The sequence below is a fragment of the Cuculus canorus genome, chromosome 8, assembly GCF_017976375.1.
Source record: "Cuculus canorus isolate bCucCan1 chromosome 8, bCucCan1.pri, whole genome shotgun sequence".
Lineage (NCBI taxonomy): Eukaryota > Metazoa > Chordata > Aves > Cuculiformes > Cuculidae > Cuculus > Cuculus canorus.
The window spans coordinates 22,694,135-22,811,601 of record NC_071408.1 but is presented as its reverse complement, the minus strand read 5'-3'; the positions used below and the strand labels follow the sequence as shown (position 1 = coordinate 22,811,601).

Below are 117,467 nucleotides of genomic sequence, written 5' to 3'. Positions count from 1 at the left end.
TTTTTTTAACAAGTGGTCTAAAATACTGAAAGGAAACGCCCTCTGAAATGGGGATGGGTCTCTCGGAGGCATTGAGTAGTGTCTGGAGCTTTTACCCCTTGGAAAACCAAGGCCCCCCCATCCCTGCCCTGGCGATCCCTCTTTGCTTTGCTTGCCCTGAGACCCCACCTTAGGGGTGGAGACGGACCCCGAGCCTCTCCTCCACCTGAGACCGAGCGCTGAGGGAGATCCGAGCCCCTGCTCATCCTTCTCCCACTCCAACTCATCCCCAGCGCATCCCTCTCAGCCCCAGCTCATCCCTCTCCCGCCCCAGTTCAGCCCCATCTCATCCCTCGCCCGCCTCAGCTCATCCCTCGCCAGCCCCAGTTCAGCCCTAGCGCATCCCTCGCAGCCCCATCTCATCCCCTCGTAGCCCCATCTCATCCCTCGCCCCATCTCATCCCCTCGCAGCCCCAGCGCATCCCTCGCCCGCCCCAGCTCATTCCTCTCTCGCCTCAGTTCAGCCTGGCGCATTCCTCGCCCCATCTCATCCCTCGCAGCCCCATCTCATCCCCTCGCAGCCCCATCTCATCCCCTCGCTGCCGCAGCTCCGCCCGCTCGGAGCCGCCCGTACCGCCCCGGTGCCGCGGGAGCGGAGGCTCCGGGCGCCGCACGATGAGCGCCGAGTGCAGCAGCTACCTCAACGCCGACAAGGTGCTGGTGAGCGCTTTCAGCTGCCCCAGGAGCGGCGGCGACGCCCGCGCCGTCTACTGCTGCGGCTTCCAGGACGTGAAGTACTGCTGCGATGACCCGCACAGCTTCTTCCCCTACGAGCACAGCTACATGTGGTGGCTCAGGTAGGGCATCAGCAGCCCCGGGAGAGGCGGGAAACGGTCTCTTGTAGCCAGACACTCTCACGCGGTGGAGCTGCAGGTGCTGCCCGGAGAGAGTTCTGTTTGCATTAGGGTGGTTTCCAAACGAAATAACTTGCGGGCTGTGTAAAGAAGCACGGGGAAACGCACAACGCCTGTGAGAGCATCCCGAGCAACCATCCGGCCTTTGGGTGTGAGGGAGCTGCTGTCTTGGGGCCTGGGCGGGTGGGATGAAGTTCCCAATGACTTCAGCTACTCCTCTGTGTGTGGAGAAGAGCATGCACTACATAAGTCTCCACTTGAGAGGCAGAAGATAATCAGGTGTGGGCTCGCCAGGCTCATCGCAGGGGTCCGGCTGGCTCCAGCTGGATCTCCAGCAGCGGCGGTGAGAGCTACATGCAGCCAGCCCAGCTGCTCTCGTGCCTGGTCCCCCTCAGGCTCCAGCATCCTCGCTGGCTGTGCCAGGGTGCTAGTACACCTCTTTCTGTATCTTTTTATGTGGTGCTTTCTGTATCTTTTTATGGACTTGTTGTCCCTGATGTTGTCTAATCCCTTTCTAAACTTGCTTCTGCTGTCTGCTTCTGCAGCCCCAATGGCAGCAGTCACTACCTTCTGTTTGAAGACAGGTCCTTGTATTTGTTTTATACTGTTTCTGACTAGTTTTCCGGAGTGCCCTCTGGTATTTATACTGTCAGATTTGGCAAACAATTGCACGTTCAGTTTATGCACAGTGTTCAAAATTTAGTTAACATTTGGTGCATCAGTTCTCAGCTTTCACCTCTTCAAACTGAACAGTCTTAGCTCTTTTGGGTTATCGCTTAGGCATATAGTCAGTCCCAACGGTCATTTGAGTTACCTCTCATCCATACTGTTTTCCACTCCACAGCTCTGCTGTTAGAGGTGCGTAATCTGGAGCTGCATGCTGGACATGTGGGTATGGCAAGTTTTTACACAGTGGCAAAATGCTGTGTTTGGTCTTGCTCTCAAAATACTTCCTGTTGGTGGCTAACATTTTGTTGAAGACTTTGGCTGCTGCTGCATATCGACTCAGTAAGCTGTCGCCGATGACTCTAAAACTTTCCCGGAGTTCAGAACTGCAAGTTCTCAGTTCATTGTCCCGTAGGCTTGGTTTTGTTTACCTATACATTACATTACGTACATGAAAACTCATCTACATCACTTTTGCCTGTTCATTGAGTTTTCTGCAAGTCATCTATTATTCCTTTCCCTTATAGCATTTGAATGCTTGTAGGGGCTTATGATCATCAGAAACTCAGATTTCATTCTTTTCCAGGTCATAGATAAGACACTGAATAAAGTTAGTCTCAGCACTAATCTCTGTGGCTTTTCTTTATGCTGAAAAGGGACCACTTAGCCCCGCGCTTATTATTAGCTCCTTATTCTTTAAAGCAGCCTTGAAACTGTAACAGAACTTTTTCCCTAATTGTGAGTCAGTTGAGGCTTTTTAGTTCCACCTTCAGCGTGGGGCTTTATCAAGGGCTTTTTGAAAAATCTAACTCTGTCCCCTGGGTTCCTTTATCCATTTGCTTCTTCACACTTCATAGACTTTGGTAGGTTAACGAGGCAGTGTTTTCCCTTCATAGTAATGCTGACTCTTTAATGAAAGATTTTATGTCAGAAAGCAGCAAATGCTAGCAGCTTCCTGAGGGGAGAGCGTGGTAATTGGATGGGAGAGAGTTATGGCTTCGCCATCAGAGCACCTGTCGCTCTTACCCGAATAAGGTGAGCAAGATATGCCTGGGTGTCACGGCTTGGAGAAAAAAGCCAGAGTCAGATACAACCCTGTGCATCTCAGGCACACTCACTGCTCTGACATTGCATTTATCTCTTGGCTTAGTGATGTTATTTGTTTTTTTCACAGACTTCTCTGTCTTGCCAGGGATGGAAGTCACATTTACTGGTCTGTATTTCCTTGGTTCCCCTCTAGAGTCCTGTTTTAGGTTGGAGTTATGCTCCCTGATTACCAGTTATGCCATCTGGCACAGAGCAGCTTTATGTAGCGATGGGTTACACACCTTGGCCAGGAGTTTTGCAAGTCCATACATGAATTCCTTCAGGGCAGTTGGGTGAGTGCTATGCAGTCCTGTTGGCTTACTCTCTTTTAATTTATCTTGTCTAATATTTAGAGTATAATTATTTAAAATGTATTTTGTCTGGTACAAATAGTGTGTTGAATGTGGGAATCTTCCAGCTATCCACAGCTATGACAGAAGCATAATTGCTCAGCTTCTCTGATGTGAGAAGGCATCCCCGAGTATCCTTTTTTTCACTTTTCTCATCAAATACCCATACCCTTTTAATGTTTGTAAGGGTTTCTTTGCACAGCCTTTGATTGTCGGTCACAAGAAGCTTTCTGAAGATGGCAGAATTAAAAGTTTAAGGTAAAAAAAGGTTTGCTCTTGTAGTGAAGACTGTTAAAGCTTGATCTTTTCAGAAAGTACTTCAAAGAACTGGATGCCATGAGAGGGTTTAACGAAGCACCTCTCTGAAGGATCTTCCATTACATAGAATTTCTAGGGACGAGAAGTGTGAACCTTAGCCTTGACCTAGGTCAGAAATTTGGGCCAAAACTTTAAAACATCAGGATTGGTTCTTTTATAGTTTTCCTTTCTCTATTATGGTCTTACAATGGCTGCTGGAAGTATCCAAGGAAATTGCAATAACTGTCTATATCCATCATAGCTAAGAGGTGACTAAGTACAATTTACTTCTCTAAGCAAAGTTATTGAGTGGTTTGAATTGAAATTTCTGTTTTCAGAAGTGTTTTCCAGTAACAAATCACAATTTTTAGTTGCTAACATTCTGGAAATGCTATAGTGTTACAGTATTTTAAAAACTGTATGTATCCTAATAGAAAACATTGTTCCATTAGGAGTTCAGGGAAAACATAAAAATAACATTTTCTGGTCTCTCAAAATGTTAGGGTGATCACTGCCTTGCTTGTCTTTGTCACAGACTGTTAATTATATCAGCATGTAACAACCATAAATAATCCTTCAAATGCTTCTTAGAGCTTTTGAGGGCACACTTTTAAGACTTGAAAACCTTAAGACTATTGAAGAGTTAGCCAAACCAGCCATGGTTAAGTCTGGAGATTGAATGCCCCGAGGAAGGGAAAGGGGTTGGAAGTTCCAATGGGAAAATTGCTGCAGTTTTTGCTTTGCTCCAGAGCTTTAGCTAAATCTTCCTTACCTTCACTCCTTCCATTAGACTGAAAGCTGTGACTGAAAGCACCACCAAGTGGTTGGTGGTATCTCAGGGGTTACTTCTGTTTGGTGTCACACCCTGTAGAAGCTGATGTGTATTTATCTTGTATGTAATATGTAATGTGTATATGTAATGTGTATGTATCTTGTGTTTTTCCTGCTGTGGGAGACGCCTTGCCAGACCACTTGAGAGCCAGGAGTTCATGGAGAAACCAGCAGCCTGGTTGCAACAATCACTTGCAGGCCTATGCAATTCTTTTTTTTTGCCTGTACCATGTTTAGAGCTATATACTGCACTATCCCTTAGCAAAATGGAATCATCCCTTCCCCTCCCACTCCAGCAAAAACTGCAGCGTTTGACAAGTGCATCCTAACACCCGCTGTACCAGGAGCTGCAGGAAAACTGACCTTTGAGCAACTGACGTATTTCATACTTTCCAGTGAATTTATTATCTATAATTAGTAATATTAATTTCTCGGTTTTCCTTCTTTTCTTGCTGGTAAAAGTAAAAAAAGAACTAAAATCGTACAATATCTTTTTTTTTTCATTAGAGCAGCCTAGGCTCCTTTCTATATTTCTTGAAAATCTGACCTCAGCAAAGGAGAGTGAAGGATGTGGTTTTGTTATCTTTTATAGCAGTCAGGAGCCCATGGAACCGGGAAGGGAATATTAGTAAAAGACAGAGGTGTACAAAATTCACCAAAAGTTTACGCAGCTTTTGAAACTGTAAAACAAGATGCTATATAACACTAGTGAGCAAAACACCGAGCAGCTCTCCCTTCGGAGCCATGTGCTGTGCACGTACATGCAGTCTTCATGACATTTACTTTACCTTCAAAGCTGAGGGGAAGGGGAGAAGTGCTGAGCATGTAGAGTTTGTACTCAGCGGTGATACAGTTAGGTTCTGCCTGTGCCTTTTTAGTTTCTTGTTATTTTAAAGTATCTTAAAATTATTTTCTTCACTGTTCAATTAAGTTTTACTTTGCAAATGTAATGGCTTCAGTATCAAATAGAATTACAGTGTCCAGTCAAAATCTATAAATTTTATAAGTTTCATATCTTATAAATTTTATAAGTATCACATATTTAATTAAAACTCTGGCAGGCTAAGTATAGATTTTATTAAAAATGCTTTATTAATTAATACCCATAGAACCATGGGGACCTAATGCTATAGTCAAGCTTTGCTTAGTTGTACAGATCTCCAGGAGTCTATTTTGGCTTTCCAAAATATCAAGTCTTTTATTCCTTTATTCCCAGTCTTTCAGTCTCCTGGGAATATTTACCTGTTTGCTTTGGAAATACTACATACAACACATAGTTGCAGCAACGGCATCAGGAGCATTTGGTTCACTCAGATCCAGATGACTCATGAGCTTTCTTTTAATCTACCAGTGGACATACTGTGTCTGCTTAGCCAATATTTAATTTTTTCCCGGCTATTGGTGTGGATGGACTAATTTTATGGACTAAAAATAACTCTATGTGCACAATGTTAGGTCTCCTCTGACAGAAATGTTGATGACGCACTAAGCAGCTCTCTGGGCAGCAGCTTGGGAAGGGTTCTAAGCTTTTAAGAGGGTTGATGGCTTCAGCACATTAAAAATAATCTGGTATTGAAACATTATGCTTAAAAAGAGTATGTACAAACTGAATCATAATTTCTGATTGATTTAGGAAGTTGAATCCAGAGTGTCTATGTAATTTTCTGATGCTGATCTCTTGGAATCCAGAGTGTCTATTTAATTTTCTGATGCTGATCTCTTGTGCTTTGGGTGAAATCTTTTCACATTGCTGCTGGAGCACGACAAATACTTTTAGTGGCACATAAACTACCATAAGTCTTCGACCTGTAGCAGGAAATACTGGAGTTCCCCAGAACTGCTTTTCACACCTTTGCCATTTGTAACTCAAAAAGCATCTTACACGAGTTGTGCAGTGACACTGAAGATGCATTGTTAAAGACCCCCATCTACAGCTGTATAGAGGACCGCCACAACCAAGAAGTAATAGATTCCTAAATATTAAAAAAACCTAACTCATCATTAATACGTACTTCATCTGTTCAGCTCTAGAACAGCTGACTGCTTAGTATTTGGGTAACAGTGAGCAACCTGCACTGTAGACTCTTATTCAAAAGAAATCTTAGGATAGGACTAATACTGACATGACAAGAAAGCACAAATGCCTGTTTCTGAAGAGTCTGTGAGTTTGTTTTGCTCAAACAGATTCAGCTGTGGTGATCGTTTTTGGTCTGAGGCTGCTCACCTCAGCCTCCTGTGGTTTAGTGTATTTCTTCTGTTTTGTCCATTTGGGTCAAGATGTTACAAGTGAAAATGCAAAAATGAGGGAAGAACTCAGGTGAGATCTCTGACTGTAAGGACATACTCAGATTCCATACGAAGCAGGATTTTGCTTGCCTGTAAGTTTTGCTTGAGACAAAAAGTGAATGGGAAAAATTTGCTTAATAGGTGCAGGTATACACAATCATATGAGGACACTCTAGTTCATGCAGATGAAAAAATACCACAAAAAATCTTCCTAGAGGTAAAGCTATTCTTTCTAGGATCAATCATTTTGCTGATAATAATTTATTTCAGTTGTGGGTGGAGCTAAATATAGCACAAACTTCATTAATGGATCTGACTGATAACTAATGAGAACTGCGTCTTAAAGTCACAGCAATACCTGTTGTTCTTATCCTGTTGATCTTATGAGTTTCTCCTGTGACTGTTCACTGGAGTTATGGGAGTTCAGAGAGAAGATTTGCAGTAGCTTGAATGTAAAGTTCATGAAAACATCCTGAGGCACAATTCTTCTCATCTCCTTGCAAGGCCACAGTAGAAGTGACTTCTCACGGTTAGCAGTGATACAGAAATGTGTTTTTATCAATAGAGGGTGGAGCTCACAGAATTTAAGATATTCATCTCTCTTCTGTCCTTTCTACATCTCTCAAAATTGCAAATACACCACAGTGGCAGTGTAAGGATTCTCGATCCTCAGATTCTCTTTGCCTGTGACTGAGAGGGTACTTTTTAATTTCACCAGAAGTTGGTGTCTTTGGCTTAGGCTGTAGATCAGAGGACTGAACACTGAAGGTGTCAAATGGACTCGGAGAGGACAGCGAATGAGAACTAGACTGGATTGCAATCGGTCCTTTATTTAATTGTGAGAATTTCATTTTAGGAAAAAACTTCAAAAGAAGGGTGGAAATAAGGAAAGCACTGAAGAGATTTCTGTATATACATACAGTGTTCCACCAAAAGCCTATGGAAGCAAGGGCAATGAAATAGCTTCTATCATGGCGACTTCACATCTTGATAAAATCTGCATCTACTACTGCATGTTTGGCCTTCTGAATATTCAGTTCCCAGTCCTTTAATGCCTTTGGTATTTTATGTAGATTAATTAATCTTTAGTTTTCATTTTACCCTGTCAAAAGATCATGGAAGAACTTATTTGATTTGAGATGTATTACGTTAATATAAAGGCAGCACAGTGATCACAGTATTCCACCCTGCTCTCCAGAGCTGCTAAGGGACTTGAATAACTTGGCTTTGGCATTTTGTATCCCGTATTTTAGGAGCACGTAGTTCTTGGTGAGAAGTCCCTCAGTGCTCTAAGAGGCTCTTCAATAAAAATGGCATTTCAGACTGAAAATGAAACTTTAATACTCATGTTTGAGAAAAATGGGTTTGCATGGGCTGCCTGAGGCTCTGGAATCCCTCTTTGTGTATGCATGTGATATTTAGGTGATATTATGCTTATCTGTCAATATGCACTGCATTGGAGAAGTTTCTGATAAGGTTGATGCCGGTTACTGCATGAAGTTATTTCTGATTTTCATGAATGTATTTTATATCAAACTGAGGAGCAGTATGCCAACGGCCCGATGTTCGGCTGCTGTGTAATGACGTTGATCCTTCTATGGGCAGTGAAATAATTCTGGTTTATGAAATTTAGGTATCAAGCCCTAAAGTTTTGTTTATGGTAAAAACCACACTGACTCTCCTGCCCAAGTGCAAGTAAACTCCAGGCATCATTCTAATCATTGTTTTTATGAGTATCCCAGGCTATTTGTACACTTAATTTCTTTGTTTTTCTCTCTTCTTAGTGTTGGAGCACTTGCGGGTCTGTCGATAGCAGCAGTGGTCCTCTTTGCCTTTATCATCACTGTGTGTGTTCTCTGTTATTTGTTTATCAGCACGAAGCCACGCAGCAAACTGGATACTGGTTTAAGCTTGCAGATGGCAGGTAAGACCAGTTGTTATTGGCATACGTTATTTCCTGCAGAGGAAAAGCCTTTTTCTGTCCTTAAATGGGTTTGAAGGAATCCAGCAGTGTGTATTTTCTTTCTGATGGGGACATCAAGATGTAGGCAAGCTATTCTGCTGTTTACCTTCTATGTGAAACCTGTACCAAACTCAAATAAAAGGAAATGAGCACAAGCTCCGTATATTTATTTAGTAGTAGGAAGAGTGTAAAACTTCACAATACTGAGTAAGGGTGTAAGTCCTTTTATGAGGAAGAGGCTTAACGAGTTAGTTGGTTTCTTGTCAAGTACATAAACATATCGTAATGATTCCATTCTTGGAATAAGAATCACAGAAGAGATTTTAGGTGTATTTTCTTGTGACAGAGAGGGATCGTTCTTTTTTATCTTCCTGACATAGGATCCAGTCTTTGAAATTTAAGACAGTACTTCAGTCCCAGTAGTCCATACCTTTGTGCCCAAGCTGTATTGGCACTGGCCCACTGGCATGGAGAAACCTGTGGCTGCTGCTATGCTTCACTACATTTGTGACATCTGACTGCAAGTTTTGATGGTGGGATGAGGTGTAATAAATTCCACCCTTTGTCTTGGACTTCCTAAATGTTTAAATGTGTCTTCAGTAGTTCAACCAGTAAAGGTGTAGGAAGTAAAAGGAATGTCGTACTTATTTGAGCCTTGGAAGTTGAACAAGTTGAAAAAGGGGAATAATTCTTGAAAAAAAGTCCCCTCACCTCAAATTCTATGATTTTTTTTTAAAACTATTTTTTAAAATGCTTCCATACCTGCATGGCAGTAGATGGCCAATGAGTTACTGTAGTTACAGCCTACTACACAAAAGAAAGCCCTGTCCTGGGTGTCTAGTTAACACAGTTTGCTTCATACTAGACTTTGTGTGTCTTGTTTTTATCTCCAGAGAATGCAGGCTTTGGGCTAAAGGTGGTTTATAGGGCTGTGAGGAAGTGCAAAGCCTCCCCTCGGAGCTACATAAGCTGAGCAAGCTGCAGAAGAGAAAGTCACACATCCAGCAAACTGAGACTAATCTGTAAATTGAAAACTTGACACCTGTCATGGAGTGAGAGAATGGGAATCAGACCTGCTGCCTGGAATGGCCTAAATAAACCCCTAGGTGGGATGAACAAAATGCCTGGTGATCTTTTACAAGATGGTGATGTTCTAATTATAAACTAGCATTATGTTTTTGAACATATTGCTGTTTCTTTTCTTCCCTCGGGTTTTCCAGCTATGGCATCAGCTCCTAATCCATTGCCACGACAGCAATGCTGTTTTTCTCATGCTTTGTATTTGTGTGCCGGATGTGTTTGGCATGTAGGGAGGGATCTGGGAAGGAGGCAGATGCTATTGCAAGACAGCTGCCCTCTGATTCCAGCTTTCTCTACAGACTCGAACCCTACTGCAAAACCACATCTTGCTTTGGCATTAGAGATCATTGTCTCTTCCTGTCATGAGGTGAACAGCATGCCAAGATCCCCCACTGACGACCCAGTGTTCACGTACGCATCCTGTCTCTCATGATTCCAGGTGTCAGGACTCCAGGAAGCTGAGAGATCTTTGCTTTTTCCTAGCCTTCTCCCATGTTGTTTTGAGCTATAGTGGGGCTGCATTGCCTTGTATTTATACACTGTTTTGACTTTACTCTCAACCTGTGTTTCTCACCTTTATTATTTTTCTTCTTTGGCTCCTCTGAATGACAGTTATTTCACGTCTAAATTCTGATAGCTTTAGCTGTTGAGGAGGTTTAGCTGCCAGAAATTGAAAACCAGTTACTTGGCTAAGGCTGAGAGATCTTGGAAAATATTGAAGGATTTCATTGACAAGGCTGGCTGCTTATTTTCATCAAGCTGAGGTTTCTTTTGCATGGAGGTCATGCAGGGTCTGAATATTTTATGAGATGGTTGGTCAGGTGCTTTCCGGCCTGAGAAATGATAAAAGCAGCCTCTCTCCTGCTCTTCTGAGATTTGAACATAGTCATATATAGGCAAAAAAAAAGAATTTTAAAAATTAAAACATTTTTTAGAAGCTTTAGGAGATTTTAAGCCTGAGGATTGAGTTTTAACTGTGAACTCATTTCAGCCCTGCTTTTCCTGAATTAATCTTGCCTTTAGATGAAGGCTGTGTCACACCTTAGGTGTTGTGCAACTTCTGTTCCCCTGGAGCATTCAAAGAGCCCTCATTTATGACAGCAATGTTTTTTATTATATTCAGTTCCACCCATAATATATCAGCTCAGTTGGAGTTTTGTGTTACATTAAATATACAGTTGATCATTGTATGCCTTTCCTCCCTCATGTCGTAGTCAAAGTTGGTCATTGTTCTGTGGACTCATCCAAGATCTCCTAAATATAGAAGTGGAATTGTTCGATTTTTACAGAAATAATGTCAAGATTGATCATAAAACTAGCAATAAACTGGATGTGTGGCCTTTGTTAAAACTTCTGATTCTGCAAAAGGCAGATAGATGGAAGTTGCCTCAATTTAGTCTTGAACCAAGGGTCTTCAATTGAATCAATACAGATATTACACATAGGGTTCCTGAGTTAGCTTGACATGTTGTTAGCCCTAGCAAAAGTTAGCATTTTAATCTAAGAAATTAATTTCAAGAAAAATTATCTCTGTCATTGATGTGGACTAGGAATAACTACTTAAATGTTGGTGGAGTTCTGGTGTAAACTGTTGTTTACTCATTCCTACTTATAGTATCACAGTGTGGAGTGCAGAGTAAATCCCTTACATGCAAGGCAGAGTGTACAGGCAAATAAGAAGACCCTATATCTCGAGGAGTTTGTCTAGTTTCGTATCAGATCTAGTAGTTCTCAATAAAAAGAAGTAACATACTCCATACACATCTTTCAATTAAATCCTCTCCTCTTACAGTAAAAATCTCAGATCTTTATACACCGTTCTTTTATTGCTTGCACTCAGAATGAGAGGTTCACCTCTTGAACAGGGAGAGGAACTGCCATCTGTACTGACCCCTCAGAATGGGTTTTGCCAAGAGAGGCGGAAAGGTAGATAGAGACCTTGGTGACCCAAACAGTTTGTAAACACATTTTCTGAGGTACCTCTGTATTTCTGCCAGCATTAACCTAGGAAGACCTTTGGGGTGAAGTGTCCTATACTACTGCAAAGTGAGAATAGCAAATTATATTTTATGATGGTAACTAACATTTCCCTTTAAAACTTAGCACAGGAAGACCTCTATAATGCATTCGGAGTCAGACAGCAGTGACCTTATGAGTTGGAGTGTGAAGAGAACTGTGGCCTTGTAAATTACTCATAAGTACTGCGTAAAATGTGCTTTAATCGAAGAGATAATTCCTTGTTCCTACAACAAAGTGACATCATAGTATGCAGAAGTTCGTTGTTTCATTTCATAATCAGGAAAAACATAGCTAAAAACATAGTCAAGTGATATTCCTGTCCCTATCTCTCTCCTTAATTAAAGATTCCTGATGGGGCATTATTCAAATATATGATATATTCAGGTATTCTTATGAAAGAGCACCGAACTCACACTTTCTCCTCCATAGCTCAGTCATTTGACACTCTTGGTTCTGAAATCAATTGCTGCCTGAATTCAGAGACACTGTGCTTGGTTTTCAGAGTATACATTGACAGCTTTGCTTTCTAGGTTTATAGATAATTTCCACTGTATGTTCTTTCTGCAGCTGGCCTTACCTTTCCCCCCGTAAGGCTACTTTTCTTTTTGCCAGCCATCTGCCTCAGATATTTGTATATGGGATAAATCAGCCAAATGGGCTCAACTATTTAAAGAAAAACCAACAAAAATGAGATCTTTTTTTCTTTAGGAAATGGAGAAATGTCCTGTTCTGGAGCTGGGAACTCAAATCTAATAGAAGGGTTGCATTAGCTCACAGTTACATCATTAGGAAAGATTCAATTTGAAAATGTTTGAATTGGACTCCTTAGCTTTTAAATTTCCCAGACTTTCTTCTAGCAGTGTTTTATGCAGCTCATGAAGAGCCAGGGTTTTAGTGCAAAGATTCCTGTAAATGCTGTAAGCCAGTTTAGATATGAAATCTCAACAGACTTTAAAAAACAGGGTGTCTTCCTCTATAACTGATAAATTTTGGGGGTTTTTTTACTTTTTGGGTTTGGGTTTTTTTATCACAACTGAAATAACTCACTGAAAAGTCTTGATTTCAACTAAGATCTTGTCTTACATATTGTTGTACAGGTTTTTGGAATGTTGAATTATCAAATCCCATTTTGATATTTTGAAACCAAATTGCAGGTTTCTTCAGTTCAAACAATAATGCACAACTTTAAAAACACTTCAAAAGCAAATAATTCCTTTGCCCAATTTGCTTTTTTTCAGCATTTTTTTTAAATGAAAATATTAGAATTCTCAACTTTTCATCCCTATTGGATATAGGGAACATTTTTTAATCCCTTCTCCAGACATTTCCTTGGATGGAAGTACCCTGCCCGGTTATACTTATCTTTTGTTTTCTTTTTCTTTGCTCTCTGTGTTGCCCCTAGCAGTGGGAAAGTGGAAAATGTGGTCAAAGACAGTGTCTGACTAGAGGGAAGAGGGCAATACAGGGAAATTCAGCCTGGGAAGAAGACCAATGAGCTTTTAGGTGAGAAGATAGAGCAGGGAGAGGTTTCGAATCCTGTAGATAAAGATGTAACTGAACAAGGACCTGGGTGTGCCTGGGAGCATTTGGAAGAGGGATGGGGCTAATGGGTTGAGAGCAGCAAAGCAGGGAGACAAGAATGCGGGAGGGAATGAAGAAACACCTGAGAGGGCCAAGGAGTGGAGCGATGGCTGGCGAGCAGAGATTGGGTGCTTGGGGAGAGATACGAGAAGGGAGCCTTGCAGATGGGGATCATGCAAAGGATTGAACAACTAGAGATTTAGGGCAGAGAAAAGAGATAGGAGTGACTTAAATTACAAACTAAGCTGATTGTTCATAGAGATGGGGACTCACATGGGAAGTGTAGCAGCAGAAATTTAGGACTGGAAACAGTGAGAAAAGCAGGAAAGCAATAGAAGAATGAATATAAGGTAAGAATGAAAAGAAATTAAGTTCAAAAGTCTTTCCTTCTAGACCTTTGCTTTCTCTGCTGCCAGCAGGTATTAGTGAAAAACACTGGCAAAGTGGCTCCCTTCTCCCTTTCTGACAGTGATCCCCTGCAGACTACTTTTCTTTGGTTATTCTGAGCAGGTGGGCAAACTCAAGTTGTCAGTATGACATCTAAAGATTCCGGGTCATCTGTACCAAGAAGGTGTCTGTATCAGTTACCTGCTGGAATTTTAATGAACTATTGCTTATTCTATCCTATGAAGTTATGCTCTGAAAAACAAGATTCAAACACTACTGAACTTCAAAACCAGGCACTCAAAAGATGGGAGATGCCAGAACTTAAGATTTTCTGGGCAACCAGCGAAATGCCTAACTAAAAATTGCTTTCTTTCTTCCCTTCATCTGTTAAATCTTTCTGAAAAACAAGGATGACACTGCTTTCATGCAAAGAAGTATTGTGAGCCTCCCCACACCCTTTGCTTTGGGATCACTGGGTGGAAGGTGCAGTGAAGGCAATAGTGACTGATCATGTTTGGAAAGGGGTGACAGTGTGAGATGTCTGATCTATTTTCTGGAATATGGAAAATTTTTCTGCCATTTGTTTCAGGAGACACTGATTTCCTGCTACCTTATACTGCTCTTCATCTTGATGTTTATTCCTTTCTAACACAAGTTAGTTAATAATTGCAGCCTCCCTTATGTTCAGAAATGGAAAACACAATGGCTCTAGTCTATCCCATCCTCTAAAGATTGCAGAGGAACATTCCAGGAACTGTGTTTCTTCTGGTGCAATGGGCAGATCTATGTATTACTTTTTTCAACTAAAGGAATGACAATGCTGTTAGTTTTACTAAAAAATGCTTTTGTTTTACAGACACTGAGACTAGAGGGGGTTCGGTATGTTGAAAAACAGGCACTGGATGGATTCTGCCAATGCTGCAATGAAAATAGGTACAGTGAGAACATTTCTTTTCATTTTACTCTATTGTATTTTCATGTAGTCTCTATTTTATATGTAGTGATGCAGGTACGATAAGCATTTTTCGAAATGCAATGATTCTTTAAGTGAGTTTTCAGCTTTCTGAAAAGCACTAGCAAACTGTCTCTGATTTACTTGTACGTTGCCTTGATGCTGTCCTTGCATGGGGAAGTATCTACAGAGACTTGAATAAAGTCCTTCTACAGACAAATCTCTTCTTGATTTACTTGTACATGAATACTCCTTCATGGTTGTATGCCAAAGTACATTACATTTCCCTTATGCTTCTTTGTTCTCTCCCTAATGCTGTTCCGGATGCACCAGAGCTTACCAAGGAGGAAGCCATTGTAACTTAGCATTCAGGAGAAATTATTTAGCAATTAACTGCTAGACAGGCTCCTGTGTGACAAAGGGTAAAAGCAGTGAAATACCTGCTGGGTAGTTTAGTCATATTTTGCTTCTTGGGGATGCTACCTAAGAGTGCTAAGTCAAGTCTGATAGAGAACTGAAGAGGATTAGCTGGCAAAAGAATGGTTTCATATGCTGACTTGATTTTTATGCTGAAATCGTGTTTAAAGCTCAAATGGCCTATGGCAGAGACCATGCAAAATTGTATTTAAAATGTATGCCTGTACTGGTGAATTCTGCTTCAGACTTAAAAGGGATTTATGAATAATGCAAGACTTCAGATGGCATGGAACATATATTTTACTTTCTGTGGGGGGTGAAAGCTCATGGCTAAACATCCGCAGCATGTGAGAATAGCCGGCCATAGATCAGCAGTGTCTGTCACAGGAAAAAATACCCGTGGGCCTGTTTGCTCAGCAGTTGTTCTCAGGTGAACAGGAAAGTAAATGTGTCAGAGTTCACTGCTTCATGTATTGACTCTCGTACCCTTAGAAAAAAAGCCACGCCGTGCATAATATGTGCAATATTTCTCGGCACTTTCTATTATCAGTGTCACAGGTCGGTTTGGGCTGCTGATCTTCATGAAAATACTGAAGTGTAACAAAACTAATTTTGAAACTTCTAACCACCTCCACACACTTTTTTCGTGCTGTTGCAAATGAAGTAGCTTGTGGGAGAAAAATGCCATGGGAATACTAAAAAGGATCCTGCAGTCAGAAAGCTGTCTGTAGTGGGAAAATCCAGAAATACCCACAGCAGGCGCCAAATACTGAGGTGAGGCCCGAGTTCAGGTCTGTGCATCTGACACTGCTTTCTGAAGGCCTTGAGTCTCTTATTCCCTCCTGCTTCAGTTTACCTGCCTTCCATGTGTTGTAGAGACTAAGGTTCATGGAGTGCCCTGAAGTGTAGCCTGTTAACCACTATTGCTTTCAGGAGGTGAAAAACAGAGGGAGAGAATTGAAAGGCTAGATGCAAAGGTCTTTTCTTGTAGGGTTTGAATGTATGCATTATATAAAGATAAAAAACATTTAAAAGCTTTTCTGTGTGCATCAATTATCCAATTATATTTTTGTTGGGAAAATGAGTCTCGCATTACCATGAAGACTCAAAATACTGGAGGTGTTTTTCTTTGAGCTAACACCCGTAAAACCATGTCCTTAGCCTGTGAGCCTTTTTGCTTCCAGATCCAGAATGAAGCAGCTGGGAACATTCTGTGAAAATGAAAAGGGAGGAAAGGACCTTTTTGAGCTTCAACAGATAATCTGGTTAAGTGTTGGTAGAAATTCCGGATTGATAATCATTTTTTGTCTGCTGCTTTTTATGTCATCTGCTTGTTGCAGATTTCACGCCCTTGCCTGTTATGGGGAGCCACTTGACAGTGCAGTGATAAACAAGAGCATCCGTCAGTGGCTGCAAACCTTCCACTGCTGTGAGAAAGCTACACGTGGCAATTAGATTTGATTTAGCATGCATAACTCCTCTGCCAATTTCACTGGGTTTTAATAAGGAACAGGACTCTCTACACATTTGCTACTGATATATACCAGCACACAATTCAAGCTCGTTTGCATGCTCTTTTCCAGCAAAAGGGCAAATGCAGGTCTTTGCTTTAAAGAGGGAAAAGAGAGGAACTAGGCGGCTGGAGGCACTGCTTCTGACTTGGAATGATAATATGTCAAATTATTAAACAACCGAGTTACACACAAGAAAAATCTGACACAGATTTCACGAAGAAAAATCATATCTAATTTCTCTCTTTGTCATGATAATTTTGCCTGCCAGATAAACGTGAACAACTGGCTATGACTACAGGTCGTTACGAAAGTGCAAGGAGAATTTTTCAGTGGTTCATTCTCAAACATATTGTTGGAGGGAAGGATGTCTTAGTACTCTATCCCAGATGAGTGATAAGAGCTTGACTGAAGGAGTAAATATAACATTTATGGATGACACCTCGCTGGGAAGGGTTGCAGGACTGGGGAATAAAACTACCTTTCAGAATTATCTCGGTGCCCTGCGGAAATTGTATGAAATAAAAAAGATGAAATACAGTAAAGATAAAAGCAAAGTACTGTACTTAAAAAGGAGAAATCAAATCTTCAAGTATATGTGAGGTGGAGTAATTAAGTAGTGTGGGGAAGAAAGTATCTGTCAATTTACAGTATGCCATAAATAGAGTGTTGATGTTCTGGGCTCTTTGTTTAGCCTGATGTACTAAAGAGAGGAACTGTCTATAGAATGTAAGCTAATAATTTGCTCCAGCTATTGCCGGCAGTGCCTCTGTTGCAGTAATGCTCTTAGGTGTTGATATACTGGAGAGAAAACAGAGGAAATTAAGGCTTTAGGAAGGCAGGACCAGCTTAAGCCGGCTTAAGTATGGAAAAGAAAAGATGAATGACAGTATTCAGCTGTGTGAAATAGAAGACCGTGATTATTTTCCATAATTCCTGCTTGTGGCAGGCAGGGTAAGTAATGTGCTGAATTTTGCCCTCTTGGCTCCCAGGGCACACTGCTAACCCGTACTGAGCCTGCTGTCAGCCAGACGGTGGTACTGGCAAGAGTACAAATCTAAGTTTATATGTATGTCTCATGTATTCTGGTTTAAGTTGGTCAGGAATGTACAACCATCTTCAGTGCTTAAGCAGAAGAAAACCTAAAATCTCCAAAAAGTATCGCTGGTAACTCAGATAAGCATCATTCCTCACAATGAACCAGTATTGAAATGGTATTCTCTGCCGGTTAGGAGGCTCTTTGCTGCTAGTTGCCATCTGCCTTGAATTCCAAGATTTTACACTTTGAGACTTCTGTCAGTAGCTGAATTAACTGAGATTTGCTGGCCAGAATTCAATGCATGTCCATTGTTGGAAATCCAGACAAACCTTTGCTTCTAAACTCAGCTGTACCAACAGCTGTTTTGCTTCACCTGAGAAGTCATCCTGTTTTAATGAACAGTGGAGCAATTTCTTTGTACAGAAATTCATTGAATGTAGTTTGCACTATATTTTGGCATCCTTCAGGATTAAAGACATGCGTTGTGAATATGCCTACCATAAATAAATGAAATCACAGGATCACAGAACGGTGGGGGTTGTCACGGACCTCTGGGGCTCATCCAGTCCAACCCCCACTGCTAAAGCAGGGTCACCTGGAGCAGGTTGCACAGGAACATGTCCAGGTGGGTTTTGAATATCTCCAGAGAAGGAGATTCTACACCCACTTTGGGCAGCCTGTTCCAGTGCTCTGTCTCCCTCAAAGTAAGGAAGTTTTTCCTCATGTTGAGGTGGAACTTTCTGTGTTCCAGTTTATACCCATTGGCCCTTGTTCTCTTGCAGGGCACCGCTGAGAAGAGACTGACATCCTCTTGACACCCACCCTTTAGATATTTATAAGCACTGAGAAATTCCCCTTTCAGTCTTCTCTTCTCCAGGCCAAATAGACTCAGGTCTCCAGGCCTTTCCTCATAAGACTGCTGTTCCGGTCCTCTCCACATCTCCATGGCGTCTGCTGGACTCTCCATTAGCTCCTTGTCTTTCTTGAGCTGGGGAGCCCAGAACTGGACACAGGACTCCAGATGTGACCTCAGTTGGAAATGCATGGTGTAATGTAGATATCAGTGGTGCTTTATCCAAGAGGCACTGCACAGGAATGTTAGAAGAATGATTCAAGTTTTATCTGCTAAGCCTTTTTTATTTTGTTTTAGCACCATTGGGCCTTGAGCTTTTATCACAGTCAAAGTGAAACCCTCACTTGCACAGCAGAGGAGCAACAGCAGATCTATCCACCCACATACAGCCCCAGAGAAGGCGTTTTGGGTTTTGTACCCGTAGCAATCCCCTTCAGAGGTATACTTCTTCACATGATAAAGATTAGGAGAATAATGAGATGCTTGGAAAGAATTAATTCTAGTGAAATGGATTAAGCTGTGTAGTTTCTTCTGTGTTTGTTTGTAGGATCTCCTTGTGAACTCTGCTTTGCAGCAGAGGAAAATAATCTGCCTCTGTTCAGTCTAATTCTTAACTGTGATTGGTATTTTGCAGATATTGAGCTGCATCCTTCACAAGGCCCTCACTGAATCAATCTGTTGACAAAGACAAGTGGCTTCAAGAGATTTCCTGAGCCACAGGGATGAACTGTGACTGTGAGCCACAAGAACCTGACTCACTCTTCCAGAGGTGTTTCCTGGTGATTACATCCGCTGTCAATGGATGTCAATATCAAGCTATGCCAGGATTATGTATTTGTGTATGGTTACTGTACTGAGAAGTAGTGTATTTTGATTTGCACATACCAGCTACTGCTGCTAGCGATTTTCATGCACATTTTTGTCTTTACCCTGTGAGATAACACAGCTGTCAAGCACGGCAGAATTTGGCACACCATGCTGACCAAGCTCTAGTCTAAGCTTTCCTCGTGTGCCATCTTATTGTGGTGTCTTCACATCATGAACATGGTTGTCTTCATCTGAATGTGATCGTTTGGTGCACGAACATATGTGAACACAGTACCTCAATAAAATCTGGCCTTTGTTTGTGTTGTATCATTTCCCCTGACCTTTGTTTCCTCAGAAGATTGTCATGGATCTTAAAATTATTTTGATGGGAGAATTTTCCAACAAAAAAGTGAAGCTGGTAAAAAGTGAATTTTTGTAGGGAAGTTTTGATTTCAATAGCTGTTTTCATAGGAAACAGTAAACACTGAAATAAATTGAAATAAACAGCCACAGATGTTTAACAGATTCTACATCAAAATATATAGGGAAAATATTTTTTTGAAGAAAACTTTACAAATTTTCCACTGGTGTTCCAGGTTGGAGCACTAATTTGTGAAGCATTGAACTTCCTTCAGGTAATCAAAGGGCTCTAATTGCACATTTTATTTCCCTGGAAGCCTTAGAAACAACCAACATCCCTGTCATATTTGAGTTTTCAAGTCTTTCAAGCTCTTAGGCTCCAAAACATGAATATAAATGATAATGATTCCTTTTTATGTTGTAAGAGTTCTTTAAGTTCAGTGATCAAAAGAATTACTAAAATATTTAACCATGCTGTTTCTGAGAAGGCAGTAGAAAGACGATATTTTCCATTTGCAAATGAAGCATGAAATATTTACCTACCATATCAGTTTTTTCTCTGGTTACACTTCCAACTTTTTAAGAACAGATCCTTGTGTGCTGTTTGGGAGTGACATCTTTGTGTATGATAATGCTTGAAATTTAAACTTCTTTACAGCTAACCAGTGTTATACACAAAAAGCCCCCAAGTGTTCCAGTTCCCACATTAGTTGTGTGAAACAATACACCAGTGCCATGGAAAGAAATAAAGAATGTAGTATATGTTCTCTCCATCGCTGTTTGCACTTACTATCTCACTAACCTGTCTTCTGTAGCTGTGGAGTTATAGAAAATTAAAATCACATTGGATCCATAAAGAAAATATTCTTATAACAGCAGAACATAAACCTGATCTTCCAGTCTCAACTTTCTTGATTGGGACTGTCAAAAAAGCAAACGGGGCAAAGATTCATGATTTTTGCCATCTGGTTTTCTTTGAGGATGTCATCCCCGTGATACAAATTCTGGATGTGTATGCCTCATTTTCAACTACTGATAAAAGACTCACGGAATATTAAAAAAAGAGGATTTAAGTTATTTCAACTTCATATAAACTTGAACCGACTCTTTTGTAATTTTTAAAGTAATGGAAGATATTTTAAAATAAAGCAATAAAAGAAACTGCATTCTGTTCTATCTTGAGTGCTGCAGATAAAACAACTTTATTTTTGCCTCTTGGGCAATATGTAAATGTTTGATTCCTCAAGTGATGAGGTTATTTTTCTTTTGGTTATTTGATTTTTTATTCATTTTGAATAGCTTAATATACCAAAACAACAAGAAAAGTAAAATCATAATGGAAAAACAAACAAACAAACAAGCAAACAAATAAATAAATGCTTCCAGTCCTTTGCCTCCATCCAATGACTGCGTTTTCTGGTTAAGAAAATCCATTTTTTTGCCCTTTTAGCCAGTTATTTTGTAATTGCAGTTGAGGGTTATGAAAAAGTACCTCCCACATTGGTTTGATTAGAGGATTGAGTATGCTGCCTCTAACAGCTTTCAAACATAATGTGCAGTCACAGCAAGTGTGTGACTGTCCTTAATGGACATAATAAGTCTTAATGTACCTGTTAGGCATAGCCCTAATTTTTTGCCCTGGTAACATTTTAAACTGAAGTTGTTTAAATGACTGCAGTAAAGGAAACTCAGGGCTATTCTGCTGCCCACCAGCCATACCAAAGCTAATAAAACTCACAGAAGTTGCTATGATCATTTTTTATTGTTTTTCAATGCTGGGGAACTTTTCTGATCATAAGGACAAAATAAAAATGGGAGAAGAACTGTGTAATAGTGTGCAATAGGTGTCATGGACTGTGGCATATAGAAAGTGTGCTTTGTCTCTCAACGTTTATAGATCTCAGCAGAGTGGCACAAGCAGCAGCCCCTGACTGATTTCACTGGGACGGGGCCGGCTGGGTCCCACTGGGAATTCTGGAACTGGCTTTATCTTTCTTTGGAGTCACACTGCCAGAAGTGCCAGCTTACTCCGAAGTGATCTACCTTTCTCATCCCTATCGTTCTCTAGATATTTCAGTATTAATAACTGGCTATTAATTTGTAATCTTTAATTTAACTTTGGATCTAAGTTGAAATACCAAATCTGTGGTCCCACAATATCAATCAAGTACTTGGTATCTTATTTAAGTACAATTCCTGAAAGCTGTGGCCTTTGAAATTTCTAAATTAAGGAAGAAAGACCAAAGAAAAGTCACAGTTTCACTGAATGCAAATTATGACTCTTTTAATTGTTTTCCTAAAATGACAAATATTAGAGATCCTCAGCATTGTTTGATCCTTCAAGCTCTGGAACACATGAGGCAGAAAAAGCATAAAGATTCAGCTACTTCCTAAGAGTATGAATGAGAAGATTTTAAGTTTTCATCTGTTAACCCGAAGCTCGCAGAAATCTTGTCTCTCTTAATTTGAGGTAAAGAATTTAAAATTTGGTCTTAACAGATTTAGAAGAGATCACAGGCATAAGATCAGAGGAGTGGTCAATTAGTAGGTGTTTGTGGAAGATACTTGTTCTTTTCTTAGCCATTTGTTTAGAAGTTTAGAAAGTTAAGAAAAAATATAATTAGACTTCATATTTTAACAGGTATTGAATGGTTGGATAAAGATCCATTAATATAGTGCATTAAAAGCAGAAGATGAGAGAATTCTGCAATGAACAAATCTTTGGGAAGTCAGTTCCTAGTCATATGAAGCTGTTTCTGGTTGAAAAAAATGAGATCTCTGCTACACTGAGAAACTGAAAAAAATGAAAACCTCATCTGAACAACGACCAACCACCACCAAGTTCCCAACCAGCATTTGTTGCAGGAGTAGAACTTTGGAAACAGGGTGCTGGTTTCTACTGGCTGATCGATTATTGCAATTAACTTCCCTTTTCTGTCATCCTATTGTTCCTTAGTGACCATGAGAGTGTGATCTACAGGTAGAGATAATTGACTTATATATATGTTTGTGTGTTTATATAGTACATTTGTATAAAATGCCTTTGTATGGGAAGAATCTGTCCAGATATCTCTGTATCCATAAGTCTGACCAGTATGCTAAAATTCAGATTTTAGGTATGTTATACACTTGCTACTTACAAACATGTTAAAAACATTTCCATTTCTCTTATGCTTTTTTCCAGTCCGCATCCTTTAGAAAAACTATTGAAGATCCTGGCTCTATATACAGAAGAGTTCATTTTGGTGGCAACAATAACACAAAGCATTAAGGAAACTGTTCAAGAGCCTAAAGGCCCTTACTCTGTATACAGAAGAGGCTATTTTGATGGCAACAGCAACATCCTTGTTCTGTATACAGAAGAGCCTTTTTTGATGGCAACAGCAACACAAAATGCTGAAATTGATTAGTGGAAACCGTGCAAGTGCAAAGAGCTGCATATAAACACCTTTTTTGCAGTTGATGCTTTAGGGTACTCTAGCTGAAGAGTATCTTATGAGACCACAGATTCCCTTTTCCCCTTCTTAAAAAGAAGCCGGTAGCAATAGGGGGGGTGTGACTATTTTTAACATTAAAGACCATTCTTTTTTTCTCCGCTCCATCCACTGTACTGAGTGTTACACCAGCTGGGCCAAGCACTGTCATCTGTGGGTTTGGGAAGAAAATAGTTGTTCAGTCTTTTATTGGCTGTGGGTGGACTTCTCTGCACGTGGGATGGAGGTGTTGATGGGGCAACATCCTGAGCCTCCTGAGCTCTCACGCAGGCAAAACCTGTATTGACTCCAAAAGAATGTGCAGAAGCAAGACCCAGGGTTTGCCCCTAGAATTGGAGGGAAGCAGCAGGGGAGAGCGGGCAGCTGGCTGGTGAACATTGTATGTTGTCAATTCACATTTACTACGATAATCTGGATTTCACAGATTACACTTTGCAATCAAATGACCCTGCCATTATCTCTGCCTCTGTGTTCTCCCTCTTCTTTCACACAACATGCAGCAGATGGAAACCCTTCAGATGATCATGTAGGGTCAAGAGAGCACCAAAATGTCTCGGCAGATGGCTTTCAAATAGCCATGGGACTGGAATTCATGTGGGAAAACAGAAAAAAACTTGTGGAAAACAGGCCTCTGGTCATAACCATCCCTGCCCAAAGTTGTGACTTATCCCCGGGGAGAAGAGCGAGATGTTGGTTTTGTTGGTGATGATCGACTAATTGGTTCTGCAGACAAATGTAAGGTAAGTGCATTTCCCTTAATAAACATTCTGCAAAATGGAATTGGTTTTTTTTTTTAAATGCACCAACCACAGCAATTTCAGTAAATTGAGTCTACTCTTTTTACAATGCTGAATCAAAACTCAATTACACACAACTCAATTACAGGAGGGAAAATAAAGCAACATGTTGAATACCAGTAAGATATTTACTAAATGCTTCAAATTGCCAATGCCATAAATACCTGTGGGAACTGAGAACAGACAAAATCATAGATTCAGCTGGGGGAAAATTGACACAGAGCAACTTGTTTGCAAAGTTTTAAAATTCAGTTTTTCAACCCATCTGAGCTTTATAGACTGGTCACACCCTCCAATTTGTTACTAAAGAGTTTTTTTTAAGTGCAAAGATGTGATGGCAGGAAAAGAGATAATTGGAATACATATATTTGGATTTAAAAAAGAGATAAAGTAATTTTTTATTTTTTCAACGCAATTTTGTTTTGCATTTTGCCATTCTTGAAAAGGATCAGTCACCCTAAAATCCTTTCTACAGAAGAGACAATATTGCAGCTGAATTTTTCTTTGCATTTTTCAGGAGAGATAAGTACCTTATTCTGTATCTTAATGGTGCTGAGAGATAAGGTGCAGTGACTTTAACGTCATGTGAGGTTGTATCTGAGTGCTTCGTATTGAATGAAAAGCCAGATATTTCCAATGAAATAAATAGCTTTATTTCTGACAAAGGCAACAAATTCAGACTCTCTCCACATTTAATGGGAAACATTAAATAACTCCAAGATATATATTTGATATTCGTGCAGTGCATTGTTTTTTGAAAGTAATAATAACAATTTGACCCAGAGCTGTGAAATCAATGTCTAAAGTTACTGACTTTTATGACTACATGTACGATCACCTCTGAGTAATATGATTCCTCTGAAGAGCAAGTTACCAGATCCTCTAATTTGTGAATACTTTTTATTTTCTCAACTGCCATGGGAAAGCAGGAGCTTGGAAAATAAAGATCATGAGGACTGGTTAAATCTTTTGAAGAGCTGTGTGAAGTAGTATGTGTCCTACAGATCCTACCTCTGCATCTGAGGACAAACACACGGAGCCTGAGCACAGGCTGATAGTAAAACCGATACAACAATGCTATGGTTGGACTGTCATTTTAAAGATGGATATACTATCATGACATATCCATATCGTACTAATGTCATGCTCCATTTGGGACTGTTGATGTGCTTCGCCTTGGTCTTTCTGAGCCTTGGCTTTCATTCTTTCCTCTTCTCTCCACAGGGCTGTACTGGTGCCCTGCACACCACCTCCACTCCAGCGGGAGAAGGGCTGGAGGTAAACAATACTTTTGCTCTCTTCCCCGTCACATCTCTCTTTTCCCAGCAAAGCAGCAGAGCAGAATTGACTGCCTCATTTGCAGTTGCTGGGTCCCAGGAGAGAGGTGTGCTTGAAAAGGGAATTCTGTGTGCTAAAAGGTTACTCTGTAAGATGGAGAAGGTCCCAGCAAGTGCAGTGTCTGCCTGTGATAAACTTTGGGATTTATGGAAGATCCTGGTCTTCCAGTGGGACTGGCTAGGAAGAAAGAACTGAAGTAAGAAAGAAACCTACAGTCCTCTGAATTTCTGCTGACCTCTTCTTCAAAAGCTGCAATAGCGCTGCAGAATGTGAGAGCAGTGTGACATTCTTTGATATCAGCACCATGAAAAATTCAGCCTATTCCACCTGCCCGCTGCTCTACGTCTCAGCCTGAGGACCACACGCCAGGACCATATTGATGGCAACAGCGTAAGTGAATCTGGGTGGGGGCACAGGTGGAAAGGCAATGCCTGGTTTTGCACTAGAACTGAGGGAGTAGATGTAGCCACTGCTGGGAGTACACAGTTCTTATTGCACAAGAGCCAAGCTGTTGAACTCGGCCCCTAGCAGGATACAACCCACTCAAACTCCTTTCTGGCAGCTCTTGAGTTTCAGTCATGTCCAGGCAGCATTTTCTCATTTTGGCTTTCCAGAGGAAAAATGCCAGAATTCACTCAGGGTGATTTTATAGCAGCTACAGTTTGTAAGGTACGGTCTCTAACATGTTAAGTGACTTCACTTCTGATTGAATAGATGGAGACTTGAGAGCACTCGGCCCTTTCAAGGATGGCGATTGAAGGAGCAGTGAGCAAGAAGCAACATGCTGCCTCCTGCACAGCATTCCCTTTACCTAATTTGCATTCATGCTGGGAAAATGTGGAGGTAAATGTACCTAAGCCAAAGCATTAGGGATGTTCATTTTGTATAAGAGACAATAACAGTATGCACAAATTTTGTCATGTCCTTTCTTTCTAGGTAAGAAATCTGAGAGTGCAATTCAAGAGTATGAAAACTTCTGACAATTGCCATCATATATCATTGTCTAACATGTAATTTACTCTATCTGATGCAGAGTAATTGCTCATAATGCAGACCAAAGCATGTCTGTCCCTTTCAATAGCTGCAAAACTGGGACTGGAAGAAATTCTCACTGTAAATCAAATCCTTTCTCAAAGCTTAACTTCCACCTATGAGGAGTTAAAATAGCCCTTCAGATACAGAAGCCTTAACCTCTCAGATGTAAATATAGACGCCAAATCTGCAGCACAGCCCATCTCCAATGTTAGGGTCATAAGTGGAAATGACTATGAGGAAAATAAGTAGCTGTAAATCTTCAAGTGACCAGGACTCTGGGTGATGTAACCTAGTGTCCAGCCAGCTGAGATACACAGGCTACCTTGGCAGACCCTGTAGCTTGGAAGAAGGCAGATTATTTGGAAACGTATCCAGCCAGGAAGGGCTTGTGGAGAGGGGAAATACTGGCACACGGTATCTGGCAGATGATGATAGAATATTTTCAAGTGTGTTAACTGCATTCTTTGAAGATCAGATCACTTGGGGGCAGGAGGGAGCCTGGGTCACTCGTGGGAAAGCAGTGTGAAAATGTTACTGACGGCAATTTGACCTGAGCAGGGGGAGGGAGGTGAAAGGGAGGTGGAAGAGGATGGAACTGGCATTCTGGAACTGCAGGGGAAATCTCCAATTCTTATACCCTCTTCTCCCTGACTCCACTTTTTATTCATGAGTGGTGATTCACCATTGTCTCTTACTATTTTTTCTTCTGTGTAGGGATTTAAAGCACTCAGTCAGTATGGAAAATACCTCATACATAAATGTCATCTGCTCCATGGAGAAAAAAACAAACAAATCATAAATTTTCAGTAAATTCATGCTGGCCTTAATGCTGAGTAACATACAAATGATTTCCTTCAAGTTTTGATGAGGTTTGGGTTTAAGGTTATGGCTCTGACTCTTCACTTTGCTGCTGATTAGCATGTTAATGGGTGGCAGTTGGAGTAAAGATACCTCCAACACATCACGACTGGTGAGCGTGTTCCACTTGAGAAAAACAATGTTCTTTGCAGGTTATCAACAGATGCTGTTTCATATTTATCAGCTTGGCAACAGTAAGTGGTAAGAGGACCTGAAAGGTCCTCGGTGGTAGCAGTAACATTTCAATAAGTAATCTTCTGACTTATTCAGAAGACCACTATATCTTAAATAATAATAAAAGAAAGAAGTGGTAAAGTGGTTGCACTGAGCAGGCACTCTGTAGTGTTAGACAGGGATTATAGAATAATACTGTAACTCTCCCGTTATCTGTTAATTATGAGGCAGCCAAAAATAAAACCACCAGAAAACATGATGCTTTTTGCAGCTGTTTGGCTGTCTTTTTGGAATAGCATGATGAAGCACAAAGTATCCCAGGATAGAGAATAATGGAAGTGCAGAATTCTGTTTCAGTGATAGAGTGGGACTAAATTAAATCTGGAAGTTACACTTGGGGAATTCAAACACCCACGGTGGGAATTCACTGGCAGATCACTGGTCTATATCTGAATGGTGCTCAGCATCCAGTGCTAATCCCACACAGTAACATACAGGACAATGAAAAGGGAAACAGAGGAGTAGCATACATGCACAGTAGGAAAGGATGGAGATAGAAAGGACTATTTTGGCAACATATATTGGGTAACAGAAGGTCTGTAGAAAGCATTGGTCTCTCTGGTCATTTCCACATCCTGTCGAGGGCACTGGGCAATAGACAATCAGGTCCAGTATATCCTCATCGGCAAAAAATTCTGTGGTTCAGGCTTATTTGGGACAAAGCTGTGAGGTGCATTGACAGGGTGCATCATCTGTTTTCTTGTGCTGTTTAAAAAGCGCATGAAGAAAGAGGAAAAGAAGCACTTGGTGAGACAAAAAGATTCTCCAGCCAGGGTGTATTGATCCATAAGGGGTGCAGATGTGCTCCTGTAGCAAAAGAATTCAGTGCAGGTCGCTTTCATGTTGTCTTTGTGCAACTGCCAAAGCTTGTGCTATCACACTCAGCACTGCTTTCATTACAGTCTGCTTTTAATCGCAGATCACACGACAGCATGACACACTGTCAAATATTAACATCCAAACGCTCACACACTGTACTTTTTCTAGGGTCTAACGTGGCAACAGAAAAGCAAGAGAAAGATTTTTGAGAAAGTTATTTTCTGCCTTACAGACTTCCAGTTCTTCCTTGTTTCTGCCTCGAGAGGGAACAGTGTTTGTTTGGGTCTTGTATCACAGCGTAAGACGATTCAGGGGGAAGTACTTGGAGTTTTGTCCTCTGGCTCATACCCCCCCTAACATTCACACTTTTCCAATTTGCCCTTCTCTTTCAGGAGCACTATGATTAGTTCAGTACCTACAACTTTAGCATTTGAGTGGAAAATGTTAGATTAATCCTTGGTAACTTTGGGAATCTAAGCTCTTCTGAGTTTTTTAAGGTACATCTTGAAAGTGATTTGGAAGAATATTTTAACAAATGTTTGGGAATCACAGAGGCTTTTCAATCTAATGACTAGGAATAATATGAACCTACAGTGTGAAAGACACATAAGAGCCATTTATAGAACAAGTTTCTAGGAGGCAGGAATGCTGAACATGCTTAAGAAAGGAGCTGGAAGGAAAAAGGAGCACACATTTCTATGGCACTTAAGAAGCAGACTTAACACATTGTTAAACTTAAATTGAGCCCGAGAACTAGGTCAGCGCTTATCCATTATTTTGTGCTAATGAGAAGCATAACTTTAAAAAGAGCAGCATCTCTTCATAAAACAAAAATATCATTACAGTCATTGTTTCTTATTTTAACATAAAGAAATATAGTAGTTTCATGCTGCAATTACATTATTAGAAGCAATTTAAGTGCCATCTTGTTTCTCTATTAGAACATAATTATTACATGTCTAGTATTCTAAGAATGTTGTCGGATCTTGTACTAATTTCATTTTCAAAACACAAAACCATATAAAGCTTCAAATCGTAAGTAGCCACTAGCTCTCAGTGATGTCAGTTTTCCACAATATTGCTTGTTTACATGGAAGTGATAACCTTCTCACCTCACTGTTTCTGCTGCGCCTGCAGTTCCCAGGGGCTCTGAACGTTATATTCTGAAGCCATAGTGTGCTATTAGACACGACTGTAAGCATTTCTTAGACTTCCACTGTCTGTATTGATTCTGTGCCTTTTCCTGCACTTCAGACTCCTTTGCTCCATAAGGAGACACTGAGATTCATGGCTAATGGGAGTGCATCGGTCTCTCAGCATGGAGAAGGATCCCCAGCACCAGGGCAGCTTGGCACGATAGCTGCGGATGGGTAGTAGAGAAAAAATTACACAGAAGATGCACATAGCTGGTATCTAATCAGGAACTTAACTGGACAGAAGGTTAGAGGTGGTGCAGTGAGGGATTCAGGTAAGTGTAGACTTTTGTGACATTGCTATCACAATGGAAAGAATCATACTTTTCCTGTGGCTCACTTCTGCTTCTTGCTTTGAGCTGCTTTGAGGGGAGGCAATTGCTCTTCAGCCACCAAGGGCGCATAGCTGCAGGTTCCACTTTGTTTTTGGTGACTCCCTTTCTGCTGCATGCCAGCATCCCTGGCAGATGATGTTTGTAAAGCTGGATCTCTGGGGAATGCTCACTAAGCAGGTCAGTAGTGCCAGAGATAAAGCAAAGTGATGTAGCAACAGGGAGAGGCTCTTTCCCAAACAGCAGCAGCACATTCCAGCCGGTCACAGCTTTGCTGCCTAGTGTGACAAGCTGAGAATTGGACCCTCACTGAATATATTCAGACATTTTTCTTTTCCGTGTACTGAGGCTGAACGACATACTTAAAGACTACAAGGCAAGCATTGCATTCCCCAGCCAAATTAATTTTGTCGATTTCCCTAAGCATTTTTCTGCAGGAAAAAGTAATGAGAAATACTTGGCTACTGATACTTTCACCTACATCTATTCAGTCTTCCAGAACCAAAGGGTTCAGCTGGATGCTAGAATATCAGAGCGAAAGCATCCTCATCTGTTAGTGCTCTCAGACAAGCTATGCTGGGCTTCTGCTTCCACGAGGAGCCTCTGTAATATCTGTCAAATATTTTTTCAAGTGTGTGTTCAAACTCCTAGGAAAATACACACTTGACTCACTCTTGGATGATGCTGCATGGCCCTGAGCCTCCTACTTGGTATCTGTGACTGAAGAGTACTTTTGTCAAGTCAGAATTGTAAGCAGAAAGTGCCTGATACTGCCCTCGTCTGCGCCTGTTAGCTTTGGTTCTTTCAGAGCTCCTGATATGAATGGCTCTAAACCATATCAGCATTAGCCCTTGAGTCTTAACTAAGCATTGAGATCCTTCTAAATTAGTAATTTTTCTCTTTTCTATGCTTCATTTTCTGAAATTTAATTTATATTTAATTATTTGCACTGCAGAGATGTGTCGAGGTCTGGGCCAGAATGTCCACTCTGTTGTGCTTGGTGCCGCACAGTCCCACTCCATTCCACAGCCCTTCCAGAGTGTTACAAGAGTGGAGAGAGAAAGGACTGTGGGGTTTTTTATGAATTCACTGAGTTAGGATTTTTTCTGGGAGAGGGGAAAAGGAGTTACTTGAAGTATTTTTATACAAAGGGATAGTATTTTTGTCACCAATGCTTGCTGTGTCACTGCTTTTGAAGTACCAAAGTCCCATAATTTACAGGAAATGCAGAATTATAGTAATACTCTTTTCATTCAGAACTTCCTATTCATCCAAGGACATCCCAAGTACCTACTTAAAACTCAAGAGCATCCAAATGATACATGTGAACATACAGAAGAATGGGTCCACTGTTACATTAACAGTATGTAGGTATTTTGCTGCAGTTGCCTTTGATGACATTAGCAACTAGATGCCTTAAGACACCCTTAGATGCCTACCTGTGTCTTTACTGACTCAAACTTCTTCAAGACTTATCTATGTGGGTGATAGAAAGGTGAGAAGTTAGGGGAAGATAAAACTCTTCTAGTAACTTGAAAAAGAAAGGGATGTGAACACTTTTAAAAGGGACATGCATTGTATTTCTGGGCCGGTGTCTCCTCATTTCTAAACAGAAGTGAATGGTCCTAGGTATGCCGTAGTGGTAATGTTAATAGTCAAGTACTGTCTGTTCTAGAGTGCTTTGTGTCTAAACCCAGTTATGGTTGCTAAGTGACGGCATCTAATTGACTCTCATAACTTTGGCTAAGCCAAGCATTTAAAAGCAAGAAAATGAAATGCTAAGGACAATGGTCTCCTGCTGTCCATATAATGAACCAGATTTCATACTATTCTGTTTTCTGGAGCAGACAAAGGTATTTGTTTGCTGTTCTTCTCTGGTAACTTTGTTATTCCCAAGAGTATTGTAGAGAATTACATTAATTGCTATGGTAATCATAATTGGAAGCAATTACTTTCAGCAAATAACAATTACTTCATCTTCACAAATTTGTTTGTGGCCACACTGGCCTTAATCCCACATTTATAATAAATTTTTTTCTGGAAACTAAGAAAGAACAGATATTACTTGGATTTTTGGTGAGAAGGAATTGCAAATCTGTGTGCTAAAGTCTTTGCCCCTGCCAAACCCCACAGACATAAACAGTTACTTAAAAATCTCATTATTTCCATGAATATCTCATCGTATTGTCAGGGGTGGCTTAGGACTGCATTTTATTTGTGATTGGTAGCTTGCTGTAGGCAAAAGTGTAAAATACAGGAGATATGAATCCATGTTAAAACTGGAATTGGCTTGGTTTCACTTGTGATAATCAACTATGTTGCTGCTACTTTCCTATCTAAGAACTTTAAAGAAGCTACCTATGTGAATATTGATCTAGGAGAAAATCTTAGGAGAAAACCTTACAGGGCAGAACTATTTGCTGTATTAATGTGATTGCTACAATGCAAACCGATCAAATACTGTGGCATTAGCAGTACTAGAATGTTATAAAATGGCTCACAGAGACACTAAATTGTGCCTGAAGATCAAATTCTTTAATAGCATACATAAAAGCTTGCCCCTGTTTTCCTTTTGTTTTTTTAAATAAGGCTTATATTTTGCCCGGTACTACTTAATAAACAGCTTTTTTTAATCTGCAGTGCCTGACCTAGATTGAAAATTTTCATTTACAAACAACTACAACAGTGCTTGGTGATTCACAGCAGCGTTCCTCAACAAGCTAATATTCATTAGACCTGGCAGAATGAGAAATCCCTAAACTACTAATTACCAAGATGCTGTGCTCTTCGCATAAGTAAACTGGAAAACATTTTGTCCTCGTTTCGTACCAGGAAAGCTGGATGGTATTTTTGCTCTGTTTTGCTCTCCCGTGCAAGACTGGCACTGGGAAGTACTTAAGAATACTATTAGCAAGGGACACCTTGCTAGCAGTCTGGCCATGAGGAAAGTGTAGATGGAGGATCGATAAGAATCGATGCTCTGTTTTCTTCAAGCTTCCGTGTTCAGGCGTGTTCTTCAGGGCCGCCAGAGAAGTACAGCCCATGGCTAGAGGATGGAGTCAGCACAGCAGGCTAAGAAAATGCCGGTGATCTCCCACTAAGTTAGGTCACCAGACTCTTCTGTATCTACTTGGTAGCTCAGGTTCTCTTTGCCATGACACAAGTACATCCCAAATCCATAAACTGTGTTTCATCCCTGTAGCAACTGTTCTTTCTATAGAGAAAGAGCTCTGCAATTTTAAATAACGTTAATGTTTTTCACTGCTACTTATTTCTAACACAATGATTTATGGTCCTGGGCCTGATAGCCAGAATAAGTAGATTCCCTGTGGCTTTGCTAGCTGAGAACATTTTCTGAGCACTGAACAGCACAACACACGAGGAGACTGTTAAGGCCAGATTTGCTTTTAATCTCAGCTTCACTCTATGTGCCAGAAATTCGGAGGAATAATTGACATTACCTTGATGCCTAACAGTCTGCCTACACATTTTTGTGAGCAGACATGATCTCACTCTGTGCACAGTAGGAAAGTATAATCTCCAGACAATGGGTTAGCAAAGCCCTGACTCTGTGCTGATATCTGCATTTGCTCAGCTCGGGACTGTGCTGTCATAGCCATACAGCTCACAGCCAGCCTGAAACACAGGCTGGAGAGCTGAGAGAACTGCAGAAGAGAAAAGAAGGATGGGCCAGTCTTAAGGAAGTTGACGTGAGGTTTATAAAACAGATTGTAGCCTACTTCTCCACAAAACCATGTGAATTAAGCACTTTGCTGCACCTCCAGATACCTGAATGTAATTAAAAATCTCACTTAATATGAATTAATGCAAGTGGGGACAGAATTCATCTTGCTCGGTGCTTTCTTTACATGAAATATAACCTAATTAAACATACCAGCTGTCAGAGAAACTGTATTGTAACTCCTTCAGCTCAATTCCAGAATACAGTCCTAATGGTTTGGTATCTGGGGCAGTACAATGCTGCAATTTTGGGCACCATGTGATTTTTAAGTGATATGTAAAAAACATGTGAACTGCTGGAGTATATGCGTGTTGCCTTCCAATGCCCACTTCTCAAATAGAAGTTCAGTTTTTCCAGTATTGTTTAGGTGTCTCGGAAGGGTAAAAGACTGAAATAAAACAGCTTTTCCAGCAAAGGCATGTAATTAAAACCTGACACTCAGCCACCAAAGAATTCTCCAGTGGCTAAACAAAAACTGAGGAGTGTTGAGGGATATTAGTAATGTACCAAGTTGTATCTGGCTCCCAAATTCACAAAATCATTTAGTTTGGAAAAGACTTTGAAGATTATCAAGTCTAATTCGGAACGATCAGAATTACTCGAGAAAAAAAATGCCTCATTCAAGTAAAATTTTAAAAGATACTGAATTATTAGAGTGAGGTGAATTCATGGGGAATGCGAAGGACATCTGGGAGTGTGACTTAATGAGCAATATGGATATGAGGATCATGAAAACCAAATTGTTCAACAGAATTGTAGCAATGCTGAGTTTTTCCTTCTTCCCAGACAATTAACAAATCAGATCATCTCTCCATTTTACTACACATGAAAAAGTTGAGAAGGTCCCATTCTGATGTGATGAAGGATTGAAAGAGAAGGTGCCCAAGTGTAAAGCCTGATTGCATAAAGGACCGTGTGTAGTCCTCCTGTAGGACTGAACCAGGAGCCTCCAATAACATTGGGCACAAAATTCTTATCCTCTTGAGGAAAGGCACAAGAAAGCTTCTAATAGTGGGTGACAAGTGAGTTATATCCACAGGAACTAACATTTGCCTACAATCCTTTCAGATTATCCAGAACCTTCCTGGAAAGAGAAGAAAGCATGTAATTTCAGCAGCCAGTTTAAATAATAATGAAGTAGGTTATTCTTTGAACAAATTACTGACCCTCGATGTGTACAGGTACATTTTGGGAATATGGGAATTTAAAAAATGCTTGCTAAGTTCGTGTCAGGACTCCACAAAAGTGATTTCAACTTTATTTCATGCAATGCAAATGTATTTCACTTTTGCCATTCATATTCCCTGTTCAAGTGAATAAAAAAAACACCTTAGACTTTTGAAAATGATAGTATTAACATAAAGAACAATAGGCATCTTTCTTTTGTCACCATGGGAAACCTGCAATAATAATTTATTTAAAGAAAAGAAATAAATGACATAAATCTAAATTACCAGAAGGCAGATGAGGAGGCTAGTCAACAAATCATTTATTATTATAAAATAAAACCATCCTTCTATGCATATGAGCATCAGTGACACTGGGATAGTTGATATCACATTAAGAAGCTTACGAACTAAGTTCACTATTCCAGTTTCTTTAGCATGGTCTCCAAGACTTCTAATTATTTCATCATGTCCATTTGGTAACCCCATTATACAATCCTGCTGACAGCCTCTTCTGGAAATCCTTCTCTTACCACTTACTTGCTTTTGACACTGGGCTTGTACCAGTCGCAGTACTTACGCAGCGTGTCCTCCCTCCCTTCAGCCACAGCCTGATGTTTTCTAGCACCACTTACCTGCTGTTTTAAAGCATTTTGAGTGCTTTTCACATTTGTATCAAAGTTGGGTAAGATAATTACTAGATGCTTTGGTATGGTTTGTCTCCCAGGAGCTTGCACTCATCTCGGAGGAGACCTCTCTACAAGAGCTACATTGGCAGTCTGCTGCTCAACCATGTTTATCCATAGACGTGTCAATCCAGTTTTGCATCATCATTTCCACAAGCCCTGGTGGAGCTGTCAGTCTCAGTGGTCTTCTAATTCCCTGTGGTTTCTCTTGAAATACTTCTTAAATCACAGTGTTCACTTGGGAGCCCATAAAACACTCGAGCAGTTTTGACTGTCACTTTTCTCCAGCAGAGAACAACCCTGGCAGACACAGGTTGTGCCCCTCCCTACGTGCTCCCCATCTCCCTTTGCCTGCTTTCTGCCAGAAGAAAGCAAACGCAAGTGAGAAAGAAAGATGGAATTATATAATGTTCTAGATGAAACAAACCAATCAAGCAACCAACCAACTAACAAACCAAACCACGCACTCCTCAGGCATTCATTTTCATTTCCTCAGGCATAAATTTTCAGTTTACGTTAGCAAACTCCCCCACCCAAACCTGCTGCCTGAGCAGTAGCAGCAGCACAGAAAATATGTCTAAAAGGCAACTTCTCTCCCAGAATTAGCCATGGACTGTAACATACAGCCTTCCTTTATGGGTTCCTCTGGGAGTTCTGCACGCTAATTGCTGATAACAATTACTGCTACGATTAGTCTTTTATTTTTAAGAGACTAGAGATTTTTGTCCTTCACTGCATGATTGGTAGAAATGGTGTTAACTATTAGGGCCCCCTCTCAGTTAGCAGTTCTAGGTAAGGATTGCTATGAATTATCACATAAAGACAGCACTACACAGGAAAAGGGTTTTGCATCTCTTTCTCTTGTTAAAAGCAAAAGCCAGTCAAGGAGAAAACCAGCCCAACAAAGGTTCTATTCTGGCTCCCTGCAGTGCAGACTGGTGGAACAGGAGGTGTTCTTTCAAACTAGTGATTGAGGAAGGGCAAGGAATAGACAAATGTAATCTTTCCAGCGGCGTGCCCCTGCATGATTCAATATTCATTGCAAACACTAGAACTGCTGAATTTCAATCCAGCAGCTACTTAAGAGTGCCCACTACCAGGTGCTTTGAGGAACGTTAAAAAACCCAGTAGCAGATGACTAGGAAAGAATAACAATGTGCTAATGGGGGAAGGAAGTTTCTTTACTCTTCCTGGCTTTGTCCTGAAAGCAAGAATATTGTTTATGTTTTGTAAAACCAAATTGATCTTTTAGATGCAAAGCAAAACAGATACAGCTGCAAAGGTAAATTTGTTTCACCTACTTTTAAATATATAAATAAATATCTAAATATCTAAAAATTAGCTGGTTTCAGCTTTTTGTCCACACTTCTCCTGTAACCAGTGGAAATAATAGACAGCAACCAGCACTTGGCAATTCATCCTGGCCCAGGAGAGATATTTCACCCTGTAGCAACATGTGTTCCTGCTGTTTGCTGTTGGAAGGGACGCAGGTGGCTGCCTTGGAGCACAGGCCTGCTTTATAGACATTTATAGGCAACAGAGATGGATCTCAAGTGGTAAGATTGCAATGTGCTTACCATTAAAAATACGTGAACACTGAAAAGCAGAGATTCATAAAGCTTTTGTCCGTCTCTCACAGTTCCCGTGAATGTTTATGAAAGACATCAAATGCAGATCAAATCATGCTTCGATAAATATACTATATTGATCCTACAACAGCAGAAAACCAAACAAGCAAACATCCCTTGGTACTGATATGAGTCAGCAAGGGTTCAAAAGTACCCATGGTGGAAGCTGCTAGTAACTTTGCCTGTTGATGCTCTCCTTGCTCCTGCTGTTCTCCAACAAAGTCATCAAACATTGGCACAGGGAATGTGGAGGTGGCTCTGGTACATGGGTGCACCTCTTAACTAAGCGTTGTGGGGGTGGGCATTTAACACTTAAAGCACAAGCAGTGTGGGACATCCTAGTAGAGCTGTGGGATGGTGTCACTGCGTGTTAGATTATAATGAAGTTCTGTTGCATAAGGAGGTAACTCAGGCTCAGACTTAGACTTTACTATGTTAATCAGTAAAATCATAGAACTGTAGAATGATTTGGGTTTGAAGGGACCTTAAAGATCATCCAGTCTCACCTCCCCCTGCCATGGGTAGTGTTACCTTCCTACGGTTCAGGTTGCTCAAAGCCTCATCCAACCTGGCCTTGAACCAGGGATGGGGCATCCACAACTTCTCTGGGCAACCTATTCCAGTGCCTCACTGCCCTCACAGTGAAAAATTTCTTCCTAATATCTAGTCTAAATCTACTGTAACTCAGCAAATACTGTAGCTCAATACATTTAGTTGGTAAAGCAGGGCCCCAATTTGGTCAAATGGAATCCAAATACCTAAATTCTAGATGTTGTGAGAAGTTGTTTTTCTTCCATAATCTTTATTCCTTCCCTAGTTACACACTTTTAATTGGTTTGTTTGGTAGATGCTCCTTCACGAACAAAAACCACAGGACTCTAACATCCTTCAGTAACAAGGATTGCCATTTTGCAAGTCAGTCACGGTAGATGTTGGAAAAAGCAGGGCAGGAGGCTGTTGTGATGCAGGGGGATTCAGCGAAGAGTTGCTTGTGCAGAGGGCCCAACGACTCCAGCCAGGAGCTACGGGAGAAATAGTTCCTTGAATAAACCCACTCTTAAATGGCCATGGGGCTTCCATGGAACAGTGCTTCAAACCCCCATCTGCATAAGCAGGAATAAAAGTCACCTCCCCTCAAATGAAGGCCACGTCCAGTAAAATGCTATTATGAAGTTGTGATTCCTCAAAAAGAAAAACAAATTTGGTTCCATGGCCTGATTTTAGTTTCATATGTGTTTTTATTTTCCCAGACTAGGGGGTTGAGTGCAATAACTTCTGCAGAAAGTTCTCCTTTTCTCTTCGCACCTCTGCTGATGTGCCCAGCTGGGTGCTAGCGCACGGCTGAGCAGGCAGCAGCTATGATTACGGCTCTGCAACATTTTCATAAAAGAGAAGCACAGCAATTTTCTCTGTCAGACTGTCACACTGTATAAAAAGCCTATTTCTGTTAGGCTATTTCAGCTTAAGTGCACTGTTCGTTCCAGCCTCAGCTGGGAAATAGCACCATGCTGCATCATGAAAAATTTCGAAGTGAAGGCAAGCTGTTCCAAAAGCAAAAGCCAAGGTATTCTGGGCAGGTGTAAAAACACAGCCGCCAGCTGTGCTTTGAGATGGACCAGGCAAAAAGACTTTGAGACGGACAAATGAGATGTCCCAGTGATATTAGGACTAATCTATATTCCCGAATCAAGTTGCAAAGGTGGAGGCAGTTTCAAACTGCAGTGCTGTGCTGCACCCACCACTGCTGCAACACGCTCCAGCGTAGCTCCAGCACGGCACACAGCTTTCCCTCAGCCACCACAGGGAACAGGGGCCCCTGCTTGCAAATCTGGCTCAGAGTATGGCAGCTCCAGGCAAAACTCCTCCAAGACAGAGTAAATCTGAAACCAATACTTTATGCTACATCGCCTTTATGTCAAACATTGCTGGACCAGGATGGTGCGTTTTACAGACCCGTGGTGAAGATGCGAATGATCACAGAGTGGGTAGAGCTTGGGGCAATGAAAGGCTATTTTTGTTAACAATGGAAAAAAAAAAAAGAAGGGGATGGAATCAGAATTTAAGCGAAGGCGGGCGAGAGAGAGCAGAGAGTGGCTTTCACAGTGCAAGGGTTTCAGGGGTCTTCCCTTTAGCAGTGAGCCGTGGGGCGAAAGGAGGCGTGTGCTGTGGGCACTGTAGGTGCTGCACACTCAGCTCTGGGCTGGTGGGTCCCGGGCGGTGGAGGGCTCACTCAGCTGAACAGTGTGTGCCACTGCTCACCTCTGCTCTTCTTCCACAGCTACGATGCAATCCACCGGGCTTCTTTAATGGAATTTGTCTTTATTCTGATTTTAACCTTTCTTTCTGTTTTCCCTCTTCCAGAGCAGAGCTCTAGGGCAGAGCTGTCCCTCTGCTGGTCCATGGCTGTCTCCTCCCGCAGTGGCTGCTTCTTGAACAGGAATCCAACAGAAGCAGCAAGCGAGTTCTGCACTCTAATAGCAGGAAACCTCTTCAGTGATCCTTTGTGGATCTCATTTGTTTCCTGTGTTTATTACTCTATATGTAGTTTCCAAAGCACAACTCACACGGAAATGTGAGGCATATTTAATTTAGACACATTCTCAGAGCTTCCATACTACAAATAGTACTTTCTCAAATGAGTAAATATATTTCATTCTGCCAAACCTACTGGGTTGTTTTTTTAGACAACAGACCTCACTCACAGCAAACATTTTTAATTAGTGGCTCTCTAGTGGTCATGTTGCCTTCCCTGCTTGCCTTGTATTAAAGACAGTTAATTTCTGCGTTTATCTGGTCTACTTGGGATGTACTGGATTTGCTAATGAAGAGGAAGAGAACAATAATGTTGCTTAGCACTTATACACCACTTGTTCCATTTTGCTGAATAAATATTAACTGATGAATCTTTCACAAGAGCCCCAAGGAACAGATTAATTGTCTTATCTTTCTGTTTAGAGAAATAGAAGCAGTGAGGTGAAACACAATATGAAAAGGAAACAGAAGTGCACAGATTTTTTATAACATATAAAAGAGGCCTGTAGATGTTGATTGTAATTCTGCTCACAGTTTACACTTAGATGTAACAGGAACATTAAATCTTGCCTTCTTATGGGAATTTTACTGGGAACTTGACAAATGAGGAGCAGAAACATCCTTAGAATTGAACTGAAAGGTGAGAGGGTTAAACTATCAGGGAGGATTTCTCTCCCAAATGTTTTATTTCAACAAGCATTAAAGATAGCAAAGGCTCAGAAACAGAATGAATAAAACACACTTATCTCTGTTAGGCACTGCTTCCTTGCCACTGAAGCAATATCATCCTGCTCCTCCATACACAGCCACGCTTCAGTGCTTTCTAGGCTGCTTTTGTGTCAGGTGCAGGTCCCCACACTACAGTCCCCAGACCTGTGCTTTAAACCCAAACTAAGCAAGAGAAAAAGAACCTGGTTTTGGACAGATGATAAGCACTGGCTGTTCTGTTATCCTCCCTTTGAAAAACTCTCTGGTACTTCTTCGGTGGCTTTGGATATATTTTATTCCATGGAGCAGAAATTAATCCCTTCAACAATTAAGATATTTGATTCTCTGGCAGCGTTACTGTCCTTGAAAAAACACAACACATAATTGAATTTTATAGCTTGTATTACTTGGAAGGCGCATGTGCCCTTTCAAGATAGAGACACTATGTTCTTAAAATCCGTTTCTAATTAAAAAGCCTCCCACTGTCTACACACAGGTGTGAATGTTTTCTGACTACTGCTAATCAGACTTCAGTGTTGAAGCATTTCCTGTTCAAGGAACAGTGAGATAAACTCATGTAAATGAAAGAGGGGAAGCAACATTAGCCTCAGGAATTAAAATAGATGGGCTTATCTTGACTTCCATTGGGTTTGCGGAGAGTAAGAACTGATTTCAGATAGATCACGTTCAACTAGGTCTGATGTTTTTATATATAGTATATCATGAACAATGTGTTTATATACTTAGTGATATCTATTCTGTAAGCTGAGGTATGAGTGTAACCATGTCAGTTTGCCTCTTCTTGTATGAAGAGTGGTGCTGCAGCATTTTGTGGATTAGCTTGGGGCCAAACCTGCAGCAAAGATGTTGCTACAGATGATTTGCCAAGATACTATTTACTGGTGGGTGAAGGGAGAGACCTTGATAAGAGTTTTGAGGCAGTAATGCTAAGACTGAAAGTGTTCAGCAGAGTAACGGAGATAGGTAAGTTCTCAGAAGTACAAGTCCCCCTTGCTTGCCATGAGTGCCCTGTATTGACACCACTCATGGTCCTGGCATGCCCTCATCAGGCGCCCTGGGCAGCCTGTGCCTCTGCTTTCAGGGGCTGCCTGGCACATACGGAGCAGGAGGAACTGGGAGTCCTTGCACAACAAGCCTGTGCACACCTGACAGTTCTCCAGCTGCTTTGTTGGACCACCAGAATCTTTTCTCCGAGGCACTAGCAAATGTACAAGTATTACTTTGACTCTGTAGGTAGAACTGCCTTCCTCAAGTGTTCCCTTAATGTATGCCTTGAATAGCTTAGCTAACACATTGCTTCTTTGTGTATTATCAGGGCTGCCACGAAGCTTTACAGACCATGCATGATGAGAAAAAGCGGTTGTGCTTACACTTTTGCAGAGCTGTGGCTTCCAGCTCGTTGCAGCTCACTTGGCAGTGAGTCTCTTCTGGTGATTTTGCTGTCTATATTAGGTAAGCGCTTTTCTGAGTTAATGTTCCCCTCTCCACCACCCTTACTATTAGTCTTGTTGTCCATCACCACAGCCATTTAAGGTGCAAAATGCAATGTATGACCACAGCCATACTGAGAGTTCCTTGTTTACGGTAAAAAAATGTACCATTTTCTAACATAGCTTTTACAGCAAATGTTGCAATTCACATCTTTTTCATAGATTTTGCCATAGAAAAAGGCTGTATGACTGACCAGAAATTGGGAAGAGACTACAACCATGCACTCACTGGTCTGGAGCCAGGGTAGTCTGTGCTGCTCGTGGATTCCTGCGAAGCCTGCTGCCTTCTTTGATGGAGTTGTTGCTCACCTCAGTTTAATGCTTTGTATTTTTTGGTTCCAGGAGAAAATCAGTGAAATTACGAGCAGTGATGTCCCAATAAATTTTCGTTTCAGTAAAATAAGTTGTAAGCAATCACAAGACAAAGACACTGTTAATGACTTGCACTATTACTTTTGATTTATTTTTTTTTTAACAAGGACACCAGCACAAAATGCTGCACTTAAAATTGTTTATTTGCTCTGAATTGGCCCCATTCAACATCCTGGCAATCAGAGGAACCAGAAAACCCGTCAATGTAATTTTGGTTTTTTAAGAAAGCAAATGCAACCATGTACTGTGTCAGTATGTTCAAATTGAACCTCGCTGCATCTTCTAGACTCTCTGAACCATTCACAGGCAAAAAAATCTTCCTAAATCTTTCTCTTCTTTGCAGCTCCCCCAGCCACTCTGGGGGCAGGTGCCTCCCCAGCAGGGTCTGGTTATTGCCTGTGGGTTTCCAGGCATCAGTAAGGGCAGGTGGGTGGGGCTGATCTCTTGCATGAGCGTATCAGATTTTGGAAGAGATGCTTATGGCAGAGACCAGAACACGCTAAAAACCATGGGATCCTAGCAAATATGAAGAACAGAATTGTCTCATCCCTTCGCTTTTTAATGGAGACTGCCCCTTCTGATATATGAAAACGTATTGATTTTTCTATTGAGTCAATGATAAAATGTTTCTGCAGCTTTTCTTTTCATTAGGCTGTGTTTGTTACTTGTGTCAATAAATCTTAATGTTGAGCTAAATGGAAATTATGTTCTATTGGTCCTGGATCTCTGACTGGGGCCATCAGTCTGTTATGTCCAAGGACAGCATCCCTCAGTCGGAGATGCTCCCTAGGAGGACAGCTGTGCCTGGGAGGCCCAAAGCAAGGAGTTACAGAGAGTCTGGCAGTTCTTTCTAGTGTTTGCCGGGACTACCAAGCTAGCACTTGGGAGTCTAAATTGTGAACTTTGAGGCATGAGGGATAAGGTGAATATTAATCCAATTATATATGTAACTGAAGCCCTTCTGAGAAGGATGAGGAGGCAGCACCGACCAGAGAAGGACAGTTCAGAGTTTTAATGCAAAGAGGAAATAGCAGGATGTGCATATAGGATCTGGTGTTTTATCCCTTGGAAATCTAAGAGCATTGTGTTGGTCAAAGGGATTTGAGGCCTTCTGCTAAATGAGGTGCTTGGAAGGAAATGGGCTGAGCTGTTGGCTCTCCCCAAGAGCCTTTTTACAGAGTTCTGTTTTCACCTGGTCCTCATCGGGCTTCCTCCAGTTTCCTTTGTCTGAAATGGGAGGTTTTGGCTGAAGAAAATTATCTATTAAGCCATCTTTTGAGAGGACAATGTATTCTGCTCTGTTCCATCTCATCAAACAAATCTTTAGAGGCACATTTACCAGATTAGGGCTGGAAAACCATCTCAGGCTGCTTATCAGAACAACAGCTTTGGCCTATTGGGTGTGCTTCCCAGAGAAGTGTTAGAGCAGAGCTGTCTGTGCTGGCAATGGACACTGCCATGGCCTCTCTTTTCCAGGGAACTGGGCTGCAGCACCGGAGAGCTTTGATTTTCAAATAGAAGTACTTTAAATAACATCAGGATGTAGTACATATTCTAGCACCTGTCCTAGGAGAGAAACTGGGAGCAGCAGGTTTCTATTATTTGCCTTTTCTCTAATTCCATATATTAGTCAGCTGGCTGGGATTTTTGATGCAGTCTTTGTACTGGTGCGAAAGTAGCAGCAAATCACCTGGCAGGTAAATCTCTTTTTTTACCAAAAAATAAATAAAGCAGTTAATTTCTAGCAGGTTATTGCAATGACGGCATTAACAATAAAAATGAAGAGCAATCACACTTTGACACAGAAGAAAAATAAGTCTGGGCCAATCCTTGTCACTAATGTAAGAGGCTACTCTCATTTATTCTGCTTCTTTCTTTCATTACAATGAGCAGAATTTTTAGATTGACCCTTTGCTAGTTATCTTTTCTGATACTGAGGAATTCTATCTTGTCTGCAGTTCCTAGCATGTTGAAAGGACTGTTGTTCTTCACCTGGTTGCAGACAATGCCCTGATGTAGTCAACTTGAACCAAATAAACACACAAACCAGGTAGGGCTTCCCTTAGACTGGCAGGACTTCTGCATTTTTGCAGCTGTTGGAACAGGCTCTTTCTTGCTTGCTGCATATTGTCCTTTCACTGCTGTCATTCACTGAATCTGTGGTAGATGAAGAAGTCATAGAATCATAAAATAATTTGGGTTGGCAGGAACCTTTAAACGCCCCTTAGTCCAACCTCCCTGCAGTGAGCAGAGAGATCTTCCATTAGATCATGTTGCTCAGAGCCCCATCCAACCTGACCTTGAACATTACCATGGACGGAACCTGAAAGGCATCTTCCAGCTCTCTGGGCAACCTGTTCCAGGTTTCCCACCTCCATTGTAAAAAAATTCTTCCTTATATTCAGTCTGAATCTCCCCTCTTTTAGTTTAAAACCATTACCCCTTGTCCTATCGCAACAGGGCGTGCTAAAAAGTTTGTCCCCATTATTATTATAAGGCCCCTTTAAGTACTGAATCACCACAATAAGGTCTCCCTGGAGCTTTCTTTTCTCCACACTGAACAACCCCAACTCTCTCTGGCTTTCCTCATGTGGGAGGTGCTCCAACCCCTGATCAACTCTGGATTTGCTCTAACAAATCCATGTTCTTCCCATGCTGAGAACTCCAGAACTGAACACAGGGCTCCAGGTGAGCTCTCACGAGAGTGGAGTAGAGGGGCAGAATCACACCCCTCAACCTGCTGGTCACACTTCTTTTGATGCAGCCGAGGATACAGTTGGCTTTCTGGGCTGTGAGCACACATTGCTGGCTCATGTACAGATTTTCATCCACCGTGATAAATCATTAGCTTTCTGCTGGAAAGATCAGTGAACATAGGGAAACATTGCCTGCAGCGATTGTTAAGCCTCCAGCAGAGGTTAGACAGGGCGGATAGCTGTCAGATAGGAGAAATACAGATAAATCTGGCTTGGGACAGAGAAATAGACTGCTTAACTGCAATATCCCTTCTAGCTCAATTTGCTCAGGTTTCTATATAGCACATACATTATTAATATGCATATTAGTATCCCCATGTGGTGCTCAAACCACAATAAAATTTTATTTCCCCAAGAGAACATTCATAAAAAATTACCTCGTGCCATCTGCAAGAATGAAGAAAGCATGAGTTCTGCATCTAAATACAACAATGTTTTCATGATAGAATCCTGGTAAGCAGTGGCCAACACGCTGAAAAGCAATGCCTGGTGTGATTGTGCGTTGCTGTGCCCTGAACAAGGCTGGGGCGTGCTTGGAATTGACGCCTCTTGAATAAACCAGGAAAAACAGAGCCCCAGGTCACGGGGTGATCACAAAGGACTGGACCACTGGGAAACAGCTACGCCTGCAAAACAGAAAGAGAGAGGCTTAGTAGAAATAAAACGGAGAGTTCAATTTGTTGAATGGGAAGATATGAGCTGTCACAGTCTGAGCTGGTTGCTCTAACTCAATGCACCCACTCACTGAACCCCCAGCACTTCCATGCTCTTGGATTGGGGCAGTTCTTTGGTTACAGCTCCTGGATGCCAAAATGAAGGAGAACTCTAATGCTTGTTGTGCAGCGAGACCCTACAGTCTCTGGCTTCTGAAAGGAGAGGTTTCGGCCCTCACATCTTCCCAAAAGAAATGCAAAGCAGGTCCTGCAGCCTCAGCAAACCAGCCGGCTAATGACTATCCCTCTGTTCTTGAACTGGGCAAGAACAGTGCAAATTTCTGGAAAACAGTTAAATCCTGAATGCAGCTCCTGCACCAGTGCCTCCCGTCTTCTTTGCCCAGGCTGTCTTTATCCTCTGAGCCTTTCTGGCAGGCAAAGCCGTCAGCCCTGCTTACAAAGATGGGATCATTCAGTATGTGCACCAGGCATCTCTGTGAATTATCAGATTTGCTTATAAAGTTCTCCGGTATAGCTACAACAGAAAACCTGGGGAAAAAAATACATAAAAGTGGTATAGCTTTCCTGTATTTGTGACTTTTCGTCTTTTTCACCTAGTACAGATTAGTGGTGTCAGTACTTACTTTTTCTGTGCCACAGGATTTGGTGATTACAAATCACCACAGTGTACAACTCTTCATCCACTCACCACATATATTGCCTCATTGATTATCAACTTTTGTCTGTGATCCAATGGTTTCTGTTCATATGATGGACCTCATTTGTCCTGCCATTAGGTCGGTCTCCAGTTTCCATAGAGACAGCAAGCCTCACCTTGCCCTCTGAATCAGGGTCCCTTTGTCGCTTTTCATGATTGCAGAAGGTCATTAGTTTGCTCCGGGCACTTCAGTAGAGAAAAAGACATATTTGATTCCCTCAGCATAACAGTAATTTAAATGAGAGCAGCCTCAGAGTATGGAGGGACTACAGAGAGCAGGTTATTGTGCAAAGGTCACTGCACAGAGGCTTTAATGAAACAGAGTTTCATGGAGCACTTGAGAGCAAATGAAGGCAGAACCTTGAGGTCTCTAGAGGAGACAAGGCTACTCTCATTCCTCTAACTCAGAAGCAACAATGTCCTTAATTCAGAAAGCCAGAAAACTGAAGAGACAGTGATTATAGCTCCTAGGCATTAGCTATGTCTGCTGTGACCTGCCCCTCCTGTCAGCTTGAGACTGGCTGTGCATGTTATGCCTCATGACGTGCTGCTGCTGGTGCACGTGGCTAAAAAGAAATATATCTATCTGGAGCAGCTGAACGCAGCCTGTGCTCTCTTCTGTGCAGGAGGGCAGAGAAATGAGCCCCAGACCTCAATTCCCATTAGCACTTCTCTGACAAGGCAGTGGCCAGCAGAAACACAGAGACCCACCAGAGCAGCACCTGGAAGGGAAGGGTGAAGCAGGGCAGATTCGTGTAACTCGATGCAGCAGTATCAATTGGAGTTGCCTACCAGAAACCTGTCCAGTTGTGTTCCCTGTGCTCCTGCAGGAATGAAATTAAAACTGAGCAATCTTTTCATCCTGTTATCTGTCAGTGCCCAAATGCCAACTATTAGAGGACAGTACTGGTAGCCAAGGGAACAGACCTTCCACAGGAAAATAAGTAAAACACTGCTGAACACCACTTAGAGAGGACAGCACACAAAAGGCTCGACAGATCATGAGAAAATTTGGGTCTTCTTGTGGTGTTAGGATTTTTGGGTTTTTTTAAGTATAGATGGCTAGCTCTCATTTTTTATCCATTCTGAGTGCTTAGACTGCCTGCAATCTAAAGTGTTGGGGCACTCTTCAGGCTTTAATGGGTTCTGGGAATGCTTCAAACAGCTATTGCAATCACATCAAATAAATACACAGCTGGGTCTGAACTAAAAAGTTTCTCAGTTTCCAAATATCAGACCTCTGTGTGCGTGCACCTACCCACTGGTTCAGCCCTGGCTACAGCCAGAAAAAGAAGAAGCCTGTGATGAAGCACCACGTTTCTGTCCCAGCCCTCACCTCCTCTGCCCCACAGGGGTTTAAACTCTGTGCAGGCTCTTAGTTAATAAACGCACATTAACAGCGGTGTGTTGTTGTCATAGGGGCATATTCCTGCTGGGAGTTTCACTCCTTATAGATCGTAGAGGAATTAGCAGAGGTCTTGAACTTGTAAATGCTTTCTATTTCAGTATGTCTAGACACTTTGTAAATATCTGAGAACTAATTCGATCTGATTTGGGATTGTATTCCAGAAGAGAGCTAATCTGAATATTCCATGATCTGGATCTGGTTCCTTCATTAAGTTAGCAAAATAGGCTTTGGGTTGTGATGATTTCCTTTAGGAACACACATACCTGGGACCAAGCTCTAGAAATCATCCCCTGTTTAGCTCCAGAGGTAAACAAGGTAGTCTAGCATCTATAAGGAATCCTAGCAGGCTTTCTGTTGCACGCAGTGTTTCTGTAGCTCTTGCTGCACTCTGGAGAAATTGGGAAAGAAAGCAGTTTCATACGATGCTTTCCTGGGATCAGAAGATACTTCAAGAGCCAAACTGAATAACTTGTCATTTTCTTTTACCGATTGAGCAATGAGAAAAAACAGAATTGACTTTGAATTAATTTATTGGTTGATCTCATTTTGTATAAGGATGGGTAAGTTCTAGCTAGAAATAATTCCTCTGCTAAGCAATTTATTCTGGCTTATTTTTGTTGTGAACTCACTCTTCTTTCAGACACCCTAGTATTTTGATCCTGTTTTTCATCAACAGCCCTGCTATGAATCACCTTGCAGTGTTTGAGCCAAGCTAAGTTACATGCCAGCAAACCCTTTAAAACAATCGCACAGGTCCCAGCTGCGGGAAGCTGGTGTGCGATGTGCTGCAGAAAGCGTGCAGAGTCCCTTTGGTTTTAACTATATTCATAGGCTGAGCAGTGCTGCACATAGCAATTTCTAACAAGAAACAGCATTTATGTTTGTCACCTATTAGTTCAAGTCTCCAAGCACAGAGTACTCAATCAATTCCTCTCCACAGATTCATCTGATCAATTTGCAGCATCATGACAAAAGCGGAGAAATATCCCATATCCAAGATTGCACAAGGGCCTTTCTGAAAGATTTTGCAGTATTAAGGTTCGATGCAATTAGTTTTCAAGGTTACATCTGTTTTCCAGTCTCACAATACCTCTGACTCACCCTGGTGATAGGAACTGAAGAAAAAAAGCTTTGTTCTTTCATATTTAAACATCAAAAAATGTTACTAACTTTCTTTCTGTCACCTTATTTATGTCCCTAGGCAACACTAATGCCTTTCAAGAGCACTAAGCCAAGCATGAGCAGCCTGAAGCTTGCTGCTCCTCAGTGGTGTTAGTAGGCTCCTGAGCACCGAGTGTCTCTGCTTGCCTCCATATACCATTTTCCTGGATCATGTGTGCAATGTTGGCTTTGTACTCTAGAAAACAACCTCACCTTCGTCTCTCCAGAAGGCAGTGTTTCGACTGGTGCTTCAAAGATTTAAAACTTGCCCATGATTTGGCTCAAAGTTCTGCACCACGTCTATGGCAAAATCATCCCAGATTGGGCAGGGCTGAATGCATTACATACTTACGTAAATATCACTGAGGACACATACAGGTACTGCAAAAGAAAATACATTCTGGCAATAGGCTTCAGTTCAGCACACATATCAGGATGGCATTAGATTAGGAATGTTCACAGGGAATTAGAACTTATCACTAAGGATCACCTATCTCCTATCTTTTACAGAACTATATTAACTAGCTTTTAATTTGTGCTAGATTTTAAAGTATAAACGGGTCTGCATTATCACTATGGTTTGATAGCATGATCTGGAAGTGTCCATTGTTGTGGGAGCAATGAACTGAACAGCCAACAAACACCACACAGGCGTTTCATGCTGTAATATACAGAAACCAGAAATTACAAAGCCAAATACACTACAGAGATATTTTGGTTAACTTTTAAATGCTGTGGAAGTTTTTACTTTTTGCTATAATATAGCCTTTGTGCTGCTCCTCTAGAAACCACAGCTCGTATTGAATGTCAGTCCCTGGCACCCACTGGTATCAGCCCCTGAGTTCTGAGGAACATGTAAAACTCACAAAACCCAGAAGAAAATAACTTAGAACAAGCTCGGCGTTTCAGAAAGATCTAAAGCTTTTTACCTCAAATGGTATATAATCTCTCAGAGGGCCAATGTCTTTTCAACACAAATAGCACAGACGTGTGAGCTGCCAGTCCGAGGCACGCTTGGCTCCCTGTAATAGCTAAAGTCACTCTGTCTCATCCTACCTGACAAGACACTTTAGATTTCCTTCATACTAACTGCAGAACAAAGAAGCAAAACAGTGCCATAGAGAAAAAATTCCACTTCAGAAGGCACACAAAGTAACCTCCCTGAAGAGAACACAGCAACGGCAGACTGCTTGCAGTGTTGTCAGTGTCAGAGCTGCTTATTTTCTCTCTGGCCGTTATCAATGACACTTGTGCCGGGGGAGGCTATTGCATCTTTCCAGAATAATACTCCACAAAAATAACATTCAAAGGCCACTTTCCCATCTTAATGTTCTTGGCTTGTGAAGAATTGACAAGTCCTTGCCATGCTAAATATTGTTTGGAGAATAATCAGTTTGGGCCACTACCAAGATTTTCTGACCTGAAATAAGGCAATGGCTGGTCAGTGCCCTCTCCTCCCTTTCTGTATTACAGAGAGAACACAGCTTCCCTTCACAAGAATTTGCAGAAAAGGTTGTGGTAAAGCAGTGTGATTTTCCTGGGCAGGAGGCTCCACGGGAACACGTCCCACTTCCAGTCACAGGAGACCTGGAGGGGAACCAGCTCACTTCTTTTCAGTGTTTTTTGTGAGACAATGAAATGCTCAGACCGGTCATCAAGAGTTGAATGAGGGCTGTCAAAACAACAAACTTCTAACATAAATTCAGGTCAGCTTCATTTTCAAATTATGAAATTACATCATGGCTAACATTTTTCTTCAATGGCTTTCTTACCGAACTGTGTATGGAACGGCTCCGTGAGCTGAAAAGCAGCCCTGTGTTTCTGGTGATTCACTGGGTGAAGTGCACTAGAACACTGAGGGTAACAGTTGCTGACTGAACATACAGAGGGTTCACCTTCTTTCTTCTTTTTTACCAGAAATCTTTTGGTTGCTAAGAAAAACTCTCTAGCCTAAATGTAAGAACGATGTCTTTTAGAGAACTCCCACCATACTAATGAATTGGTATTTATGTACACATGATGATTATGCTGTTCACAAATCCCCGAGTGAAATCACCACTATAAAAGTGCCTATAATTTTATAATACCATTTATAATTTTATAATTGCTGGTTAATCTAGGGGGAAAAAAGATTACAAATAAGACTATATTGCAAACAAGACTGTGAAACAAAGTGTGTATGTAAAAAGTATAAACCACCATATTTAGAAGCACTATACCAGTGGTAATAGTAACTAGTGTTGGAGTAGAAAGCAATAACAAATTAGAAATATGTGATATAGTCTGAAGTTAGTGCAATTAGTGGTTACTGGGTTTGCTTCAAGCGTGGGTACTGAAAAATGAAAGCACCAGGAGGCTACAGAAATAGCATACCACATCAGACATTGAAAATCTGGCACAGGATTTACCATTGAAGTCTTAAGAGTCTTGGAGAATTCTGTTTTGTAGGGATTCTGGGCTGTATTGTTCATACAGTGTCTGGGAAATCAAAGCAGGATAGTTTGTTTGATACTGACATGGGTACTAGGGATTTTGTACAGACTGGGATCTTAGATCGGGGGTCTCTGGATCAGGGGTGTCATTATGTGTGTGTACAAATGGCCCAATACCAGAAGCTGAATTGAATTCCTCGATATCACCCCAGCACAAACTATTGCAATAATACAACTCGGTGTATTGCCTATTTTTATTCTGTTTCTTGCATTTCCTCCCTCTGACTTCTTGCTTCACACCAAAAAAGCCCAGCCACAAGAAGAACTGTCTCAGTATGAGGTCTGGTGGTTGAGGTGCTGTTAAGCACAATAGAAAAGGAATTCTTCCTTCTCCATCTACAAAGGAGAAGAGCAATCTGGGAGGGTTCCTCTCTTTCACATGATGAAGTAAAAAATTGCTGATAAGAGAGAATGTCTTTCTGCACTGAACAAAAAGTCTGCACTGTGACAAGGAACACAGTATTATTTGGCTTCCTTGGTGTGTCGATTACACACACCAAGTCGCCCAGACGGTCCATCTGAGTGGGTGTGTACAGCTCCAAGAGCTACCTTCACACATATCTTGCAGACAGGAGTTGTTACTAGCTGCTGAATAAAAGGCAAGGAAGTTAGAAAACTGCTTATATTACAGTACAACAAACAGAAACACCAGAACAAGTCAATTTTTCTTTCTACAATGTCTTGCTGTTCTTTAATGGGCAGCATCTCTTGTCCAGAATTAACCCAAATGACACTTAACAATAGATGATGGCACCAGTGGTTTTTTTACATCTTCATACGAAACCAGCAATCTTTTCATAGCTGCAGGAAGCATCCTGCAGTTAATGTTTTCATCAATTAAAGCCATGTTTCCATAAGTCTATTTAATTAATTAGAGTTGGTCACCATTCCCTCTGAAGTATATTGCTGCTTTATTAAAAGAGGTCAGCTGTATCTTAGATCAATGCAAATGAATGAAAGAGAAAGCAGACCGTGGTTTAGGAGCTGTGAAATTGTGATAAACTCTTTTATTTCTTAGACAAGAGATCAACAGGTCTCCTGTATTTCCAAGTATGCTATTATGATATACATCTATTGCTCTTTATGACTTCAGAGGCTTTGGAGGAACAATCTTCTTCCCAAGAGGACATAAAATTTAGCCTTTGTAACATCAGATAAAATTAAAGAGCAGGAAGCTATTGGCCTTCTGGTAATACCCTCATAATATCAGAGCAAGATAGTTGTAAGGCAAGATTTGCAGTGTAATTTTCACCTCTTAACAGATTTTGATTAAGTCTCCTGCACATGCTGAGAACAGACTGCTATTAGTAGTCTCTGCTATAGACTGCATTAACTGTATATAATTTATACTATGCTGAAATGAGATCAGCTGATCTTTTTGTTTGATGCTTTGTCACTTTGAAGGGAAGGTAGTCAAATGGGAAAGGGTCTTACCCATCTAATGCATCTGTTACAGCATCCCCAGCATCTGTGTAAAAAAGATACAGGTATGTCTGGAGCAGGGAGCAAACTGTTCAGAGACAGCCTAAAAACACTTTAAACTGTTTTTGATGGTGTTTTAGAGTAACAAAAGAGCCTTCCTTAATTTGGGTTTGCCTTTTCAACTGGTGGTACAAAATTTGATGATACTTTATAAACTCATCTGTACCAACATAGTTGACGGCTTTTATGAAAATAGGTCATTTTATATTTAAACTCTGCAAGTCTCCGAGTTCTTATGTGCTACGAAAAAACCTCCCCACAACACACATTTTATACATGATTTTAATTATCTGTGATGTGTGTCCTTTTTATTGAGGATGTTCCCAGATGAGCGTTTGCTGTGTTGACAGAAGTTCTCCGGCGGGATCACAGACAATCCTAAGTCCTTGTGGAAGAAAGCCTGCTCTAGGGTGGCAGGTTTGTTTGGACTGAGGATTTGAACAAGGCACTTGGAGGCAGTGAGCATTATGAGCTAAAAAAGAAAGATCAAGCCTTAAAATGTCATCCAATATTCCAACACCTTGAGCCACCGTTAATTCCTTATTCTGTACTCACGGCTTCCAAACTGTTTTATTACTATGTCGTTACACTCAGCAGAGGTAGCATTTACTTACCTTCCCAAGTGAAACAAATGCCCAGAGTTGTACCTAGCAAAGAATCAGGCCAAGTGTGTTCCTCTAAAAGACCTTCTTGAACAGCCATAAAATATTAGCCGCTGTTAACAGAAAAATTAATCTCACTTTTGTCACCTATTTTCCTTGCAGGCAGCTGTAAACAAGAGCCACGATGGGCAAGAATGCTTTTCACATACCGCCATCTGTTGTTACAGAGTACCCATTGCATTGCTGCGCTGCTGGGGTTTCACTCCAGCAGGAAGCATATCCTTTCAAGTCTATTAAAAGGGCAGTTAGGCTGGAGGAACTGCTTTAATCCTTATGTGCTCTGTCCAAGACAGCATATGAGATTGTAACAAGTCTGCTTTCAACTGTGGCAATAGCCAAATTAGTGTTGTTTTTTCTCCCACTTAATTTACTTCCATAGGAAGTTTGTATCTTTACTCAGATCACAGCCAGAGCGTTCATATTCTATATCAGCAGTAAATGTACAGCAAAACATAAACACAGATATCACAAACTTTTATTTATACAAACCAAAATTATAAAAGCTCGGAGAAGTATATGAATACATTTATATATTCTGTCCTAATTTAGACTGCTGTTTCAGAATATGTGTTTCATTACAGTATGCATATATATAAGCTATGGATTTCAGTCCAAACCCTGATCACTTAGCACCTTGTTTCCCAAATCTGTACTACGAAAAAATAGAACATATTTCAGAGGCTGGCAGGAAAGTAAAACAATTTGTGTGTAGTTGACTAAGGGGTGATCATCATTGTGTTGGAGAATGATCCTAAAGGACTCAGGCACAGGTGGCACTCAGATATACAGCAACAAACCACTTGGCAAGGTGGTAAAAATAACATTCCAAGTAGAAGTATTTAAAACTCGTGTGCACATCTTGTCTGAAAGGGAATCTCCTACCTTGGATACTTGCCTGCAGTTCAGCAGATCTAGGCCAATTCCTATCTCTTTTAATTCTTTCCTCTACAATCTGGGGCAGCTCTCTTAAGCTCCGCCTCTGTAGCTCATCTGCCCAGCAGAGCTAATTTAGTTCCTTTCTTTTCTGTCTATTTTATTTCTAAGATCTATAGGCAGAGATGTCTCTATGTACACACTGCCATACAGGCTCGTTACTGTTCTGGGCTTGGCACCATCTACATGTGACTTAAGTTTCTAAACCTCAACTGACCAGGGAAAAGCGTCACACCTTCAGGGCCTAAAACAGCACATCCCCTGGGCCTGCAAAGGCCACAGACAACAAGAAGCACTGTCCAGGATCAACATGCAGCCTCAACAAATTCTCATTAGCAAACCTGACAGTACGAGCAAAGGACAGTATTTCTGTGACCAAAGAGAGCAAAATAAGCATGGTTTTAAAGTGGAAGTAGTCAAACTTAAAACACCATATCAAAGTGGATCAAAATCTGTGCTTGTTCCAGCTGGAGGTTAGCTCAGAAAATATGCGGGATTCATGACAGTTGCTGAACAGCAGAAACCTTTATACAACAGCAAGTTTTCAGCCTGAACCCAGGACGGAATTACAGTCCCTAGTTATAAACATTTGCAGCACAAGGAAGAAAAAAAAAAAGAATGTTATGGACTAATTTCATACTTGAAACCATGCAAAATTCAAGGTCAGATATTTTTGTTGTCCTTAAAGAAGAGGAGCAATCTAAGCAATGCACTTAAGAACTTGGGTATTTAAGAATGTAGAAAGGCACAGCACAGTTGGTCATGTTTGTGGCATCCACAAAAATATGTTTATTTGCATATGCAAATACTTACAGGACATTTATTTATTATGACTAAAAAGTGTAAGTGCATGATTTAAATAACAAGTTCACTTGCCATTTAAAACTGCAGTCTTAATAACTGCAACTGACAGGCTTACTCTCCAAATCTTAAAGAACTTGAGGCTTCTTTCTGTTCTTTATGCAACTTTTTTGCTCTGTTTTTCAACTCCTCTGCCTTAGCATCATTCTTCTCAATGCCATCTCCAAGCTTGTACATTCGACTGGCATTGGCACAAGCCCATATGTGACCCAGCTCACACCCTTTCAGCGAGTACTTCAAAGCGTGGTTCATGTCCTTTGGGATCCCGGGTGCTCCCTGGAGGTATATTACACTGAGGTTGAAGCAGCTAGGAGCAAAATTGCCATCACAGCCTTTTGTGTAATAGTCCCTAGCGACAACGGGGTCAGGTTTATCATCATTTATTCTCCCATCATGGGCCAAGAGCCCAACGTTGTGACATGCATTTACTGACTTCTTCCCACCTTTCTCACATGACTTCATAAAAGAGTTGTAGGCAGCTTTCAAATCTAGGTCGAGTCCACCTGTCAGCCAAGATATCAAAACATTATTGGAAAGACACACAAAACCAGATAGGAGCTCCCTGCTTTGCAGCACACTTCCCAGTGCTCTTCGGGAAATTCAACATCCCTCACTTCATATGCTACCACTAAAATTTTGGACTTGAGAACCACTATCATTGTCTCAATTACAAAGGTTTTGCTCATGTCTTCAAGTGAGGAAGCCCTCCTCCACTCTCCAGCAATCACACACCTTACGTAGACAGAAAAAGCCCTCAAAACAGAGAACACTCTTTCCAGTACTACATCTATGGACTTCTTACTTCTTACACTAGACAAAGTATTTTTTTGCCATTGTACTTATAGGTATGATAAAGTTATTATTAATTTTTAATTACAGTAAAAAAAAATCTGCCATCCTAGAACTGCCTTTGGAAGAAGACCCACTAGTTTAACTCCTTCCAGCTGCTGTACTAACAGATACACATTGGGCAGACTTGGGGCCTAGTTACGTGTCTGTAGGCAGTGTTACAGTCTGCAAGTTTATTTCTTCCTTACTGTGTCTAAAAAAGAACTGCAAGATGAGACGAAATCCAGATTTTAAGAACAGGACACACAGCAACATTCAGCACTGGCTCTACTTACCACTTATACAGACATAATTATAAAACACACGGCTAACCTAAACTTGATTCTTCAAAAGGAAGCAATTTAAGGTGTTCCACCCTTCCCAAGCTTTTATTGTAGAATTATAGAATAGTTTGGGTTGGAAGGGACCTTAACGATCATCTAGTTCCAACCCCCTTTTATGTGACCATAAAAGAGGGGGAACAGGTTTTCAAGGTCAGGAGGAAACGTAGGACTTCGAGTTCCTTTCGAAAAGCAGGAGCTGCGTTTCCCCCGCCACCAGGCGCCCCGCCCGCCCTTCTGCCGTCCACCGAGGAGCTCACGCTGCGGCAGGGCCGCCACCGCCCGGTGTCCCCGCTCACCTTTGCCGATGGCCTGGTACGCCCCCAGCTTGTAGCAGCTCTCGCTGTGCCCGTGGGCCTCGCAGTTGTCGCGCAGCACCCGCGCCGCCGCCGCGAAATCCTTCTTCACGGCGTCCAGGTAGTCGGCGAGGCGCTGGCAGCCTGCAAGGCACCGGTGAGAGGGCTGCGGCTCTCGCCGGGCCCGGGGGCGCGCAGGGGGGCCGGCCGGGGCCGCTTACCGTCCGGGTCCTTCTCCTTGAAGCACTGGTAGCTGTACTCGACGTGCAGGTTCTCCAGGTAGCCCCTCACCTCCTCCTCGTCCTCGAAGTTGATGAGACCGGCCATGCCGCGAGCGCCGAGTCATCGATGCGCCGCGCGACTGAGACACCGCTCTTCACAAGCGCCGAGCGATCGATGCGCCGCCTTGCCCGAGCGCCGAGCGATTGATGCTGCGCCGCCCGCCGTTCCTGAGCTCAGCGGCTGCTGACACGCTGGGTCCCCAGGAATGCCTGGCCAACCTCTGCCCTGGGCAGCCTCTGCCAGTGCCTGATAACGCTTTCAGTGAAGAAAGTTTTTCCTAAAACCTAATCTGAGCCTCCCCTGGCACAACCTGATGCCGTTCCCTCTCATCCTTTTATTTGTTACTTGGGAGAAGAGGCCATCACCCACCTCTCTGCATCCTTTTAGGGAGTTGTAGAGCAATAGAATCATAGAATCACCAGGTTGGAAAAGACCTCTTGGATCGTCTAGTCCAACCATTCCTCTCTGCCACTATACCATGTCCCTAAGCACCTCGTCTACCCGTCTTTTAAATACCTTCAGGGATGGGGACTCCACCCCCTCCCTGGGCAGCCTCTGACAGTGCCCGATGACCCTTTCTGTGAAATTTTTTTTTTTCTGATATCCAGTCTGACCCTCCCCTGGTGCAGCTTGAGGCCATTCCTCCTTGTCCTGTCCCCTGTTCCTTGGGAGAAGGGGCCAGCTCCCTCCTCTCTACAACTTCCTTCAGTCAATTGTAGAGAGCAATAAGGTTTCTCCTCAGCCTCCTTCAGGCTAAACAACCCCAATGCCCTCAGCCACCCCTCATGAGGCTTGTGCTCCAGCCCCTTCACCAGCTCTGTTGCCTGTCATGCTCCAGCCCCTCAATGTCCTTCTTGTAGTGAGGGGCACTTCTGTCCCCATGTTCACCTGCGCTAAAGCTAGAGCTGGGGGGTTGCTGTTAGTGACTGTCCCCAGCAACTGTTCCTTTTTGGGGTACAATGAAAGATCTTACAGATGCTTTTTTAGAGATGGAACCCTGCATATATATGTGGCTGAGCGGGCAGTGCCGAAGTTGTTGAAAAAACCCAGAGACTGGTAAGCAATTACCACCCAGATGTGATATTACTTATACAAAATACGGCACACTATCCAATTCCAGCAGTTTTGACCACAAACTTAATTTTGTGAGAGTATGACAGCACATTAGAAATTCATGTGACAATTGATTGCAAAATAAAAATATTATTGCCTTTGAAGATTTTGTCCTTTTCAATATTTTATCAGTGAATGAGTGTTTCTCTCAGAAGCAAAGGCAATAATAATTTTATTTTACAATTCAGTGCTGAATCGGATGCCCTTCTAAAAAAGGCATCCCATCTTACAAAAGCAGGAGGTATATAAACTAGTTTTAGACAGAGGACTGTGTAAGTCCTCAAAGAATGTTTTTTAGGTTATCCAATCGTGTCTGGAGACTCCCTTCAGGTTATCTCCTGACCTAAACCAGTTATATCTTAGAAAACAACTAAGTATACCAATAAATTCTTGAAACTTGGGAGCGTTTATTCTTTCATGTTATTTATCCACGTCTGGAGATCGTTTGCATATTATCTCTTGATACAAGACAGAATTATAGGACGAGATAATTAAACACACAAACAAACCAGCTGCAGCAAAACTTATCAATTAATTCTCACACTTCCAAGACTCTGTCCTTTGCAATATTTTACCAGTGAACATGTATTTCTCACATCAAGAACACCTCACAGCGCCTGGAGAGGGGGGATAGAGTTTCACCCCCACACTGCGTCTCAACCTTGTGCTTGTACCAAAGCGTGAGGCTAAAGCTCCCGCTGCGAAGCCGGTGGGAAACGCGGCTCCTTTAAAGGGGGCGGGCTGGGCGGCCGAGGCGCATTCACTTCCAGGTCAAGGGGGTAAAAAACAGGGAGGAGGGAACGAGGATTAAAAAAAAAAAAAAACAACCTAAACCCTGGAGCCGAGTTCCGGGCCTCGGCTCCCTCGGCAGCGGCGCCGCGATGGTGAGTGGAAGGGACCGGGGGGGGGGGGGGGGGGGGAAGGCTTGAACAGGGGAGCGAGGGGCGATCCCCGGGCTGGAACCGTCGTAGGATCGCTGGGTTAGAAAAGTCCTTGGAGATGATCGAGCCCAAGCGCACCTGCCCCCTGCTAACCCAGCCCTGAGCACCTCGCCCACCCGTCCTTGGACACCTCCAGGGATGGGGACCCAGCCCCTGCCTTAGGCAGCTGTGCCAGTGCCCGAGAACCTTTTGGGTGAAGAATTTTTTCTCAGTGTCCAGTCTGAACCTCCCCTGGCGCAGCTTGAGGCCATTCCCCCTTATCCTGTCCCTTGTCACTTGGGAGAAGAGGCCAGCACCCTCCTCGTTGCAGCCTCCTTGCAGGGTGTTGCAGACAACCATGAGGTCTCCCCTCAGGCTCCTTTTCTCCAGCCTAAACACCCCTCCCAGCTCCCTCAGCCGCCTCTCGTTGCGCTCCTTCGGACACGCTCCAGCCCTTCAATGCCCTCCTTGTAGTGTGTATGTGGGGGTCTGTGTCCGTGTTCGCCTGCGCTGCCCCTTCTCTCCTTCTCACATCACCACAACCTCCTTTCAGGAGGCTGTAGAGGGCAATGAGGTCTCCCCTCAGCCTCCTTTTCTCCAGGCTAAACAACAACAGTACCCTCAGCTGCTTCCAGAACCCCTGAGCTCCAGACTCTTCACCAGCTTCGTTCCCCTCTCTGGACATGCTCCAACACCTCAATGTCCTCCTTGTATGGAGGGGACTGAAACTTAACATGGAATTTGAGGTGCAGCTTCACCAGTGCCGAGTACAGAGGCACTATTGCTGCCCTGGTCCTGCTGGCATGCTGAAGCAGGCCAAGAGAAAAGGGTGGTGGAGACCTGGCATGGGGGAGGTTGAAGGTGATGCTCAGGGACAACTGTGAGGGATGGGTCAGGGGAGCTGCCTGCACCTCCTCGGCACCTTTCCCTCTGGGCTTTGCCCAGGGGCTGTGTGGGAACAGCTGTGCCCCATGGGTGCCATGTGCAGCCCTCCACTCTGACAGCACGCAGCCTCCAGAGCTGGTGGTGGAAAGCAGCCCTTCTCTGTTAAAGACAGGTCTCGGAGTGGAATGGATGGGTGCTGTTTAGATCGCTCGTCTGTCGGAGAGATGAGTGTGCATATTTGCTTTCAAAGCACTAGCAGGAGCTTCCTGGGTGATCTAGTCTCATCCCTTGTTATTATAAACCTAATTTCATTCAATCCCCTAATAAAGCGTTTTATTTTCAAAGCAGGTACCTTTTGCACCTGTTGTTCTATTCAGTGGACCAGGGTAGAACTTCATTGTTGGATGTGTTTTAGCTATGTACTAGCATGTAAATTTATTGCAAAGATTCTAATGCATTGTATTTCTATGCACTTTTGTTCCTGTGCTGGCACTGTGTTTCATCTTAATAGCTTTTTTCCTTCTGTAGTTTTTATTCACTGTGCTGTATTTATGTATCACCTCTTGAACTGCTAGGCTAAGAAAAGCTGGTTTTGTTTCCTACTCCTAACATGCTCTTTTGTTTTCCCCAGATCATTCTTGTAGCTGTTGGTGCAGGTATCTCAACCAAATTAGCCCCATGCGATCTCAGAGTCTCTTGAAAATTACATACTACTTTCTGACTGTTGCTTGTTGCTTTTTCTGATACCTTCTTTGTCTACGTCATGTTGTTTTCTTGTGGTTAAGCAACCCGTTCAGGTTCTCCTATCCAGTCATTTCTAATTAATGAACTCATATCTGAAGTTCTTGTTATTAATCCTGAAATACATGGCCTTACTATGTAGTTTTAATGTGGCACTATTTACTTCTAGACCTGGTGATCTCTGTCACCTTTGTATTGCTAGCAACTCTAATCATTATGTTCCCACTTGTTGTGCCAGAATAGTTAATGTTAAATTTCACTTTTGAGCATAGTCCTTCTGTGAGTCTGGTTAATAAATTGTCTTCATCTCTTTCATTCAGTTTAATTTAAGTAGGATAATCGTTGTTTCTTCATAACATGAAACTATTTATTTTTCACTGCCTTTTCTTTATTAGTGCTCAGAAGAATTTTGGTGATGGTTACTTGAGTGGCTCTTTTCTTGATCATTTTAAGAATATTTATTTTAAGAAAGTAAGCAAAGTTCTAGGGCTATAGAGAGATGGAAAACAGTTAGAGACATGGTATGCCCAGCATCAAGGACTAAGGCTCTAAATTACCTCTTATTTTCCTGATAACTTCTGGAGAGAAATAGCTGCCGCTATTTGAAAAATTCTTTAATTTTTACCTCATCTCCTTTGAGACTTCAGAGATAAAAAAGCAGATTGGCCTGGCATACAGAGACCTTACACGTTTGGGAGTTTGTCATACTGAGTCTGCAACCAGGTATAAAAATTGGAAGTACATCATTGAAGTGGCTCTGTTAGAGGTGAAATTGGTCTTTGTCATCCAGTGTTTTACACTGGTTTATTGAGGGGTAAGAAAACCCTAAAAACTCCCTATGGAAAAAAAAAATAATTTGATTTTTAATGGTTGTGACAAACAGAGCCAGAAGGGACTGAATCTCTCAGGCTGGAGTCAGTAGGATCACAATACCCATAGAGATGTTAGTGCGAAGTTAGATGGCAATTACTGATGGAGAACATCAGTTAAACCTGACTCTTCTCTTACTTATTGTCGTATAAGCAGGTGGTTACATGGTGATGCTTCTCCAAAGGAACAGGATTTTGATTTGATACTCATGCTCAGCCTGTTAATTCAGGCATAATGTGGGGTTTCAGACTCTGGCTTATTCCAGTTACTTTAATTTGTCCCCTTTAAGCTCTTGTTTCTTGTTAACTGCATTTTGAGATATATGTTAAATATATTCTAGCAATATTTAAAATTGATTGAAGGAGTTGGAGAGAAATTGTGGATGTTAGTGCTCTTGGTGAGAACCTTTCCAACTGCACTGGTGGGGGAGCTGTGAGCGGACCTGGGTAATGTCATACTGACGTTGATATTGTATGTCAGTCCACTAGAGTCTTGGATTACCATTAGGTGCCAGTGGCCATGCTGTTTGATCCCTTACCCTAGTGGACGCTGCTTTTTTTTGTGCACTTTCGTTATATTAGCACTTATAAGTTATCTTTTTTAAACAATTAAAGTAACTGTTTAAAAGCCCATCTAAATGTAATTGTTCTACTTTTTGTACTATTTCATAAGCTAAGTGGTTTTAGGTGTATCTCATTACTCTTAGGTGTGTTTTAGCTAATGATGATGCTCAAGCTTGCATCATGTAATGCATAATTCTGTGTTTTGAAGCATTTCTATTTATTTTCTAGCCACTGAATTAGTTTGGTAGAACGAAGAAACCGTGAGGTTACATGGAAGTGCCAAGTAATTAATATGGAAATGAAAAAGTCAAATATACATAATAAAAGCTATTCAAATCTTTATTCAATACAAAAAATCCTGCACTGTGATTGACACACATTGCAACCTGGTTAGAGTATTAGAACCAGAGAGTGAAACGAGCTGAAAGCAAATGCCAGGTTTGTTTTCAAGTTGACATTGAAAAACATAGCTAGAGAAAGAAAACTTTTAAATCCTAACCTTCTGAGAGCTTAAATACAACTGAACGCTTTTACTATGAAGTCTTTAACTGGGCAATATTCCTCTTAAGTAAAGAGAAGCTGAGAAAAGGGACGCTGCTAGCTCGCGTAACAAGGTTTATAGACTTGCATTCAGGCTGTTCTATTTCAGTAGCTCACAGTCTGGGGAGTTGTTTTTATGATCTTTGTCAAGGGACTTTGTTAGATAGAAAAACATTTTGCCTATCTGCCCAGGTTGCCCAGAGCCTTCCTTAGGTGTTGCCTTTTGGCAACAAGTTGAAGAAATGTTACAAATGTCTCCTGTAACTGGTGTAAGTGGAGATAATAAAAACGATCCTGTGTTGTTTGCAGTGTAATTGAGCCCTGCTTGTGCATTTTGTTACTTTGTTGTATGATGATGTCCTATATGACTTCTAAAGTGATGACTTTATATGAAAGTTAGAACAACCTTTCCAAATTACAGATTGGCCAGTGAGAGGTACTGGTTGAAAAAATAGTTCTCTGAGTCATATGCTAGTGGCCTATCTGCAAGGCTAAAAATTCTCTTTGGAGGCTGCTCACTGATATGTGTTTTAGCATTTCTGGTAGGAATTATGGAACAGTGCCAGAAGGAATGAGGAGAGTCGGTATTCTGGTTTTGTTATATTTAAATATCAGATTAGAAGTAAAAGATCTAATGGGAGATGAGGATGTGTTTGCTTCAGTGGGAATAATTTTCATATGCATTTGAGTAAGGATTCCGATTTTTTATTTAATTGGCAGCTGTCATAAGTCCTGGGTTTGTGTATTAATTTCAGATTAAAAAGAAAATTTCCCCTTTTGTTTAAAAAAAAAACCCAGCACTGTTTTAAAATACTTGGTCAGTGTTTCCCTTAAAAAGTTCAGGCATCGTTGCACATTATAAAGAAACAAAAGATGTTCACAGTTCCAGATTCTGTCCTTCCTTTTCATATCAGCTTAAGATTGGAGGCAGCCAAAGCTCTTCTTTATTGGTAATGTGAGCAAGTCGCATCACAAAGTAACTCTTGTTTCTTCAACAATAAAAAGTAATAATCAAGCTTTTTTTTTAAAAAAAAAAGCAATAAAAATTAAGGACTTAGCAAAACTGAGTCAAAGGAGTTGGAAGCTGTATGTCAGAAACTGCAGAAAGAGCTTGTACTTTAATAATTTGGAGTTTCTAGTTCCCAAACCTGTACTTAAGCCTTCAGGAGCTATTAAACTGCAGTCTCTCTTTGTTGTCAATACATGACGTATTAAAGATAAGTTCCATTCCATATTTGCCCTAATGTGGTACCTCCCAGTCTTCAAATATATGCACCTTATTTTGGAAGACTTATTTCTCTCATTTTCTTTATATTTCTGCTAGAAAACCTTTTATATATTTCTGTACCTCTGTGATAAGCTTATTAGACAAGTGAAGCTACAGAAGAGGAGTTAAATGAGCCAGGGAGGAAAGGTGCAATTACCCAGAACTTTTAGTATAAAAGGCCAGCTACAGTTTTTCTCTCAAATCAGATATGGCAACAGTTGATGCTGTTATTTTCAAAATTGTCTGGGGGAGTGTGTACCAGTCACTCAGCCTTCTTTTGTGTGGTGCTTGGGATGATTCACAGGGCTGCGAGTCATTCTTTATGTTGATTAATCTGTGTGACTGAAAACAGTAAGCTATTATTAGACATGGAATAAAAAAAGCCTTTGAGATTTTTGTACGTCAATGTACAATCTCAGACTCTCAAGGAAAAGTTCAATTTTATGTTCTGCCTTGTTCTTTGTAGCCAGGGCTCTACTATAGATTATTATCAGGTGCTTAGCATAAAAAGGAGGATGGTAGTATCGATAATCAGAAGGAATACTGTAATAGTTGTTTCTTTATTGCTGAAAAAACATTGGGATTAAAGTAGTTCTTTCTGAGTTTCCATTTTTTGTTTTGAGGCTGTAGGTCCCTTTTAGGTACCAAAAATTGCTCCTAACAGTATATGAAATTTACCTGTATTTCTAGTGTAGGCTGGTAGTAGACTTCTAATATGGGTTGACTTAAATGAAAGATTAAAATAAAGAGTTTAAATCAAGAAGTAAAATTCGGTTTAAAGTCTTCTTTCAGTCTGTCTTGACTGATTAATGCTCAGTAGATTTCATAAATTCAGATGATCTTGTTAGCAATTACTTTTCTTCTTGAGGGGGCTCAAGCACGACAGACCAGACTGGATGTGGTTCTGGGGTTGACTGGAGGAGGAGGCTGCCCATCAGTCTGGCCAGTTGTTTATTGTGTGACCTGAGGGAGATACCTCCTTTTGTAATATTTGCCTGTTCCAATGAGAATCAGACTAACAAAAAAGATAATGATTTGCCTAAAAAGAACATTATAGGGCAACAGAAGATTCAGGGACAGAGAGAATGATTTGACTAAATCTCCTTTGTTTTGTTGTGTTTTGCGTATGACAGGAGGAAGCTTCTCCTTATTCTTTACTTGACATCTGTTTGAATTTCCTGACTGCGAACTTAGAGAAGTTTTGCACAGAAAGGCAAGATGGAACACTATGCTTGCAGGAACCAGGAATGTTTCCTCAAGAAGTGGCTGATCGATTGCTGCAGACAATGGCATTTCATGGTAAAAACATTTTTTTGTGGGTCATCAGTGAAAATACTTTACTGGAATGTGGCGCTGCAGTTCTGGTGTATTTTCTAGTTGAATCTGATGCTGTGGCTGTTAAAACTGTACTCCTTAATCTCTTACCAGAGAATTTCCATTATCTTGGCTTTTTCACAGCCTCAGCTGAATGTTGCATTGCTGTATAGGTAGTTCTGCCTCAAAAGTCCTTTGCTTTGGGTTTATGATTTTAGTTTAATGTTCCTTTAATCGAATGATCGTTACTAGATATTCTTTCTTTCACTTATTAAAAAGAAGATTGGATTCTGCTACTTCTAGCCGCACTCAAATATTTCAATGTCTCCTACGAAGCAATTAATTGAATTTTCTTTACTGTGTGTCCTTGCAGTTAAACTAGGAAATAATCTTGTGATTTTTGTTAATAGTTTCTCATCTCTTTTGGTACTTTCATTGAAGTGGAATTAGTCGCTCCAAATGCGTTTCAAGAGTAGTGTAAACATCTGTGAAAACGTGTTATGGTGTTCTTACACTTTGGTACTGAGATATGTTCTCTGTCAGCACATCTTTGAGGAGAGAAATGCCCTCTCTTTTCCTTGTATTAGGCATGACAAAGAAAAATATTGTGTCAAGAGAGACTTCTTAGCATGAAAAGAGTGAATCTATAGGTTACCCTAGAGAAGAGGCTGGAGACCCATCCCTGGGTGTCCTGGAGGTTTTCATTTGACAGGAGACATGACAGAAAATTTTCAAATCAAGTGTCCTATCCTATAGGTGCAGATTTGATTGGATCTTATTGTGCAAATTCTGGTGCTCTAGTTTCCACTCTAGAGTGAAACTACATGTTCTGCCTACTCCTTTTGTGTGAATGCTTGTGCAACCATACCGTTCTCGTATGGCTTTCTATAAAGCATTAATCCTTCTGTGGATGAGGTAGAAATAAGAAATCTCGGTGTTCTCAATGCATTTTGGATAAATTTGGATAATCCTATGCATTTTGGATAATCCTGTGTATTATTTCAGTTAGGATGTTGCCTTATGCTGCAAGAAAAGGCTGCTTATGCAGTCTTCTTGTTACAGAACAAAAAGATAATAATCTCAAACAAGACTTGCATTGCCTTTTTTCATTGCTGCTTTTTCTTCTTTCCTTGTCCTCTTCTTTCTACTCTTTGAACCACTTTAAGTTTCTTTCTCACATTCAGCTTGTTTCTGAGCAACACTCCTACCTTCTTTATGAGCATATGTAGAAGAACTTAAATAGCTTAGTGTATTGATCTTAATTTTTTATTCAGCTATGTTATTCAGCTGAGTTAAAGCAAGATGAGAACTGGTCATTGCTTGATTGCTGACACTGTCTTGAGGTTAATGGAACAGTGACCAGGAAAGAATAACTTTCAGAAATTTTGAAATTTTGCTTTTGGCACATTTCTTGTGGTTCAGTGAGAAAATCCAGAACATGCAGGCAGCAGCTTGAGTGGCTTTGGATCATATCCACATTTTATTTATTGCATGATATGTATTCTGAAACAAACAGGTACTGTGTATATGCTACATCTTAATTTATCTGTCCTATTCTTAAACCTAGAACTTTCCAAAAAGTGAGACTGTAATCTTCAAGGTGGAATTTCAAATATAAAATTTTGGGATTGTGGCATAATAATCTAAGACAAACTACTTTGCAACTAATTTTCTTTGTTAACGCTTTGTACCCTATGGGTTCTTAAAATAAAAGTGGTATTCTGTAACACTGGAGCCAAACACTAATGCTGTTTTCCAACAGGGCTTCTGAATGATGGAACTGTGGGCATCTTCCGAGGCAACCAGATGCGTTTGAAACGAGCTTGTATCCGGAAAGCGAAAATCTCTGCTGTGGCTTTTCGGAAAGCATTCTGCCATCACAAGCTGGTAGAACTTGATGCTACTGGGGTGAATGCAGATATAACAATCACAGACATTATAAGTGGACTTGGCAGCAATAAATGGATCCAGCAAAATCTGCAATGCATTGTGCTGAACTCACTAACTCTTTCTTTGGAAGACCCATATGAGAGGTGCTTCAGTCAGCTTTCTGGGCTTCGTGCATTGAGTATTACCAATGTTCTGTTCTACAATGAGGACTTGGCAGATGTTGCTTCACTTCCTAGATTAGAAAGTCTGGATATATCGAACACCACTGTCACTGACATAACTGCACTCCTCACCTGCAAAGACCGACTCAAGTCTTTGACCATGCACCACCTGAAATGCTTGAAAATGACCACAACCCAGATTTTGGATGTTATAAGAGAACTGAAATACCTGAATCACCTTGATATTTCAGATGACAAACAGTTCACGTCAGACATAGCACTTCGTTTACTGGAACAGAAAGATATCTTGCCTAACCTTGTGTCTTTGGACATTTCTGGAAGAAAACATGTTACGGATAAAGCTGTAGAAGCGTTTATTCAGCAACGACCCACAATGCAGTTTGTAGGACTGCTAGCTACTGATGCCGGCTACTCAGAATTCCTGACAGGAGACGGAAACCTAAAGGTTAAGTGGGGGAATTATTTTTACTGACAAATCACAATGTGCAGGACAAATAGAACTAATCATTCGTTTGTAATAAATGTATGTGGGTCTTCCAGAAGGAGGCTGTGAGTTCTTTTTTTTAACTGTTAATTGTAATTAATTACTTTATATCAAATTCCTACTTAATTCTGGCACAGAAACTGCTAGATTTGCATAATGCTGTTGTAAGAAACATCTATTTTATGTGCCTTTTCAGTGAGCTTTAGATCCTGATTTAACATGTCATATCTAAGAGCTGAACTTTGTCTAGCCTGAAGTCATTTACTGGAATAATATTGTCTGGTTTCCTGCACAGTATCCAGCATAAGACAGCAATATGAAAGAGGTGGAGGTACAATTTGCGTAAGCTTTGAGTAGTTCATTATTAACACAGCAGATAAAATAAAACTTAATAACTGAGCTGCTTTTGTATTCCATCACCACTTCTGTTTGTTATTGCAAATCCACCTTGAAAGGTGGTCTGGTGGTGAACATGTGAGAAGGAATTACTTAGGATGAAAAACCTTCTCCTCTTGAACAAATCCTAGATGACTTAGCCCCTTAGGATGAGATGATCTTTGCTGTTTATCTTGTAGTGCCAGGCAACAAGATGCTGTCCCCCTGTTTCATAGAATATGCATGCGCTTACTGGGCCATTAGCCTCTCCTGTCCCTGCTATGAAGGGATCGGAGTTACAGAAGAAAAGATTTTAGGCATGTCGGTGGTATATAATCTTTGACTCTGAGTTTTTTGTTTTCTACTGTGGCATGAGGATGATGGAAACTGCTGAGGGTAATAAGGAAGAAATTGCGTAATGTGTCCAGAGTTTAGTTTTTCTCCTGTAGAAGTTGAATTTTGCACTTCAGTTTTAAAATTCAGAATGCTCTTGTTATAAGCAAGTGAGGTAACACATCTACACAATTTGATTTTATTTTCCTGCAACTTTTTGTAGTTGTTAATGGCCGAGCCTTTTGAGTATTTAGTTGTCACAGTTGGTAGCAATGTGTATGAATGTTGAAATGTGTTGTTGGAAAAAGCTGGTTCCATTTTGGCGTGATTGGTATACTGCATCTCATGTGTGGAATAAAATAATTTAATATAATCTTTGCTGTTTAGAATACATGCTTCATATAAGTGTGCTGTGCAAGGGCAGGAAGAAGGAAGCTTCTAGTAATGTGAAAATTCTGATGGACTTCTAGTAACATAGTTAGCAAAAAGCAGTTTGCATTTCTTTCTTTTTTGGGGCACCTTTTGTTGGTTACGTAGTGCTACATCTACTTAGTGGATTCATACAGGTCTGCCTGAAGACATGACCGAAGCCTAATTTTGGCTTATAACATGGAATCTTCTTTATGAACAATGTCTGGAGATTATGTAGTTCTGGATTAGTATGGCTGGATAAAGTAATTTGCTCACTGAAGGATTTGGCTAAAAATATCACCATCTTTGAAGCTGCAGTTTTGCACTTCTTGAGAATAAAATTTTTAAAGTAAAATGGTGACATCAGGAACTAAAGTTTATTTCTCTGTTTGTAGGTGTCAGGAGAAGCAAATGAAACTCAGATTTCTGAAGCACTGAAGCGTTACAGTGAACGGGCCTTCTTTGTGCGAGAAGCACTCTTTCATTTATTCAGCCTCACACATGTAATGGAAAAAACAAAGCCAGAAATTTTAAAGGTAAAACAATACAGTTTTGATGACTGTAATGCATTGTTCCTTAACCTAAGCCCATCCCCAAAACGCTAGTATAAGCTTCTACATTTTTTAGTTTTAATTTTTAAGATTGAAATTGTAATGTTAGGTAAAAAATAACTGCTGTTTAAACACTTGTGATGTTTAAGATGCCCTGTAGCATTTTAAGTTAGGTAAAATTGATCTGGACTAACGTATAGTATCTGAATTTAGCAGCATCTAAAATATTTTTTCATGTCATTTTGAATACGATATGAAGTTTTTTTCAGATGCTGAATTCTGTCATTCAGTCATATCTGTACTGGGCCAAATCAAAGGTCTGCCTGGTCTTATTCTCCAGATGCAACAATTCCTTTTGCTGATTTTTACAAAACAGTGATAAGGAAGGCATTCAGTGATATTTCTCTCCATTGTCCCCTTCTAGTACCATAGCAAGTGAATAAATACCATTAGTGTTCTATATTGGGCTCCAACTTGGAAAAACCTATAAACTTCCATAGAAATCCATTCTGGGCATTGGCTTTCCACATCTAGAACATCAGAGATGATTTAATATTTACTGTGATCATAAACAGAGGCATCAGCAGGACATGATTTTTGTTTTTCCTGTGCTCTTCAAAGCTGAACAATTGACGTTGATTTTGTTGGCTTCAGTATCAAAAAGTCTTTGGCCATCAATAATCAACAAGAAAAATATTTTCTTAGGTGGGATTCACAATCAATGTACATAGCCAAAAACATGATTTGAGAAGAAGCTGTGAAAAATATATCCTGACCTAGCAGCTTAGGATGTGATCTGAAATGGCTAATCACCAATCAATAAGCCACTACATCATTACTGTTACACTGCAGGAACTCTGTCCTATCTCATCATCTCTGAAAGCATTTGGTGATTTTTTATTCCAGTGTGTAGAGCAAACCTTGAATCTTTCTAGGAATCTCTTGCATTCCGTGCAGCATCTCCTTTGACAGGCTACCACAACCAGTGCAAAAGGACTAGAATAAATAGATGTTGTCAGGTTTGAATCACTGAGCAGAAGGAAATGTTCTTCCTGAGAATAAAAATCACACCAGATGGATTTTTCACTTAAGTAACAGGGAGGCAGAAATTGGGTGCTATGAGTCATTGTTGTGGCCTCAAGCAGTGGTGGATTGCTCTTGGTGTGTTTGCATAAACATGTAAGTAACTAACATGGGCAAAACTCTTGCGTTTCAGCTTGTGGTTATTGGAATGAGAAATCACCCCTTGAACTTGCCTGTGCAGCTGGCAGCAAGTGCGTGTGTCTTCAATCTAACGAAGCAAGATTTAGCAGTAGGCATGCCTGTGCGACTTCTGGCTGATGTCACTCACTTGCTCCTGAAGGCCATGGAACACTTCCCAAATCATCAACAGGTAAAAGATGAAATTTCTGTATTTTCTGAAGGTTACTCAACAACTTGTGACCTCCAGAGCAGCTGTAAGCAAGTACTCATGCAGATGTGCTCATGCAGGATTTAAGTAAATGCTGTTTCCTTTGTGCCTTATAGGACTATAGTTAGTAGAACTAACCATAACTATAAATACTAATGCTAGTAGTATGAGGGTTTCCATAATGTGGCTTCTTGAAAAGACTTCCATGAAATCAAACTAAACTCATGAATGAAGCAGAGAATAGTGTTGTGTGTCAGTTGTAGTTAGAGGTAGTTTTGCTGAGAAGAGTGGCAAACATCCCACCCCCCAACCACAACAGAAGAAAGATAGAAATGAGAGATGATGATGTTTTATCCTTGGAAAAAGGATAAAAAGGATGGAACCGTTATCCAGGCAGGGTTAAGTAGAAATGCACAGTGGTTATATTGTCCTGTCTTTAACCTCTTCTGACAAACTTTGGATATGCAAATACAAATTATTTCCTTATGATTATTCAAAGATTTGTTCTTGATAAGAATGACTGATGCATTGAAGGAACTCTTTCTTCAAAGAGTCAGTGTGGAAATCCTCTGACTATAATTGCTGAGCATACTTCTGAATGATCAGTACTGTGGCTGGAGTTGTTCGGGTTTCATCATTGATCAAGTTACAGATAACATTGATAATATAGCCTGTGGTATTGCTGGCCTTTGGAAAAGTCTCATCTACTTGGTGAGTGCTTCAGTGCCGCAGTGTGATCTGGGCAAGTGTTGCTGTTGAAAAGATTAAATAATAGGAGGTAAATGAGCCCTGATTTGGTATCCATTCCATTCATATCTATGGTTATAGCTACAATTCTAGATCTATATCCTGTCGAGTGTTTTGGTCTGTTTCTGAAGGTTTTTTAATTTAATTTTTCGATGTTCACATTCAACTTTTGTGGGCTTTAAGTGTTCAGCTGGCTCCTCTCCTACTCTATTTGGGTTATAAGTTTAAAGAAAACTGGTGTTTGATTTGTTTTGGTAGCATGGTAATTTAAATACAAGAGGGTAAGATTTGTCTAGCTGTATGGCTGTCATACCACTTACTGTCTTTATTGATATGCTTGCCTGTCTTCTAATTTGTTATTGGACTAATTTGAACGGGAGATCTTGAGCAAGCATGTCCATTAATATCTCAGAGATTAATTAGCAATAAAACTTCGGTGTTATAAATCAAACCTTTGGCTTATTGTTTAGTGAAAGATTAAAAATCAAAGCCAAAAGCCAAAGAGTGTTGTGGTACCATTTCAGTGAATAGGGTATTTTACCCACAGTGAAAGTATTAATTTTTCTCTAAAGTTCTTTTTTCTTTCTCAAGCTGACCTTTTTCTTGTTGCAATAATTTTCAGTACAGCCCATGGATATGTGTAGTGATTCATAGAGGGAAAATGTTCTAAAATGCAGATTTAGGCTAGACATAAGGAGTAACTTCTTCACAATGGGAGTGGTGAGGCACTGGAGCAGGTTGTCCAGGGAAGCTGTGGCTGCCCCATCCCTGGAGGTGTCCACAAGGCCAGGTTGGATGAGGCCTTGGACAGCCTGATCTAGTGGGACGTGATCCTGCCCACGGCAGGAGGGGGTTGGAACTAGATGATCTTCAAGGTCCCTTCCTACCCAAACTATTCTATGGCTCTATTCTGTGATTCTATGTATGTGTCTGAAGTAATTATTTTTCATTTCTCGTAGCTGCAAAAGAATTGTCTTCTTTCACTGTGCAGTGACAGAATCCTTCAGGATGTTCCATTTAACAGGTAAGTTTTAGATGTCATTTAAAATGAGTTGCAGCCTTGCAGAATATTTTTTATATTGTCCGTTTAGTATTGAAATGTGTTTATGATTAGTTGGTCTCTGGAAAATCATGGCTACCCTAGAGACTTGATGATCCTTCAGAAGGTTTGTTCCTTATGTCGTTTTTACTCAATTTAAGTTGTTGCAGTGTGCTGGATTTGTCTGGCCTACAGTATTTTGGGCCTGTAATTCACAACTGAGTGTAGGTCTGAAAAAAATTCTCTAGTGTACAGGTATTTTTTATTTCACCTGTATGTCTCTATCACTGATTGCATGTAAGGGAAGCAGGATTTCTCTAGGGAACTGTGGGATTGCTTTTTGCAGAGATTTTTCTACTTAAATGCTTTGCCTAAATATTTTGAAGCATGTTGTTTTGATGCTTCAGAAGATTGTGCCAAATCTTTCTTCCTTCTTTGGAAGCAATTCCTGTGCAGTTTGATGTATAATTTGGAGAGCCTAAGCAAACAGCTTGAAGCTGACTGACACTTGTGCAATACCTGCACTTTCACTGTATATTTCTGCCTTTTTGATAAAAAGCATGCTTCTCCCAGTTTCTTTTGTCTTGCATGCATTTCTATCTGACGTGTCATCTTTGTACATCTTTCTTTTGCTAAGACTTAAGAGAATTCTGAAGACTGAATTTATTTTTAACTTCCAGATTTGAAGCAGCCAAACTTGTTATGCAGTGGCTGTGTAATCATGAAGATCAAAACATGCAAAGGATGGCTGTAGCCATAATTTCCATTCTTGCTGCAAAGGTATGAAACTTAAGCTTTGAGTTGATGGGATATTGTTTCCAAAGTCTAGAAAATTATTGATGTGTTGTGGTTTTGTTTACAGCTTTCAACAGAGCAAACAGCTCAACTTGGTGCAGAGCTCTTCATTGTTAGGGTAAGTCAGATACTTCCCTGACAGTCAAAAATACCATCCTCTCCAGCTATTTATGCTAACAGTATTCCTAAAGATAGAAGATAAACATCAGTAGACAGAATGCTAAACATGTCAACCTGTGTTCATTTGAAGGTTCTTTAGGACAGAAAAGCTTAGAGAAGTTGTTAAAGATGTATATATTGGAGATGGTGGCAATGAGACACGTTACCATAGACAAAAAGAAGCAAAGTGGAAAAACTTAACACAATTAATGAAGTAAAATAGCAAGACATGTCTTATATGAAATCAATTGTATAAGACAAAAACTGCTCAAAGAGACAGTATTTGAAGTAAATGATTAGTGCGGTCAGTGTTCACATGGCGTCCAGAGTTCTGTGGATGGCTTTGTGCTGTCTGTAATAGTACTAGGTATGAAATTACAGTGAACACAAAGGAATTCCTCTAGCAGGCAACTGTGTTAAAGGGAAGGAAAAAGGTTTAATATCTGTTTTATTTTGTATAGTTTAACCTAAATCATGTAGATTTTTACTCTGCATATAAATAGTAGCTATGCATTACCCTAGTTGGCACAGAAAGAAGCAGAGGAGCTAATAAATTATTGATAAGCAATCATAAATGGGATTTTTTGATTGTTGTTTTTCCAGCAACTTCTACAAATAGTTAAACAGAAAACAAATCAGAATCTTGTAGATACCACCCTCAAGTTCACATTGAGTGCACTTTGGAACCTCACTGATGAATCTCCAACGACGTGTCGGCACTTCATTGAAAATCAAGGATTGGAGCTTTTCATGAGAGTCTTGGAGGTGAGAAGTGCAGTTTTGATGGTGGATTATCAACATGGGTTTATAATTAACATTGTTTCAATAATAAGCATAAATGGTTACCTATAGTTTGTTTCTTTTTTTCCACAGTCTTTTCCATCTGAATCATCCATCCAACAGAAAGTTCTTGGACTTCTGGTAAGGTGAACGAAAAAAACAACATAGAAAAACCTGAAATATATACCTTTTTTTTTAATGAATTATTTTTTTTACCCCATGTTAATCTTAAAACTTTTCTAATATTTTTATATTCTTCTTTAATATTTATAGTGTGCCTTATTCACAACTGACATTGTTTTGGACTGTTTCACCAGTTTTCTAAACCCACTAGCTATATTGAAATTGATTTGTTATAGCAAACAAAAAGAGCTTTTAAGAAAGACTCATTTGAAGCTTCATTCACTGCACTAAATGCAAAAAGTACATTGAAAATCAATGGCATTCAGAATTGTGCACTGCTAAAGTTTACTGAAATTCAATGTGTTTGAGAAAGTTAAAACTAGCCTTTAATTTAGTGTAATCTGCACGCTAATGTCCTGAAGTTACTTATGAGAAAACCTCTTTGGTTTTGAGGCCAATTCCTGCATTAGACTAGAAAAGTTTTCAAAAGTAAAAGTAGTATTTGGGCATCTAGTGGTCACCTGGATGCATGAAAATCTCATCCTGGTGTATATATGGGTTTACTTACAGAACATAGTTTGTTTATAAGTTTATCTTCCTCATATTGTATTCTTTCTGTTGATATTTTCTCTTTTCTTTCCCCTCCTCCAGAATAACATAGCTGAAGTTAAAGAACTTCATTCTGAATTAATGTGGAAGGACTTTATAGACCACATCAGTAAATTGTTGCACAGTGTGGAGGTGGAAGTTAGCTACTTTGCAGCAGGGATTATTGCTCATTTGATATCTCGAGGAGAGCAGGCCTGGACATTAAGTCGCAGCCAGAGGACTTCTCTTCTTGAACAGCTGGTACAGAAATGATGGTGAATTTTATTATACTCTCTTATATTTTTTCAATGTTTGTATTTAACAGTGAGTGTTCTTGGTTCTATATTTTACAGCATTCTGCCATTTTGAATTGGCCAACCCCAGAATGTGAGATGGTGGCTTACAGGTAAGTATTGTCTTTATTTAGAGTTTAGAAAAGAAACTGAACTAGATTTAAAACTTGCTCACTAAGCAGAGGGTGCTGTTAGCCAAGACGTGGTTTTGTCCAGTGGAAAAACACCTATTGACTTAAATATCCAGAATGTTACTCTTTCCTTTGTGACCAAAGAAAGTTAGGAAATTCTGAAGAAGAAAAATGTAATGTTGGTCTGTCTGCCTTTCTAGTTTAGCCTTGCATGGCTAAAAGACTTAAGCGCAAAGATTAACTAGTAAGGTTGTATTGACTAGCACTATGTTAGCACTCTGTCCTAAGTAAAGAAACTTGAGGACAAAAAATACAATTAGATAATTACTGCCCATCTAATCCTTATTTCCACTGGTTTTAGTCCTGTTTTTAAGGAGTACCGTACCAAATGCTATCATTAAAGCAGACCACATAGCCACTATATATGATTTTTGCTAGTAATTGTCTTAAACGTTAAAAGGCTCACCTGCTGCATCTAAAATTCTAGTTTAAGTGTCTCCCCTAGTTAAACCTGTAGCTAAACAATTGGACGACACGGTGACCTCTGAAGTAGTAATACCTAGTAGTAAAGCACATTGCTGATCCTCTTTTTTTTTTTTTTTTTTAATAGGTCTTTCAATCCGTTTTTTCCTCTGCTTGGCTGTTTTATGACACCTGGTGTCCAGTTATGGGCAGTGTGGGCCATGCAGCATGTCTGCAGCAAAAATCGTATGTATTAAAAAAAATATTACCCTTTTAAAGTTCTTGTTTCTTATATTATTCACTAGTATGAAGTGGGAAAAATAAGTGTTCCTAGGGTAGTTGCTCCTAATCCTCTGTAGAAGCTACATTGAGGCTTTGACTACATGGGACTGGAGAAGAGAGTAATAAAAGGTCTTTGTATCTTTTTTACTTACTGGAATGTTACTGTTAAATGTCCAATTTTAATTCCAAACTGTGGTTATGTGTTAAGATTAACTACAGTTTTGTCCTCCACGGATATTTTTACTCAGAAATGTAAATATTAATAACGGGCAACACATTTATTTTAAATTAAGAACCATGACTGTAGCAGGTAGCTATCTTTTACCATCAGAACAGAAGTTTCAGGTAATCCTCATCTCTAATCGCCTTTTTGCAATAACTTACTGTGACATGAAGGTCAGTTCTTTTAATCAGTCTTTCCTATTGGCAAAATGAGAACACCAACATCTTGTTTGTAAAATGATTTGAGAGCATGTGATGAAATGCATGAGTGTTGGGAAAGGAAATAAATCCCCTGAGCATACCTAAATGTAAGACAAAACTGAAGGACAAACTTTCCTGGCTATTAATACTTCTGTTTTTACGTAAATTTGTATGATGAGAATGTGTGTATTTTCATTAGCTTCTACCAGATATAAAAGTATGTAAAGTATTTTCTATGCTAGTGTTTTTAATCTTATTGATGACAGTATATCTATTCTTGTTCATCCCTGTCCTATAAATCCCTCTTCAGCAAAAAGACATGTATTTGGGACCAAACAATGTGGCATGATATATAATTGCACGTAAAGTACTGGTTTTTTGCCCTTTATAACTGTAACGGCACCGTTATCAGTGTACACTGTCCAGAGATCTGTGGAGACTTTTCCCATATTGAAGTAGGACTGTTCTGACAAAGTTGTTTTGCTGGTCAGACTCTGGATAACATGTTTTGATTAAAACACTGTAATTCTGCGCTAATAAAATTAAAGGCAAGCTTTCTGCCCTTCTTTGTGCCTTGCCCATGTTAACTTAGTATGGCCCTATTTGCTCTAGTTATTTTTAGCATTTATTTTGTGCTTCATTAGCCTCTGAGCTTTCAACATGCCACAGAGGTTCGTTCTGACAGTGAGTAACTGCTCTGTAAAATGGAGAGGCTGGAAATACTCCTGGTTTGAGATCAAGACAGTATTTCTGAAGTTTAATTCTGATTCTAGCTGGTGCCAGAAGCTTCTGGACAAAGTTGCAGAGAAACCAAATGTTTGGTAGCAAATATTATAACCCACTCTAAGGGAAAACATGTTTAATTCTGACATGTTTGGGGGGAAAATCTTGAACTTTTGGTGCTTGGCACCAAGAAGGCTTTTTGCCCTTGAGAGGACATGCATTTTATTTTGATCTCCACTTCTAGATGAGGGTGAAAAGTAGCCTGGAATTAATGGGATTGATTTTTCTTGTTTATTTTTTTCCCCCTCTTTTGCTGTTTCTCTATACCATACCCACATCAATGAGCTAACTTAACTAAAATATTAGTAGCACTGCAGTGTGATCCCTAGTGAAATGCTTAATGTCAGCATTTAAATAGCTCTGGTGTTGCTTCACTGAGATGAATAGTGAAATGGGGCACATCTGAGGTAATGCACTGTGGATTGCATTACTGTCACCCAGACCTTTTAATAACAACTTCTGCAGCTTGCCTGTTACATTAAGCACATGGCTCTCTTTATAGCTGGTCCCTGCACCTAAGAACACTGGAGATGATGTAAATGTGCTTCCAGCTTTTAAAAATCAATAATGAAAGTGGAAAGAGAAGTATAATTTTATCCCTGAAAAGGCATTCATAGCAACTTATAACTAGTTAAAGGCCATCATCAGTAGTGTTTGGCAAACTGTTTTTGAAGGAACTAGTTGCTATTCACTCTACTGTACAATTGATGTGGTATAGCTGATGCCATTTTTTGGTATCTGTTCTGTACTGAGTTTTTTTGGTAAAGGTGATACTTTTATCTGGATACTCATAGTACTTCTGATTCCTGTTTCTTGAAATGTATATATGTTCACTTAAAATGCCCATAGAGGAGGTGGGGGCAAAAGGAGAATGCTATGCATATTACATGGCACTTTCCAGTCAGCTAAGATAGATATGGAAACAGACCCGATTACAATCAGAGTCCTGTCCAAACAGTTCTGTTGTTTTGTAGTCACTTGTTAAAGTACAAATGTACTTCTGAAGACACTTCAGGGAATGTCCTAAATGCTGCCTGATCTAGGAGACAGAAGTGGGTTTGAATTGATGTTTACAGTATCAGCTACATTTACTCTAGATACTCTTCTAATTCCCTTTTTATTCTTATTACAGCTGCCAGATACTGCAGCATGTTAATTGAAGAAGGTGGTTTACAGCACTTATACAACATCAAGGAGAACGTCCAGACTGATCCACATGTCCAAAGGATTGCTATTGCCATCCTAGATAGTTTGGAAAAACACATTATGCGTCATGGGAGACCACCACCGTGTAGGAAACAGCAACAAAACAAACCGAACTGAAAGCTGCAGGTATAGGAGTGTAGTGTTGTCTTTGTAATAATCCTTTCTGATGTGTGTGTAGTTGGAGTAACTTGTAATATAGTGGTCACCATTAAAGTTATTTGCCGATAATGTGGTACCCAGAACCATGTATGGTAACCTTTCGTTAATGTCAACTTTAATGGTAACTGCATATGCAACTTGTAAAGGGTCACTGCTTGAGCTGGTCATACTTGTAGGATTCCTGCTGCCTGTGAAGAGGTGGGACTTGTACAGGTCAATATGCACATCTGAAAAGAAGACTTCTAGGAATATCTTGTTTTCTGACTTCTGAGAGAGAAAGTTATTTCACCCCTATGATTGCTGTTCATAACACTGTTTACCAGTTTGATGTTTGAATAAAACTGTGTGTGGTTGTGAGATTCAACACTTTCATGGATTAAGACAAAAGTATTAGGTTGGTGCAAAAATAATTGCTGCTTTTAACCATAAGCTTTAAAGTAGTCTGTCTTAGCTTAAAATAAAATGTATTAATGGGAATAAGAATGGTTAGAATCTATGCATTCTTGCTAACAAGAAACAAGTCTGTCTATTCCAGCAGTATAGAATTCTGGAGCCCTGGAACTGGTGAATTTTTCAAAGGTGTTTTAAGCAGCTGCATGTCAAGCATCTCCTGTAGAAAGTCATTGAGATGCTTGAAAATGTGGTAATCGGTGGGAGAGAGGTCTGGTGAGTAAGCTGGGTGAGATGGAGTTTCATAGCCCAGTTCGCTCAGCTTCTGCAGAGTCTTTTGTGAGATGTGCAGTCAGGTGTTGTCAAGGAGAAGAATTGGTTGTTTTTGATTGACCGATATTGGACATAAACATTGAATTCTTGGTACATTTTGTTGATTTCCTGGCAATACTTCTCTTCTGTGAAGGTGTTGCCGGTATTCAAGAAGTTGTAGAGGATTATTTCACTTTCCAGCTACCAGTGACTATAACTTTTATTTTGATGCAGCTTGCGTTTGGGGAAGTGTTTTGGTGCTTCATCTCAGTCCAGCCACTGCATGGAATGCCATTGGTTGTTGTATAGAATCCATTTTTTGTCAGATGCCACGATGCAATCAAGAAATTAATGACTTTTATTTTGCAAAAGAACTGCAGAGCAAACTTCATAATGGTGATTTTTTTGGTTTTCGTTCAGTTCATGTGGTACCCATTTGTGGAGCTTTTTTGATTTTTCCAGTTTGGTGCAAATGTCAACTGTTGAATGGTCAGCATTTAGTTCTTCTGCAACCTCTAGAGTCGGTTTGCATGGCTCTGCTTCAATAATGGTTCTCAACTTGTTGTTGTCTTTCGCAGAAGGACATATGCAACCCTCCTCATCTTCAAGGCTCTCATTTTGCTTCTGAAATTTTTGGAACCAATGTTGAGCTGTACATTTGATGGTCTCCTGGCCAAATGCTTGGTTGCTGTTGCTCGCAATTTCACTGCTTTATGTCCCCTTTTAAACTCGTACTATGCAATCACTCAAATTTGGTTTTTTCCATCTTTAATTTGACAGAGTAATATAAAAAAAAAAAAATTGAAACCAAACCTGTTAGCATAAACAAGTAGAGTGAATTTCATGCTTTAAAATGATACCTACATGAACACAGTTAAACGAAAGTTTAATGCAAAACAAGCATCACTGTTTACAATGACAAAAAGGGCAATTATTTTTGCACCAACCTACTACGTGCGTGCAGGTTACAATGAGACTTGTAACTAAGGCGACCAAAAGTCCATAGTCTCGTAATCCTTCTAAATGCAATTAGGGTCTTCAGCTTCCTTTTCCTTTTGCCTGCAAGCCATGTTCTTCTGCTTTCCTTACTGCTAGAACAATGCCTTTTTGCAGTTCAGCTTTCCTGAGCCCTCCCTGTTCTTAGTAAGGTGGGGATCAGCATTGCATCAGGGAAAGTGGAAGCCTGCTAAAGCAATAGAAACAGGATTAAAAGGAGACACAATACTAAAAGGGTGAACTAAGCTTGAAATTTAAACTTGATAACAAGAAGGGGTTTTTATTGTTGTTTGACTGCTTTTGTTTGTGTGTGATATTTTTCTTTTGTCTTACTGATAGGGAGAGGAGAAAGATCATTAGAGCCAAATACTGACTTGTCTTCATCATGAAGAGGATTGCATGTCTTGACAGGAGGCCCAGGGTATTTGGTCACCTTATTTATAAGAAACTAATGACTGCTCCATTGTTTTCTGTAAATATTCTCTCAGTATTGTGCAGTGAATTGTATTTACAAATCATCACAGTGAAAAATATCACCCAGTGTTCTATGTAAGCCCTGTGTCAGTTGCATTGTTCTGTGGAGTGTGGAATTTTACATCAAAGATGCTAATTGTAACAGCTTATTTCCCTCTTGGTTACCTATGGGTTTCAAATGATGAATGAAACATTGCACAGCATACAGATGCCTGATAAAATACAAGTGATGGAAGCAAACTGCATGTCCATTCAAATTCAGTTTAATTTCAGGTATTGTTTATCTAGTTAGTCTCCATGTATCCATGGCAACTAACTGATACTCAGAGACTCTTCTATAAATATATGGGTAATTGAGTTTAAAAAGAAAACTTATGTTTGGTAGCTTACTAGCAGGGATGGCTTCTTCATGATGACCATGTTTTACTGTTTTTAACTCCTTCCCCCTCCCAACTCCCATCCTTCAAATAAAATCATTACCTGTAATCCTCAGTCATCTAGTTATTGTGTATTTCAGCAACTTCAAAAGGTACTGATCCAGTAATTTCATCAATGTTGTATAATTATTTTTTGTATGAAGGTATAATTAGGCTAGCATCATTTTCGTGTGTGTATCTGGCTTATATACAGCTTTCTCGATTTAGAAAGAAATTAAAATTATGTAGATTTGAATTAAAGTGTTTTAAAAAAATGAAAACTGGCCTGCAAGCCTTTCCCCACTACTCTTCTGAGATGTCTGCTGTGGAATTTCCATTACACGAAGTAGGACACAAAGCTTGTCAACATTGGTGTTCATAGCAATTGATTTATATTCATTCTACAAGATACTAAAATAAAGATGATAACTCTCCTTACAGTACTGTTTTTTCCTAATAACAGGAGAACTTGTTAAGCCTCTAACTAATACTGAGAGGAAAAGAATCTACCACTCCATACAATACAGAATGAACGTGGTACTGGCATTAGTGAAGGTGTCGCTGCGTGAAGTTCTGCAACCAGCAAGTGCAGTGATTATAAAGGATTTTCCATACCCTTCTTGCTTTGTTCCTGCATGCTTCAGGCAAAGAAAGAGTGAGCAGAATTCTTTTAAGCTGGAAACTATGAATATAGAGTATAATATATGAATATAGAGTATAAATCCACTAACTTACTTCTGTGTGCCAGTTACAGAAAGGTCTCTTCACATCCTGTGTAGGCTCAGGAATTCTTACCAGGATGGAATAATTCTGGGAGCACCTTTTAAGCATGTGCATTTGCTTTTTTTTTTTTTTTTTTTTTTTTTTTTTTTTTTGGTGAAGGCTCAAGATCCAGACTCTGCTTTACCTCTGAAGATCTTTACGTAGGAAACCTGTACATCTATCAGCTGGTAAGGTTACCTCACCCACAGAACTGTTAGGTTAACTTTTGGCAAAAATGAAAGTGTGGCTCTTTTGGCACAAGTGGTGAGACTATCATAACATGATGCCCAACTATTTTGAGACTATCATAACATGATGCCCAGTTCCAATGTGGTAAGCTAAATTGTGTGGCATGTCTCGGTGCTGGAGAACCTCCAAGCAGAGGGACAAAATAACTTCAACTTCCAGCTAGGCAAGAAGTGATGCCACACTTGAGGCATCTAGCATAGACTGATATGGTGGCCATGTATGTGTGCACATTCAGGCCTTGCAGTTTCTCAAGCACTGATGCCAAAGACACCAAATGCTAGCTGGCTGGAGCGAGAGCTTGGTGCTTTGCACAGATCCGGGGTGAAATGCTACTGCTCTGTCTGATTACAGGAAGCAAGCTGAGGAAGGTTTTCTTTCTTCAGGAGTTAGCTTTCTTTTCAGCGTCTCTTTTTTTCCTTTTTCCCTATCTGTGCTTCGGTGCAATGTGGTTTTCTGGATTTGGAGGTTGTTTTTTTAATTTGCATATGGAGAGCCAAAGCTGCTCTGTACTCCTTACTTGACATGTGTTTGAGAGCCGTAAGCACTGACTTAAGATGTGTGCCCTTTAAAAGATATACAAAATTAAATTTTTATTTGGCAATTCTTACAGCAAAATGATCCAGTGGAGTATTCAGAAATGCAGTCTAAGGCAAGGGGCTAAGTACAGAGAATGCAGTCATAAAAATAATCCTGAGGAATCAGCGAGTCCTCTTCAGTCCTCCTTTACTTTCAAAAAATGAAGAGGAAGCTAGGAAGCATTATTTGCCAATAAAACGAGGTGGTCGTTTCTCCCTGAAGGCGGCCATCCCTTCCTGACGGTCTCTTGTGGGAATATTCTGTATTTGAAAAAAAAAAAAAAAAAGTATGTTTTTTATTGACAAATCTGATGTGTTTAAGTGCTGAAAGATGTGGTTTTAAGTGCCGACTAGTTGAGCAGTAGTGGTCTAAGATCAAGATTGCTTTTCTTTCATTGATGCATAAAGTTCTACCTTCCACATTTTTGCAAAAGGAGAATAAAGAGACTGGGTTGTAGTATAAATCAGAAGCAAAGCATCAAAGGCAAAAACCACACACCAGAGAACTGTACAGGAAAAGAGTTTTCCACAAATTGAATACTTTACCATCTTATACACCCAGAGGCACAATAGTTACATTGTTCCGTTAGCCAAGAAAGATGCTGCTCTCAAAACTTGTCACAAAGAATGACTACAGAAGAACCTGTTTGTTTTTTTTTTAATTTGTTAAACCTAAAATAATTTGTGAAGCTCACCCTGTAACTAACATTGTTGAAATTCAGAATATACAGTCAGTTTAGGCTGAAGGGTATTTAAGGATGGACTCCAGCTGCAGGCAGAGAGGTGGGTATGCACAATGCAGCAATTAACATTCTGAAACAGACATAGGGAACTGCACTCAACTATGCTCTCAAAGCTTTCAATTTAAATGTTAGTGTCCCCTAGAGGAAAATACACGAGGACGCTGTGAATACTTGGCTTTAGAAAATGCACAGTGTTCCTTTCAGAAATGTATTCTGAAGGTAACCTACCTGGGCGTAACACATCCCCTCAATAGCCATCCCTGATGCAATGTCAACCTGGGGAGGAGAGGGAAGGAGTGAGATTTGTCTGAAGTTCAGCCCTCAAATCAACCAACATTCACTCCTAGTGAGTGACTTTCACTCCTGTATTAGAACTACAGTGTTAGCAGCTAGTAGTTAGTAAGAAAAAAATCCTGCCATATTAATTTTATTTAAAGGAAATACTTAAAACCCCCAAAGTGATTTAAATGCCTTGTCTAAACAAAGATTATGACTCAAGTGTTCTAAACACTTTCACCATAATAATTTAAGAACCACCCCCACTTTCTTTTACTTCAGTATTTAAAAAAAAATTACCTCCATTCCTCTGTTTATTGCCAGTTTTCCCATTTTCACAGCAAATGGAGCCTTCATTAAAAAAAAAAAACAATAAACAAAATCAAACCAGAACACACATTTAAAAATCTACATCAGTTCATAACAGTGTCGCAATATCATTATCCTAGCCCCGAATGACATTTTAGTCTATAGAAATTTGCAGTGAGTTAAGAAGTAATAAAAAAACCCCCAAAGCAATTTGGCATTATCTACAGTTAACAGACAGACGTGGTGCAAGGTTTCAATGTGTCCTGCAGGTCTGTGTAACTGCAACTGGGAGGCAAAACTGCCCTACAGGTTAAGCAATTAGATGTTAACACTTGTTCCTACAAAAACTGCATTCACAAAAAAAAGACAGAGTTAAGAGACTGAAACACATTTCAATTGTTCCGTTTGCTGTCTTAAGGGAAGCAGAAATGTCATCTTTACATTGACTATGTGAATAGCGCATTTACCTGAGGAAGGATTTCTTTAGCCAAAGCTAATGCTCTCTGGTAAGCTGCATCTCCCTCGTTGTTTTGTGGCACTGTGTGATTTACTAATCCCATTGAGAAGGCTTGTTGTCCGTCAACCTGTCTACCAGTGAAAATGAGTTCCTTTGCAAGACCTATTCCAACACATCTGGGCAGGCGCTGGGTTCCACCTTATGACAATAGCAAAAAAAAATATTTCCACTTCTGAGAAATGCCCCAAATTCCAATAGTATGTTGACTCCTTATATAACAAGGAGGTCTGAAAAATAAAGGGATCATGTGTTTCTTTAATAACTACTAGCTGAATATGTCAAGAGTTTGCAAAGCGTCAGAGAGGTTTCAACATTTTTTTTGAGTGTTTTGATGAACAGGAAAAGGTGTAAAGGGACTTTCCTAAATTCATAGCAAGTTTGAGAAAGAGCTTGGAACAGAACTCTTGATTTATAGATTTCTTGTGTCACTGTAAGATGCTACATCTAATTTACACTCAAAACACTTCCAAGTGCTCTAATGGAAAAACGTTTACTATACAGCTAAGAAAGTAAGAGACAACATTGAATGAGGGTTACCTGCTCCAGGAAGAAGCCCTCTGGTGGTCTCAATAAGGCCCATTTTAGCCGATGAAGCTATTAAAAAATAAATACATACAGGGTTTAGTTCCTTTTTGATCTCTAATTACAAATTTTCTATACTGAACAGATTAATAAAACTACAAACTGTTGATACTGAACTGGAACTCCGTTTCTCCAGGTAGCCAGAAAGTCTGAATACTACAGTGCTTATTAATCAACGTCCATCTCAAATCAAATAGGGGATGTGTAGTATGGCTGCTTACCCCTAATGGAGAAATGTTATCTAAAAAAATGAACCTTGGGTCCATAATGGATGGAAGAATGGAAACAGAAGGAAGAATTCTTCCAGTCCAAACTGATTTAAGTAGGGAAGGTTAGATCCATCCTGTGCTGATCCAATATCACATGATAAAACTATTTAATTCTACCAATAGTTTTCTGAAGGAATCCTAATCTTGTCTAAAAATAGGCTTTACTTTTTAAGGAAGGAAACCGCCTTCCCAATAGCAACTAAATGCTACAATTTCTGGACAAATGCCTACTCATTTCCTGAATTGTGCAAGTTCCTCTCTTAGCCTACTGGATTCCATTAACAGTTAGCTACTGTGTGTGACACTTCTCTTTAAAATATACTACTGATTATGAGAGGAATCCTAAATTAAATAACACACAAACCTGCTACTCGAAGGTCACAAGCTAACGCCAGTTCTAGTCCACCTCCCAGAGCATAGCCGTCAATTGCAGCAATCGTGGGTACGGGCAGTGCAGCTAGAGAAGACAACACAAGATTATACAGTTGCATTCCAGCAGTGGTGGTCCACAAGTTCTGTTCCACTCACTTTTGGAACTTAAATGCTTAAATTCTAAAGCTTCAGTAGTTTTCAAATTCAAAAATTGCATAAGAATTCATCTTCTTCTGCCACAAACTTCTGATTGTCTCTAAACAGCAGCAGCTGTCCTTTTGCACTTCTCTCTTCTTTGAAAAAAGAATGTGAAACATTCTTACATATAAAGCAGCATGCAAATACAAAGTACTGCAACACAAACCAGGATGAATTGTCTCCTTGCAAATGTATGATGTGAACATCCAGCTGTTGCAGTTTAAGAGTCAAAGACACCTTCCGTAGTCACTGTTACAAGGATTGGCTTTTCTGGTGCTTTTGTTAGCCAAGGCTCCTGAACTTGGTTAAACACTGTTGTTATCTCCTAGCTGAGGAACCTGAGGTACACGGAGATTAGTTGCTTGATTAGATGCCTTTCCAAATACTCAGGGAGGTGGAAGCAGATTTTCAGACGTGTGCTAGTTCTGTGCTGTAACTACCTCACCCCAGCTGCTTCTGTGGTTTGTGGCACAGGGTCATTATCTCTACATCATTGTTTAGCTTTTAATTACTGTAATTCTGATTGGTGTTTTTGGTATTCCTCTCTTGTGACAGCAGAATAATTAATAAATCAGGGAAGAAAATCAATTGGAGAAGTCTACATTCCTTTTGCAAAAAGAAAAAAAAAAAAAAAGAGGAGGCCAGGGTTGTAGGAACAAACCCATGTCATTCAACAAATCCGTTCAGTAAACCCACTCAGAGATCCAAATCCATGTTCTTAGGTCACTGCCACATCATGAGTGCTTCTGAGCACGTGTTGAGCATGGGGCAGCCAACACTGCTCCTTCTGCCTAGCACCATCTCCAAGGATTACACAGAACTGTATAGAGCATGTTCTGTTACAGCGGGTACTTATTATATGCATGGGTGTGCGCGGCTCCTCGTCACGGAAAATGCAGTATTGAAAGGCATTGTGTCCTTGGAGTGGCAGCAGGATAGCTGGTATTTAATTCTAATCAGATCTTTGTTGCAGGCATAAGCAGGAGTAATTTGGGAAGCTATTCCTAAATAGACAGCCTGCCGGGGCCAGCATCCTTCTCCTCCTGCAGCATTTCTCAATGTCTCAGTACAGGCTGTCTAGAACAAAATTCCCAACTGAGATAATAATTTACCTATTTCATCCATGAGACTTCTCAGCCTTTTAACAAAGCGTTCAACTTCAGCATCATCCATCTCAGCACGTTCCTTTAAGTCTGCACCTATATACAGGAGAAAAAGGTTAGAATCCAGGAACAGGGAAAAGATATGTGAATGGTGTCCTCCCGCCCCTCTCAGAGGCCAGATCATTTCAGAAGTCCTGAAATATGGTGTTCTGGCTAAGTAAGGTCAGTGGAAGTTGGAGTATGGACATTTGGGCTGGAGTAGCAGCTAGGATGTTCCTCAATGCCCTTCCAACAGATTTCACAGAGAAGCACCAATGGCTGTATGTAAGGATCATAATCCATGAAACTGGAAACCAAGGACTCCAACACCAGAAGCACTTGGATTTGAAGATGGTTATAAATGGAAAACAAACAGTAGCACCATGCGGCTGTGTGGATCACTCCATCATACATCTCCACCATTGAAGCCAAGAGGCAGACACACGAAAGAGAGTACGCGTTTGGCGATTTGCTACACAAAAGCCAGCCCATTTCTCTTTTAGCAGGCATTTCCAATTGCTTTTCTGCATGACCTGATCAGTAAACAGCCCTAAGAGCCTTTAATTTTTTTTTTAGCAATAGTTTGCAGAGCCTTTTAACTTACCAGCGCAAAATACCCCTTTCACCTCACTCTTGAACACCACCACCCGGACTTTCTCATCAAAGCGGAGCTGTTCCAGAGCGCTGAACAGCTAAGAGGGAGGGAGTACAAACAAGAGAAGAAAAACTTTAAGCGTATGGCTGTATATAACTAAATTAGAGCAAGCTCTTAATCTATGACAAAAGTTTCATTTCTTTTTCCGTTGCAGGTGCCAGGAGGAGCCAGCAGGATTCTTCCATGACAGCCTCAGAATGATACATTTCCCCACCTCTTTTATTGTTCCACTCAGAGATGAACCTCTGCTGTACTTTAAACTCCCCTTCCTGTCCAGGCATGAGCCAGACTTTAGAACGTATTAGCTTTGAACAGATCATCTGCTACGGTCTGACAAAGAATATGTTTTTCTTGCAATTATGCAAATGAGGACATTATTTTGCATCTGAGTTGGTTATCTCGTATCACTCCAGTATCTCTGTCCAGTCCGCATCTGAAGCTACTGCAGTACAGACAAATCACGATCTCTTTTTCTTCAGGCTAACCTGCCGTGCCCCAGTGCAGTCTCCCACTGAACTTCAGCTAGAGATTCAGGTTCTGTTTCAGGTTTCCCACCACTATTCCTACTGCATTTAGTTACCGATCATGATTCCAAACACATTTACAGGGCAGGCCCATACTCACTTCATTTACAAATACTTTTCCCAATGAATTTCTCGCGTGGGGTCGGTTCATTAGGATTTCAGCAATACCTTAGTAATAGGAGACAATTTCAGTTATACTTCATTTAATTCTCTGATACAGTTATTCAGCTGGGAACAATATCTGCATATGCTGCATCTTCTCTTTCCTGAAAATGCATATAAAGTATATTCTCAAACAATCAGTTACTTTAAAGGCAGAGGTGGTAGACCATGTATACAAAACCCATTATGCAGGATGACTGTAAAATCCAGTAGCACTGCAAACAATATAAATAACCAGACTTTTAAAAAATGCACAACATCCAAGAATATGTCTTGGAATCACTGCAGAAATGGGGGAAAAAAAAAAAAAGATTCACCCTATGTTTCTGTTTTGAATGCTGCTTCATTTTTTAATATACAGTCTTACTGTGTTCAAGTATTTTCTTTAAGGAAGAAAACCATCCTCTTGGGATTACTGTTTGCATAAGAACAGCACAAATACTCCATTTGTGTTTCAGAACCGTTTTGAAATTGCAACTCCATTTAATTTAAAATTAATAAGTGCATCAGTGGAAAGGACTTCACGCAAAGTTCCTAAGTCCAAGCGGAAAAATAAGATCGCAACATCTACCTACTTCTTCCTTGCACTTGTGTTTTGTAAATAATTATCCCATGGTTTCTGCACACTTTGGAGTTTCCTTGGCTGGGCTTCTGCTCCCTTCCCAGGCCTTAACACTGTAAGATGGCCTCAAGCTCCGCCAGGGGAGGTTCAGGCTGGACATCAGGAAAAAAATTTTCACAGAAAGGGTCATTGGGCACTGGAATAGGCTGCCCAGGGAGGTGGTGGAGTCACCTTCCCTGGAGGTGTTAGGGTGGATGAGGTGCTGAGAGGCATGGTTCAGGGATTGTTAGGAATGGTTGGACTCGATGATCCAGTGGGTCCTTTCCAACCCAGTGATTTTATGATTCTAAGATGCCATTGCTGCTGCCGCAGGTGCACAGATGCATCTCTCGTGCTGGGTCCTTCTGCCCTGCTAGAAGATCTCTGTCTATATTCCTCTGCTGATGTCAGTGTGTCAAGAGGTGACACAAGAGGTGTGTCACTCAGGAACAAAGATACAGGTAACAGCAGGCACTGGCCAACCATGGAAATTCCCAGTTCTGGAAACTACATTCACGTATACATAACTAGCAAAACTACCGAGAACTGCTTGTAAGCTCTTACAGAAGTTACCATTGCCAGAAATTAACTCCACTGGGAGTCTGAACTCAAACTCCAATCGCTCAGTGACTCCCATGCACAGACGGGCACAGACATGCCCGGGTCCTGCCCCCCTTTCAGCACTGTCCATGACCGACAGTGGGAACCGAGATACACCTTAACTTCATAAAAAGGCATTTCTCTTTCTCTTTGGCAGCCGGACTCTTGAGACAAACATAAAGGCAAAGGAATAGCTCCTGAAAGCAAAGGGGCTATGAGCAACCGGCCCGCTATGGGTGCTGCCAGTCGCCTTTGGGGCCAGGAGGGGATGAGGGCAGGGACCCAGGAGTAGGAGGGGACACTGCAGGGCGGGCTGGGGAGGGGGTGACACACGGCAGGGGGGCTGGGGACACACATGCAGGGCAGGGAGGGCTGGGGTGGGACAGACAGGGGAGAAGGAAGGGCTGGACACACAGACACAGACACGGCAGGAGGGATGGGGGGGTGTGATGGACGCTAACACGCAGCCGGGCTTCCCGCTCCCGAGGCAACAGGACCCCGGCCCAGAAGGGCCCCTCGTCCGCAAGCGCTGCTGCTGCCGCCGCACTCACCGCTGCCCCCGCCGCCCACCAGCACCTGGGCGCCGCGCACGGGGGTCCCGGGGGTGGCGACGGCCCCACGCAGCAACGCCCGCCCCAGCCGCAGCATGGCCAGAACCGCGGAGGGGCGGCCACGCCTACCGCCTGTCGGCCCTGCCCCTGCGCTCACACCGCGTCACGGGTCAAGGGTGCCGGCGGCGCCTCGGCGGCAGCGGGAGCGGCAGGAGGAGGAGTGGGGGGCGTGGGGCGGGCAGTAGGGGCAGGAGCAAAAGGGAGGAGGGGGGGCAGTAGGGGCCGGAGCAGCGGCAGGAGGGGCAGCAGCAGCAGCAGCAGCAGCAGCAGCAGCATTAGCAGCAGGAGGGGCAGCAGCAGGAGGGGCAGCAGCAGCCGGAACAGGCGCAGCAGCCGCAGGACGGGGTGCACCCTCGCTTCCCACCATGGTGCCTCGCCGGGTGTTCGTGGTGGGCGTCGGAATGACCAAGGTAGGGCCCGTCCCGGGGTCGCTGTGCGGTCTCAGCCCTGTTCACAGAGAGTGTGGATGTGGCCCTGAGGGAGTGGTTCAGAGGGCACGGTGGTGCTGGGCTGATGGCTGGGCTGGGTGATCTGAGGGGTCATAGAATCACTAGGTTGGAAAAGACCTCTTAGATCATTGAGTCCAACCATTCCTGTCTTTTCCAGCCTCCATGATTCTGTGATTCTAACCCCCCCCCCCCCCAGCTTTTTAAATAACTTTTTTTTCTCCTTGCTACATGAGATAGGAGGAAATAAAAGGTAACAGGCTTTGTTCTGTCAATGGTGTTTATTGGACTGGATCGCAGAACGCAGTTTGGAAGCTATTGGACTCTCACTCATTTGTGGTGCGCTCAGGGAAGGAAGGGTAGCGTGGAAAAGACAACTAAAACTTGTCAGACACCATGTCACATCTGAAGCGTTTTATTATTGTGTCTTTTGGATTTGTATCCTTTCTTAATCATGTCATGTCTGCTAAAAATTTGTATTCCTTCTCTAAAGAACAGTCTGTGTTTCCTGTCTGTGTAATTAGTGCCACAGACCATGCCTTTCATTTTCAGGAGTGGATTATCCCAGTTACAAGCTTAGTGTGATTTGAGAAGTTGTTAGTACTCTTTCCACCTCTTTATTAGCCCAAGAAACCTCTGTCACTCTTACACACTTTTACAATGATCAATTCAGTGACTGGTTTTTTCTTATGACCTTCAGTATGAAGGTTCTCTATCTAAGTTAAGGAAAGGAGGCACTGCAGAAAGTACAGCTAAGTGTTGAGAAAGATTGGAGTTGGGGAGGTAAGCGTAAAGACGTAGCAAATCAACTTTTATATACTAACAGTGAACATCAAATAATTTGTAAAACTGTAGTAGTAGTGTGGGGATTTTTTTTTTAGCAGTCATGCTTTTTGTTAATGATGTAAAAATGCGGAACGTGTATTTGTTGGTGTACTTGAATGAGTCATACTACAAAGAAAACAGAAATACCAGCTGTACTCCGGTGGTGAGAGGTAAGGTATGATATGATTTGTAACAAAATGGAATAAGGCTTTGGAAAAGGAACCATATGTAAATTAAGTTCCATACAAACAACAAGCATATTCTTGTTACCAATAGGAATATAACAACATAAAGTGGAAGGGAAATATCTGTCAAAGCCTTAGTGAATATTATGGCATGTATTATAATGAACCGGTGAAGGTGACAGTCATTCTCTGTCTCACCCACAAGCTTTGGACTGGGTTATCATCCATCTCCATGCAAACCATGGATCTTCTTTAAGACTGAGAAAAATGGTCCTCAGCTTGCAGGAAACTGTACTGTTTTCTGTTCTTGGCCATGACATGGTCTGGTATGTCCTGCAGGACATCCCAAGTAGCCCTTGGGAATTGAGCAGATTTTGTCCATGCACTTTTGGGTCAATTGAATTAAATTGTTTGCATTATATATTTAAAACTGATTGTTCACAAACCTGTTTCTAAGTTAAATGTAAAGCTTCTAACTGTACCAGTTTGAGCAAAAGATGTATTAAATCTCACTGTGATTTGTTCTTATTTTTTTTTCCTTTTCTTTTTTTCTTGGCAGTTCACAAAGCCTAGTGAGAAGAGCACTGATTATCCAGACATGGCTTATGAGGCAGGTAATTTAATAATAAAGCAAATATTTAGTGTGATTGCTGACACTTATTTAAAGTCTTTTTGTTATATGTATGGAGGAACAGCTACTGTTCAGTAAATAGATACATATAAAAAGCAAATCTAAAACTGATAAAAAACAACACTTTCTTCACAAATTCCATAACTGACCTGTTCAACTCACTGCCTTCCAGTACTGAGGTCAGAAGGGTAGCTTAAATTTAAACTGGACACTTAAATAATTTCCTAAATTGCTCAAACACTATTTGATTGGGACAAACAACCTTTGTGCATGAACACAAAATTGATTGCATGAAATTTTCTTATAAAGGAGCTTGTTCAGAACTCAAAATTTTGCAAAATTGTACTTAGGAGAGTTAAGGTGAAAGACTGTCTTAACCATTCACATCATAGAGTAAGGAATTTTATCACTCTTTTATTTGTGAGTGCATGAACCATGCATATACTGCACTACTTCGCTTGTTATGTTGTTGTGAGAACTGCTTTTTTTTTTTTCTTCAACTTTTAATTTTTTTTCAACTTTTAAACTTTTTTAGGTCAGAAGGCTTTAGCTGATGCTGGGATTCCTTATTCATTGGTGGAGCAGGCATGTGTGGGTTATGTTTATGGTAAGTAATGTCGTTTGATTGGGATGTGACATCTGTGACATTTGCAGACATCTGTGTGGGTAAAGTTTTATTTACATCTGTGTGGATAAAGTATGGGGGATCCCGTCAATTTCATGTTATAATATTTAGTTGTGTCAGTTTGTAGAATTGTCTCAAAAGTTTTAAAAAATATTTTTCGTGATGACAGATCTATGTATGTTTTTTTGTGGAGTTTATGGAAAGCCCTTGACTGTGTCTAAGTCCTTCTTAGCAGAAAGGAAGACACCCTTCTGTTATCAGCACTTTTCAGCACCAATTTCAGCACCATAGCCCCGTAACAGTTACTATGAAGAAAATTAACTTGATCCCAGCCAGACGCAGCACATTCTCCACCCCTTATTCCATACAATTTATGTCACACTCAGGTCCCTATCCAGTATAACCTCATTAACCCTCACCCCTCTTCCCATCCTTTGATACAATTGTTTTAGTCCCTTAGTCTATGGACCACTCCTGCAAAATGTCCACAAAATATCCACTGAGTTCATTTAGTCCATGAGTCACAAATGAGTTTTTTAGATAAAAATGCGACTTAACCGAAGTCGATGGCAAGGTCACCCTATGACTTACTACATGGAGGAAACATATGGAGAAAGGAATGGGTTAGAATCGATTTGGACTGATTTACCTTTCTGCATCCCCAGTCCCTGTGTAAGGGAGACCCTCCCATCTAGTCATGAGATTCAGAACCTTTCTGAACTCCTGCTCAGGGAGAGTCTAGATGTGGCTGGGTCCAGTTGTAGTCCTGGACTTGACTAATTGTCAGTTTATGGCTAAGAGATACTGAGGGTAAGAATTATATGTGTTTATAGCTTAAGGATTATACGTGCACAGCTGCTTCTCTGTGTTACTTAGCTAAGATTTCAAAGTTTCATCACGATTTCCCACTTCGCTTACCTTCCATCTGGGCGTCCAGTGTCTGTTTGCTCAAAGTTTGAATCCAAGGTTTTGCAAAGCAGAAGCATCGGATTTTATTAAATTATTTAATGAAAGGATAAAGCAATACGATCAGCTCTGGAGAGAGAGGCTGACAAGAACAAAGAAGTCCCTGAGCAATTGTACCCTTACAGATTATTTACCTACCCTCACATGATGGTTCAATTCAGTAGTAATATTTGGGTCTAGGGTCTTCTTTTCCTCATTGGATTTCTTTCGTGTCTTTCAGATAGGTTGCTATCTTGTCTAGTTGCAGCTGTTGTTGATGGTCTGTATCCTTGATGCCTCTGTACCTTCTGATTTATTTTGATTCTGGAGGTCTAGCTGCTTCTGTGAAACAGGCAAAGCTAAGCAAACAGCACACTAATTCACACAATGTTATATATAATGTGATTTAGTCTACTTAAAATGTTACTTAAGCTAAACAAGTAATTCCTGCTAAAGAGGAGAGTTGCTTGGCATGCAGTCCAGTTGCTGTCCAGGGAGGATTCAGATGGGGCTCCCCAGTGATCTGTCATTTGTAAAAGATCTCATTGCTCTGAGGAGCCCCCTCGAGAGGTGTCCCAGTGCACAGGGAGATCATTGCCATGCAGCCACACTGCCCAGCAGGGTGAACTCAAAGAAAGTTCACTCAGGCTGTCATGTTTATGGGATAAAAGTGGTTGACTTGTGGTCAAATCACATACAGTAGGAGAGGTATCCATGGGGCTCTTTATACCCACAAGTTATTGGTTTTCAGTGTTGCTCTGCCCATGGGTTTCATAAAGGAGTTTTCAGTTGAGCCACAGCCCAGGCCTTTGCCTCCTTTGGAGCCTGTACCAAACTGCGGTTGGTTTGGTTGAGGGAGATTAAGTGCATCCATCACACTATGACTTTGGGATTTATCTGTTACGGTGATCAGTCAGGACAGGAGAGGTGGTGTGTTGCATGGAGTTGCTGGGCACCAAAGCCAGCTCAGGTTGGGTCGCTGTTGCACTTGCACTGTGTTTTGAAAGGCATGTCCTCAGTTGGTTCAGGTGGTTCTTGCTATCGTAATTCCTGTAAGACACAACTCAAGTCATGGGTTACAACAATTAAAATTTCCATTATAATCTCCACCCCTGGTTCCTTTGGGACAGGCTATAGGGTTTAACATTGCAATGAACTCATCCCTTTGCTCCTAGCCTGGCTAGCAGCAAGGGGTTCCTTCTATAGGAATTCCCATAACGTGCAACTCGAGTCCTGGGTTACAACAAAGTAAAGGTTTTTGCATTGCAATCTCTGCACCTGGTCCCTTTGGGCCAGGTTATAGGGGCTTAGCATTGCAGCAAACTCCTCCCCTTGCGCCTGCTCCACCTTAGACATACCCACAGACTGCAGCCCCTTAGGAGTGTACCCGCTCCAAGTGGAGCCTTATCTATGAGCCACAGTCTTTTCAGGGGCATAGCTGCTGCGGCATAGACTTACCCACAGCCACAGTTGCTTTGAGGTGCAACTGTTCCAGCGTTGCTGTATCCACGGGCCACAATACCTTCGGAGATATACATGCTCCAGCATGGCCTTACCCGCAGTCATAGTCCCTTAAAGTAAACCTACTCTAACATGGCTTTGCCCATGGCTGCAGTCCCTCCAGGGGTGTACCTGTGCTGTCATGGGCTTGTCCATGGCCACATGCTTTGAGGTGTTGCAGCATGACCTCATGCACGACTTATGCTTCATGGTGTAACTACTGCAGCATAGACTTATGTACAGCCACAGTTGCTTTGAGGTCTACCTTCTCCGGTGTGGAGTTATGCATGGGCTGCAATCCCTTCAGGGGTATACCTGTGGTGGCACAGACATAGCCACAGCCACAGATGCTTTGAGATGACTTACTCATGGCTACAGACACTTCAGGGTGTCCTGTGTGGGCTTTATCCACAGGTAATAGTCCCTTTGACTTTAGTTCAGACTGGAGTTCCAGCCTGTCCAGCACAGCAGCACAGAAACAGCAGTGATCCCCATGCCATCTGCTAGCCCAGGCACATGGCCGTTGATGTTATAAAAATGTTCCCAGGTGCAGCAGAGTGAGATGATCAGCAAGTGCAGCAGCACAGTAAGCAGCAAAAGCAAAAAGCAGCACTAATGAGTGCTAGACTGATACACAGTAAGGCAAGCATGCATAGAAGCCTGCTGGTTAACGGCTAACCAGCAATAGCCGCTATAAATTCTATCCAGCACATTCCAATCAAACCTGTTGTTATTGCAAACCCCATGTTAGGCACATAAAAGGGCTGTTGGGGTTTAATCTCAGCCAGCAGCGCAGCACCACACAGCTGCTCCCTCATTCCTTGTGATGGGATGGGAGACAGAATCAGACTGGTAGAAGTGAGAAAACTTATGGGTTGAGATAACGACCATTTAATAGGTAAAGCAAAAGCCACACATACAAGCAAAGCAAAACAAGGAATTCCATTGCTACTTCCCCTCAGCAGGCAGGTGTTCAGCCATTTCCAGGAAAGCAGGGCTCCATCACGCCTAAAAGCTAATTCGGAAGACAAACACTATCACTCTAAATGTCCTCCCCTTCCTTCTTCCCCCAGCTTTATATTGCTGGGCAGTATGTCATGTGGTGTGGAATATCCCTTTGGGCAGTTGGAGTCAGCTGTCCTGCCTGTGTCCCCTCTCGGCTTCTGCTCGCTGATGGGCTGGGGTGAGAAGCAGAGAGGCCTTGACCTTGTGTAACCCCTGCTCAGCAATGAAGAAAACATCCCTGTACTACCAACACCATTTTCAGCACCAAGTCAACACGTGACCCCTATACTAGCTACTATGAAGAAAATTAACTCTATCCCAAGTAAAACCAGCACAGCCCAAAATCAAACAGATTTCTAGTAGACGTGCTCAGCAGAAGCTTTTAATTTGCAGTCACTTCTTACTGTGATGAGATGAGATAGTGTTAAATGACTGGTTCAAACCTTTTCTGGTCATTCCGATTCCCAGATGCATGATGTCCATCTCAAAGCTGTCTGAATCAGGTTTCTCTTAGTGAGGAGAGTTTTCCATTTATTTTCTTCCTGTTTCTCTATTAATGACTGTATTACAGCAACTGAAGTAGGGTCAGTCAGCTCTAATCCCTGCAGTGCCATCCAAGCCACGTCTTTGTGATAGTTTTGTCCATTGATTCAAAACTGTTTGTCACAGAAGCAGGACAAACTTCTCTTTTTAAAATCTGATGATTTTCTCGTTGTTTCTAAGCTGCTTGTACTGTGGACACTTGAGAAAGTTACTCAAGATGACAATTCAGAAGTTCAGGTTTGCAATTTGAAGTGGTAGCCTTGCACATGCATTGAGGGATTTCTTTTTGCTGGTGAAATTTGAGTATGTACCTTATTTTAATGTTGTGTCTCTGTATAAAGGTGACTCAACCTGTGGACAACGAGCTATCTATCATGGTCTGGGTTTAACTGGCATTCCTATTGTTAATGTCAACAACAACTGTGCTACTGGGTCAACTGCTTTGTTCATGGCCAGACAACTGGTAGAAGGAGGTGAGTTGTTTTACTCTGGGGCTGGATAATACTATATATATAATATATAGTTAATATATATAGGATAATACTACATATATAGGATAATACTATATAATATAATAATATTCTGTGTTTCTATGAAAATAACTTGAATGAAGAACAAAATAGTGAATACGTGACTATTCTGAGTTGTAGATGTCCTATCCTCATAGACAAAATTATATTTTCTGCCTCACTCAGCTGAAGAGGTTGATCACTTGTGTACAAAAATATAAGACCAAGCACTTGAGAGTGGGACTCTCCATATGAACTACAGCATTACGTGTGCACCTAAGAGACTGTGATGCAGTAAGATGGTGTATATAGATATAAATATCCTGTGTCATAAGCTGTATAAACCTTCTAAGTAGTAAGGCAGTAAGTAAGTAAGTAAGTTTTTTCTGGAAGGACTGTTTGGAGTAGTGCAGAACAAGTTGCATTTTAGTATTGCAAGACACCAGACTCTGCAGGATGAAAAGGAGAGAAGAATCAGCTAAGAAGTTTAGCTTTTGCACTTTTTAAATTTTTTTCTTTTTAACTTGAAGTTAACATGAATATTTGACTAACACGTTGTTGGAAGAGAGGTGAAGAGAACAATGCCTTATGACAGACTATGCTTTGAACTGACAGATGAGTGTTTCCTTTTGTTTCTCTAATTCCTTTATGGACTTTGATAATTTCTTGTACTTAAATGCTGATGTTTCTGTAATGGAAACTACAGCAGCACTCTGTATCACTTTTTCTCATATTTGTAGCAAACATAAGTGCTTGGTCATCTAAGATAATTGCTGTCAAACAAACAGCTTAAAAATAAACACAGACCCTGTAGTGATCTCTCATTCTTCAGTATCAGTATGTTTGTATGAATAGTGTTCCCGTCCCAATCTGACTTTCTTTCAAAAATGAAGAAAGAAGGAAGAGCAGCTGGTAGGTGTTTACATGTATTTCATGTAAGTGAATAGTTGTTAGTACATAACGTCATTTATAAATACATTGTGTTTTAAAGAGCCACAAATTTTATCTTAAGGTTTGGCAGACTGTGTTCTGGCGCTTGGCTTTGAAAGGATGGCGAAAGGATCCCTTGCTGCAGGTGTAAGTGTCTAAAACTTTATACATTTTGTTGAATTCATAGATGAAATTCACTCCTCAGTCTCTGAGACATGTTCTCATAAATACCAGTTGATTTAAATTGCCACTGCAGGTGATTACAAAATAAACGATTATTTTGATCCACTGAAACTTGTAATGAGTTTTATGATTCTGATTGGAGCTGTGATATACAAATTTTGTATGGAATGCTTTAAAATTAATTTTATGTAGTATGTCATACCTCTAGTATTTTGCCAAGAATATTTTGCAGGGTGAATGGGGAATAATGAAAATACCAGATAGAATATTAAAGCATTGAGTGATTGAAGGGTCTCTCTCAAAATGACACAGCAAATCAAAGAAAGAATCTGGGTCTTCTGGCTTTTGGCTTGATGCTTACTCAGTTGACCAATTAACACACTTCCCCCAAAAGTAAAGGTATCTGTAAACCTTTCTTTCTTGTCTCTTCTTTGTTTTTACTGGAGAAGTGTGTATGTGGATTTGTTTGTATTTTGCTTTATGGCCCAAATGTCATTTAACCACAGAACTGCCAAATTTCATAATGTACGCAGAGGTTTGATTGAGAAAAGTTAAATTAACAACTGATTGAAATGAGTAACATACTTTGTGGTATTTCATTAAAGCTTCATTGAAAAAAACTAATACATAATTAATTTTATAAGTTAGAACTATGTTAACTATAGGATTTAAAACTGAGGTGAAAAATACCTGAAGACCTCTGCTGAAAATAGTGGCTGTGATAGAAATCACATAGGAGTCGTCCTTGACGTGAATCAGTGCTGTGATTATAATGTTAAGCATTTTCTACTTATTTACTCTTTTATAGTTGCGAAATTATGAATACTTCAAAACAAGTCACTGAAGTGCAACTTACTGTCCAGTGGAACTGTTAAAATATCGGAAAAAACTGTATTTTGCTTGAAATCCATGGCACTTGTGTGATGATGTTATAAAGAAAAGGAAATTATGACTTGCTTCATAACTGTTCCTCTTCTTTTTAGTTTTTAGACAGAACTAATCCAATGGACAAACATTTGGAGGTGATGGTAAATAAATACGGCATAGAAAGTGCTCCACTAACACCTCAGATGTTTGCAAATGCTGGCAAAGAACATATGGAGAAATATGGTATGTTAAAATACATTTTTCACTGTCGTCTTTTAATGAAGTGATTTAAAAAATATATATTAGGATTTAATTTTTAAAAAGTGATAGGATTCAGTGTCCTTTCTTTTACCCAAGTGCTACAACTGCAACATCTACAGCTAACACATGTGGGAAAACATTTAGATAAAGAGTTTATTTACAGGAAAGTTGGTAATATTTGGCAAACAAAACCATAAGGAGACAAAATTAAGGCTCTGATACAAAGTCGTAATCCTGCTAATGGTATGGTTTGTGCCTCTGTAAGGTCTGGCTGATAAGGTTGCATAACTTCCTGCATTTTGTCGTTGTGTCTGGATAGATAGGCTCGGGATGGAATTGTCTGACAAAAGGGTTTGGATATTTAGAATAGAATCATAGAATCATAGAATAGAATCATGAAATTGTTCAGGTTGGACAAGACCTTTAAGATCATTAAGTCCAACTGTAAACCTACCACTGCAAAACCCACCACTGAACGATGTCCTTAAGTGCCACATCTGCCCATCTTTTGAAATACCTCGTGGGATGGTGACTCAAGCACTGCCCTAGGCAGCCTCTGCCAGTGCCTGATAACGCTTTCCACGGAGAATTTTTTCCTAATATCCAGGCTAAACCTCCCCTGGCACAACTTGAGGCCATTTCCTCTCATCCTATCACTTGTTACTTGGGAGAGACCATTTGATTCAATGTGCCGTACTAGGCTGTCGCTACTGCTTTTTCTTACTGCTTCACCGGACAAGGGAATTGGCTCCAAGGTAACAGGCTGGCCTGTTGAACATCTTTTGTTTGCACTTAGTTATAGATGAGTATATGGAAAACATTTAGACTTAAGACTCCAATTTTCCCTGCAGCTGTTCTGCACTGCTAGGAAAATGAGTATTCAAGTTTCAGTAATATAATAATGCCTCAAACTGCTTGTTTCCTATGTTTTTATTAGTAAGTGTTAAATATACAAGTAGGATGTTTTGTTAGCCAAAACTAAGCTGTATGTAGTAGTGTCTATCTAATTCTTAGACCTAAGTTGAATTCTGAGGGAAGCCTTGATAATGTTAAGTTTTTTGTAAAGATGCCTGTAAGGGTCAAATTCTTATTATGCAATATTTAAAATGCTATGTTAGCACTGGCCGGGTAAACAAAGTATTTCAACACAGCTCTCTTTCCCCTTCCAGGGACAAATCCAGAATACTTTGCAAAAATTGCATGGAAGAATCATAGCCATTCAACTAACAACCCGTGAGTAATTGTATCGAACATACGTTGCTGTTAAAAAAATCGTGCAAAGCTGTGTATTATTTTTAGAAATACTTTGCAGAGTATATTCTTTATTATGGAAGAAGAATTATATCGAGCATAAGTTCTATATCCAGTGCCTTATATTTTGTAAAACCCAGCACTATAGCTGCCTAATATATGTGATATTAGTATGTCAATTGCTAAGGGCTGTGCTAAAACTAAGATGACATCTGTATGTTTTTCTTAGGTATTCCCAGTTCCAGACAGAGTACACGCTAGATGAAGTTCTGCAATCACGCAAAATTTTTGATTACTTGACTGTCTTACAGTGTTGGTAAGGAGAGGACTTAGCATTGTGAAATAAATCTTGATGTTAAGACAAATAGGGTTGGACATCTCTTTAAATAAAAGTCTGTTTGCGTGTGAAGTAAAATGTATGGATTATTTTAAGTAAAACTTCTTGTAAATAAAGCAAATGTGGGAATTGTGTCTTGACCAAACACTACCTAGATACTTGCTCACAGCATAGTACAGAAAGCTGAAGCATGTTTTGTGCTTTGAGGCTCTTGCATCATTCCATATCTTTTACCAATGTGATCCATTGCTGTTAAGTGTTAATTCTTCTCTTCAGCCTCTCTTGTACACTCCCACAGTCTTGTTTTTAACAATGTATTCTAGCCAAGTAGAAGCTTTGATTTTTTCTAGATTGAAAACCTTAATGACACGTTTCTGTTTTGATGTCATGCTTTTCAAATGTCTGTATAATTATTACTGAAGGTGTTCAGCAAACACTGATGGTGAAACACATAGTTTCAGTGGCATCAGCCAAAGAAAGTAGTTTTACATTTGTCCTTTTTGGTTTTTTTTGGTTTGTATTGGAAGATAATTCTGTGGAAGATTGACATTACTAATTTAGAATGATGACTTCATTATTTTTCTTTCAATCAGTCCAACATCAAATGGTGCCGCAGCTGCAATTTTGGCTAGTGAGGACTTTGTGAAAAAACGTAAGTTGCAGACAAAAGCTGTGGAAATTCTAGCCCAGGTGATGGTTACTGATTATCCAAGCACGTTTGAAGAAAACAGTTGTATGAAGATGGTAAGTTTACATTTCTGTATTCCATGATACTTCTGGGGGGCTTTTTTAATACCTGCAAGTCCTAATAATGCTGTAGATGTTTTCATGTCAGTAATCAAACAAATTTGTGGTGAATATAAAAGTAATTTTGTTTGGGCAGGTGGACCAAGCAAAGAGTATTGTTGTGGAATAACAGGAAGAAATTTATAAAGAGGCTATCAAAACCCTGTTTTTTAACAAATTTATTTAACCATGTCCCTAAGCACTTCATTCACCCGTTCCTTAAACACCTCCAGGGAAGGCGACTCAACCACCTCCCTGGGCAGCTGTTCCAGTGCCCGATGACTCTTTCCGTGAAGAATTTTTTTCTGATATCCAGCCTGAACCTCCCCTGGCGGAGCTTCAGGCCATTACCTCTTGTCCTGTCCCCTGTCACTTGGGAGAAGAGCCCAGCTCCCTCCTCTCCACAACCTCCTTTCAGGTAGTTGTAGAGAGTAATAAGGTCTCTCCTCAGCCTCCTCTTCTCCAGGCTAAACAACCCCAGCTCTCTCAGCCGCTCCTTGTAAGACTTGTTCTCCAGCCCCCTCACCAGCTTCATTGCTCTTCATCGAAATAACCTGATGGATATAGTCATGATTATTTGCTTAAGTAGAACGACGGGAAAAACCTAAATGGCAACATACGGATCCCACTGTAAATTGACTAAAATAATTGGATGTAAGTCAAACCATTAGAATACCCAATAGTTTCTGTTGCAGTCGTGTTCTGTTTTGGTTTCAAATACAGCTCTAGTCAGTTGGCTGACAGAAAAAGGTAGCAAGACAGTTTGAAGATGGTCTGAGTCATGAAAAGGAGCAATTTGGCTCGTGAGCCGTTTTGATAAAAGTTTCCATGTGTCAGCAGCAAGACTTGGAATCCATTATTTCTTTCTATACAATTTATACTGTATGAATATTAAACTGTGATATGTGATGCATTAAAACAAATTATGATGCCACTTCCTACAGGTTAGCTTCACTTAGAGGGAATGTAGAAATGAAAATGCTAGTTATGTTTCTTTAATGACATTTTAACTGCAATTTCTTCTTGTTGCAGGTTGGCTATGATATGACTAAAAAAGCTGCAGAAAAATGTTTTGAAAAAGCAGGCCTAAAACCTACAGATGTTGATGTGATTGAACTTCATGACTGTTTCTCAGTTAATGAGCTCATTACCTATGAAGCTCTCGGACTTTGTCCAGAAGGTAACAGCATCACTGGAGATCATTGTTCTACTAAAATGGAAATCTTTGAAAGTATTTTTTTATATGTTCATATAATCAGAACTTCGAGCTGTCTACGGGACAGATCTTCTATATTTGAAAATCTTATTAGCTGACCTCATAAGAGGGAAAAGCGAACTACCAGTGTAGTGACATAAGGAAGACCTGCAAACTCTAGAATTAGTTTAACAAATGAACACGTTAACCTGATTTCTGAAGAAATACACAAGGAAAATTAAAATGTTGGACAACTACGTGGAATCATACGGCTAACCTGTGTGGCAATGGCTCTTCTAAGCAAGCAGAGCAAGGACATTAAGGACTCCTGTTATCTTTCTCAGTGTTATATGCCTTTTTCAGGGCTGTATACTTACCTACCCCAAGATTTCCATCCATCTCTGTATTTCCTTTAAGAAGATAAAAGTTTGACAAGAATTTTTTTTAGAGGGCCATACCGAGTTACTCATTTTTCATATGACTTTTTAAAAAATCCTGAAACAACTTTGCCTTTGAAAATACAGAGTTGTTGGCAAGTTGTGAACACACCTCTAAAGTCAACTGTATGACAATGCACCACCTGTCCGGATTGATCATAGAATCATAAAATCGTTTGGGTTGGAAAGGACCTTAAAGATTCCAGTTCCACTCCCTCTGCCATGGGCAGGAACACCTTCCAGTAGATCCAGTTGCTCAAAGCTTCATCCCACCTGGCCTTGAACACCTCCGGCGTGCAGCATCCATGACTTCTCTGGGCAATCTGTTCCAGTGTCTCACCACCCTCAGAGGAAAAAAAATTCTTCCTAAAATCTAATCTAAATCTGCCCTCTTTCAGCTTAAAACCATTACCATTACCTCATTACATCCTTTATCACTGCACTCCCTGATAAAAAGCCCCTTCCCAACTTTCCTGTAGGCCCCAAATTATGTTTTGCCCAGATTAGTTTAATTTCATTGAAATGAATGGATTTGCAGCAGGTTAAATGGCAGTGGAGCTTCGTTCTATGTATGTAAGACAAACCATTAAAATTTTCCACTGTAGAGGTTTTTGTCTGATTTCAAATAAATAATGCATTGAACTGCTATTTCAGTATTAGATATATTGAAGGTCTAAATGTATTCTTGCTTTGCATAAATAATCACCTGAAGTAATCTTTCTGTAATTTTTTAACTAATTTTGAGAAAATACCAGACTCTGTCACTAGATGGTGTAGTAATCCTGACCTTCTCACTGAAACAAAAGTTCGTAGGTCTTCAGGAAGACTTTTTATGTTTGTAGGTCTTCAAATATTTGCCTTTGAATGCTTGCCATTTAGAATTATAGAATCATAGAAGATTTGAGTCAGAAGGGACCTTAAAGATCATATAATTCCAACCCCCCTGCGATGGGCAGTGACACCTCCCACTGGATCAGGCTGCCCAAGCCCCATCCAACCTGGCCTAGAACACCTCCAGGGATGGGAAATCCACAAATTCCCTGGGCAACCTGTTCCAGTGCCTCACAACTGTCACAGTGAAGAAATTCCTCCTTATGTCTAGTCTAAATTTGTCAGGAAATGTGGCAGCATTGATAAGGTAGGCCGAAGAAGCTGGTACAAGAATAAAGGAGTAAGGGACTGGTTAAAAAAGAAGAGCTATTTGGTGAAGGCACAGGAACTAATAGTTTGGAAAGCTAAGCAATTCTAAGCATTAGTATTATGAGCGATTTTATTTACTGTCTTAAGGTCTTAATGCAGCCCAGGGTACCATTGGCCTTCTCTGTGGCAAGGGCTGGTGTTCAGCTTGGTGTTCACCAGGATCTCCATGTCCTGAGGGTCACAAACTACAACTAACCCCTCTTTTGCGAAAAACATAATTAGCACTGCACTTTCATTAATAAAGTAATGAACAGATTCATAACATTGGTTATATCATAATATATCAACAAAACAGCTCATCAGCAAACTTAATAAAGCTTCTGTATTAAACACTAGGCCTTATACTACTTTTCCATGTTATTTCGGTAGAATAAGCAACTCTTACTAATGTAGTCTGGATAATCTGTTCCTTGTAAAATCTGTGCTGTAGTATTTCTTAGGTTTTGGCTGACAGGCAGAGTCTTTGGTTAGTGACAGTAGAATTGGAAGAATTTTTTTTTTTAAATGAACATTTTTCTTTTATAAATACTGTTTTCTAGGAGGAGCACGTGACCTGATTGACAGAGGAGACAATACTTATGGAGGAAAATGGGTTATTAATCCTAGTGGTGGCTTGATTTCAAAGGGACATCCACTTGGTGCTACAGGTATGCAAAATCTTTTCTTTTAGTCATGCTGGTTAGATATGACATACAGCTCTTGGGAGGCACATGCTTCCCACTTTTATTTGTCTGTATGAAACCTGAGGGTTTCATAAAACCAGAGGAAGCTCCAGCGTTGATTTGCATTTCCATCTAATGCAGGCATTAGAGGAGGTTGACCATGTAGGATTGCTTACCCTTAAGAATTGGAGAAGGAATTTGATCATTAGCACTTACCTAATTTTATGGTGCTTTTCCTTCTGTTGTCATTAAAACAACCTTCAAAACAGCTTAACTTTTTTTCTAACTAATTGCTCAATGGTAGAACTTCCATTGAATGTAGTTTGAGTAACTATTTTCATGTGTTGTCATCCTTTAAAATTCAGGTTTTGGAGATTTTTACTGCATCAGAATAGCCTGTTCCCTTGTTAGCTGTCATAAGAGCTATTATCTGTTAAGCCTTGAATGTCAAAATATTTATCTGATGTTTACAACAGAAGCTCAGTTAGTCACCGTTTCCCAGCAACATAGGTTTTCCTTTTTCTTTGTTTTGGTTTTTGTTTTCTTTGAACTGCTACGCTTGCTTCCAAATGAGATGGCTCTTGGATAAACTTTGTTTGGATATCTGAAGATAATTTGCCTTCCTTGTTTGGAAATGAGAAATTGTCAGAAAACTGAAGAAGAGGAAACCTTATAACACAACAAACCTTACTCTAAATGGCTGTAACAGCTAGATAATCTGCAGCTAGAGCGGGGGAAGTACTAGGAACCTTAGGAAGAAAAACATTCTAGGTTAGTGAGACCTGTGACATCTGTGACAGGATGAGTGTTACATTGCTAGGTTTGTGTTAAATTTTTGTAGGTTACACAGTGATAAATGTAGAGGCAATTAATGGTGTACATGTCTCTCTCTTGGCATGGGATGGAGGGAAGAGTCATTACAATGCAGAACGTGACATGTCTACAGACTGTCAGCTTAGTTTCACTGTAAGGCAGCCTTGTGTGTAGCTATATGGTAATCAGAGGTCATCTCAGTCATCTTAAATTTCTACACTGTTCCAGGGCAGGATGTACCACAGCACACATTCTCTCCTTGAAGCTGAGAGTGTGTATGAAACTTGTTAATGCTCATCTATGACTGGAGTTGGGAAACTCCTTACTCATCCTCTTCATCACGTTTCAGTTGGAAATGTGTAAGCTGTGGTGGATAAAATGCAGATTCCTCCTCTGTCTAGGGGAAGGGAGGGGATGGGATGGGGCCTTTGGGTAATGGAAGGACGAAGAAACGTGTGTGTGGTTGAACTGGATCACAGTTGCAGAAATAGCTGATGGAATGGTTGGGAGAGTGTGGGTAAGTGGGAACTGAAAACCAGGGCTACACTGAAAAGGAATTCACCAGCATCTTAGTCCTCCCAAGAAAATAAATTTCTAGGTATCCAAGCTGCCAATAATTAACTTTGCCAAATCCTATTGCATGTATGCACTTAATGTCATAGGGAAGGCTGTTTGTGGAGCATACCTGTAGGAAGAAAAGTTTAGACTAGGTATTAGGAAGAATTTTTTTCACTGAAGATGGTTAAACAGTGACGCAGGTTGCCCAGAGAGGTGGTTCCCTCCCCCAGGGCCACATCCCTGGAAGTTTTCAGGGCTGGGCTAGATGAGGCTTTGAGCAACCTGATTCAGTGGGAGGTGTCCCTGCCCATGGCAGGGGGTTTGGAACTGGATGATCTTTAAGGTCCCTTCCAGCCCAAACCATTCACAGAATCACAGAATGACTCGAGTTGGAAGGGACCCGCAAGGATCATTGAGTCCAATTCCTATCCCTATGTAGGACAACCCCAAAATTCACACCATGCGTCTGAAGGCAATGTCCAAATGCTTCTGAATATTGTCAGGCTTGGTGCTATGACTGTTTCCCTGGAGAGCCTGTTCCGGTGCTCCATCACCCTCTGAGTGAAGAACCTTTTCCTAATAATCCCGGGAAACATTCAAGGTCAGGTTGGATGAGGCTCTGAGCAGCCTGAACCAGTTGAAGATGTCCCTGCTCTCTGCTGGGGGGTTGGACTAGATGACCTTTATGGTCCCTTCCAACCCAAACCATTCTTTTATCCTATGATTCCAGCCTAAAGCTGCTGAAATGGAAACCAGGATGGGAGCCGCCAGCTGCCTTGGCCTGGGAGATGCACAGCAGAGCTGCCAGCAGCGATTGCTCCACAAGTGGCTAGCATTTCACTCAGAGACCTTGGTTTATTATTATTGTTGTTGTTGTTATTACTACTATTACTATTATTTTTATTATTATTATTATTGTTATTATTTCTTCGATGGAGAAGCTTTTGCATCGTACAGCGGCGCTGTGCTCGTGATGACCAGAGCAGGCCCTGGGAGCATCCTTTGGGATGTTATAAACTGCAGTGATTTAGTTTTAGGTAGCCCTGCAAGAAGCAGAGAGTTGGGCTCGCTAACCCTAGCCGGTCTCTCCCCACCTGGGATGCGCTGTGCTGGGATGCGGGGATGCTCCAGGGGCCGGTACCTACGTGCGCTCTGTGCTCGATTCCCCAGGCCTGGCGCAGTGCGCCGAACTCTGCTGGCAGCTGCGCGGCCTGGCCGGGCGGCGCCAGGTCCCGGGGGCAAAGGTCGCGCTGCAGCACAACCTGGGCCTGGGCGGCGCCGCGGTGGTGACGCTGTACGGCATGGGCTTCCCCGGCGCGGACAGGTGAGCGGCGGGGGGCGGCGGGGCCGGCGGGTCCTCCTCCGGGCGCTGCCGCACTGTGCGGGGTGCCCGACTGCAGGGCCCATGCGTAGAGTCCCCGCCTTGCAGGGTCCTCACCTTGCAAAGGGTCCCCGCTTGGAGATGCCCACCTTGCAGAGTGCCCACTTAGAGGGCTCCCGCCTTGCAGGGTCCTCACCTTGCAGAGTGCCCACTTGCGCAGTTCTCACTTAGAGATGCCCACTGTGCACAGTCCCCACTTATCGAGGGTCCTCACCTTGCAGGGTCCCCACTTTGTAGGGTCTCCACTTAGAGGGTCCTCACCTTGCAGAGCCCCCGCTTAGAGAGTCCCCACCGTGCAGAGTGCCCTCTTAGAGGGTCCCCAATGTGCAGAGTCCCCACCTTGCAGGACCCCCGCCTTGCAGAGTGGCCTCCTTCAGAGTGCCCACTTGCAGAGTCCCCACCTCTCAGGCTGTGTTTCTGCAGAGCACTGAGCAAGAAGACACACTGCTGAGCACCAGTGCCTGTGCAGCATTTGTGCAGAGGTCTTGTCATTAGACACTGCCACTGTGGTTTCAGTCATGGTGTGAACTAAGCTCATTTTGAGCCTTGGCTGTGGTCACTTATCTTCATGTTTCAAAATTTATTTGTTTTAGACTGTTTTTTGCCCCTGTGCAAGGAAGAAATTGCACTGTAAGTTAAAATTTGCTCAACAGTTGGAACTCTTGTGTACCTACGGTGCTGCAAGTGTGTGCAGACATTATACCTTACACAGTGCCTTATTCCTAATAAACAGTACACGCTGAGAGTTGTGAGTTATTGAAAAGATAACAGCTCACATGATTTCCTGTAAAGAAAAGTCTAATGTTTGGAGGAAAAAAGGCATACTAAACAAAAAAACCCACCACCCTTCCAAGTACAGAAGAGGCCACGTTAAAATGAATTAATTGAAACTCAAAATTTGCCAAAAAAAGCAATACATCCATGGGACTTGACATACCCACCGCTTTCACTGCTAAAATTGTTATTGGCTTGGTTTCATGAATAATTGCTTTCAGCTGTACGTGTTGCATGTGGTATTCTAAGTCCTTGTTAGAATTCAGGCATATTACTTGTCCAGTCCTGGCTAAAGAATCTGCATTTGCAATTGGAGCGCACACTTCAGAGTGAGAGGAGAGCACTGCTTTGAAGCTGTCTTGTGATCTGCTGTAGTTCTGTGCTAGGATGGACAGGAATTGAGAGAAAATACTGAAAGTTTGTAATTAGACCAGAATTTCAGAAGATACTTTTTTAATTCACGGTTGCCTTTATATTTTAATTTTTGACTTTGCTTAGAAAGATTGAGCTATTCTCTCTGGGTATGATGGTCTGGGTTTTAAAGCTTGATGCCAGTACTTTCTGTTTGCTCTAAAGGCATGTGAGCAGGAAAATCCAGAAAGAAATATTCCTCTCCCAACTCGTATTTCTAATGTCTGCTTTAGCTAGACTTGTACAGCTCCTGGAAGGTAATGAGAGAAGCAATTGGACTTTGGAAGGCTGCACCAATAACTTTCTGCAGTGCAGTGTCAGAAGTGATAATAATCCTATCATTTCTGTGATCTGTAAGAGGTTGGACCATATGAGAAAATACTATCCAGGAATAGTCAGGTTTTCCTCTGGATTCTCTTGAAACATGCTCAAAAAACTTTGCAGTGGGTGGTGGTACACAGTTTTAAATCAGGGGCAAAGGTTGTTATAGGGAATAAACCATTTTCCATTGCTTTGAGCTTTGTCTTTAAAGATACTGCAATTTAGGGAGCAGGGAGTCTGTTGCTGTTTGTATACTGCTGTTTGTATACGGCTAGAAGTAGTGCCTTCCTGTCAGAAAAAACTTCGCATATGAAGAAATTAAGTCTAGTCTACTACAGCTCACTTCACCTTTGTTGGTAGTGAGAATTTTTAAATTCTTTCTTAGGTGCAACTCAAAGCAGAGAAATCTTAGCAATGCCAGTTGCATCTTACATTAGAGAAGCTTAAAAATCTACCTGATGCAAGGGGTTGCACTAATGTGTGTCAGACTTTGGAATGAAATAGTGCGGCTAATCCATTCAGATGCCGCTTATGTAATTGAATGATGTTGTGTATTATGTAATTAAGAGAAAAGTGGTGACATTTTGTGTTTATGGAGAGGCTTTGTATCATTTTTCCTACAGCAATGCACATAGACTTAATCATCGGATTCAGATCTAGGCTGTAATTAGTGGCTTTAGTAATAGCTGCCAAGAAAGTACATCAGGGTAAATGACAACAGGACTCGATGCATTTTGGATTAGTATTTGAAACAGTTCTGCTTTTTTTTTTGACACCATACAATTCTACATCCTATAAGCCTTGGTTTATTAACAAAATGGATGTGTCTTCTTCAGGTGTCGTCTTCTTTGCTGTTGCTGCCCTCAGGAAAAGGATTTGTTTTGCTCCCTCCACTTCCCTGAAAGAAGTTATTTCTCTGAGATAGCGCATGTTCTCCTCTCTCTCGTGTGGCAATAGTGATTGCTGATTTATCTAAATAAGATTAATGATTTACTTCTATTATAAAATTACTGTCCTGCCTATACATGCAAAACCATCCAGATACTTGAAGTGGTTGTAATTCAAGCTGTCAAGCCCATCAGAGGCCAAGCTTCACTTCGATGTCCTGTAGTTGCACTATGCTGCTGAAGTGTTTCAATGTGGCTGTTCTTGCTGGTGTTAGGCCTCTTCATGGTAATTTGAAGATGCTGAAAATGTGATTAGAGGTGTGTAAATGAGTGGGTTTTTCATTTCAGCAGTGATCGTATTGAGGCTGTGCCTCTCAACGCAGCTGTTGATGGATTTAAGTCACATTTGGTCTTCAAAGAGATTGAAAAGAAGCTCCAAGAGGTATTTGACTACTTCTTTTTTTTAATTTATGACATGCGAAACCTGATGAGAAAATAGTAGCATCACTCAGTTCTGCAGTACTGGTTGTTGAAACAAATGTTACACCTTTGAATTGTGCTGTGTCAAATCTTTGGATGCTCTGCCATGGTTTGAAATGATTTTTTTTTAAGATGGTTCCTACCTGCATAAGGGCATTTCAGTAAAGGCAAGTTTAGATTGAGTGTGAAGAGCTTGCTGACTAGCACGGGAAACTTTGCGTTTGATGTTTGATTCTTGCTTTGTGATTAGAAATAAAAATCACATTTTGTCAGACTTACATCAAGACAAGACTGTAGAACAGTGGTCATTTTTCTTAGTTGATAGATTTTGGTATGGATAGTTATAGTTTGTGAGCGGGGGGTTGGTTAGTTGATTGTGGTTTTTTTTTTTAATTTTCCTAGTAAAGGGAAATAGATAGTTCTGCGTTAGTAGAAAGAGTAAAGGTTTTTAAATTACTTTCTGTTAAATTAAAACAATTTTAAAATTATTTTGAAGTAAATGAATAATTTGCACATTACATGGTCATTACAGGAAGGAGAGCAGTTTGTCAAGAAAATTGGTGGCGTCTTTGCCTTCAAAATAAAAGATGGTCCTGGTGGGAAAGAAGCAACTTGGATAGTAGATGTGAAAAATGGTAAAGGCTCTGTGGTGGTTAATTCAGGTCAGTGCTATTTTATTATGTCATTGCAGAAAACACATAATGAATATAAATTCGTATTTGGTTTAAGCTATAGTGATCTTGAGCAAAAGTGGTATAAAGATACTTTAATTTTATGCTTGTCTTATTACTGACATTTTTAATCCATGATGTTTCTGACCAGGAATTAAACAGCATCTACTCTGAATTCTGTCTAGATAGCTGCATGTTTTCTTAAAGACTCCAGACAGATCTGTCGTATGACTTTTACAGGAATCGGAATTTAAAACAAAATTCAAACCTCAGGGATTTTGTTGTCTTTGTTGTGTTTGTAGGTGGTAAGCTGGTTTGTTACTTCTGCTCTGCAGCTAGTTAAGCAATAAAAGTCAACTGATTTCAATGTAGCACCAGCTGGCATAAACTTCAATTTCAATTTTAGAAAAGACGGACCTAAATAAGGCACAGACTGGGTGGTGGTGGGGAACTCCATTAAAGTATTGGAAACAAAGGATTTGTACCCTTGCCGTGAAAATGTCTTGTCTCGTATCTGGAGTCATGCATACTAGTAATGTAAATAAAAAGCCAAAGACAACAGTCTGTCCTCGTAATCTCCTATATCCATGAACCTGCATCCTAAAGCTTTTAATTAAACACATGACAGGGAATTTGATTTGGAATTCATTGATCTGAGTTACTTCAAAAAGAAAAGCACTGTTTTCTGTTGGATGGACACCTTTTTATGAGAGAGTTAAACTTAATAATACATTGAGTTTAGGAGAAGATGTGCCCTTTGGTATAATGTATCTATCAGAGGTTATTAAAATAATTTTTCAGCTTATTTCTGGTAGGAAGTTCCTAAACACTTGTAGATTTGAATTCATTCAAATGAGTGCTTTTAGAATTAACTTGTTGTTCCTGTTGAAGGAGAGGGCAGGAGATGCCTGAAATGTCAGTGATTAATATTTTCAGAGCATGTCATGGGGAAAACCACATTTATTCTCAGTTGATCTTAACACTAGCAAATTTAAGCTTGATAAAACTTTAGATAATTGTCAATGCTTGCTGTTAACATTCTGTCTGATTACAAGTAAATTAATAATTCTTATCAAGGAATGATTTTGCTTAGCACATTTTAGAAAGGTTCATCTTTCTTCAGTGTTGGGCTGGCCTGTGTTAATAGGTGGCACAGATGCCTGTTGGATATTGAGTGATCTCCTGCTGCTCTTGTTATTTGCACATACTTTAGGTACCATTTTGCTAACCTGTAGCATCAACAGGTTCATTGTGGAGTTGTGCTGCCTATTACGGTTCCATCTCTCAGTTTGAATTTTCATAGTTGACTCTGTCTTACAGATAAGAAGGCGGATTGTACGATTACAATGGCTGATGCTGATCTATTAGCTCTCATGACTGGCAAAATGAATCCTCAGACAGTAAGTATAGCAAAGATGAGATGAAAATAAGACTGACTCATTTGTTTGTTTTGAGTGTGTTTAAGTTTAATTTAAAAAAATCCCCTCCTCCAAAACTGCCATGGCTGACCTGACAAAAGACAATTCTCTTAACAAATTGGCAAAAGTAGGAATACTCAAGAGACTTCTGAACAGCTGTATCTTATCTCACATATCCTGCAAGAAATCTAGAGAGGGATATAGTAGTGCTTGATTTGTAGAGAAGAGGGGGAAGCTAGTGTTTGCATGTTGGCCCTGTGTTTGGAGGGCTTTATACTTATAGCTGGTAGTAGTGCAAGGAGTAATCTTGGTGCTGTAAAATGGAAATTGAGGTGAGCACCCACTGAATGCCTATGATTATTTGTTTTTTTAATTCCTCAGTGTGTCAAAAGCAGCCATAGTGTACAAGTAAACTGGGTGTTTAAGTTAATTTTAAGTTGCTCTTCCATACTTCTAAATTTGAAATGCTCTGAGTAACGTTCTTTTAAGATTTTTTTGCCTCATAGTCACAGGGTAAATGAGAATTTTCACAAAATAAAGTGCATCTAGAAGTTTGAGAGGTGAAACAAATCATGGAAATGTTGTGATGTTCATGTAGGAAATCAGAAGCAATTGCAATTTTACATCTACAATTGGTGTGTTTTAGTGCATGCGGTTCATCACGCCGTTCATCTTTTTAAGAGGTCTGGAGGAAAAAAATCCAAATCTTCAGCATGTCAGCTTCACAAAGTAGCTTTGTAAAATTGAATTAATCAGTGACAAAACCAGTAATAGCTCAGGGGATGGGATTTGAGTAAGAAATCAGTTGTTGCATCAACTGTGTGCACTATTGCTTTATTGTCTTTAGCTGAAATAGTGGACTTCGATGAACTGCCATCACCAAACTGTTTGGTGTGCTGCCCTGCTTTTTATACAGTTTCATTATTGTGATAATCGAAGAAACAAGCAATACTAAGTTTATTTTCCTTAGGTTTTACAAATATAATAAGGATACAACTTCCTCAGTTTACTATTATATCTTCTAGTGTCAGCAAATACATCTGTTGGTGAATGTTGAGGTGTCTGCTAGAACAATTGGAATTATAAAACTGCAGGCCAGGACCTGCACATACATCATAGCTTGTAACTTCTGGGAGGGTTAATATGTTGTATTGCATTTCATGTTATCTTTCTTTCTTTTTAGGCATTCTTTCAAGGCAAATTGAAGGTTTCTGGGAACATGGGCATGGCAATGAAACTTCAGAATCTACAACTTCAGCCAGGCAAAGCTAAACTTTGAGCTCATTAGGGTGAAGAGTCAGTACTTGATATTCTTGACAAAAAAGTAGAATAAAACTAGACATTATCAATAATGTGGTGCAGACTGGGTTTGATTGGACCTCTCTCACCTAAATTCTGTGGTGAGAGACCTTAATTCCCTTAATAAATTCTGTCAGTTTCTTTATGGCAAAGATTTTTAGGCTAAGCTTGAGGCACTAACTCTTAAAAATGGTATATGGTGGGTATTTGTGACAATTTTTGTTTTAATTAATATGAAAACAGTTTTGAAGCTTAGAGTTGAATGAGGCTGCTTGCTGTTGTTCAGTTCAGCTGGGAAGGGAGTGAGGCAGGTTATAAATTGTTTGAAATATTGATTGAATGAGTTGCATTTTTTTTAGAAATGGTTATTGGTCATACAAATGCTTTCAGACTACCATTCTAACAGATTTGCTGCTTCTTACATTAAAGTGGTCTTGTAAAGGGGATCTCTAACAACACTTTTTAGAACAGGCTTTAGGAATTTGCTATAGAATACTTTTCTTATTACTACTTCGGAACTAAAAAGTAAACAAAATATCCAGAAGTAAGCAAGAAGCAGAACATTGCTTTTGAGATTCACAGGGTTTGAATCTCAAATCTTCATCTTGAAATCTTCATCTTCTCAATCTTCATCTTGAAAGAGGATTAGGTGTGCCAGGAGAGCACAGAGAGAGTGTAACCAGTATTTTACCTGTTTTCTCCTGAGAAAATCTGGTGTTGATCATTATGTAATTCTTACCAGTAATGTAAAAGCTTTATCTTCTGTTTTGGGAAAATGTATTCTGGTTGGAAGTTTAATAGAAAAATAAATATACTTTTTCTCTTCTTCTCTGTGTCTCTTCCTCAGATTTGTAAACATGGATTTAATGTGAATGCACTGAATTGACTAATTTGTTGTCGTGAAGAGTGCCTGCAGTCATTCACTTTTTCCTCCTCAGGCACAGTCAATAGATACTCCATAAACTGTATCTCAGTCCTGAACATACACCTCACATCCTTGCATGTGTGGGCCATGACTGGGGAACTTGGCCATAAACTTACGCTTTAAGTAAATTCATAATAAAAATGAGCTGATTCAAGCCAATCATTCTGCTTGTCTAGTGTAAATTTTTAATAGACTGCTGAGCAGTAAGAAGGGCTGTACAGAATCAGACCAAAAACTAATCTAGCCCACTGTATTTTCTGTACCGTTCATACCTTGGAAGAAATATTAAGACGGGCCAAAATAGTTTCCTAGCTGCCAGTGATCTTAATCTTTTCGCAGCTGACAAATGTGAACCAGAAGTGGTGCATATGTATATAAAGTTCTTGATGGATGGTCTCTCATGAGTTTGCCCAGTCTCTTTTTGAATTTTTGACAGGTTGGGTCAAAAGTTTCTGTAGCTTACTGTTGCATCATGTGGAATTAAATATATTCTGGTTTATCTTATACATTGTGGTTTTATTTTGTACCTCTTAGTTGCTTCTTGTTTGTTTGGAATTTTTTTTTTTACTGAAACAGTGAACAGCTTTGAAGCATTCATCATGTTTATAGTCTTGCCCAACAACCTTCAGGCTTCACAGCTTAAAGAAGAGGACATTCTGTGGAACTGTTTCTCATGAAGAGGCCCTTAAAACCTTTTGGTGATCCACGTGTCCTTCCTGTACGTTGCACTCTGTTTTATGTTAAGACTTGGACATTTTCTGCCTTTGTTTTATTTTCCCCAGTTGCTTTTCTGTCTACTACTAGTTTTCAGCCATTTTCATAGATATCTTAAAACTGGGGCCTCCTTTCTTTCATATTACCTCAGTGCTGATTTCTGCACTGTGAAGCTGAGACTCTGTGATTCCATAAGCACTGCTTTGTTTATACTGAATTTCAACTCTGTTTTACTGTCCAGACTCTCAGTGTTGAGACCTACCTGCAGCTTCTGCACTCAGCCCTCATCTTTAATAGCTGAATGAATCGAATTTCAGCCCCACACTGTTCATCTTCTTTTCCAAGGCATTAGTTTGATGTTGAATGGGACAGAGATGGCCTTGCTCCACCGGAAGCTTCTTAGAACATAAACAGGTCATAGGAATCAGATTTCCTCTTGTGTACTTGTTTATTGACTCACCCAAAGGATCATAGTAGGTAGGAATCATGTCTCTCCAACACAATCAGGGTTAGCACTCTACAAAATAACATTTCCTAGTGTATCCAATGCTTTTCCCTATAGTCTTGCCATTTGGCTTGTAGGCTAAAACAAAGGGGAATTACAGGATTGCAGCACTAGATGTGTACTGAAAACATTTCATTCCTCTACAGAGTTGCATAGACCCCCTTTCATTAGCAAGCTTTGTCCTTGTTTTGAAACACTGATAGCACCAGAACAGCTTTGGGTAGATACTTGTGTGCAAGCTAAGGTCCTCCCTTTTCCAAGAATTTTGAGCTCAGGCACGACATTTTTTAGCCACTGTTCAGTTATAGCAGCAAATTAATTTTGAAATGTAAACAAGCTAAAGTGGATCATAGTAGTCCATACCAATAAAAGTCTGGCTGTGATATTCTCACTTGTAAACTGAGAACACTTTCTAAGAGGTGAAAAAAGCTGCACAGGAATATTAAAAAATAACCACCAGTGCAAAAAAACCAAACAACTCAACAAAAGCTTTGGAGTTTGCTACCAAGGGAAAGCAGATCCAAGCCTGAGACCCTGGCCTCAGAGAAATCTCTGTTTTTACAGGCCCAGGACTTCCAGGTGTGGGCACTTGCAGATACGATGTTGTCATAACAGAAAGATCCCAGATTACTTATGGATTATAGCTAGAGGGAGTAATGCAGAGGTTGGCACAGCCTAACTTCTCTGCTGGGAACTAAGAGAGTTAGTCAATTTTCTATTTCTCCTTCTGTAGTAT

At 40.7% G+C, this 117,467-nt stretch overlaps 5 protein-coding genes across 8 annotated transcripts; 3 read left to right on the top strand and 2 right to left on the bottom strand.

Annotated features, from left to right (window-relative positions):
• The first annotated feature begins 333 nt into the window (after nucleotides 1-333).
• SHISAL2A (shisa like 2A) lies at nucleotides 334-45,201 on the top strand. The gene is made up of 7 exons (XM_054073048.1): nucleotides 334-836; nucleotides 8,194-8,333; nucleotides 14,296-14,372; nucleotides 18,846-23,612; nucleotides 24,894-25,397; nucleotides 39,062-41,413; nucleotides 41,614-45,201. Exons 1-3 carry the CDS (start codon nucleotides 655-657, stop codon nucleotides 14,325-14,327), a joined length of 354 nt encoding a protein of 117 aa, XP_053929023.1. The 5' UTR covers nucleotides 334-654; the 3' UTR covers nucleotides 14,328-14,372; nucleotides 18,846-23,612; nucleotides 24,894-25,397; nucleotides 39,062-41,413; nucleotides 41,614-45,201.
• Nucleotides 45,202-52,995: 7,794 nt separating this feature from the next.
• Nucleotides 52,996-56,837, bottom strand: LOC104060187 (cytochrome c oxidase assembly factor 7). The gene is made up of 3 exons (XM_054073047.1): nucleotides 56,636-56,837; nucleotides 56,418-56,558; nucleotides 52,996-55,452 (listed from the first exon to the last, which is right to left on the bottom strand). The coding sequence occupies exons 1-3, from the start codon at nucleotides 56,739-56,741 to the stop codon at nucleotides 55,004-55,006; spliced, it is 696 nt and encodes a 231-aa protein (XP_053929022.1). The 5' UTR covers nucleotides 56,742-56,837; the 3' UTR covers nucleotides 52,996-55,003.
• A 1,709-nt stretch (nucleotides 56,838-58,546) lies between these two features.
• Nucleotides 58,547-80,866, top strand: LOC104060186 (protein zyg-11 homolog B). 2 transcript variants are annotated; one of them, XM_054073391.1, is made up of 15 exons: nucleotides 58,547-58,693; nucleotides 64,729-64,894; nucleotides 66,672-67,426; nucleotides 68,980-69,120; nucleotides 70,352-70,528; nucleotides 72,253-72,317; nucleotides 73,013-73,112; nucleotides 73,195-73,245; nucleotides 73,890-74,051; nucleotides 74,160-74,207; nucleotides 74,841-75,038; nucleotides 75,131-75,183; nucleotides 75,812-75,909; nucleotides 78,284-78,483; nucleotides 80,554-80,866. In XM_054073391.1, the coding sequence occupies exons 1-14, from the start codon at nucleotides 58,691-58,693 to the stop codon at nucleotides 78,472-78,474; spliced, it is 2,208 nt and encodes a 735-aa protein (XP_053929366.1). In that variant the 5' UTR covers nucleotides 58,547-58,690; the 3' UTR covers nucleotides 78,475-78,483; nucleotides 80,554-80,866. The 2 variants fall into 2 exon arrangements, with proteins under 2 accessions (XP_053929366.1, XP_009560246.2); XM_009561951.2 differs by lacking the exon at nucleotides 80,554-80,866 and having other exon boundaries at nucleotides 78,284-78,492.
• Nucleotides 80,867-82,679: 1,813 nt separating this feature from the next.
• Nucleotides 82,680-90,343, bottom strand: ECHDC2 (enoyl-CoA hydratase domain containing 2). Of its 2 annotated transcripts, none has more exons than XM_054073597.1 (10): nucleotides 90,192-90,343; nucleotides 88,378-88,445; nucleotides 87,703-87,790; nucleotides 87,069-87,155; nucleotides 85,751-85,843; nucleotides 85,073-85,129; nucleotides 84,486-84,673; nucleotides 84,010-84,060; nucleotides 83,662-83,709; nucleotides 82,680-82,951 (listed from the first exon to the last, which is right to left on the bottom strand). In XM_054073597.1, exons 1-10 carry the CDS (start codon nucleotides 90,286-90,288, stop codon nucleotides 82,874-82,876), a joined length of 855 nt encoding a protein of 284 aa, XP_053929572.1. In that variant the 5' UTR covers nucleotides 90,289-90,343; the 3' UTR covers nucleotides 82,680-82,873. The 2 variants fall into 2 exon arrangements, with proteins under 2 accessions (XP_053929572.1, XP_053929573.1); XM_054073598.1 differs by having other exon boundaries at nucleotides 88,378-88,543; nucleotides 90,192-90,310.
• Nucleotides 90,344-90,514: 171 nt separating this feature from the next.
• SCP2 (sterol carrier protein 2) lies at nucleotides 90,515-115,413 on the top strand. 2 transcript variants are annotated; one of them, XM_054073173.1, is made up of 16 exons: nucleotides 90,515-90,661; nucleotides 92,267-92,321; nucleotides 92,874-92,945; nucleotides 97,298-97,429; nucleotides 98,478-98,542; nucleotides 99,562-99,688; nucleotides 100,876-100,939; nucleotides 101,187-101,273; nucleotides 101,888-102,038; nucleotides 103,113-103,260; nucleotides 105,452-105,559; nucleotides 108,116-108,269; nucleotides 111,071-111,161; nucleotides 111,732-111,861; nucleotides 113,191-113,270; nucleotides 114,472-115,413. In XM_054073173.1, the coding sequence occupies exons 1-16, from the start codon at nucleotides 90,617-90,619 to the stop codon at nucleotides 114,565-114,567; spliced, it is 1,605 nt and encodes a 534-aa protein (XP_053929148.1). In that variant the 5' UTR covers nucleotides 90,515-90,616; the 3' UTR covers nucleotides 114,568-115,413. The 2 variants fall into 2 exon arrangements, with proteins under 2 accessions (XP_053929148.1, XP_053929147.1); XM_054073172.1 differs by having other exon boundaries at nucleotides 111,068-111,161.
• Nucleotides 115,414-117,467: the final 2,054 nt, after the last annotated feature.

What these genes read in the sequence shown, in the direction of transcription:
- LOC104060186 (XM_054073391.1), top strand. An exon ending in ACTTCCCAAATCATCAACAG is followed by an intron (nt 70,529 to 72,252) that starts GTAAAAGATGAA and finishes CATTTCTCGTAG; the next exon opens with CTGCAAAAGAATTGTCTTCT. An exon ending in GCATGTCTGCAGCAAAAATC is followed by an intron (nt 75,910 to 78,283) that starts GTATGTATTAAA and finishes TTCTTATTACAG; the next exon opens with CTGCCAGATACTGCAGCATG.
- SHISAL2A (XM_054073048.1), top strand. Translation starts at nt 655, where the DNA reads ATGAGCGCCGAGTGCAGCAGCTACCTCAACGCCGACAAGGTGCTGGTG. An exon ending in AGCTACATGTGGTGGCTCAG is followed by an intron (nt 837 to 8,193) that starts GTAGGGCATCAG and finishes CTCTCTTCTTAG; the next exon opens with TGTTGGAGCACTTGCGGGTC. An exon ending in TTTAAGCTTGCAGATGGCAG is followed by an intron (nt 8,334 to 14,295) that starts GTAAGACCAGTT and finishes TTTGTTTTACAG; the next exon opens with ACACTGAGACTAGAGGGGGT.
- SCP2 (XM_054073172.1), top strand. Translation starts at nt 90,617, where the DNA reads ATGGTGCCTCGCCGGGTGTTCGTGGTGGGCGTCGGAATGACCAAG. An exon ending in ATGTGTGGGTTATGTTTATG is followed by an intron (nt 92,946 to 97,297) that starts GTAAGTAATGTC and finishes CTCTGTATAAAG; the next exon opens with GTGACTCAACCTGTGGACAA. An exon ending in AAGGATCCCTTGCTGCAGGT is followed by an intron (nt 98,543 to 99,561) that starts GTAAGTGTCTAA and finishes TCTTCTTTTTAG; the next exon opens with TTTTTAGACAGAACTAATCC.
- ECHDC2 (XM_054073597.1), bottom strand. Translation starts at nt 90,288, where the DNA reads ATGCTGCGGCTGGGGCGGGCGTTGCTGCGTGGGGCCGTCGCCACCCCC. An exon ending in GGTGGGCGGCGGGGGCAGCG is followed by an intron (nt 88,446 to 90,191) that starts GTGAGTGCGGCG and finishes CCTATTACTAAG; the next exon opens with GTATTGCTGAAATCCTAATG. An exon ending in AAGTCTCATGGATGAAATAG is followed by an intron (nt 85,844 to 87,068) that starts GTAAATTATTAT and finishes TGTCTTCTCTAG; the next exon opens with CTGCACTGCCCGTACCCACG.
- LOC104060187 (XM_054073047.1), bottom strand. Translation starts at nt 56,741, where the DNA reads ATGGCCGGTCTCATCAACTTCGAGGACGAGGAGGAGGTGAGGGGCTAC. An exon ending in CAAGGAGAAGGACCCGGACG is followed by an intron (nt 56,559 to 56,635) that starts GTAAGCGGCCCC and finishes GGTGCCTTGCAG; the next exon opens with GCTGCCAGCGCCTCGCCGAC. An exon ending in GTACCAGGCCATCGGCAAAG is followed by an intron (nt 55,453 to 56,417) that starts GTGAGCGGGGAC and finishes CTTGGCTGACAG; the next exon opens with GTGGACTCGACCTAGATTTG.